Source organism: Hyperolius riggenbachi, chromosome 3, assembly GCF_040937935.1.
Source record: "Hyperolius riggenbachi isolate aHypRig1 chromosome 3, aHypRig1.pri, whole genome shotgun sequence".
NCBI lineage: Eukaryota > Metazoa > Chordata > Amphibia > Anura > Hyperoliidae > Hyperolius > Hyperolius riggenbachi.
This window is the reverse complement of record NC_090648.1, coordinates 160545492-160681082: the sequence shown is the minus strand read 5'-3', so window position 1 is coordinate 160681082 and position 135591 is coordinate 160545492. Positions and strand designations below refer to the sequence as shown.

At 44.5% G+C, this 135591-nt stretch overlaps 2 long non-coding RNA genes across 2 annotated transcripts; one reads left to right on the top strand and one right to left on the bottom strand.

Annotated features, from left to right (window-relative positions):
- Window positions 1-48288: 48288 nt before the first annotated feature.
- Window positions 48289-82832, bottom strand: LOC137561205 (uncharacterized). Its single transcript, XR_011029927.1, has 3 exons — window positions 82726-82832; window positions 64803-64958; window positions 48289-48456 (listed from the first exon to the last, which is right to left on the bottom strand). It is a non-coding gene; the product is annotated as an uncharacterized lncRNA (long non-coding RNA).
- A 251-nt stretch (window positions 82833-83083) lies between these two features.
- On the top strand, window positions 83084-101647 carry LOC137561204 (uncharacterized). The gene is made up of 3 exons (XR_011029926.1): window positions 83084-83203; window positions 98192-98277; window positions 101104-101647. It is a non-coding gene; the product is annotated as an uncharacterized lncRNA (long non-coding RNA).
- The last annotated feature ends 33944 nt before the right edge of the window (window positions 101648-135591 follow it).

Sequence of the window (135591 nt, the reverse complement as noted above, 5' to 3'; positions counted from 1 at the left end):
CACATATATGGGTGTATTTGTTTTGTAACAGATCTTACTCTGCATTGCCTTTGGTTGTTTATACATTCATAAAATATAACATTAAAATCTGCCATGTAGGTAGCCTCTTTGCATTACAAAGGGATTTTTTAAAATTAATTATTTAAAGGAAACCTGTAACTTAAGGAGGCATTATAGCAAAATGCAGAAAATTATTCAGGATCAAGATACCATATTTCACATTAATTTTGTTTAGTTTCAGCACAGGGGCGTAACTAGAAATCACTGTGCCCCCCTGCAAAAAAGTTTGGATGAGGCCCCCTTCTGCCAAACATCCCCCTCCCTCCCCCCATGCTTATAAAAACAGACAGCAGAGAAACACTGCAGGCATTTTCTCTATCAATTACATTAACTTCTGTGATAAGACATGCATGTCTTCACACATACAGACACACATGGTGTGTAGAAGACGCATACAGAAAACCAACAAACGAGTGTGCTCCGAGCCCAACTTATTACACTCAGAACTGGCGCAGAACTGGCTCTGCAGTATTCACCAGCATCACTACAGTACATGTAATTTCTAAACAAAAGAGGAGCATTCCATAGTGCATTATCACAAAAGCCTTTTATTAGCACAATTAAGTTATACTCACAAGATGAAAGATCATAAATCGCTTATCAGTGGCAAGCCAGTCCGCTACAATCCCAGGTGGCTGAATCCTTCTCGCTGTGGCCAGCAGCACAGGCTCGATGGTCTCCGCAGCGCGTCTCTGGGGTGGTAGGCGTGGCTTACTCCGGGCGTGCTTGCAGCATCATTACGCGTTTCGGCGCTCTGCGCCTTCGTCAGATGTACTACAGTACAGAACATTTGGGGAGGGGTAAAGAGGTTAATGGCTGGACACTGTACAGTAGAGCCTGCTGCACACTGAATAGGGATGGTCTACAAATATTTTTCTGCAAAACTTTGTATTATTCCTTATCAGTGGCTGAGCAGATGCAGTAATTAGAACAATTGTGCAGAGAGCAGAATTTTATTTTCTGCATGCCCTTAGTTGTCTGTCTCTGAGGATGGGGCCCCCTGTGGCTTCTGGGCCCCCCTGCAGCTGCATCCCTTGCAGGGTCTATTGTTACGCCCCTGTTTCAGCATCAGCAACACATCATATATGTATATATTGCTGTATATTGGTATGTATCCCTGCCTACTAGTGATTATTAGCTTAAGCTGTTTAGCTATGAAGAATTCTCTTCCAAGAGCATTGTGAGAGACCATATTTACTTTGTACGGGCTTTAGAACTCTCAGTCAACAAACATTCCACAGAGCTGCACCTGGCAGGACTAGAGATGTTATAATGGCATAATGGCAGTATTTGTATAGCGCCTTTCTCCTGTCGGACTCAAAGCGCTTGCGAGGCAGCCACTAGAGCGCACTCAGTAGGCAGTAGCAGTGTTAGGGAGTCTTGCCCAATGAACTCCTTACTGAATTACTGGCTTACTGAACAGGCAGAGCCGAGATTCAAACCCAGGTCTCCCATGTCAGAGGCAGAGCCCTTAACCAGTACACCATCCAGCCACTGCTGGATGGTGTACCAGGGTAAGGAAAAGGTGGGGGAAGATTTTACAATGGACAAACAATGACTAAATAATTTAAAATGAATACTGTAAAAAATAAGAAATGTTATTCCTTACATTATTTTTTTTTACTGATAACTTACATCTGCTACCGCTATCAGCGCTGCAAACTCTACCCCTTTTAAACTCTGCTATTGATCCCTCTGCAGCCCCATGCTTCATCTACATCCGGACCCTCCAGCACCCAAATAATCCACTGGATGCAGCTATATCTGCAATTAATATTGTTTTCTATGGCTATGCCCAATTTCCTAGTGGCCTCATGCATCCCAATTTCCCACTTTTCCCAGGGATGGCTGCATCTGAGAAAGCACTGAGAAGGTGTGGTTTGCCCAGCAGAAGGATCCACTCTAGTAAACATTATCTGCAAATTGTGAGTGAAACCTAATGCTAGGTACACACGTTACAATTTTCTGGCAGATTTACCTGCCAGATTGATTTTTTCCAACATGTCCAATCTGAATTTCGATTGATTTTCAGATTGATTTCAATTCTCTTTTATGGGAATCGATCGGAAAATCGATTGAAATTCAGTTTGGATATGTTGGAAAGAATTGATCTGGCAGGTAAATCTGCCAGAAAATTGTATCGTGTGTACCTAGCATAATGCTAAGGCAGGCTAAACATCTTTCACTGGTCAAGAAAAATACTCTATACCTTTCTGAAGAGTGCAGAGACCAGCACTGGCTGTGCTGTCACATTTCACATTAAAAACACAATCTCACAGCTACTAATGGATTGTTCCAATGCAGCTAAAACTTACACAAAGTAAAGCAGAGCTTTTAGATTTTTTTGTTTGTTTCTGATAAAAGCATATTTTGTAAAAATATGTATTTCTGTACTAAAACTGTGATCTTGTGACTATTAACTGTAGCCCTCTCCTCTGAATAGGATTAAATACTAATTTGAAGAAAAAAAAAGTGATGTTAGAAATGCCAGTGAGATTTGAATAATGAGTTACTCATTAATTCTTTGTATTAAATGCAACTCGGGCGTATCGTTTCTTTTACCTTAAAGTACACCTGTGAATTTAAAAAGAGAGAAATTGAGCCATTACCTCGGTAGAGAGAAGCCTCTGGGTCCTCCAGAAGATTCCCATGTCCTCCTCCATACCATCACTGGATGCCAGGACCCCCTGTAAGTTTGTGGCCTTGCCCCTGTTAATGGATGAAAGCGTCCGCAATGCGCAGACACAGAACCCCTCACACCTGCGCAGTAGCACAGAGCTGTTCGAACTCTGCAGAAAAAGCGAAGCCCGAGCAGCTCCGTGTTACTTCACAGTGCAGCCGTGTATTCACAGACAGGAGAGCCGCCATATGCACTCTTCAACAAGCCTGTAATGCTTGTGTGCATAAGCAATACTGTCTGTTTACAAATCACAGGTGTAATGCTTGGGGGTTAAACTTTGACCACCCAGAGCAACAAGACTGGTAGCTGATTAATGGAAGAGGCTACACAGGCTGCCCAGAGCAACTGCAGCTCTGGGCTTCCGATATCACTACAAATAAGACACAATGACAGGGCAGTGCGATGTTGCGCTGCCTTTGCAATAGCAAGCGCTCAGACAGGTACAAGACAGGACTATAGATTGGAACGTAACTAGTAGCAACCACAGCTCACAGTCACGTCCACAGAAGCAGAGCAAGCAGGCTAACAACAATCACCAGCAAGCATCCACACAGACAAAACTACTGGAAAGAACATAACTAATAGCAACCGCAGCCTATAGTTATGTTCCCAGAACTAGAGTAGCAGGAATACTACAGTCACCAACGTGGTGATGGCAGAATCCAAGCTATCAGGATAATAGACTTCACTGACCCACAGCGGATGCAATGAACGTTCATCACGCATGGAAACTAGGCAATAAACAATAATACAGAAAAATAATAAACGGCTCAACTAATGGATAAATATATATTAGCAAGTCTGCGTATATATTTATCAAGAACTAGCTAAAGCACAAGTAATAAGGTCGCATTGAACTACAATAACAGAACTATACAGAGTAGCGTAGACCAGCATAGTGATCGATATGATGGGCGAGGTCTAAAAGGGGAGACAAACTTTTATGCCGACATCGACCAATGGATGCAAGTATGCAAATCTCCACACAGCTGAATAGTAATCATTCAACCCTGAGCTGGCTTGATTACCATTTGCTAGCTGGATGTGAATGCAAAGGACTCCCATAGGAAATACATGCAGTATTATGTAACAACATGCCTGCAGGAAATCCAGGGCTATTTGGCTGCAGCTCAGCTGTAGCAATACATTGGTGGAATAATGATAGCATCCTGATCTGCCCAGAACTGCAAAGCAATTGCAAATGACAATGCAGGCAGACAAGCCAGAACTGTCAGTTTGCGGCTCCACCGCAACAGACAGAACACACCACAGGAGGAATCCTTACAAAGCCCTTGTCGAAGATTTTTTTTCCCAGCACTGGAACGGAGTGGGGAATGGGGAAGCCTCTGGCTTATTCAGAGGCTTCCCTCTACTGAGGTAAGTATCTAAATGGGGCACTTTTTTGCCTTAAAAGATGGGAGGGATGTTGATATCATACCATAGTCAGGTTTGTGAAAAGGTTAGCAATATTGTAGATGATAAGTGATACAGATGCAATTACAACTTTTGTAATAATTCCAAGATAACCAGCATTTATTTAGAAAATAAAATGACCTGCAAGTGTGTAACTATAATTGTGAGACAGGTATTCACTCACATTTTGGCAATGTTTTGTATGGCTTGCTGTCTACCCAAGTGAGGTTTACAAATTCTTTTTACACCTAAGCAAAACATTTTAATGAATCAATGTCAGACTTGCTTCATTACACCAATTCTCCACTTTTCTGCAGAGCTCTCCAACCTTGGACAACCTCAAGAATCAGGGCCAGCCTATATCAGGCAAAGCTTCTGTTCAGGTCAACTGCTGACTTGTGCACTTCCATAAAAGTGAATCTTAAGTAATTTGAACAATGAACATCAACAAACATAATAAATACAAAATATATCAGGAAATAGATTATTAGGGTTGTACAATTGCTGTTGTCACTAAGAATTTTTGGAGCATCATATAACCGATAATTATATTGGTAATATCTCTGTCAACTACCCTCTCCTATTCTAACACTAACCTCCCCCCTTTTAACAGCTAACACTAACTTCCCTTTACAAGCCTAGGATTAACATTCACCTCTCTACTCCTAACACTAAACCTTCTACTCTCCACCCCTAACACTAACCTCTCCCCTCTCCACTCCCAACAGTAACATTCCTCTCTACACTCCCAGCACTAACCTTCCTCTCTACACTCCTAGCACCTTTTTTGTCTCACTCCTGACAGTAAACCTTCCCTCTCCACTCCTAGCACTAATCTTCCTCTCTCCCCTCCTAACACTAATCTTCCTCTCACCACTCCTAACACTAACCTTCCCCTCTCTACTCCTAACACTAACATTCTACTCTCCACTCCTAACACTAACCTTCCTCTCTCCACTCCTAGCACTAACCTTCCCCTCTCTACTCCTAAGACTAACCTTCTACTCTCCACTACTAACACTAACCTTCCTGTCTCTACTCCTAACACTAACCTTCCTCTCTCCACTCCTAGCACTAACCTTCTCCCTCAGTTGGGTCTTGGTTATATTCTAGCCAGACCCCATTACTCACACTAACAACAATAACAACTGTATACACTGCAGCTATGTGAGTTCACCTGTGGTGTAGCTGAACTAAATACTGATCTTTTTGCCATCCCTGCCACTTACCTATTAGAGATGGGCCGAACGGTTCGCCGGCGAACGGTTCCCGGCGAACTTCGGTGGTTCGCGTTCGCCTCCCGCAGGCGAACGTTTCCGGAAGTTCGGTTCGCCCCACAATGCACTATGAGGGTCAACTTTGACCCTCTACATCACAGTCAGCAGGCCCAGTGTAGCCAATTAGGCTACACTAGCCCCTGGAGCCCCACCCCCCTTATATAAGGCAGGCAGCGGCGGCCATTACGGCCACTCGTGTGCCTGCATTAGAGAGAGTAGGGCGAGCTGCTGTCTGTCTCTCATAGGGAAAGATTAGTTAGGCTTAGCTTTTCCTGGCTGCATACCTGTTCAGTGATCCTGCCACTGCATACCTGTTCTGTGAACCCACCCACCACTGCATACCTGTTCAGTGATCCTGCCACTGCATTCCTGTTCTGTGAACCCACCCACCACTGCATACCTGTTCAGTGATCCTGTTACTGCATTCCTGTTCTGTGAACCCACCCACCACTGCATACCTGTTCAGTGATCCTGCCACTGCATACCTGTTCTGTGAACCCACCACTGCATACCTGTTCTGTGATCCTGCCACTGCATACCTGTTCTGTGAACCCACCCACCACTGCATACCTGTTCAGTGATCCTGCCACTGCATTCCTGTTCTGTGAACCCACCCACCACTGCATACCTGTTCAGTGATCCTGCCACTGCATACCTGTTCTGTGAACCCACCCACCACTGCATACCTGTTCAGTGATCCTGCCACTGCATTCCTGTTCTGTGAACCCACCCACCACTGCATACCTGTTCAGTGATCCTGCCACTGCATACCTGTTCTGTGAACCCACCACTGCATACCTGTTCTGTGATCCTGCCACTGCATACCTGTTCTGTGAACCCACCCACCACTGCATACCTGTTCAGTGATCCTGCCACTGCATTCCTGTTCTGTGAACCCACCACTGCATACCTGTTCAGTGATCCTGCCACTGCATACCTGTTCTGTGAACCCACCACTGCATACCTGTTCTGTTCAGTGAACAGTTTGGTGTGTCAGTGTGAAGCAGTACCTTAATTACACTACCTGATTGATGTATACACATGCAAGATGTTTTAAAGCACTTTAGGCCTGTCATTTAGCATTCAATATGATTTCTGTCCTTAAAAACGCTGCTTTGCGTCAAATCCAGATTTTTCCTGGGGACTTTTGGCGTATATCCCACTCCGCCATGCCCCCCTCCAGGTGTTAGACCCCTTGAAACATCTTTTCCATCACTTTTGTGGCCAGCATAATTATTTTTTTTTTTCAAAGTTCGCATCCCCATTGAAGTCTATTGCGGTTCGCGAACTTTAACGCGAACCGAACCTTCCGCGGAAGTTTGCGAACCCGGTTCGCGAACCTAAAATCGGAGGTTCGGCCCAACTCTATTACCTATATCTGTGTTCTATGTCATAACCGAGCACCCATGCTAAGTGTTACTTTGGTTATGCTTGGCAACAAAATTAAGCACCCAATGGGGTTAATTCACTAAACCGTGCTAACGCATAGCACGGCCGTGCAAGTTTTAACTCACGTAAAGTTTTACGCGCGCTGTGCCGTAATTACTGCTATTGGTGTTACGCTGTACACTCGGAAAAAAAATAACATGTGCGTACTTATTAACGCACGCATACACGCGCAATATTTCCTACCACACGTGCTATAAAATAGCACGCTTTAGTGAATCAACCCCCATATCTAAACATTTACATTGCAGTCTATAAGGACGCTGTGAAACGACAGGTGCCAGTAGGTAGAAGTAAACTGCATAATGTACCAAGGTCTGTATTTAAATGTATTTTTTTCTGCTTCTTACTCTGTACAGTGCCAATGAAGATGATGGCACTATATAAATCATCAACAATAATAATAATAATAATAATAATAATAAAACAGCCACCCCCTTCAATCCACTCAAGTCTGTATGTCAGCCAACAAATTTGAGGCCTGATGAATGTCTGTGTATGTGTGTCATTCTCAGTTGCTTGATCTCAGACAGCATTAGCTTTGCAGGCGTTAATCAGCATTCCAAGCTGCTCAGCACATAACTATGTATTCCATCTTGTATCAGAGAACACAGACAAGAGACACCTCAATAGGGCTATATAAACAATACCAGGCACAATATTTATTAATCTCATAGCTACCAGTATCAACTTGAAATGCCTATCTGAGCAACTGCTGGCCCATTACTTTCTACAACAGAGATGAAGTGTAAGTGAATATTTGGCCTCTTCATAATCGCTGTTTACATGGTAATATTACCGGGCCAATGAAACCAGCACTGTTGTCACAAGTCGTCAGAGAAACAGGACATCAACAGCCAAGCAAACACTGATTAATTAAACTAAATCATAGGGAGCATGGGATAATAAAGTATAATGAGTACCAGCACCGCAATGAATGGAATAGCCTGAAATGCAATAACATATTCTTAGTAGAATTGTTTTCATTAAATCCTGCAATTTCCCACAAACCACTGTGCAATTTGCTCTAGTCTCTGACCCCGATTCCTATATGGAAAGCTTTTGAATGGAAGTGGTCAAGGAAATGTTTCTTTCAATACCCCCTTTGAGGTGGAGCAGTTGAAAAGGGTGCAAGACACATCCTGTTTAAAAGGATCCACTAATATAGCAGATGCCCTTTTAAATAGGACGGGTCTTAACACCATGGTTTAAATTAGATGTCCACAGGGACTTAAGGATAGGTCCGCACCTAGCCTTAAAGCGGAATATAACCCTGCATTTCAACTTTGCTCTAAAACATTATTAATGCAACCAGCATTTTTTTTTTACTAGACCAGCATTGTAAGGGTTACACAGAGCTTTAAAGTTACTGGAGAGAACTGCAGACGCATCCGAAGCTTACATAGATACATTTTGCTTACTTAAATGTATCTAAGTGTGGAATGTGACTCACTCTCTATGACTGTGCAGGAGCTGGAGGACAGCCAAAGAGTGTGTAACATTTCTCACTTGTTACATTCTATTTAGTTAAATGTATCTATCTGAACTTCTGCATATCTCTCCACGGAACTTTAAACCTCTGTGTTTGACCCAGAGTGTAACCCTTCCAATGCTAGTCTAGTAAAAAAAAATGCTGGTTGCATATAATATGCTGTAAATAATGTTTTAGAGCAAAGTTGAAATGCAGGGTTATATTCCGCTTTAAGCCCCTGTGGACATCTAACTTAAACCATGGTGTTAAGACCTGTCCTATTTAAAAGGACATTTGCTATATTAGTGGTTCCTTTTAAACAGGATGTGGTTAACGTTAGTTGCCTAAGGAGGTTAAGATTAGCTGGCCACCGGGGATTAAGCTTTGTTGCCCACTGAGGGGTTAAGGTTAGGCACAACCAGGGAAGGGTTCTGTGTGAGAGCAGGGAGAGGTTAGGTCTTAGTAAAATACTGGTAAATATTACTGATATTTTATAATATTAATGCAGTAGAGTATCGGTAAATTTACTAAGTAGTAGAATATAAAAAAAATTACCAATATTCTGCTATTGCTATCCTGCGCCTTTTTCAATGGTGCCTATTTTAAATGTACACCTTTGAGGATTTTTATGTGAACAAATTTAACTATCTTGATGTAAAAAAAGACCAATCAAATAGCCAGGCCAAAGAATCCCTGGGGCACAGAAAAGGACTGCAGATGTTCTCAAAAAAGTTATGTTCAGAAAATTAGGTCCACAAAAAGCTTTTTAGATTGTGTACGTTTTTTGTAAAAATGTTCTACTTACATGATACAGGGATGAAGAGTTGGAAAAAGCTGTAGGACATTAGACATGCACATACAAATCACACAATAATTTCAATCAGGACAGGTACACATTTTTTGGTGTATTTTTAAACATTGGAAAATATTTTGCCACATAGTATATATTTACAAAGGAATTCAAGAAAAATCTAGCCATTGTTTTTTCCATGAACTAAACATCTTTGCGCTCCTAGTGATAATATAAATATTTTCTTAAATGTCTTATTCTGTATTTTCGTCCATTACCAACCACTGGACTCTCCTCTTCAGCCAGGATCACTAAGTACCTCTTTGCTCTTAGCATGAGCATGACAGTCCAAGCCTTAGGTTTTTCTATAGCGATTAAAAAGAGGGATGGGGTACACCTGTGGATTCCTATGAAGGGCTGCACCAAAACATCAGTTCTTAGAAAGTGTTTGTTGGGATGTTTTCACACGCATGCTTTGTATAATGATTGAAGTCTTGTTGTGTAGATTTAGCTCTATTGCAGTTTAAGAAGAAATCAGTCCTCACAAGTAAATCCATCACTAAAACATGGATGTTTGTGTTGTGTTGTCATCCAGTGAGAAGGCCTGAGCCATTGTGCATCTCAGTAACCCCTCTGAATACTGACTCCTATTGTAATTGTTCATTGTTGGCTACTGTAACTGATTACAAGGCCACTGGTGATCACTCTGTTGCTCTTTTTTAGAGGTTACTTGAAGCTGGTCTATTATAACATCGTACACTGCCAGTGATTATTTTGTTTCTTATTTTGGAGGTCACTAAAAGTTCTTCACAAACCAATGTTAATAATGTTGTCAGCAAATATTTTGCTGATACTAGATACTGTTTATTGAGTTGACATTTGGCTTACAAGGTTTTTTTTATAATTTATAAATGGCTAAATGGACCAATATAAAGCAGTTTACTATCAATCCTTGCTAGCAGGATACAGTATTATCTGTGCCATGCTAGGGAATTCTCATTGTCATACTCACCAGGTCAAGAACTCTCAGCTTGCTCAGGCAGGGGGCTCCACGCGTACGCGCGGAGGAACGCTGGGCCTGGTAGTCCCTCTCAAATCCAAGATGGCGCGCGGCGCGGGGCGCTGCGCGCGCATACACAGAGTTGTGCGCGCGCACGCCGCTGCGCACAGCGCTTGCGCATGAGTGCGCGCGTGCACGGAGCATTGCGCACTGCGCACGCGCAGGCGTTAATTCTGGCGCCAGAATTCAAATGGCCACCAGTATTTAAGCAGCACTGCCCTTCACTGCAGTGCTGCTTGTTCTGGCAGTTTGGCTTAAGTGTTCCTGTGCAGTACCTATTGATTACCTGATTTCCTGTTGTGACCCGGCTTGTGACCTTGACTCCGCTTGATCTCTGCCCGCCCTGACCCTTGGCTTGTGACCTCGATAACCTGGATTGCCGCCTGCCCTGACCTCTGGCCTTGCCTTGTGGACTACGCCTATTATCATCAATCCTACACCCATCAGTATTCACCTGTTCTCCGAGTCACTGTGGAGCTATTTCCAGCGCAACCTGGTGGGCACTAGGCAGCGAAGCGCGGCATCCCCATTAGGGGGGTGTTCCGGCAGTCCCTTTAGGGGAGTGTTGGTGAAGACCCGTGGTCACTTAGACTCTGCGCTGGGGTAGTTCTATCTCAGTGGTGAGGTCAACAGTTTCCTGGACTCTAACAGTAACAAGCAGCCATTATGAATACTGGTGTAGGATCAACTCAGATGGACCTCTTATGTGAGATGGTCTCTCAACTAAGACTTTCGGTCGCAGAAGTCCAGAAAGAGAACTCCGAGATCCGGGAATTCCTCCGAAGTCAGCCAGCGGCTCCTGCGGCTGTCCCTCCTGCGGCAGTGGCGCAAGCTCCAGCAGCTAACCTGGCACCTGTTCCTGTGGAAGGCGCCCTGAGCTTGATACCAGAACCTAAATTACCCCTACCTGATCGGTTTTCAGGGGACCGAGCTAAGTTCCGTCTGTTCCGGAGTGCTTGTCAGCTTCACTTCAACTTGCTGCCGAGAACCTTCTCCCGTGAAGAGACTAAGGTCGGAGCTATCATCTCGCTTCTACAGGGTGAACCACAGGCCTGGGCCCTCCGGTTGATCGAACGTGAGGATCCAGTTGTTAACAGCGTCTCCTCCTTCTTTGAGGCCATGGCCGAATTGTACGATGACCCCGGAAGAGGGGCATCTGCAGAGACCGCCCTTCAAGCTCTACGCCAAGGGAAAAGGCCAGTGGAGGAATATGTTACGGACTTTCGCCGCTGGTCAGGTGACACTTCCTGGAATGAGCCGGCACTCAAGTTCCAGTTTCGACAAGGGTTATCTGAGGTTTTAAAAGATGAACTAGCCAGAGTGGGAGTACCGGAGACTCTGAAGGACTTGGTTCAGCTGTCTGTCCAGATCGATCGACGACTGAGAGAAAGACGGTTGGAAAGATCAGGACCTACCCGTCCCTTGTGGGTTCCTTCCATGGCTGAGACTCCTTGTTCTCCAACCGTTCCGACTCCTTCTGCCGCTGCTGATGATCCCGAGCCCATGCAACTGGGATTGGCTCGTCCTGCCATTTCTCAAGAGGAGAGACAACGCCGAAGGTCTGCCAACTTGTGTCTCTATTGTGGAGCATCCGGCCACTTCCGTTTGAACTGCCCGGTCAGGCCTGCCGGTAAGCCTGATCCATTTCTCTGCAAGGACAAGACTATCCAACTTCTAGCGGTCTCTCATATCCCTCTCACTCTCTCGTTTCAGGGCCCCAGAGGAGAGATCGTTAGAGTCAAGGCTATTGTCGACTCTGGAGCCTGCTCCTGCTTCCTAGACATCAACCTTGCTGTTCAACTTCAGCTTCCAACCCGGTGTAAACGGGTACCACTCATCATTCAGTTAGCCGACGGCTCTTCCGCCAACTCTGGCCCCATTACAACAGAGACTCTTCCATTGAAAATCATCATTCAAGAGGAGCATCAGGAATACCTCTGTTTTGACTTGCTTCCTTCTCCTCTCTTCCCGATTATCCTGGGCATGCCCTGGTTGAAGATGCACAACCCCACTATTAACTGGAGAACGGGGGAAGTGTCCTTCCATTCAGACTATTGCCTTCGCAGTTGTTTTCCCCGGGCGGGTATTCTATTCTGTCTGAATTCCGAGAAGAAAGACTCTGTTCCCTCAGTTTACCTTGATTTCTTGGATGTGTTTGACAAGTCAGGAGCAGACGTTTTACCCCCTCATCGCATCTACGATTGCCCTGTTGATCTCCAGCCCGGAGCTGCTATCCCTTTTGGGAGGACCTATCAATTATCTGAACCAGAATCCCAAGTGTTAAAGGACTATATTGATGAGAACCTGAAGAAGGGGTTCATCCGTCCCTCCACTTCACCAGCCGGGGCAGGAATCTTCTTTGTGGAGAAGAAGAACGGTTCACTCCGTCCATGCATTGATTACAGAGAGTTGAATAGAATCACGATCAAGAATCGGTATCCTTTGCCACTCATGTCAGACTTATTTCAAAGACTTCGTACTGCCCGGATATTCTCCAAGTTGGACCTCCGTGGAGCCTACAATTTAGTCCGCATAAGAGAAGGAGACGAGTGGAAGACGGCTTTCCGTTCCAGGTTCGGACACTTTGAATACTTAGTTATGCCTTTCGGGTTATGCAATGCCCCAGCCACGTTCCAACACTTCGTGAATGACATCTTCCGGGATTTCATTGATGACTTCATGGTTGTGTATCTGGACGACATACTGGTATTTTCCTCATCTCTGGAGGAGCACCGCATTCACGTTAAGAAGGTACTGTCGCGACTCAGAACTCATGGACTTTATGCAAAACCCGAGAAATGTGAGTTCGAGAAGGGGTCTATCCAGTTCCTGGGTCTAAGGATTTCCCCAGAGGGGTTAGAGATGGACCCACAGAAGGTCTCATCCATTCTGGACTGGCCAGTTCCTTCAGATAGAAGAGCCGTACAAAGGTTCATCGGATTTGCAAACTTCTATAGAAGATTCATCAGGAATTTCTCCCGAGTTGTGGCTCCCATCACGAGGTTGACCAGTACCCGACAAACCTTTCACTGGACTTCCGAAGCTCAGGAAGCCTTTGAGAGACTGAAGACTTGCTTCACTTCAGCACCCATTTTGAGACATGCAGAACCCTCTAGACCCTTTATCCTGGAGGTTGATGCCTCGGAAATAGCTATTGGAGCTATCCTGTCGCAACGGTTTGATTCGAAAGACATTCTTCACCCCATTGCCTTCTTCTCCCGGAAGCTTAACAGTGCTGAGAAGAACTATGATGTGGCAGACCGGGAACTCCTTGCTATCAAGGCAGCCTTGGAAGAATGGCGCTACTTGCTAGAAGGAGCAGAGCATCCTATCCTCATCTTCACAGACCACAAGAATCTCGAGTATCTCCGTTCAGCCAAAAGACTAAAGCCTCGACAGGCCAGATGGTCCCTGTTCTTCTCAAGATTCAACTTCCACTTGACCTACCGCCCCGGCTCTAAGAATACCAAACCGGATGCCCTGTCACGCATGTTCCATTCAGAGGCCAGCCCTAACTCCGTTCCAGAGAAGATCCTTTCCTCACAACATTTTCTACTCCTCCAATCAAGCCTACTTACCTCTATCCAGCAAGAATCCGCTCTCCTCGATACCCCTCCTGACCTCCTTCTCAAAGATGGCCTTTACTATCATCAGGACAAGATTTTTGTTCCCCGCAAGTCACGACTTCTGGTCCTGCAGGCCTGCCACGATGATAGACTCGCAGGTCATTTTGGAGTTTCCAAGACTCTCGATCTACTTCTGAGAACCTTTTGGTGGCCTGAAATTTCCAAGGATTGTAAACACTTTGTGAAGACCTGTGAGACTTGTGAGCGATCCAAGAGCTCCCGCACTAAGCCATGGGGTTTGTTGAACCCATTACCAGTTCCAGAACGGCCCTGGGAGGACATCGCCATGGACTTCATTGTTGAACTACCCCCTTCTAAGGGGTTCACAACTATCCTGGTGGTGGTTGATCGCTTCTCCAAAATGGCGCACTTTCTCCCTCTCCAAGGGTTACCTACGGCTGCAGAGACTGCTGAGATCTTCCTGAAAGAAATAGTCAGATTGCATGGCTTACCCAAGAACATTGTCTCAGATCGGGGAGTCCAGTTCACCTCCAAATTCTGGCAGGAACTGTGCAGGAAACTTAAGATTCATTCTTCATTATCTTCAGGTTACCACCCGCAAACGAATGGTCAGACAGAATGGACCAACCAAACTCTTGAACAATACCTCAGGTGCTTCACCTCTGCTTCACAAGACGACTGGTCCTCACTGCTGGCTACTGCAGAATTTGCCTTCAATAACACGGTCCATACCGCCACTAACCAATCCCCATTCTTCATGAACTATGGATTTCATCCCTCATTCCTACTAGATATCAAGTCCGAGTCTAAGTTACCCGGAGTCCAGGAGAGAATATCTTTTATCACTAAAAACTTCACTAAGATACAGGAAGCTCTGAAAGCATCTCAAGAAAGGGGAAAAAGATTTGCAGATAGACGCAGAAAGGAGGGGCCAAGTCTTGTACCAGGAGATCAGGTTTGGCTCTCCACAACTAACCTGAAACTGCGTTGCCCTTCGAAGAAACTTGGGCCAAAGTTTATTGGGCCTTTCCCTGTTCTGGAACAGATCAATCCAGTGGCTTTCAGATTATCCTTACCAAGATCCTTACGGGTCCATCCAGTGTTCCACGTCTCCTGCTTGAAGAAGGTTGAGGTTAGTGATTTTCCTGGACGTTCTGCTTGTCCTCCTGCTCCCATCCTGGTTGAGGGAGTGGAGGAATTTGAGGTCGAGAAGATCCTTGATAGCAGAAGGGTTAGAAATTCCATCCAGTATTTGGTAAAGTGGAGGGGTTTTGGGATGGAGGAGAACTCTTGGGAACCAGGCCAGAATGTTCATGCTCCCAGATTAGTCAAACAGTTTCATCAAAGATTCCCACAGAAACCTAGACCTGGAGGCACCCAGAGGTTGCCCGTAGGGGGGGGGCAATGTCATACTCACCAGGTCAAGGACTCTCAGCTTGCTCAGGCAGGGGGCTCCACGCGTACGCGCGGAGGAACGCTGGGCCTGGTAGTCCCTCTCAAATCCAAGATGGCGCGCGGCGCGGGGCGCTGCGCGCGCATACACGGAATTGTGCGCGCGCACGCCGCTGCGCACAGCGCTTGCGCATGAGTGCGCGCGTGCACGGAGCATTGCGCACTGCGCAGGCGTTAATTCTGGCGCCAGAATTCAAATGGCCACCAGTATTTAAGCAGCACTGCCCTTCACTGCAGTGCTGCTTGTTCTGGCAGTTTGGCTTAAGTGTTCCTGTGCAGTACCTATTGATTACCTGATTTCCTGTTGTGACCCGGCTTGTGACCTTGACTCCGCTTGATCTCTGCCCGCCCTGACCCTTGGCTTGTGACCTCGATAACCTGGATTGCCGCCTGCCCTGACCTCTGGCCTTGCCTTGTGGACTACGCCTATTATCATCAATCCTACACCCATCAGTATTCACCTGTTCTCCGAGTCACTGTGGAGCTATTTCCAGCGCAACCTGGTGGGCACTAGGCAGCGAAGCGCGGCATCCCCATTAGGGGGGTGTTCCGGCAGTCCCTTTAGGGGAGTGTTGGTGAAGACCCGTGGTCACTTAGACTCTGCGCTGGGGTAGTTCTATCTCAGTGGTGAGGTCAACAGTTTCCTGGACTCTAACACTCATTCACTTACCTATAATGCCACTTGCACACCTGCAGTTATGTCGCACTGTGGTACTGATTGCTTTCTATTGGTTACCACACTGCACATGACCATTACATTAACCCCGCTCCGTTTAATAAGCATATTTATCTTTTCTCTAGTTTACTGATCACAATAATCAGAATAATATACCTACTGCATGCAATTTCACAAACTGCGCTTTTACAGCAAAACAAAATGTAGCTTATTTTCATTGTATATACACATGCTTGTGGTACACAAGATTATTTTATATCTTTCTACAACCACATTTACTCAATGAGTCAGAAGACCACCTGTATGGACAAAACACTATGTGTTGTAGTTAACTTGCTTAGAATGTATTTCTGTGTTATAAATTCAGATTTGCATACTTGACATTTGTGTAAAGAAGCTTTTTTTGCAAGAAGAGAAATGTGGTATTCAAACATCTGGCCTGTAGATGGCACTGTGCTACTTGCATTTCTGATAAGATGATCTGCATTGCTGTGGGTTGTTGGTTCCTGTTGATGCATGTAGGAGACACAGAGGAAAGTACTGCTTAATGTAGAGAGCTGCTGAATCCTAACACCTAGTTCCAGTTATATTTGCATCCGTGGTTACTGAACACAACAATGCTGTATTAAGTCTCCACACATAGTTTAAAGACTTTAATTCATTAACAATATTTCTATGTTTATGTACCCTGCTTTTTCTGACTACCTGCTTGACAATACTTCAGCTTTGATGTTGCTTTCTTTACCATCCCCACTTTCCATATGATAACCCAACTCGGCTTGATTATCTCTGGCCCTGTGGCTTGCACTCTGACTTCTGGCTTGTCTTCTTACAGAGATCCTGCTGTGACTGCTCTGACCTTAGACTTGTGTTATGAATACAATCCCATGCTAACTGTTCTCATGCTTCTCCATACGCTGATGTTGATTCTGTGTTGTTTGACCCAATGCCATCTTGTTTTGTCTTCTTGGCATGACTCATCTAAAGAACCATTGTCTCTGGTTACATAAATATTCTCATTCAAATCCACAATGTATGATTTGTGACCTTAACTTTCACGAGGCCTGCGAGGTAAAACACAAAATGCACAGTTTAGCAACATATCCAAATGCTGAATGGTTCAAAAAAGTTATTTAAAATGATGAAATATTAATTTATTTTTTTAAAGGGACAAACACACAAGCAAGTGCACCGTGGTGAATAGTGGACATGGTCACAACAGATCATGGGCGGAGCTAAATGACAGCTGAAACCTTAATGTATGTGAGCCTAAGCTACATGTTGTAGGCACTGTAGTAATGTGGCACACCTGTTTCACGCATATGCTGTGTCTCATAAGTGACTGGGCCAGAAGCAAGCATCACTGTTTTAAATGTAAAAGTGTCACACATGCGTCAAAGAAAAAAGACAAAGACTGGAATGTGGCACAAAACTGGAGAGGCCAGAGGAAACCTACATAAAAACAGGAAGAACATACACACTCCATCCAGATAGTGTCCTAACCCAGAAATTACTGTGGAACCTAGCACTGTAAGCTATGCACTACACCACTACTAGAAATCCTATTACTAAGAGGGGCATAGCCAGAAACCATGGGGCCACATTGCAAAATTATGGTTGCACCCACCCCCCAAAAAACAAAGTTATAGGCACCTTTGTGCTCCCCCCCACACACACACACACACACACACAAACACAAACCAGTTTTAGGTAGCCCTGGTTCCCCCAGAATTAGGCAAACCCTCAGTATCAGTAGCCAGAAGTTCTCTCCACTAAGGTAGCCAAAGGTACCCCAAGTATTAGGCAGTCCCTTCCCCCCAAATATAGGTAGCCCCTCAGTATAGGTGCCACCCAGTATCGATAACTTCTCACCATTGCACTTCTCACTATATTCTGTACCTGAAGCTCAGGGAGCTCACTGAGGACCCCATTATTGCTAACAGGCATTGCCACTGGGCCCCCTTGGCTATGCGCCCCATAGCAGCCGTTATGGCTGCTATGGTGATCCCTACACCAAGCAGCACATTTCCCAAATAACATGACTATGCAGCATGTGTTCCTAGATAACATATTTATGTAGGACATATCCACCAATAATGCAATCATGCTGCATATGTCCACCGATAACAAAACTAAGCAGTATGTGTCCACCAGATACACAAATAGGCTGCAAATTTCCCCAAAAAACATGTTTACCTTAACAACACAATTGTGTCCCCCAAATAATGTAGTTAGGCCACAGGTGTCCCTATAACATGATCAGACCTCAGGTTTCGCCTAATAACACAGTTAATAACGATTATTTATTTATTTCAGTATTTATATAACGATGAACTGTAATTACATAGTAGAACATCATAAATGATTTAGGATACCTCATTTCAACTTACTTAGCCACTATTCAGCATAAGAAATGTTTCTTATCCTATATAATAATGAGCCTGTGTCGCTGCGTTCAGCAGTTATGCAGCGTCCCTGTTATTTTGTTACTGCGCATGTGCGCATTAACGGACAGCTGGAGGGACCAGGGAGCGAGGTGGGTGGGCGGGCAGTTGAGTGCGGGCGCAGCGGATGCGCAGCTGGCGCGGGCACGCGCGGTGGGTGCGCGCGCATGCGCAGTGACTGGCGGCAGCAGTAAAAAAAGACCTAGAGCCCGTTTTTAAACGGGCTTGGGTCTACTAGTATCTATATATTGATTTATATTAGTATGTAACCCCTTCCCTGTTTAGCCTGGGCTATGCTTTTACTCAACCTTCTGCCACAGAGCATTGTGTGAGATCAGGAGATGTTCCCTGTTCACCTCACAGACGGTGAATATTCGTGCCGTATACACCCTGGCACTATGTGTGGTACTGTCTTTGAGACTTCTATGCACAACATAGATCTTGGGCTCTGCCTAGTGTGGTAGATCTCTACCTTTGTGTTGTTTTTGTGTCTGACGCTCTCCAGCCTCTAGTAGGAATTGCGGTATCAGTACCACTGGTGTGTGGCAGTGTTATATCTCATGCATGGTGTCTTACTGTGGCACATCATCCACATTTGGAAATCGTGTTATCTCTAAGGATACGTCAAAGGGGGGAATAGAGAGGAGTTGAAGGTTCAGCAGTGATGGCCAAGGTCTTCCAGTTCAAAAGGTGCAGTATTGTTCATTTCTGTGGTGGGTCCCAACTCCTGGGCAGCATTCGTAGGGCCGGTCAAGATAATCTGGTTGTCACAGAAGAGACCAGCCATGGCGGACCTTACTTCTGGATTAGCAGCTGGCATCATGTAGATGCTGAGCTAACAGTGTCCCTGCTGCAGACGATGGATGGATGGATGAAGCCAGCATCCAGCAAGGCCAAAGGTGTCCTTTTCTCAATGGAGCCCCACCTCCTGGGTAGCAGCGGTGTATACCACATAGCATGTACCTGCACAGAAAACGGACCCAGGCAGCAGCAAGGCAAAACCCCCCAGGTCCTGAACTCCCCATAACCCACACCAACGCCCCAGGCTACACTGGATCACACTGCACATCTTCAAAGGAGAAAGTAAGGTGAATTGGTAGGGAAAGGGGGAGAAAAACAAGAAAAGTCCAGAATCCTGTGGCCGTTGCTGCCAATTAAGGTGCCATCTTCCTAAATGGCTGTTTAACAGGGGGCAACAGTGGCACATTGGGGGGGTCAGTCAATCGGTGGGTGATAGCTTTTGGCATATTTTTTAGGCAAAATGTGAGTGTTTGATGACTGAGGGGGTGTCAGCCTATGCGCAAGGGAGCTTATCCATGGGTATATATGGTAACTACAGTATATAGTGTTTGTCAATGTGGAAGGGTGAGATGAACAAGCTACTGGGATTTTATCTGTGTACCAGGAAATTAGGACCTTTTAGGGAATTGTATCTCTCTATAAAACTATATGTTTACGATATGACTCTATAAAGTCAATCATACGTCAAAATAATGTATCAGATGATACTATCATTGAACCTCTCTCTTTCTGATTACTCCTATTTAGTTAAGAGCATATTCTCTGCTGCTCTCATGAAAATTATGGTTGATAACCCCACTTAAATTCCTTCCACATCACAACCCTTCACCAACCAAGGACTGCATAACCTTTTACAATCCGTGCGTGGGACAGAAAGTAACCTACACGTAATAAAACCATGTCAAATTGATCCACTTATATCTCCATTTACAAAGATCACTTTCTCCTGTCCTTTATTAAAGTCCACAGACAAACATATCTTGTCTAATGTAAATACATATATAGTATACATACACAATAAGAGAGATGCAATGAAAGTTATTAAATAGCACATGTGAAACTCTAGGACATTTTTTTAAAGGAAGTAAGCCTTTCTTTGTACTTCAGTTGAAAGCCTTTATGACTTGCTCAGTGGTCAGTAAATCTGTATATATATGAGTTGCTATACAGTCCTACCGATCATGCACTGGAATAAAAGGTGTACCAGTTTGTGAGTGACTTCTAAGAAAAAGAATGACCGTTTGTGCCTGTGGGCCCATTGGAGACCAGATGTCTGTGATTGCTAGCAGCAAGTATGGGGGCTTCGAGTTCAGTTAAAACGATGGATTTCCTGTAACTGCTGCCAGAGCTGAAGGTGTTTGCTTCCAGAATGGAGGGCAATGTTTACCACTATCAGATGGGAGGGCCATATCTGGCTGCTAGCAGAATGTACGCAGCATGAGACTGTTTAAAAGATACCCAAAGTGACATGTGACATGATGAGATAGACATGTGTATGTACAGTGCCTAGCACACAAATAATTATGCTGTGTTCCTGTAACATCCATGGAAGCAGCAGCTGCGGGCACGCAGGGTGTCTTCGCAGCCGCATCGCTTCCCTGCCCTGGGACTTCGCCCGTTCCTCTGGCGTCTAGTACGCCTAGGACTGGGTTGTCCATTGCTCATAGGGTTGCTGTATCGTGGCGGAGACGGTACCTTTATGCGGGGAGGAGGCACGTCAGCTGATCAGCCGGTCGGCTGACATCAGAGGAGACTCACGGCGCTCCGGATTGGCTGATTGGTGGTGGGCGCGGCCGTGGGGTCTCCTCTGCTTCAAAAGCCTTCAGTCTTCACTCGCAACCTGTCTGCTGTTGCGAATACTGATGTGTTAGCGCTCAGACCTTAGATAGTATCCGGTGTGTTTTGATCTGGGAGGAAACCAGGGATTTCACACAAGACTAGGATTATTGAATTATTGTATATTGATATTCTGTGTATGACTCTGGCTACCCTCTGACCCTGCTCTTGCTAATCGATTCAGTACTTCTGCCTATCTGACTCTGTTGCTGAACTCTACCTGATATCTCACTACTCTCTTGCCTGTCGATTTTGTACTGTACCTGCCCGCCTGTTACTGATTCTAGCCTGTCTGACCATTCTACTCACCAGTGAGCCCTGTCACTGGTGAGGTGCTCTTTAATAGAACCCACCAGCTCCTCTGGTGAGGTTTAGCAAAACTATTCAGTTACTGTGTACCAATAGTGCCCACAAGCTCCTCTGGTGAAGTCTAGCAAAACTATTCAGTTACTGTGTACCAATAGTGCCCACAAGCTCCTCTGGTGAGGTCTAGCAAAACTATTCAGTTACTGTTGCACCAAGCACTATACGCCTTGCTAGCTATACTTGCATTATTGGTGATTCTGCAGATCACCACATAATCAGGTATGGTGTCTGTATTATCTGTGATTCTGCAGATCACACATAATCAGACGTCTGTGTTGCTACACCAATCGTTACAGTTCCTTTTTTTCTTTCTCTGCCTGAAAGAGTTAAATATCAGGTATGTAAGTGGCTGACTCAGTCCTGACTCACTGATAAGAAATTCCCCATTTTACTGCTTTCTTGCTCTCAGAAGCCGTTTCCTGCTAGGAAAGTGTTTTATAGTTGGAACTTCTTATCAGTGAGGGTCACACTGTAGTCACTTCCTGTCTGAGTCAGGACTGAGTCAGTCACTTACATACCTGATATTTAACTCTTTCAGTCAGAGAAAGAAAAAAAGGAACACAGCATAGTTATGTGTGTGCTAGGCACTGTACATACACTACACATGTCTATCTCATCATGTCACATGTCACTTCGGGTATCCTTTAAGAATAGCAGATTAGAGAGCTGCCTGTTACCACTGGCAGAACTGGGGCTGCATGTGACTGCTGGTTGCAACTTACAAGGTCCCTGCGTGCTTTACATCTAGCCAGTCCACAATGCAAAGCCACTACCCTGATGACCGTGGCCTTCCAGGCTCTATCTCTCCCAATTTGTTTTCCTACAATGATAGGGAGAGGGCAGATCTGGGGAGGCTGCATGTTAGAGTGCTGCAATTCTGAGAGGAGTTAGTGTTGATGTTAGAGATGGCATAAGAATGCCACTGACTCAGCTACCCAAGTAGCTGCTACTTGGGTAGCTGAGTCAGTGGCATTCTTATGCCAGCACTAACATCTGGCCCTTAGTAGCCCCATTTATGGTGCGCACTATTGATGAGTACGAATTTCGCATAATAGTAACTTTGCTCCAGAATTCACAATTACAATACAACATCGTAATGGGAAATTTCAGAAAAATGTTTTTATTAATTTTGTGTTTAACTGGAACTTTTGCATGATTTCATGTTGACTTAGCAGTTAACAGCAAGTCAACATACAGTCTATCGTCACCAAACGTGTATGCTGGGGAGTAGTGAGAAAAGTAAAAAAAAGTTTTTAAATAAGACGTCGTTTTTGAGAAAATCCATTTTAAAAATTCAGAGGAAAAATGTTTTTTAAACTTGGCAAAATTCGCTGGGTTTAAAAAACATTTTCCTTTGAATTTGAAAATCAATTTTTCCCTTAATATCCATAGCAATTTTGGTGACAACAGCATGTATGGAGCTTTGCTATTAACACTAAAGTCAGCACAAAGTTAATTATGAATGGATTAGGCAAAATCAATACAATTTCCAAATCATAAGTATATATGTACATAATTGCTATATTTTATACAAAATTTTACACAATCATAATTAGCAGATTACAATCATCACTAGTGTGCACAATGGCAAATGCACAGTTGCTATTTCTCTAACCCTTAAACCACTTCCCCTCCCCCTGACGAGTAACTACATCCTTGCAGGGGTGTAGCTACTACATCCCTTGCTGCTGCGCGATCCCGCTCCCCTGCGTGTGTTCCTGCGCTTTTTACTGCCACCGATCGTTAGCTGGGAGCACAGTTCCCATTCATTGATCTAAGTCCCCGTGAGAATGACCGCCGATCACAAAAACTGATACTTACACCTCCACGCATAGCTTCCTGTATGCATAGTAATACTATGCATAGGGAAGTTATACACATGGACATGCTGTGGCCAAATAGTTAAATTACATGTACACACATTTTTTTACATGAACAGACTTTTTTTACATTTAGACTTAACCCCTTACACACACCCCCCTCAATAGTACCTCCAAAAAAATTGTAGAAAAAAAAAAATAAAATATATATATATATATATATATATATATATATAAAATACATAAATAGTTACCTTAGGGACTGATTTTTTTTTTTAATATGTATGTCAAGAGGGTAAAGTACTAGAAATGCAACATCTGCACTCCAAGATGCCAAGGAGTGCAAGTACAGGAAAACAAAACAGAAAAAAGTTAAAGAAAGAAGCAACCTGTACATATACGCTGCACAACCATTGAAAATGTATAAACAATCAGTCTTTATTATGCCACAGATAAGAACAAGGTTAAAAACACTTAAAAGCCCATTAAGGGAAAAAGAGTCAGACACCTGATAATGTCAAACAGTAAATAACACGCCTCACCTCACATATGATAAATACCTGCGCTGCACCACATAACCTGGGGTTCAAATGAGACCCAGATACATGATAAGACTCGAGTCTAGTGTACTAGTGATCAGTGCCCAAAGAAATCCATAGGTGCCAGTGCACATAAGCAATAAACGTGATACCAGCATGAAGTGCTACAGTGTGAAAATATATGCTCATAACAAAATCAGCAAGTGACAAATAGCATGGATATTGCAAGCGTCACAAAGGAAAAAGAATGAAGGGGGGCCACAGTGGCCTGTAATACTACATCGGGTCAGCGTTGTTTAGAGGAGCAGCGATGTGTCCAGGAGGAGGGAGGCATGGAGTAGCTCCATGCGTGGCGTGGTCTATGCGACCACTTCGTTAGGAGCTCAGGTTGTGCAGCGTATATGTACAGCTTGCTTCTTTCTTTAACGTATGTCAAGAGGGTATATTACTGTTCTTTTATGTTCCAAAAATGTTTGAGGATCTCAGCCACTGAGGACTGACCTTCAACATCCCCGAGCTAGAGAATCCTTAATAAATTATAACCAATGCATGTATCCTCTGGGGAATCCTCAGGACTGGAATCAATGCAAACTAGGAGATGAGTAAATGCATTAGCAATACCCCTGTGTGTCGGAGAAAGTGGGAGAAACTTGATAGATTGTAAACTTTCCAAACTAAAGCCACCAAAAAAGTTTTTCTAGCTGAAGTCTCTCTCTTTTTTTTTGTCTATATATTGGCACTTTGTGGTGCCCGCAGTAATGTGTTAGTATTTTACTCCACAGTGTTCTTAGTTATTTTTATCCTAGTCTTTGAGAATAGCTCCCTTTGCCTTTTATTCTTTACAACTAACACAAAGTCATGCTCTGAATTCAAGGAAAAGGTTATTGTATTTCCATATAATTTTAGACTGGACTGGCCACATTATGGAAACATGATTGTAGCAGTTCTAAACTAGTGTCTGTTATACAGAACACACAAAGCATATCTCTGGGGTTTGCCTTCATCTTATCGGAACACAGACTAAATGATTATTTGTTGACTTTGGTAAAAATAAAAAGGTCATAAATTGCTTTGTGACAAAAAGAAATGTATGGTAAACAAAAACTATGGATATTTTCAGAAGTTTACTTCTGCTGCAAGAAAACAAACTAGATAGTTCCTCTGAGGACAGGCAGTGATATGACTATGTACTCTATAAAGTGTGGCAGAATATGTTAATTCTATATATGAGGTTCATCCACAAAGCGATTTGCATTTATCTGCCACTACAAGGCATTCTTTCAGTGTAATTTAACTTGCATCCGTCAAGTTAACCTCTTCTCTAACTGTACCACTTGTCATGTGACTGCAGAATGCCAGTAACAGTTTACTCAGCAGCATTAAAGAGACCCGAGCAACTTCTGGATAAATAGGTTAAATTAACCTCCCCAAAAGTAACTAAGCATTTTGCCCTAGAGCACTGTGGGAGATCAGGTGATGTTCCTGCTCACTTCACATAGGGGGAGTATTAGTGTATACTATTTCTGTCTGTAGTTTACACCCCACCACTATGTGTTTGACTGTCTTTGGGGCTTTTATGTACAACATAGATCTTGGTCCCTGCCTAGTGTGGTAGATCTCTGCTTAGTGCCTGCCCTTGTGCAGCTATGACCAGTGCCTTTTGTGCTGTCTTAAGCCTCATACACAAGGTACAATTTACCATCAGATCAACTGATGATCTGATAAGAAATTGCATTGTGTGTAGACATCCAAATTGTTTCTGATAGTTTCGGGGATCGATTTTGCGTTGATAGTTACCCAAAATCGATGGAAAAATCGATCGGAATCCAATCGGACAGGTCGGAAATGATCTAATATAGCCATCGATCTGACGGAAAAAGGTTTTCCCAGTACCTCTGCTAGTGTTATATTTCATGCATGGTGTATTGTCTGCATTTTATGTCTACTTTTCCCTTAAAATTGCCTATAAAATGAAATTTTATATATATATATATATATATATATATATATATATATATATATATATATATATATATATATATATATATATATATATATATATAATATATATTATCTAAAGAAAGTCTATAGTGTACTGAAAAAAAGGTGTCATAAGTGATGAATAAGTTAAGTGACAACTGTAATTTCAAAATTGCCAGGAACCTGAATTGGTTAATTGATTAAATGAAAACTGCTGTTAGTTTCTGGATGACCCTCATAATAACATATGGTAGGGATATTAGACTATGACTGTAGTAGGACTTAAAAGAGGAACTCCAATTAACATTTTACTGTGGGCAGGTGATGTAGCTGCTGCATGGTTTTTGGCAGTTGGAAACAGCCAAAAAACATGCAGTAGATATAAGAATACCTGACTAACCACCACAAGAGCGGTAACGCCAAGAAACATGAAGATCTGCTTTGCTTGCTAGGATAAGATGAACTGTATCTATCTGTATATCTGTTTTCTGAATAAACTCCGTAAACATTGAAGAAGCCTGAGAAAAGTCTATCTCCTGCTTGCTGTGTGAAGAGTCATGTTTGCAAACTCCTGCTGATGAGTTTGCTGGTGCCGGAGCAAAAGGTGGATATTACAGCTATTTCCCACAAAAGTTTGAACTTTTCTTGTGGGAGGGGTTACTTGTGGGAGGGGTTTCACCACAATATCAGCACCCCCTGATGGTCTGTTTGTGAAAAGGAATAGATTTCTCATGTAAAAGGGGGTATCAGCTACTGATTGGGATAAAGTTCAATTTTTGGTCGGAGTTTCTCTTGAAATGGTTACTAATTTAAGAATGTAAATTGCATTTTCTCTGCAGTCTTGGGTAAGGCTAGTTTCACAATGGACTGCAAATCAGAAAATGTTTCCGCAATGGAAACCAATGGATAATATACTGTACATGTTGACATATTCTATGTTATGTTTAGGATCCAGTCAGACTTAACCGTTTCCAATGTATCCATTACACAAATTTCTGTCTTACACAACTTTACTGTAAAATAGACAAAACAAGTATTTTCTCCAAGAGGCAAAGCACACCTCAATTACATGGACGGACACAGCTGATTGTACATCCGATCCACTGTGATGATCCACATTTCCAGCATGGTATAGTGGGGACCTAGGCTTACTCTCAATGATAACTAATTAGAGGTCATAAAACTCCTCTTGACTAAGAAAGACACTCCCAAGAGCATGGAACAGGTAAATAATGTAATATATCATGATTTGTATGAATGGGTGATGAATATGTCAAATTATTATATATTAGTTAAGGTGATTTGTTGGGATCTCTTTCTCTGAGAGAGAAAACATGCTGGGAGAGACAGGTACAGTAGCTGCAATTAGAGATGAGCGTAATGACGTAATTACGATTTCGCAAAATTTCGCGTAATTAGTGTAATTACGATTATGGCCGTAAGTACATAATCGTAATGAAGATGGATTTCGCGAAATTTCGCGTAAGCGTAATTTTCGCGTAATTTTTGCATTACAATGGGTATTTGTTCATGCCGTAATTTCGCATTAAACGCTACCGTAATTTCGCGTTAAACCGTAACGCTCCGTATAATGTAAAAAAGCTGCCGACTTTAAGGGTTAATAGCAAAGCCCCCTTAAATGCCAAGAGCCTCAAATTTGAAGAATATATTAAGGAGATCAGGAGGAATAAGAGGAAAAATTTTTTTTCAAAAAGACCTTATAGTTTTTGAGAAAATCGATGTTAAAGTTTCAATGTAAAAATGTATACATTTAAAAACCCGCCGACTTTAACGGTTAATAGCAAAGCCTGCTTAAAGTTTAGGAACACCAAATTCCCAGGGTATATTAAGGGGATCATTGGGAATAAGAGGAAAAGATTTTTTTCAAAAAGACCTTATAGTTTTTGAGAAAATCCATTTTTAAGTTTCAAGGGCAAAAATGTCTTTTAAATGCGGAAAATGTCAGTTTTTTTTGCACAGGTAACAATAGTGTATTATTTTCATAGATTCCCCCAAGTGGGAAGAGTTTTACTTACTTCGTTCTGAGTGTGGGAAATATAAAAAAAAAACGACGTGGGGTCTGTAGTGTTGGGCGAACATCTAGATGTTCGGGTTCGGGCCGAACAGGCCGAACATGGCCGCGATGTTCGGGTGTTCGACCCGAACTCCGAACATAATGGAAGTCAATGGGGACCCGAACTTTTGTGGTTTGTAAAGCCTCCTTACATGCTACATACCCCAAATTTACAGGGTATGTGCACCTTGGGAGTGGGTACAAGAGGAAAAAAAAATTAGCAAAAAGAGCTTATAGTTTTTGAGAAAATCGATTTTAAAGTTTCAAAGGGAAAACTGTCTTTTAAATGCGGGAAATGTCTGTTTTCTTTGCACAGGTAACATGTTTTTTGTCGGCATGCAGTCATAAATGTAATACATATAAGAGGTTCCAGGAAAAGGGACCGGTAACGCTAACCCAGCAGCAGCACACGTGATGGAACAGGAGGAGGGTGGCGCAGGAGGAGAAGAAGGCCACGCTTTGTGAGACACAACAACCCCGGCCTTGCATGAGGGCAAGAAGCGTGCGGATAGCATGCTTTGTACCGCCATGCAGTCATAAATGTAATAAAGATAAGTGGTTCAATAAACAGGGACCACGCGGCAACGCTAACCCAGCAGCAGCAGACGTGATGGAACAGGAGCAGGCGCAGGAGGAGAAGGCCACGCTTTGTGAGACACAACAACCCAGGCCTTGCATGAGGGCAAGAAGCGTGCGGATAGCATGCTTTGTACCGCCATGCAGTCATAAATGTAATAAAGATAAGTGGTTCAATAAACAGGGACCACGCGGCAACGCTAACCCAGCAGCAGCAGACGTGATGGAACAGGAGCAGGCGCAGGAGGAGAAGGCCACGCTTTGTGAGACACAACAACCCAGGCCTTGCATGTGGACAAAAAGCGTGCGGATATAGCAGCAATGCTTTTTGCCGCCATGCAGTCATAAATGTAATACAGATGAGAGGTTCAATAAACAGGGCCCGGAAACGCAACACCATCCCAGATGTTCATTGGTCATGTTACTTGGTTGGGGTCCTGGAGTGTTGCGTAGTCATTTCCAATCCAGGATTGATTCATTTTAATTTGAGTCAGACGGTCTGCATTTTCTGTAGAGAGGCGGATACGCCGATCTGTGACGATGCCTCCGGCAGCACTGAAACAGCGTTCCGACATAACGCTGGCTGCCGGGCAAGCCAGCACCTCTATTGCGTACATTGCCAGTTCGTGCCAGGTGTCTAGCTTCGATACCCAATAGTTGAAGGGTGCAGATGGATGGTTCGACACAGCTACGCCATCTGACATGTAGTCCTTGACCATCTTCTCCAGGCGATCGGTGTTGGAGGTGGATCTGCACGCTTGCTGTTCAGTGGGCTGCGGCTGCATGGGTGTCAGAAAATTTTCCCACTCCAAGGACACTGCCGATACCATTCCCTTTTGGGTACTAGCTGCGGCTTGCGTTGTTTGCTGCCCTCCTGGTCGTCCTGGGTTTGCGGAAGTCAGTCTGTCTGCGTACAACTGGCTAGAGGAGGGGGAGGATGTCAATCTCCTCTCTAAAGTCTCCACAAGGGCCTGCTGGTATTCTTCCATTTTGACCTGTCTGACTCTTTCTTCAAGCAGTTTTGGAACATTGTGTTTGTACCGTGGATCCAGAAGGGTATAAACCCAGTAATTGGTGTTGTCCAGAATGCGCACAATGCGTGGGTCACGTTCAATGCAGTCTAGCATGAATTGAGCCATGTGTGCCAGAGTCCTACCAGAATCCTCATCATCCTCTTGTGAGCGTTGTGATAGTTGTTGTGATGCATCATAGTCGTCACCTTCCTCCTGGTCTGCTTCTGCTGACCATTCGCGTTGAATTGTGGAAGTCCAACGTGCACCGCTCTGGCCCTCGTCAGTGGTGGCATGAAATTCCTGCTCCAACTCCAGCTGTTCCTCCTCCTCTTCTTCGTCATAGCTGCTGGGGCCAGCGTTCCCTGAGGCGGATGGCCTGATGTTGGTACCATCACGCTGATCGTTTTCTCCTTCAGATTCCCCCAGTTGCATCATGACAGCTGTTTCCTTGATTTTTAACATCGACCTCTTCAGTAAACACAGCAGTGGTATGGTAATGCTGACTGAAGAGTTGTCACTGCTCACAAGCAACGTGGATTGCTCAAAATTTTGGAGGACTTGGCAGAGGTCCAACATGTTGGCCCAATCGGATCCACAGAAGCTTGGCAGCTGGCCGGATGCGCCTCGGTACTGCGCCGTCATGTACTGGACCACTGCACTCTTCTGCTCGCAAAAGCGGGCTAGCATGTGCAGCGTAGAATTCCAGCGCGTAGGGACATCACACAGCAAGCGATGGTGGGGGAGATTGAAGCGCTCCTGCATCTTGGCGAGTGCCCCCGAAGCAGTACTGGAATTTCTACAATGTTTGGACACTCGACGCACCTTCAACAGCAGATCGGGCACGCCTGGGTATGTCCTCAGGAACCGCTGAACTACTAGGTTCATCACGTGCGCCAGGCAAGGGATGTGTGTCAGCTTAGCCAACCTTAAAGCGCGAATGAGATTACTCCCATTATCACACACAACCATGCCCGGTTTCAGGTCCAGCGGTGCCAGCCACAAATCCGTCTGTTCCTTTATTCCCCTCCAAATTTCCTCCCCTGTGTGCTGCTTATCCCCAAGGCAGATTAGCTTCAGCAACGCTTGCTGACGCATGCCAACAGCTGTGCTGCACTGCTTCCACGATCCTACTGCTGCTGGGTTAGCGTTTCCGGATGAGGTACAGCTTTGAGATGCGTTGGAGGAGAAGGAGTCAGAGAGGTAGGTGCTGCTGTTATCCAGTGGGAGGGACGGCGGTGCAGCTGTTTGTGGCGTGGGCAACACCCGTGCCGTAGCAGGTGAGGAATCGCTGCCAGGCTCCACAAGGTTCACCCAGTGCGCGGTAAGGGAGATGTATCGACCCTGGCCGAACGCACTCGTCCAGGTGTCAGTGGTGAGGTGAACCTTGCAGGCAACGGCATTCTTCAAGCTTCGGGTTATTTTGCTGACCACGTGCTCATGCAACTCAGGCACTGCAGAGCGTGCAAAGTGGTAGCGGCTGGGAACCACGTAACGTGGGATGGCCACTGACATCATGCCCTTGAAGCTGTTTGTCTCCACCAATCGATATGGCAGCATTTCGCAGGCCAGAAGCTTGGCTATGCTGGCTGTTACTGCCACGGCCCGGGGGTCATTTGCTGGCAATTTCCTCTTGCGCTCAAACATCTCCGACACAGACAACTGAACCGTAGCGCTGCACACGGAAGGGCTGTTGGTTGTTGTGTTTGATGAACACTGGGAGACCTCAAGAGCACTACTCCGGAAAGTGACAGTGTCAGCGTCGTCTGATGTTTGTGAATGTTGTGAACCACGCAATGGCTGGGCTACTGCTGCTGCTGAGGCGGGTCTGGTGAACCCAAGGGAGGCAGTGTTGTTTCTGGTACCCTGTCCTGACGCGTTTGCCCAAAGAGTGGGATGTTTGGATAGCATGTGACGGCTCATGCTGGTGGTGGAGAGGTTGTTAATATTTTTCCCCCTGCTCAGGCGGGTCTTGCACACCTTGCAAATCGCCATGGTAACATCCTCAGTGCAGTCTTCAAAGAAAGCCCAGACTTTGGAGCACCTGCCTCCTTGCTGGCGATTTCTGTTTGCTCCTCTTTTGCCTCTCACTTGAACTTCCACGCTTGTGGTGCCTGAAATTGCGCGCCGCCTACCTTGTGGCACAAGGCGAACTCGTGCAGCAGTGTGTTCTTCAACAGACTCATCTGTGCTGCTGCTACGACGGCGATGTTCTCGTTCACAAACAAAATCTGGGTCTCTGTCCACATTGTCCATACCCTCCTCTTCCATCTCCTCAAACTCGTCATATGTCATTGTGGGCCACCGCCGTGGAGTAGAGCTCCCCACAACAACCTCTGCGCAGCACACTCCAACGTCGTCTTCCAGATCTTGTCGGCCGACCTCCTGCAATTGCAACCCCTCCTGCCCAAATTGCTCTGGGATTTGGGTTTCCGAGTCCTCTTCGGACTCGCCTTGTATTTCAGTGCGCGGTGCATTTCCCACAGTTAACGGTTGTGAATCCAGGCACAACATTTCTGGCTGTTCCTCCATTGACCTTTGAAAGGTGGAAGTTTGTTGGGCTGGGAATAGCTCCTGCGAATACCCCATTGTGTCCTGAGGTAATTCATCGGACTGGTTATCTGGCAGTTGTGTGCGTGGTGTCGCTGCCGGTTGTGTCAGCTTTGTGCCCACTGGCTCCTTGTAACTGGCTGAGGACTCGGACCTCGTGCGTGATGTGCTGGTGCTGCTTAACCCACTGCTGGACGCTTGAGAGGTCATCCAAGTAATTATCTGGTCCTGTTCTTTTGGATTTGTGAGGGTTGTTGTCCTGGACAACATGGGCGGTATTGAGTGGGTTTTCTTGGGTGCTCCCCTGTGGCCTGTACGTGAACCGTCAGGGGAAACACCTCTTCCCTTGCCCCTCCCTCTTTCACCGGATTTCTTCCTCATTTCACTTATCCTTACAGTACACGCTGACTGGCAGCAGTACAGTGGCAGTACAGAAATGCTATACAGTACCACTATTCCCAGCAGCGACACAGAGCACAATGCTATACAGTGACGGGTGAGCGGTGTACCACTATTCCCAGCAGCGACACAGAGCACAATGCTATACAGTGACGGGTGAGCGGTGTACCACTATTCCCAGCAGCGACACAGAGCACAATGCTATACAGTGACGGGTGAGCGGTGTACCACTATTCCCAGCAGCGACACAGAGCACAATGCTATACAGTGGCGAACGAGCGGTGTACCACTATTCCCAGCAGACACAGAACAGTACACAGAATGCTATATAGTGTGGCTGAACGAGCGGTGTACCACTATTCCCAGCAGACACAGAACAGTACACAGAATGCTATATAGTGTGGCTGAACGAGCGGTGTACTACTGTTCCCAGCAGACACAGAACAGTACACAGAATGCTATATAGTGTGGCTGAACGAGCGGTGTACTACTGTTCCCAGCAGACACAGAACAGTACACAGAATGCTATATAGTGTGGCTGAACGAGCGGTGTACCACTGTTCCCAGCAGACACAGAACAGTACACAGAATGCTATATAGTGTGGCTGAACGAGCGGTGTACCACTATTCCCAGCAGACACAGAACAGTACACAGAATGCTATATAGTGTGGCTGAACGAGCGGTGTACCACTATTCCCAGCAGACACAGAACAGTACACAGAATGCTATATAGTGTGGCTGAACGAGCGGTGTACTACTGTTCCCAGCAGACACAGAACAGTACACAGAATGCTATATAGTGTGGCTGAACGAGCGGTGTACTACTGTTCCCAGCAGACACAGAACAGTACACAGAATGCTATATAGTGTGGCTGAACGAGCGGTGTACTACTGTTCCCAGCAGACACAGAACAGTACACAGAATGCTATATAGTGTGGCTGAACGAGCGGTGTACTACTGTTCCCAGCAGACACAGAACAGTACACAGAATGCTATATAGTGTGGCTGAACGAGCGGTGTACTACTGTTCCCAGCAGACACAGAACAGTACACAGAATGCTATATAGTGTGGCTGAACGAGCGGTGTACTACTGTTCCCAGCAGACACAGAACAGTACACAGAATGCTATATAGTGTGGCTGAACGAGCGGTGTACCACTGTTCCCAGCAGACACAGAACAGTACACAGAATGCTATATAGTGTGGCTGAACGAGCGGTGTACTACTGTTCCCAGCAGACACAGAACAGTACACAGAATGCTATATAGTGTGGCTGAACGAGCGGTGTACTACTGTTCCCAGCAGACACAGAACAGTACACAGAATGCTATATAGTGTGGCTGAACGAGCGGTGTACTACTGTTCCCAGCAGACACAGAACAGTACACAGAATGCTATATAGTGTGGCTGAACGAGCGGTGTACCACTGTTCCCAGCAGACACAGAACAGTACACAGAATGCTATATAGTGTTGCTGAACGAGCGGTGTACCACTGTTCCCAGCAGACACAGAACAGTACACAGAATGCTATATAGTGTGGCTGAACGAGCGGTGTACTACTGTTCCCAGCAGTGACACACAATGACTGGGGGGGACCCTGGCTAGCGTGGCTGGAGCGCTAACTACCCTGCCTGCCTACCCAAAGCTAAACCCACAGACAAATGGCGGAGATATGACGTGGTTCGGGTATTTATTTACCCGAACCACGTGACAGTTCGGCCAATCAGAGCGCGTTCGGGTCCGAACCACGTGACCCGTTCGGCCAATCACAGCGCTAGCCGAACGTTCGGGGAACGTTCGGCCATGCGCTCTTAGCGGTGTACTACTGTTCCCAGCAGACACAGAACAGTACACAGAATGCTATATAGTGTGGCTGAACGAGCGGTGTACCACTGTTCCCAGCAGACACAGAACAGTACACAGAATGCTATATAGTGTGGCTGAACGAGCGGTGTACTACTGTTCCCAGCAGACACAGAACAGTACACAGAATGCTATATAGTGTGGCTGAACGAGCGGTGTACTACTGTTCCCAGCAGACACAGAACAGTACACAGAATGCTATATAGTGTGGCTGAACGAGCGGTGTACCACTGTTCCCAGCAGACACAGAACAGTACACAGAATGCTATATAGTGTGGCTGAACGAGCGGTGTACTACTGTTCCCAGCAGACACAGAACAGTACACAGAATGCTATATAGTGTGGCTGAACGAGCGGTGTACTACTGTTCCCAGCAGACACAGAACAGTACACAGAATGCTATATAGTGTGGCTGAACGAGCGGTGTACTACTGTTCCCAGCAGACACAGAACAGTACACAGAATGCTATATAGTGTGGCTGAACGAGCGGTGTACCACTGTTCCCAGCAGACACAGAACAGTACACAGAATGCTATATAGTGTTGCTGAACGAGCGGTGTACCACTGTTCCCAGCAGACACAGAACAGTACACAGAATGCTATATAGTGTGGCTGAACGAGCGGTGTACTACTGTTCCCAGCAGTGACACACAATGACTGGGGGGGACCCTGGCTAGCGTGGCTGGAGCGCTAACTACCCTGCCTGCCTACCCAAAGCTAAACCCACAGACAAATGGCGGAGATATGACGTGGTTCGGGTATTTATTTACCCGAACCACGTGACAGTTCGGCCAATCAGAGCGCGTTCGGGTCCGAACCACGTGACCCGTTCGGCCAATCACAGCGCTAGCCGAACGTTCGGGGAACGTTCGGCCATGCGCTCTTAGTTCGGCCATATGGCCGAACGGTTTGGCCGAGCACCGTCAGGTGTTCAGCCGAACTCGAACATCACCCGAACAGGGTGATGTTCTGCAGAACCCGAACAGTGGCGAACACTGTTCGCCCAACACTAGGTCTGTTATAAACTGTTCTAATCACCTTGCTTCGACACCATCGTCTCACAGACTGTGAGATCACTTGACTCTCCACACCGCAAACAGGATATAGACTTTCTCAGGCTTCTTCAATGTTTACGTTATTTATTCAGGCAACAGGAATACAGATAGATACATACATCATATCCTAGCCATGCCAATCTTCATGTTGCATTACAAGCTCGTGATTAGACTCCCTGCTGGAGTCTATCAGGTACCTTCTTCCTAACTACGTTACACTAAACTACCTATGTACAGCATACATTATATCAGATTACAGAAAGGAAGAACATGCTTAGAAGTCGTCCCAGTCAGCCTTGCTAGCTAGTGCAGAAGGAAGAAGCAGAAGCAGAAGTGACCTCTCGTAGCTCCCTCAGCCTTTAATACTGACTAGGAAAGAGTTAAATATGACATCATCTTCGCCACCCCCTAGACCAGATTATTGGTGGACCCACTCGTGGTGTCATCATACACACCTACTTGATTAATAATCAATGAGGCATTTGGCCTATATGCAGGACCGTGGATGTTTAGTAAACATGGCCAATGTTTTCTGTTCCTGTGGTTGAGGTCAGAGTAGTCCGATGGCCTTCTCTTAGGAACATGTTCTCAGTATCTGCGTGTATCCTCTGCTACACGCAGACCCTGAGATGCCTCTGCCTGCATCACAAAACCTCTATTTATTTTAAAGGCATACACTGCGGACAAGCCTTTTGCATAAAACTCAGGCCAAGTAACTGAGGCCTACTTAAATTATAACAATCCCCCCTAAAACGGCTTGACCCGCAGATCCCAGCGTCTGAACCTCCCGGTACCTGGTTTCTTTTCTTTTATGTTTCACTTCTCGATGTTCGTGCTCACACAACTTCTCTGCTCTCGGCGATTACCCCTGGAAGAGAGAGAGCAAGACCTCTTGGTCTTCCTGTAACCAGGCTCTCTGGGGAGGCCCTACTTCTAAGTCCCTCTATACCACATGCTCAGCATTTGCGTCACTTCCGTATCACTCACAAACTTGCATGACCACAGAAAAGTGAAACTCGTTTGGTTGTTACTCAAGGGAGCAGTGCCAGGTGCCTTCTAAAAGAACGCCTTTATACAATCAGCTCCATCACAGGTACTACTAAACCTATACCCGTAACCCTGTATATCCCTTAATTTGAAAATATCGGTTTAGGAGATTGTTTATGATTCACCAATCTCTGGACCAGGTTAATTTGTTTTACGTAATTTTAACACGCAACCTCACCTGGATAATGATGCCTAAAGTTGTCATCCCCATCCAGACGACCAGTGGGTGTAGAAAGAACTTTGGAACCGCAGAGGCCCAGTCCGAGTGTCCCTGGAACATCACCGGAACCTTTGTCCACCAGGTCAGACTGGAACTCACCTGCTCATTTTTGTATTCTACCTCGTGAAGATCACCTGTATCATGGTGAAATCTTACCTCTAACTTAGTGTACTGTTTGTTTAACCTTTGTAACAAAATGTGGTCGTCTTGGATCAAAACCTGTTCCCCTTTGTCCCATGTCATGTTCTCTTTCAGGACGGGAACTACCCGTGAAACTTTGCACTTTAGAGTTCTCTTAACAATTTGAGAAACAACGTCATCCAACCTGGATGACTGGATCCATATGGGATCTCCGCTCCCACAATATGTTCCCCTTGGAAACTCCCCCTTATCGGAACAATTATGAGAATATACCTTGAATGTATCATTAGAACTTATGTTAAAAAACCAAACCTTTCCTTCCGCCACCGGAACTATCGGTTGGGCTTCAGGGTGGATCTTTTGAATGGTAGCCTCGCATTCTGCGTTATTGAGCCTGCAGGCTTCTTCACTAAATTTGACTTGCCCCGGCCAACGCAGATACTTCTGCAAGAATTGCCCGCATGAGGAAAACTCTACTTGCTTCACCTCCCCGTCTAGCACCAAAAAAGGTTGACCTCTCAGGTCCTGGTGTAAGACCCGGGTTGAGGTGGGAACTAAGGAAGTGGCGGTGCCTAAAGGAATGTTGCACCGTTTCCATTTGTTCACCCAAACATCTCGAAGCTGCCATGCAAAAGATCCTTCTCCAGAAAAATTAATATACCTCCCCTTGTCCAATCTCTCGCTGACAAAATATGTCCCCAGCTGTCCTGATTGGACCTCTTCCCCCCTTATGTCCTGAGGCACACTATGTACCTGAGGTCGGGAAGATTGTACTCTCTGCAATCGTTCGATTAAGAGTACCTCTTCACTTACCCAACTATCATGAGGATAAGCTGTTGCATATGGACTGTGTAATATCGTCCCCTGTTGTGACCCGTGTGGTGTGAATGGGGTTCCCTGTGTGGGCTTTCCCTCCCCCGGGACCGCTCTCCCCACCCTCTTTGTCACCTGGAAATGTGGCTTGATCTCGATTTTTACTTCTTGTTTCGAGAACCACCCACCCTCGGCTTTCCAGCCTTTACGTGTGTAAAGTTGTTTCAGAGGCACTCTCTGTTGGTAGCTCCAGAGTGTGATGTTGTCCCCCGCGTCTCTCCGGCAGGAGAATTGACGCCTCCTACTCGTTCCTCTCCAATCTGGAACCATCTCACTCTGCATAACCAAGACAAGGTACCCCTGAATCACACACTCCACCTTTTGCACGTACCCATTGTACTGCAATGTACCTTTTAACAAACCTTTGGATCGGTGCGTCGATTCTGGGAGTGTGGTATTAAATAGCAGATTTACACTGCCATTCAATCCCCACTGCCCGCACACCTGACCCTTCAGACCTTTCACCCACATTGTGCCATGAAATTTGTTTTCTCCTGGCACAAGTGCTCTTTCCCTCCATCCCTGCTTGGTCCATCTGTGCCAATCAGAGGGAGGTGTGAAAGGATCAGTACCTTTGTCACCCAACATCAACATGTTTGGGCCTTGCATTCTCATTAACCCCTTATTATACATGAGAATGTCCTCTCTTCGTTCTCCTAGGACGGAATGGCAACCTAGGATCACCATCAGCATGGTACTCTTCATTATAAAAGCACCACCTTGGGAAAGAAAAACATTAGCACTTTGCATTATGCTTTGCTCAGACAGTTTTGTTAGTCTCTTTCCGATCTCCGAAATCTCGTGTTTTAGTCTCTTTCCAATTTCAGGAATCTCGTGTTTTAGTCTCTTTCCGATTTCAGGAATCTCGTGTTTTTCCAAACTTAGATTGGCATCTGGAACCTTTCGCTTATCCGACTGACATCTCCAGCTTTGCTGCCAGCACTGCAGCTGCCTCGATTCCATATTGCCCAACTCCTGAGCAGAGGACTTCGTAAGCCTGCGAATTCGACCAGCTTATGGCAACTTTTTCACGACACTGAGTGGATCTCTGGAACTCCTGAGCGTCATCTCTGTGTACCCACACTGGCTCAGCGGATCGATATCCAGCGGCAGCTGCCAGCCGGCCTCGGAGCGTTCCAGTCACCTGCGATCCGGTTTAGGCTATGACTGATGTGCACTAACAGTCAAAGTTTAACATCCACGAGTGTCGCCGCTGGTTCCCTCGAATTGCAGCCCGTGTGTGCTCGGCTCCCACACACTCACCCCAGCTTATCAGTATCAGCTTGATAAGCTTTACAGTCCGTGTCCGTCTATTCCGCTTGTTTTGCTGTGGAATATCTTGAAACCACTTTCTTTGGCCCCGGCCCCGTCTGCCTGTATTGCTAGGCAGGGAAGGATTTCAGCACCACTGTTATAAACTGTTCTAATCACCTTGCTTCGACACCATCGTCTCACAGACTGTGAGATCACTTGACTCTCCACACCGCAAACAGGATATAGACTTTCTCAGGCTTCTTCAATGTTTACGTTATTTATTCAGGAAACAGGAATACAGATAGATACATACATCATATCCTAGCCATGCCAATCTTCATGTTGCATTACAAGCTCGTGATTAGACTCCCTGCTGGAGTCTATCAGGTACCTTCTTCCTAACTACGTTACACTAAACTACCTATGTACAGCATACATTATATCAGATTACAGAAAGGAAGAACATGCTTAGAAGTCGTCCCAGTCAGCCTTGCTAGCTAGTGCAGAAGGAAGAAGCAGAAGCAGAAGTGACCTCTCGTAGCTCCCTCAGCCTTTAATACTGACTAGGAAAGAGTTAAATATGACATCATCTTCGCCACCCCCTAGACCAGATTATTGGTGGACCCACTCGTGGTGTCATCATACACACCTACTTGATTAATAATCAATGAGGCATTTGGCCTATATGCAGGACCGTGGATGTTTAGTAAACATGGCCAATGTTTTCTGTTCCTGTGGTTGAGGTCAGAGTAGTCCGATGGCCTTCTCTTAGGAACATGTTCTCAGTATCTGCGTGTATCCTCTGCTACACGCAGACCCTGAGATGCCTCTGCCTGCATCACAAAACCTCTATTTATTTTAAAGGCATACACTGCGGACAAGCCTTTTACATAAAACTCAGGCCAAGTAACTGAGGCCTACTTAAATTATAACAGGGTCCCCCCTCCCAGACCTCTTTAACCCCTTGTCCCCCATGCAGGCTGGGATAGCCAGAATGCGGAGCACCGGCCGCGTGGGGCTCCGCACCCTGACTATACCAGCCCGCATAGTCCATGGATTGGGGGGTCTCGGAAGGGGAGGGGCAGCCAAGCTTTCCCCTCCCCCTCCGAGCCCTTGTCCAATCCAAGGACAAGGGGCTCTTCTCCACCTCCGATGGGCGGTGGAGGTGGAGGCCGCGATTTCCTGGGGGGGGGTTCATGGTGGAATCTGGGAGTCCCCTTTAAAAAGGGGTCCCCCAGATGCCCACCCCCCCTCCCAGGAGAAATGAGTATAGAGGTACTTGTACCCCTTACCCATTTCCTTTAAGAGTTAAAAGTAAATAAACACACAAACACTTAGAAAAAGTATTTGAATTGAACAAAAAACATAACCACGAAAAAAGTCCTTTAATATTCTTAATTAACCATTAATACTTACCTGTCCCTTTAAATAAATGATCCCTCGAAATAGCCTCGGAAATGTTCTATCAGTTACAATGTAACAAAGTTATTACAATGTAACAACTTTGTTACATTGTAACTACGCCGCACCCCACGTCACTCGCCGCTCAGCCGCCGCATACGCGTCTGCGCTGCACGGACCCGACAGAGCTCTGAGCTATATAGCTCAGAGCTCTGAGAAGCATCTTTGAATTTGGGCTCCAAGGAGCCCCATTGGTCCTTAGCAGACCAATGGGGTTCCTTCTGATTCGCATGCGTAATTATAGTAATGCGAAATTACGAAAATTTCGGCTCAACTCTAGCTGCAGTATCTTACTATCATGATCCTCATGATTATATGGTCATATTAACCTCCCTGGCGGTAAGCCCGAGCTGAGCTCGGGCTATGCCGCGCAGGAGGATTTCTCTGCTTCTGGTGGGGCGATTCGCCCCATTCAAAGTGCTGTGCGCGCAGCCAGCACTTTGCTAGCCGCGCGGACAGCTCGATCGCCGCCGCTCTGCAGCGATCGCCCGCACGCAGCGGCGGAAGAGGACCCCCCCGCCAGAGCCCTGCGCTGCCCGGACCAATGAGTTACGGGCAGCGCTATGGGCTGGATCGAGTGCGCATGACGTCAGGACGTCGGCTGACGTCCATGACGTCATGCCGATCGTCGCCATGGCGACAGGAGAAGCCAAACAGGGGAACGCGTTATATACGCGCTCCCCTGTTTGCTATTGATGCCGGCGACGATCGCACTAGAGGGCCACATGCGCCCTCTAGTGGTGTTTCATGTAGCTACCACTCTGGTAGCTTTACATGAAACAAAAATTTTTTTAAAAAAAAAGCATTTTTGCCCATTTTTAAAAATAAATTAACCGCCAGGGAGGTTAAATGATAGCCAATAAAAAGCCACAAAGTCTACTCCAGTCCCCACAAGAATTATTTTTCTAAAATTATTTTACAATATTTGTTGCATGAAAGGATTTTGTATAGTTAATGTGTTTCTGTACGTTATAATAGTGTGTGAATAGTGACGAGCGAGCGTGGAGAGGTACATTTTGCCAAGCAAATGGCAAACACATGCGCAAGTTAATGTGCAAATGGCGAACGCAAATTGACAGTGCACAACAAGCAGCTCACAAAGAAAGAGACAGAACACAACATTTTCCCTCCCTTAATTCGTCTTTTATGAACACGATTTGAACTTCTCAGTCAGACTGAAGTATTGATCTCTCCTGTACAGCAAACTCATAACCAGACCATATTTGAAGACATAAACTTTAAGAGCAATCATAAAGAAGAGACAGGCTACATAAAGTTTGGTTTCTCCCCCTAGGAACAACAGAGTATATAAATCTGAAGATGCTGTTATATGCCCTAGTCATGTTTATTTGGGTTATTGTTTGCCTCTACCCTGCCTTCTGAAGAAAATAATGGAGCCATAGCTATGAGCTGAGGAACATGTGTTTGAGCTTAAACAGAAGTTAATAAATTGTTAAACACTTAATTGCTGATTACTCAGCAACAGCAGCATAAAGGTAAGAGCAATTTCTAGCTCGTTTTTCAAACTGTGATATAGTTTTGAGAACTACACAATATAATAAATCCGCAGAATGTTCTGGATCCCAAACTAGGTGAACCTCTGGGCCCCACATCTGCAAAGCTGCTAGTCATAACTCAATACACTAGGCATGGGTTTGTTTGGAAGTCTGAGCATTGCCTACAGAAGTAATAGAAAGGTGCCTTGGAGCACTGGGTCCCAGGTATGTCATGGGGGATTCTCAGGGTTTTCTTTATGTTCAAAAGCACTTAGTGAATGGCAGTTGCTCAGTCCAATTGCCAGAATAGTGTGCAAACAGGTGTGGGGTGGGAGGGAGCCAGCATCTTTGCATTAGTCCTTTCCACTGAGAATCCTTCATGAAGAGATGGATTAGTCAGAAACCTGTCAGTTCCATCAAATTTCTAACTACTGTAAGTGGCAGCAACATAGTAGAAAATTAATTCATAGTGCATTTTGTTCTGGAAGAAACATGCTTCTTATTTGTATGTGTTTACATGTATTACAGTTAAAAAAAAATGCAATAGTAGCCCTTTAATAAAATAAAATAAAATACATGCAGTAGTGCAGCACTGAATACTTATGCACAGTATGTATAAAAATACTGATGCACAGTATGTATAAAGAGGGGCATGGAAAGAAATGTTCAATTGTAATTAGAAAATCAAAGTAGCCCCCCCCCCCCCCATACACACACACACACCCCAAGCCTCCATTAACCTCCTTAGCAGTAATCACGAGTTCAGCTCGGGGTGGAAAAAACATGCCAGGAGTGGTAACCCCGAGCTGAACTTGTGGTAGCCGCCGGGAGGTCTATGCAGAGCAATGCGCACATCGGGTGTTTTTACTCATCTCCTGGGGGATCCCGACATCTACCGCCATTCTTCTTCCTTTCCTCTGAGGTTCTGCTTCCCCCTGGGGAGATCGCTGTCTATCGTCATGACAACAGCCGGCAATCTCATTATAGAGTTACAGCTCCACCTGGAGGACGGAGGGAAAACGGCAGCGCTGTAGTCAGGGAGGTGAGTGATTGCTGGGCTGCTTCAGAACTCCCTAGCAGCATGATTTTTTGATTTTTTCCAGGTTTTAGGATCTAAAAGCATGCAAAAAATTGCACTGCTTTTAGACCCTAAAATCCGGAAAGAATCATAACACCAAGGGGGTTAATCCAGGGGTCCCCAACCTTTTCCGGCCCGGGGACCACTTTCTGACCAAATTTCTCTCCGGGGCCCGGCGGGGGGGGGGGCACAATGTTGTGCGCATCGGGTTACTGGGGGGGGGGGGACATAGCTATCATAGTTTCCCCAGTATAGGGAGTTTAGTTGCCTCAGTATGGCTAGTACAGTTGCCCCAGTATAGCTAGTATAGTGCCCAGGAAAGCTAATATAGTGCCCAGTATAGGTAGGTAGTGCCCCAGTATAGCTAGTATAGTGCCCCAGTATAGCTAGTATAGTGCCCAGTATGGCTAGTATAGTGCCCCAGTATAGCTAGTGTGCCCCGGCATAGGTAGTATAGTGCCCCAGTATAGCTAGTATAGTGCCCAGTATGGCTAATATAGTGCCCCAGTATAGGTAGTATAGTGCCCCAGTATAGCTAGTATGCCCCAGTATAGTGCCCCAATATAGCTAGTATAGTGCCCCAGTATAGCTAGTATAGTGCCCCAATATAGCTAGTATAGTGCCCCAGTACAGTGCCCAGTATGGCTAGTATAGTGCCTAGTATAGCTAGTATAGTGCCCCAGTATAGTCAGTATAGCTAGTATAGTGCCCCAGTATAGCTAGTATAGTGCCCCAGTATAGTCAGTATAGCTAGTATAGTGCCCAGTATAGCTAGTATAGTGCCCCAGTATAGCTAGTATAGTGCCCCAGTACAGCCAGTATAGTGCCCCAGTATAGCTAGTATAGTGCCCCAGTATAGCTAGTATGCCCCAGTATAGCTAGTATAGTGCCCCAGTATAGCTAGTATAGTGCCCCAGTACAGCCAGTATAGTACCCCAGTATAGCTAGTATAGTGCCCCAGTATAGCTAGTATGCCCCAGTATAGCTAGTATAGTGCCCCAATATAGCTAGTATAGTGCCCCAGTACAGCCAGTATGGCTAGTATAGTGCCCAAGTATAGCTAGCATTGGGCCCCAGTATAGCTAGCATTGTGCCCCAGTATAGTAGCCCCTGCCAACATCCCCCCGCGGCCGCCGCTGCAGTTACCTTTGCCGGCCGGCAGTCTCTTTACATTCCCCCCTCTCTCTTGCCGGAGTGTGAGTCACAGCAGCGTGCCCCGCGGCTGCTGTGATGGAGAGGGAAGAAGCAGGAAAGAGAGGGCGGTTCCCATAGTAACGGCGCGCCGCTACAGGAAGCTGCTCTCCCCTGTTTCCTCCCTCTCTATAACAGCAGCCGCAGGGCGCGCTGCTGTGACTCACACGCTGGCAAGAGAGAGAGAAGGGGAATGTAAGAGACCAAGCGGCCGCCAAAAGTAACAGCAGCGGCGGCCGCGGAGGGGGCAGGCAAGAGGACAGTCCCGCGGCCCAACTGAAAACGTCCTGCGGACCACCAGTGGGCCGCGGACCACAGGTTGGGGATCCCCGGGTTAATCTACCAGACATGTTGGGTGGGCATCACCAACCAATACAGCTTTTATCACTGGGGAACTGCCCTGCAGGAGTGAGTGGCAAAACCTTCCTTCCTTGCAAAGTGACCCTATATCACACTTAAAGTGGATCCGAGATAAACTTTTACTCATTGCATAATTGTGTTCCTTTCATATAGTTTATAGGTCATTCCTAAAGCCAAATACTTTTTTTGTTTTGTTTTAAAACTCGAATTCCCTATAAACTAAACAAGCCTCGCCCACAGCTTTTCACAGTGCCTTGGCAGTGTAGCAGGATCTTATGGGAGCTCAATCTGGGCAGGAGAAAGAGGAGATTACAGGCTATTGATTTCAGAGGCAGAGGGAAGGAGGGAGGAGGAGAGGGGGCTGAATTTACACACAGGCAAGCTGATAGCATCTCCAGCCCTCAGCCTGTGACAATGTGACAAACAGAACATGGCTGCCCTCATTGTTTCACAGGAATAAATAATCATATACATATATAGACAAGTTACTTGTTATAGTTAGTTTTCCATCTCGGATCCGCTTTAAAGACAAGAAGTTTTTCAGCAACTTTGGTGCCCATCAGGAGGTGGGGGTAAAAGTATGAGGAGGGGGTCTTATGGTGCTGTCTAATTGCATCCAGGCCTGTTTTCCCCTTATCTACCAGAGCAGTTTTGACATTATAGCTATGCCCCTTTTTAATCAGCATTAACTTTATCACTGCTTATGACACCTTAGTATTATATCCATCATTTTTTTAGGTAAAAACTAGACTCTGGCTTTTTTCCACAGGAATTATTTTTATCTCTTATGCATTTTAAAGGGGAAAGGGGAAAAAAATGGAAAAATCCAATTTCTCAGTTTTCATTATTGTTTTAAAATCAAAAGTTCTACTGTAGATAATAAACCTTAATGACTCTTTAATTACAAAACTTAAATTTTGGTGCTGTTGCAATGTATGGCGATGATATTCAGTTTTGTAATAAAGGTATATTTTTATGTATTATGTAAATGTTTCTTCTTGTACTACAATGACAATAAAAACATATTCAAAGGTAAACAGTGGGAATAAAAGGTATATGAAAAGCATAATTGGTTGCTTTATATGGAGGGGGTGTGGCTTCAAATGTGGGTGGGACTATAAGATGTGGCTAAATGGCATTTTTAAAGTAATAGCCCCCTTTTTTGTTATAGCTTGTCCTAATAAACTAGTGGTCCCCCCTCTTATTTAGATTTTGCTTGGGGTCTTGTGGAGAAGATGTGGCTAAATGGCATTTTTAAAGTAATAGCCCCCTTTTTTTTGTTATAGCTTGTCCTAATAAACTAGTTGTCCCCCCTCTTATTCAGATTTTGCTTGGGGTCTTGTGGAGCTTTTCTGAGATCTATTGGCACTCCTCCCTTTCCTATACTGTTTCTATATAGTCTAGTAGTCTCCCCTCTTCTGCTTTAAGGTGGGTCCTGGGAGTCTAGTGCCCTCCCCCCCCCTTCCCCTTTACAACATTGTGAGTAGTCTAGTGGGCATCCTTTTTTACACAGATCTCCCTGGTAGATCTCCCTGGTAGTCTAGTGCCCCCTTCCACCCAATAGCTTTTCGTGGTAGTCTAGTGGTCCTCCCCTTTTACTTTAAAGGATTCCCTGGTAGTCTAATGGTGCCTCCCCTTTCCCTTTAAAGATTTCTTGGTGGTCTAGCTGTACCCCCTTCCTCTTTTAGTGGCCCCTGGTAGTCAAGTAGTACTTTCTCTCCCTTTTGGGGTCCCCTGATAACATATGAACCCCCTTCCCCTTTAAACATTCCCAGGTAGTCTAGTGGTTCCACCTTCCCTTTAAGGGACCCCCTTTATTCCCTGTGTGATGATAAACAATTGTTAATTTGTTATATCATTTTTTTTTTATTTTTTTTTTGTTCGTTTTAGCTTGTTTTGTGATTAGACATGGCAGAATAAATTGGCTGTGCACATGGAACAGAGTCATCATACATGCACGTGTATCAGTCTGGCAATTGTCCAATTGATAGCCTGAAAGGTTGATTTGTCTGTGTGTTAGGCAGAAAAGCATCATCCACCAGGCAACCTAGGCAGGTGCTTGGGACCTAGTGGATGTCATGGGGCCCACCTGCCTCCTTCTTTGACCTAGTACATTGCCTAGGGTCCCGTTACATCTTAAAGGGAATCTGAAGTGAACATAAACTTATGATATAATGATTTGTATGTATAGTACAGCTAAGAAATAAAACATTAGCAGAGGAGATATAAGTCTAATATTGTTTCCAGTACAGGAAGAGTTAAGAAACTCCAGTTGTTATCTATGCAAAAGAACCACTGATCTCTCCGACTTTAGTCGCAGAGAGCTCTGTCTTCTCAAGTTTATTATCTCAAGCAGGGGTAGGGAACCTATGGCTTGGGAGCCAGATGCGGCTCTTTTTATGGCTACATTTGGCTCACAGACAAATCAGAAGGGGTTGATTAACAAAGCTACACTGCTCAAGTGGCGCAGCTTAGTGTGGCAGCGCAAGTATAATTTTCAAAGTAGGCACGGTACTGCTGTAGCATGCACTACTAACTTACTCGCACTCCCCACAAAAAGCTGCTCCAATTGTCCCACTCTGGACCTTGTCAGGTCCAGTGACTTTGTAGGACAAGATTCCCGCACTTTGATTAGCCTGACAGGCAGCCTATTGGGCCAAAGTGTGGGGATCTCATCCTACAAAGTGAATCAACCCCAAGTCAGCTAGCTAATTGTACAAGCTGTTAGTCGATATTTCTCCTGTCTGGCTCTTGGGGAAATTGCTGATGTTGAAACCCAAGAGAAGCAGAAGACATGTCTGACACTTCCGCTGCACTGCGGATCAACTGGATACAGTTTCATAGAAACAAAGTTGTTTTAATGACGAAAATGGACGTAATTTTGTTTTTTTAATAGTAATTATGCATATGTAAGTAATTACTAAACTGAGGAAAGTCACTCATTGATTGCAATTACTGATTGCAATTGCTGATAATGCAAAGGCCCCTGCATGTGCTGTCGCTTTAAATGTATCAAGAGGCTCTACCTACAGCCACTTCTAAGACAGGTGCTCTTTGCCAAGGTAGACTTAGCGGCCATGCATGCTGAGACACTTAGTTGTGGGCCTTGCAATATCTGATAATGCAAAGGCCCCTGCACATGTTGTCACTTTAGATGTATCAGGAGGCTCTGCACTGGAACACATTTTCGAGAACGGACAAATTTCTGTGATAAACACAAAATTCCGATTTGTTTCCTTTACGAAAATTATCGTAATTACGAAAAACGATCGCAATTTTGCAAAATTATGAATTTGCAATCGATTTTCAATGGATTCCCTGCTTGAACATAATGGAGATTGATGTGCAGTGTATGGTAGGGATCCTTTTAAATCAATTCTTTTTAGAAAGGAATCAATCATTTTGGAACATTGGGGGGGAAATCTATAAGTATATGGCTAGTTAAACATCACATTGACTCATTGCTATTCCCCCAGCAAGGGCAGCTACAGCCGTCAGGTGTCGCATATAAACAAACACATGGTCATTTAAAACAATGCTCCCACAACAGGATCTTATGGGAATATTATGCTTAGTAAAATGTTTGAGCTCATACTTAATGCCTTCAGAAAAAGTGTACAATTTTAAAGGTAAATCGAAAAGCTTTTGACTGCAGCTTTTTTGATCATTCTTTCTTACTCTCCTGCCCGCATGGATGCAAATAGCATGTTTTCCTTTCATCTCGTAATGGACAGATGACAGCATCTGACTTGAACTAAACAATAAGTCGGTCTTTTTGTTTGCTTTTTCATATATGTTTTTTTTTTCTTTTTTAACACATATCCTTTTGATCTTATTTCTATTTTTAAATATAAAGGTCACACGATTTCCGTGCCATCAATAGCAAGTAATCCGGATTTTAACTTTGATTTTCTCTCTAGCCGTACCTTTCAGATTCCACTTTAGGTCAAGCATTACAGATACCATCTATTGAATACTTCTCCAGATGCTGTCACATCTTCAATGAGATTGATGTTTCCTCACCTCCAATCTATAGGTGTGATTGCTTTAATCCTTAGATAATCTCATCCTCCATCGCTATACTTAGTTTGTAATGTGTTGCATGTCTGAAAGTCATGTAAAATTAACTTTTAAAAAGTATATATAAAGACACAAGAATTAGTTAGATATATAACAATCATGATAAAGTTGTTTTAAAACATAAAATAAGAGCAACATGTTTTTTTACAAATCTATCACAAACTCTTTGCAAGCAGAAGACAAGCTTCTTTCTTTCACATAAAACCGGTGTCTTCTCACAATAACCTGAAGAATAATATTATTGTGTTGCTTCTAAAGCCGTATTCCATGGATGGCGTTGCAGAACGAAAAAGAACGGATCTGAACAGATCCTATGTTAATCAATGGGATCTGTTCACATTACTCCGTTCAAATGGATCTGTTCCTTCCTTTCCATCAAACAGAGTGCACGTTTGAGGAGGCTATGATGTTTTTGAATCCTAAATAATGATGCCCCAAAAACATGCATTTGTAATATTTCATATGTTCCTCATATAACAAGGAAAATACAATTTAATTCTAAACACAGCAAAAATAAACAAAACATGCTTTATTAGAAAAAAATCTCCCCATTAAAGGGAACCTTAACTGTCATTAAAAAAAAAGTTTCACTTACCTGGGGCTCCCTCAAGCCCCCTGCAGCCGTCCTGTGCCCTCGCCAGTCCTCGATTATCCTCCGGTCCCCCACGGCGGGTTAGTTTAGTTTCCCTGTCCACGCATCTCCTTGTACGTGTTCCCGTCGTCAAGTGTGTCCTGCACAGGCGCAGTACAAGGTTTCTCTTACTGCACTTGCACAGGACGTGCTTAACAATGGGAACACGTACATAGAGATGTGTGGACAGGGGCCGACTCTTAGTCGGCTGAAAAATAAACTAATGGTGGGGGGCCGGAGGATAATCAAGGACCAGTGAGGGCACAGGATGGCTGCAGGGGGCTTTGGGAAGCCCAGGTAAGTGAAACTTTTTTATGACAGATAAGGTTCCCTTTAAGACAACACATTTTTGCATCTTTATAACACAACAGTTGTATATTTTTACTGTATATGATGCTACCTAGTAAAAAAAAAATTAGAGCCATTGAGCTGGTTTGCTGCCCAGAATGCCATGGAAGATGGGGTAAAAAGACCCAAGACCTCAAAACACCCCTGAATCCAGATCTACCTGATTGCATCATCTGGCTGACTACTATGCTTCTCCCTCCTGCTGCCTGATGTCTCTGGTCTCCATGGTCCCCACAGGCACAAGTCACTGATCCTGTGACCCATCAGCAAGTGAAGTCGATTTGCACATGATGTGGTACCAACTGGAAGAAGACAGTATGCCTGGTGTAGTGCACAGAGTAGAGTTAGTTAATATCTTCTTCAGCAGGCTTTGCTGCTACTGTCTCTAGATTGGAGGGAGGTTGGACAGTCCCTGGCCATTTGATGGGGAAAGCACTAGGACATGTTATTATTTTATTTATTATTATTTATTTATTGTATTTATAAAGCGCCAACATATTACGCAGCACTGGACATTAGTTTAGGTTACAGACAATATTTAGGGGTGACATACAGCAATATGACAATACAGGAATACAAGGAAAACCAGATCACACAGCACAGTCACTGGATGGGAGCATGGAGATTAGGCAAGTCAGGTTCACTTAAATGCATAGCATGGGTGCACAGTAATGGAGGCGCATGACCAGGTAGGACACAAAAGGAGGATGACCCTGCCCAAAGGCTTACAATCTAGAGGGAGAGGTAGGGACACGAAAGGTAGGGGACCAGAGTTCAGTTGTGGGTTTAGAGCACTTGTGAGGGGTAGTAGGCCAGAGTGAGAAGGTGAGTTTTTATGGATTGGGGGAAAGCAGCCAGCACCAAGCAAGTTTATTCTTTTATGGGAGGAACATCAGAACACTTTATTCTTTAAGGGGCGCCACACCAGGCAGCTTTATTTTTTTGCTGAGGCAGCGCCACTTTATTATTTTATAGAAACAACGCCAAGTCACTTTATTCTTTTTGTGGGACAGTGGTGGCAGACCACTTTATCCCTTAATGGAGGAAGCACTAGGGCACTTTATCCTTTTATGGGGGGGGGGGGGAAACAAGGCCTGTTATTCTTCTCTGTTTGGCACACCTAGGCCACTGAATTTTATATGAGGGCCACCAGGCCACTTAATTCTGTTTGGGAATGCTAAACTAGTTAACCCTGCTATGGGGGGGGGGGGGGGGGTAGTGGGGCGGCACTCAGCTACTTAATTCTGATCTCTGGAGCTAACTGTTCCTGATGTTTGGGGCCCATGCCTTCCTAATTCTGGTACATGGGAAGTGCGACTTCTTAATTCTGGTATTTTGTCACTGTAATTTAGGTGACGGGGAAAATAGCTAGTAGAATATCAGGAAATTACCAATATTCTACAATTGAACAGTGGATATCTTCGGTAGTAGAATATCTGTAATTTATACCAATATTTTACTTTCACCTAACCTTCTTCTTGCAGAAACCTGTCCTCTACTGATGCTTAACACTAACCTACCCCCATCCCACCATAATCTCCACTAATATTTCTCACCTAACCCTATTTCCACCCTAACCAGCTCTCTACTGAAGCCTAACAGTAAACAAACCCCCCACCCATGCCGCAATCTCCGCCAATATCAGATCCACCTTCTGCCACTAAATATACTGCCTTTCATCGCTAAATGCTCCTTCCACTGATATCTGAGCCTCCTATTACTGGCTTACTGACATTTACTGGGTGTAGTCGGCACCTGAATTACACAGCGGATGCTGCAATTGCAGTCTACTGTATATAGCTCCCTTTTTATTAAAGTGCTGCTGGCACCCAAATGTTCAGCTTTTCCACAAAGCTACATACAGTATACCTGAGACTAAGGGAGGAATGGATTTTAACTTACCTGGGACCTCCTTCAGACCCCTGTAGTCCATATGCTCTCTTGCCATCCTACTGATCCCCTCCATTGTGCTACTGACAAACCTAAAAAAGTCCACAATTCGTCAGAGTCGCAAACAACCCATCCCATGTCCAGAAGCATTCTGTGCATGCACAGTTCATTAAGACTGTAACTGCGCTTGTGCAGAACACTCCCAGCTACGAGAACTGCAACTGGTTGGTGTGGTGTGCAGTCCTGCTCATGAACAGTAGTCCGCAACCCATCTGGATTGCAAACTTCACAGGAGCACGATGGGGGAAGGGGGGACCGGGAGAACGGCGAAGGAGCTGACAGACTACGGGGGGATGGAGATAGGTAAATAGGAATCATTTCCTCTCCAGAGTTGCAGGTTTACTTTAGTTCTGGTATTTGAGTTATACATAGCTACTTCATTCTGATATCTTGGAGCACACAGCTACCTAATTCTGGTATCTGGGTTGTACATGGCTACTTAATTCTGGTATCTGGGTTGTACATGGCTACCTAATTCTGGTATCTGTCAGCTCAAGGCTACTTAATTTCGATACCAGAGGGAAACATGGATAAGTAATCCTTAATTAAAATAATAATTAAAGAGTTACAAGTACTACTCTGATCTGGTTGCAAACAAATGTTAGTTAGTGGTTTCTTTGGGCTTCTTCACACCTGCCCTGTGAGCTATTTAGTCTAGAAACTGCCCTTGTGAAGAGTCACTGCTTTGACTATTGCTTCATGTCTAAAATTCTTGTTTGTATAAAGTCTGTTTTAAAACTATTATGTAACTAGTCACTCGGGCTGTTTGCTAAATTACTTAAGAAATTGAAATCTGTTTAGTTCATGTGCTGTATTCAGCCCCTAAGAACGTAGGGGAGAAAAGTACTGAACATGACCTTACAATATGGCAATGTGATTTTTGCTTTAAGGCTGATTCATCTATTCCAGGCCAGATCTTAAAAATATTCATGCAGCATAGAAACTGCAAACTCAGGTTGTATTACAGGGCAGTAATCCCTCTTCTATCTCCTTGCCGTAACTCAATGCTAATGGAAATTGTGCCTCCTCTATTTTCAAAGAAGATACAACCCTGTCCCCCGTCTATGCCTGGTCACTGGGAACTAACACCAGATGACATTGTATCTTGAGACATGACATGCCAAAGATAAGTCACATTGCTTTGGCTTCAGCCAGCAGAGGTGCACTGCATGACCTACTGCTATACTTTCACAGTCAAATAGCTGTTCTACATAACTGCTTCCTATTACATAATATTGCTATCAGGAGTTAATTGACTCGTTTTTAGCATCTGATGTATAAACTGCTTCTCTCAATATAAATCCTACGCTTAAGTATTAAGTGTCAGGCTCGGTATAAATCTATACCTACACTGGTCATATCTGGCACACGCAGAGCTGTTAATCGTCTGACCTTGTTTTTAAATTTCACGGACCCACATCAGATAGGTTTCTCCTACGAGAGCTTTTTAATAAGCACATCCTCGCCCTTCCCTCAAAGATTAACTGAAGTGAACTCCCTTTGCTATCTAACTAAGCAAGAAACCAAAGCCTGCAGAAAGTAGAGGGCTACTATCAACTCCAAATAACCTGTAGGTTGTCATCGCTACTGAAATTAGAATTTCTTTGATTTTTCTTAGCTACTTGAGAAGGACTGTCCTGTGCAGAGAGATAACCTGTGCCCACAAGAAGATGAATTAGGTGCTCAGATGAATATGAACTGAGCTTTCAAAATAACCATAGAAAAAAATAATGCATCTTCAACCATCCTCCTTTTTGTGTTTTAAAAGTTGTTTCATCACTCTTTGAGGTAAATTCATCAAGCTTAATGACAGGAGCCCAAGCTCAGTGCACGCTATGCTGCGGTAGTGCACCTAACATGTGCTGGTAACTTACGCTCGCTCCTCCGAACCAAAGGCCACTCCACTGAACCCATCCTGAACCCTAGCGGGTCCAGTGGCAGGTCATGTGACAGGCAGCCTTCTAGGCCAATCAAAGCGCTGGGACCCCTTAGTGTGAAACGTCTTTGGTTCGGATAAGGTGAAGGAAATAGCCAGACATTTATATGTACAGGTAATGTACATATAAATGTCTGGCTATTTCCTTCACCTTATCAGAAGCCAACAAATAATCTACTTCATTGGCACTCATTATAAAGATATTTTGTCTCATGACTGAAGGTGAAAATTCCAATAACCCTTTCAGTTAATATTTGAATAACTACTATTTGCAGAGGCATAGCTAGGGATTATGGGGCCCCAAAGCAGAATTTTGATGGGGCCCTCAGACTTAGGCACTCTTGGGCAATGCCACCTGTCCCTACCCAATAGGATATGAACTGACTGGGAAATATGCATTCCTGTGCAAGTTACACTGCAAATAGTCTATGGGCACTGAGGTAAAGTCAGAGGGTGGAGAAACACAGGAAAATTAATAGTTAACACATCAATTACCACTTGGGCCCCCTATGCTCCAGGGCCCCATAGCAATTGCTATGGCTGCTGTGGCTATTGCTACGCCCCTGACTATTTGGCCTCTTATAAACTGTAAAATGCAAGAATTTCTGACTTCACTCAACAATCCAATCTGAAGTGTTATCTTTTCTTTCCTTTATTCCCTCTTTAACTATAAGTATGTTGCATAGCTGGCACATATATGTAGAGCTACTCTATATCTCTGGAAATCTCTCCATGTAGCTGTTACACATCTTGCATGGTTGCATAGTTGATAGGGCTCTTGCTGTGTGGCATTAGTATCTTTATTTCACATTTCAGCCAGGTCACTGACCACATGGAGTTGGTAGACTCACAGTTAATTCTTTGGGTGTTTAACTACCTTCTGAGGAATGGTTTGAGAGATTACACTTTATAGAAAATGTATGCGTGCATCAAACCAAGTAATGCCTGACAAATCTGGCTTTGCAAATTTGGCCTAATTGGCTATTCATGAGACGTAGCTTATGTAAATATGCATTTGCTTTCGCATGCCAACGTTTGCAGGGTTAAAACCAATACCGCAAAGCGGTTGCCCTGCGGGAATTAGTTCATGCTACATTAGCACTATCCAGGAGCGCCACGGGGAGGCTTCCCAATGCCCCCAAACAACCAGGGTGCCGCGGGGTCCCAAGCTCTCTCACTGCCTGGAAACCACAGCGGCATCTCGGAAGGGGAGGCTGGGAGGTGCAGGCGACCCCCCCAAGCATGGCCAGCGCCTCCCGAAATTTAAAAACAGGCACTTACCTTAACGTCCATTGCGTCCTGCTACATGATGGTTTGAGAGATACCCTGTGGTGCAGGGGGGGGGGGGGGGTCTTTAGCTACAGGTTTAGACAGAGTGGACCAGTGGCTATTGAGCAGAGTGTAGTCATATTGGGTAATGTGCTTAACGAGCAGGACGGGCTGGAGTGACTGAGTTTTCAATCACTTTGCACAAATATAGTGTTGACCTTTACTCAAGGGTAAAGGAAGCCAAACTGTCATCAGATTGCAGCCAAAGAGAATTAATCAGGCATTTCTGTAACGGCAACTGATTCTCTGGAGTGAGCAGCAACGCCTGAAGGGGTGACCTTGTGAGTGGAGGACACCTGTTTACTAATTTGGGAGTCTTGCTGTGTGTCAAGGGTTCATTCTTGTGAGAACGGGAGAGAGCCTGGATCTATTGTATCATAATCCCTGATCCTAAGTTGGGAGATGTCTAGGATTGTACTACTGAAGGTTATGCCATTGTGAAAACAGTTATAAATAAAGCATTAAAGTAGGATCAAACTTCATATTAAAGAGAATCTGTATTGTTAAAATCGCACAAAAGTAAACATACCAATGCGTTAGGGGACATCTCCTATTACCCTCTGTCACAATTTTGCCGCTCCTCGCCGCATTAAAAGTGGTTAAAAACAGTTTTAAAAAGTTTGTTTATAAACAAACAAAATGGCCACCAAAACAGGAAGTAGGTTGATGTACAGTATGTCCACACATAGAAAATACATCCATACACAAGCAGGCTGTATACACCCTTCCTTTTGAATCTCAAGAGATCATTTGTGTGTTTCTTTCCCCCTGCATCTCTCATGCACTGAAGTTTCAGGCTGCTCTTTTCTTCCTGCAAACAGCTTTGCCCTTGTCTGTAATTCTTCAGTATGTGAAAGCCCAGCCAGCTCAGAGGACGATTTATCCAGCTTGTAAAAGATAAGAGAGAAGAGAGAAGTTGCCCTAATCTAAATAATACACAGGCAGTGTGCATAGAGGGGCCAGGAAGGGGGAGTTCATAGCAGAACCACAACACTGAAGAACTTGGCAGCCTTCCAGACACAGGCCGACAAGTCTGACAGGGGAAAGATACATTGATTTATTACAGAGACTGTCATAGCAGAAAGTGCTGCAGTAAGCCAAAACACATTAGAATAGCTTTTGGAACTTGTAGGATGATAAAAAACAGGATGCAATTTTTGTTACGGAGTCTCTTTAAGGCTACTTTTACACATGGTGTGGTGCGATCAAGTGGCAACAAACTGCAGAGTTTGTGGCAGCCTGGCATTGATTTCGCTACTTCAGTTGCACCGCGTTGCCATAATGTGTAAGCTGCCATAGACTTACATTGCCCTCGCAATGAGCTGCTGTGGAGGAGAGTACTATGACACGAGAAGTAAGTGTGAAAGGGACATGGGTGAAAAAAAATGTAAAATCATCTGATCAGAAATTGCTTTTTTAGCTTATCTATCCTGTTGTTCACTGTTAGAATTAGGAGAAATGTGATATGAAAAAAGAAGGTATTTCTGGTGGTTTGTAGGGAACATAAAACCAATTTAAGAAAAAAACTGAGGTTAACGTATATTTTTGGGGCAATATTTTTCTGCAATTTTTTTATTTTTGGATGTTACTTACTACCCCTTTTAACCATAATGAAGGTCTGCATTGTTGTCTAAGTATATCTAGTATGCCTTAGGGCCCATTTCCTTTTGTGAATGGAAGCTGAAGGGATGTGATGCGGCTATGCATCACTTCCGCTCCCATTCGCGTCATTTCCGCATCCCCGAATGGAGGAGATGGGGGCGGATGCCGACGGAATGCGGGCGTGTGAGAATCTGCAGCATGCTGCAGATACTCTGATCACTCCGCACTTCTCCAGATAACAAGCCTGCAATGGAAACTGTTCCATTGCCGTGCTTTGGTTTCAGTTCAGCCACGGTGCAATGCGGCTATGTAGCCACATTGCACTGCGTGTAGTGGAAACGGGCCCTTAGATTGTGGAAGCATACCTACTATTGATCTTGATACAGGCAATGTAGTGAAACCAGCTATTACTGTCATATGTAAGATCACGATACTTGCAATATCCTGCTCTGCTGCCGTACCATGGGTCACCTGCACACAGTGGCGTAGCTAAGGAGCTATGGGCCCCGATGCAAGTTTTACATGGGGCCCCCCCAAGCACTCTATACATAACAATTGCTATGGCGCACCAAAAGCTGCCAATGGCAACTACAGTGTCAGAGGAGCAGGAAGGGGATGGGGAACAGCTTGTTAATGATTACCACTATTCAAAGTATCTATAGAAGTGATTATTATGAGCACAGGACCAATAGAAAGCTAATACTGCAGTTGAGGGAGGGCCCCTTTGGGGCCCCTCTGGCCCAAGGGCCCCGATGCGGTCGCAACCTCTGCACCCCCTATTGCTACGCCCCTGCCTGCACACAAATCCCCCTGTTGACCAATCTCTCTATGCATATTCAATCTGACATGCACAGAACAACTACAATACATCTTAGTTTGAATACATCTGCTAAATCATATGCAGGTGGTCTTGGACTTTTCTGCAAATTGCTCAGACAAATGTCTATAGAAAGTGAAACACACATCTTTCAATCTTTGCTTGCTGACACCTGTAATTGTGCAAAACATTTGACCAACTTATACTGTTACATAGAGGTGAGAGGGAGACGATGAGTGAGGGATGCATTAGCAATGAACGTTAAGGCTTGTTCAATGTTACTTGAAGTGGACCCAAACTAAAAATACAAGATTTCAGTAATAAAATCTATTTTCTAAATTATAATAATAAATAGCAGCCTTTTTTCAGCTGCACGATGACAAATACAAAATATTTTACATTTATTGGAGGAACCCCCCCCCCCCCCCTCCTTCCTTTCATATTGCTGGGACAGAATCCGGCAAAAGGATGGAGTAGGTGGTGTCTGGCAATGAAGGAATTGCTAATGGCTGCCACCTGTATAACCCTAGTTATGAAAAGAGAAGGGTGAAAAGCATGCACTGAAATGCTCATAGGCTTGAAGGAGTGTTTATTTATCTTTGTATGTGTCTGAGTGGTGCAACTAAATATTTTGAATTTAAAAAATGTTTGGTTTCGGTCCGCTTTAAAGAGGAACTGTTGAAAATCTTAAAACGTAAAAAACATACCAAAAAAAAGTACATTTCTCCCAGAGTAAAATGAGCCATAAATTACTTCTCTTCTTTGTTGCGGTCACTTACAGTAAGTAGTAGAAATCTGACATTACCGACAAATTTTGGACTAGCCCATCTTCTCATTTATAAAAGCACTTAGTGAATGGCAGTTGCTCCAGCCAACTGCCAAAATAGTGTACGGTGAGTAGGGAGACTGGTCAACATCATTGTATAAATCATTTTTAGGGAATGTCTTTATAAAGAATAAAGGCCATGCTGAGAATCCCCCATGAAGAGATGGATTACCCAACCCCAAAACCTGTTGGTAATGTCAGATTTCTACTTTTTATTGCAAGTGACAGCAACATAGGAGGAAAGTAATTTATGGCTTATTTTACTCTGGAAGAAATGTACTTCTTATTTGTATGTGTTTTAAATTTTAAGATTTTCGCGACAGTTCCTCTTCAAGTATCGATCGGGTGAGACTAATAACTGTACTGATGTAAGGTTTTAGCCAAGATGATCAGGAGTGTTTGTATTTAAAAGGAACGTGAAGTGAGAGCGATATGGAAGCTGCCATATTTTTTTCCTTTTAAACAATACCAGTTGCCTGGCAGTCCTGCTGATCTTCTTCTTCAAATACTTTTAGCCATACACCCTGAACAAGCATGCAGATCAGGAGCGTCAGACCTCCGATCAGCCCGCAACCAGTGAGTGCGGGCGCTAGGACCTCGCGGACACTGCACTGATATATGAAAGTGACATCACTTCCGCATATGCAGCACGGTGTTTACGGAGTACCGTGTGTCTGCTCTCACTGGTCAATGGCTGATTCTGAGGTCTGAAGCTCACGCTGGGCTGCCTGCTTTGACATGGTGAGTGGGAGGTACCTGTCACTACGAACACTGGGGTGCACCTGTCACAACCTAAACTGAACTGGGGGTCCCTGTCACTACCTGAATGGGGGGTTCCTGTCACTTCCTGAACTGGGGTTCCTGTCACTTCCTGAACTGGGGTCCCTGTCACTACCTGCACTAGGGATCCCTGTCACTACCTGCACTAAGGGTCCATGTCACTACCTGAACTGGGGGTCCCTGTCACTACATAAACTTGGGGTTCCTGTCACTACCTGAACTGAGGGGTACCTGTCATGACCTAAACTAGGGGCAACTGTCACTACCTAAACTGGGGGGCACCTGTCAATACCTAAACTGGGGGGCACCTGCCACTACCTAAACTGGGGGCACTGTCACTACCTAAACTGGGGGGCTCCTGTCACTACCTAAACTGGGGGGCACCTGCCACTACCTAAACTGGGCTGCACCTGTCACTACCTAAACTGAGGAGCATCTGTGCTGGAGGCGCTCGCAATCTAATTCTTAATATAATCCTAGTCTAATGTCCCACCATTGCTAAGTTCATGTAAATTTGGCTCCACTCGTGACCACACGCACATCCTGGTCCATGGTCACGCCCATTTTTGGCACCTGACACCTCCCCTACCCCCCCACCCCCACCCCCCCGCCCCACCGCTTTTGCCTCCCCGGAAAATGTTCTGCAGACACCCATGCTTATGGGTGTGCCACAGATACAAACAGTTTTATATTTAACGCATTATAATTTCTTGAGAGGCACATACACCATAGATAAGCACTTGTAGAAATTCAGTTAGCCTTCTAACCCTAAACAGAAGATTAGATTAGCAGACATTATGTTTAATACCTCCAGTGTTTTGATAAAAAAAAATTCACAATACCTGAAAATGCTGTTCTTAGTTGGCTGATAACTATAGCTGGGCATTATTCCTAAATTGCTACTAGCCTAAGTAGCAGTGGAGAAGTAAAGAGGTACCATAATCACATCCCTATACCTAATAACTGAGCCTGACTGTCAGAGACAAATGAGAATGGAAAAAGCAGCATATGGGCTTAAGGTTGCTCTTCCTAAGCTCCAGTGTAAGCAACAGATTTCTTAGGAATACACCTGTTCCATATCAAAACAAACCACTCCGTACTGACATTGCAGAAACAGTAGCCTGCCCTGCTGTGACCCAGTGACCTCCGCAAACCCAGCGTGTGGTTTACAAGCTGTTTCCTTTGCTTTCTTTTCTACTGCAAAGCCATAAGCAGTGGCCAAGGATGTCCACAAACAGCTGATCACAATGTCAAACCAGTCCCTTTAAAAGCAAACCTGAAGCAAAAAAACTTATGATATAATGAATTGTATGTGTAGTACGGATAACGAATATTACATTAGTATAATAGAAAAGAGTCTCATAATTTTATTTTCTGCTATAAAGCTATTTTTTGCATTATTCTGTAATATTTGCAGTTTAGAAACCACACTCTGTCTTTTAAGCTAAAACAAAGCAGAAATAATGACCCTTTGAACTTTCCGGCAGTAAAACCTTATATCAAAGATTTTTCACTCTTCCTGTACTGGAAAACAACAAGACTTTTTTCTTTGCTAATAATGTTCTATTTCTTAGCTGTACTACACAAAAAAATTATTATATTATAAGTTTATTTTCACTTCAGGTTGCTATAACAATGGATGAATAGTACGGTATGTTATATTGATTTCTCTCAACTTTTTTGATATAGAAAGGAAAAACTCTTATTAGAGTAAAATTATATAGGCAGAAAGCACACCCTGCATGATACCTCCAGTCACGAAGAGCTGAAAAGCAATCGCCATTTATTCATTTCTTCACAGGTGCTGTATTGGTCACAGGACAATACTAGAAAATTGCACTTTAAATAAACAGCGTGATACTTCAGAAGTTGCATGCACATTGCACATTGTGTTGCAATACATTTAACGACATAGAATTATACACAGGGCTATTGTAAGAATCAAAAGATGAAGAACAGGGGAACAAAGAGTGATGGAGGGATTTGGTTTAAGTTGGGACCTACACTGATGTTACATTTTATCAGGTATTAAACAATGGAATAAACCAACCGTAGTCACGGCCGCCATCAGAAATTTTGGGGCCCCTCACACATAATCAGGCCTTGGCCCCCTCCCTGGGCCCACCCACTGGTTGCTGTGCCCGCCCACTAGCCACCCCACCCTGTGTCCGTGTGCGAAGTGCGCTGCGGCAACAAATGTGCATGGTTCCGACACTGAGGAAAGCGGCATGCACAGCGTGATGCGGCAAAAAGTGGGCATGACCATGGAATGTTGTGGGTGGAGCCAAATACAAGCAAAATACAGGTAGTCCCCGGTTAACAAATGAGATAGGGACTTGTAGATTCGTTCTTATCCTTTATCCGTTCTCTTTTGCCACCCTCTTTTCTTCCTGTGCCACTTTTGTGCCCCTCTGTCTCACCTCAGTTTGTGCCTCTTTTGTGCCCCTCTGTGAGACCTCATGTTCCCATCTCATCTCTTTTCTCCCTGTGCCTCTTTTGTCCACCTCTGCTCCCCCTGTGCCTCTTTTATCCTCCTGTGTTACCTCTTGTCCCCTTCTGTCTCAGCTCGTCCCCTGCCCTAGTCAGGTATAGGTGCCTCAGTATAGGTATCCAGGCATAGGTGCACCCAGTATAGGTAGCCAGGTATAGGTTCCCCCAGTATAGGTAGCCAGCTATAGGTGGTGCCCCAGTATAGGTAGCCTGGTGTAGATGGCCCCAATATAGGTAGCCTGGTATAGCTGGTGCCCCAGTCAGTGCAGTTTCTAGGCTAAAATGCACCCAGGGCGAGGGTGTAAAAATTGCGCCCCCCCCCCCCCCCCCCCGAAGCAAGGTATGGGTGCCCGCAGTGTAGGTTAGCCAGGTCTAGTTGCACTCAGTATAGATTCCCCCAGAATAGGTACCCCAGTATAGGTAGCCAGCTATAGGTCCCCCCAGTATAGGTAGCCAGGCATAGGTGAGCCAGTATAGTTGCCTCCGGTATAGGTTAGCCAGGTAGGTGCCTCCAGTATAGGTAGCCAGTATAGTTGCCCACAGTATAGGTTAGATAGGCAGGCGTCCCCGGTAGATAGTTAGGTGCCCCCAGTACAGGTTAGCTAGGTGGGTGCCTCTAATATAGGTGGCCAGAATAGTTGCCCCCAGCATAGGTTAGATAGGTAGATGCCCCCTGTATAGGTTAGTTAGGTAGGTGCCTCCAATATAGGTAGCCAGTATAGTTGTCACCTGTATAGACTAGCTAGGTAGGTAGGTGCCCCCAATACAGGTTAGATAAGTTAATGCTCCCACTATAGGTTAGATAGGTAGCTGCCCCCCAGTATAGGTTAGGAAGGTGTCCCCCAGTATAGGTTAGATAGGTTGTTGCCCCCCAGTATAGGTTAGATAGGTAGGTGCCCCCCAGTATAGGTTAGATAGGTAGGTGCCCTCGGTATAGGTTAGATTAGGTAGCTGCCCCCTCAGTATAGGTTAGATTAGGTATCTGCCCCCCAGGTCAGATAGGTAGGTGCCCCCCAGTATAGGTTAGATAGGTAGCTGCCCCAGTATAGATTAGGTAGGTGCCCCCCAGTATAAGTTAGATTAGGTAGGTGCCCCCCAGTATAGGTTAGATTAGGTAGGTGCCCCCAGTATAGGTTAGATAGGTAGCTGCCCCCAGTATAGGTTAGATAGGTAGTTGCCACCCAGTTTAGGTTAGATAGGTAGGTGCCCCCCAGTATAGGTTAGATAGGTAGGTGCCCCCCAGTATAGGTTAGATAGGTAGCTGCCCCAGTATAGATTAGGTACGTGCCCCCCAGTATAGGTTAGATTAGGTATCTGCCCCCCAGGTCAGATAGGTAGGTGCCCCCCAGTATAGGTTAGATAGGTAGCTGCCCCAGTATAGATTAGGTAGGTGCCCCCCAGTATAAGTTAGATTAGGTAGGTGCCCCCCAGTATAGGTTAGATTAGGTAGGTGCCCCCAGTATAGGTTAGATAGGTAGGTGCCCCCAGTATAGGTTAGATAGGTAGTTGCCACCCAGTTTAGGTTAGATAGGTAGGTGCCCCCCAGTATAGGTTAGATAGGTAGGTGCCCCCCAGTATAGGATAGGTAGGTGCCCCCTCAGTATAGGTTAGATTAGGTAGCTGCCCCCCAGGTTAGATAGGTAGGTGCCCCTCAGTATAGGTTAGATTAGGTAGGTGCCCCCCAGTATAGGTTAGATTAGGTAGGTGCCCCCAGTATAGGTTAGATAGGTAGGTGCCCCCAGTATAGGTTAGATAGGTAGTTGCCACCCAGTTTAGGTTAGATAGGTAGGTGCCCCCCAGTATAGGTTAGATAGGTAGGTGCCCCCCAGTATAGGATAGGTAGGTGCCCCCTCAGTATAGGTTAGATTAGGTAGCTGCCCCCCAGGTTAGATAGGTAGGTGCCCCTGAGTATAGGTTAGATTAGGTAGGTGCCCCCCAGTATAGGTTAGATTAGGTAGGTGCCCCCCAGGATAGGTTAGATAGGTAGGTGCCCCCAGTATAGGTTAGATTAGGTAGGTGCCCCCCAGGATAGGTTAGATAGGTAGGTGCCCCCCAGTATAGGTTAGATTAGGTAGGTGCCCCCCAGTATAGGTTAGATTAGGTAGGTGCCCCCCAGTATAGGTTAGATTAGGTAGGTGCCCCCCAGGATAGGTTAGATAGGTAGGTGCCCCCAGTATAGGTTAGATTAGGTAGGTGCCCCCAGTATAGGTTAGATTAGGTAGGTGCCCCCAGGATAGGTTAGATTAGGTAGGTGCCCCCCAGGATAGGTTAGATAGGTAGGTGCCCCCCAGGATAGGTTAGATAGGTAGCTGCCCCAGTATAGGTTAGGTAGGTGCCCCCCATGATGGAGGGGGGAGCCACAGCCGCGGGGAGGGCAGCCCGACCTCTCCCTCCCTCTCCCCGGGCCGCCCTCCGTGCGATCCCCCCTCGGACTGCAGAGTAATGCGCAGGGAAGCGCTGTGCATAAGTAACTACTCACCTCGCTGGCTCCAAGCGCTGCTCTCTCGCCGCCAGTCTCCTCTCTGCCTACACGCTGATACACACACGCTGCTAAACAGGAAGCAGCGTGTGTGTGTATCAGCGTGTAGGCAGAGAGGAGACTGGCGGCGAGAGAGCAGCGCTTGGAGCCAGCGAGGTGAGTAGTTACTTATGCACAGTGCTTCCCTGCGCATTACTCTGCAGTCCGAGCGGGGATCGCACGGAGGGCGGCCCGGGGAGAGGAAGGGAGGGAGAGGTCGGGCTTCCCTCCCCGCGGCTGCGGCTCCCCCCTCCATCACAGCGCCCCCCTCCCAGCAGCGCCCCGGGCGGTGGCACGCTCCGCACGGCCGTAGAAACGGCCATGGCCCCAGTATAGACTAGCAAGATACAGGTGCATCCAGTATAGGTATTCAACTATAGGTGGTGCCCCGGTATAGGTAGCCTGGTATAGTTGCCCTCAGTATAGGTAGCCTGGTATGGGTGGTGCCCCAGTATAGGTAGCCAGGTACAGGTGGTGCCCTTAGTATAGGTAGCCAGGTATTGGTAGTGCACCAGTATAGGTATCTAGGTATAGGTGGTGCCCCAGTATAGGTAGCCTGTAGCCAGATATAGGTGGTGCCCCAGTATAGAAAGACCGCTGTAGGGGGCTAACTCATCTGTTCCCCACGTTCAAGCGCTGATGTCACTCTTCTCTCAGTGCTGGAACGCGGTGTGCTGGTGAGTGAGCCACAGGCCCACAGCCAGCACATGCGGCCCTTCCAGCGCATTGGGGAGCCCAGGGCCCCAAGAAGCCCCTGGGCCCCACACTGCAGTGTCAGTTGTCCCCCCCGATGGCTGCCCTGACCGTAGTATCCTTATACACAAACACTGAAGCCTGGTACACACATCCAATTTTAATTGGCCAGTTTTACCACTTGCATGTAGTATGAAAACCAGGGGTGCTGAGGTGCCTAAGCTTTTGTGGCCCCAAGCAGCGTATATATATATATATATATATATATATATATATATATATATATATTATATATTTTTGGGGGGGGGTCAGCATGAGGTCATGAGTTCGACTCCCAGGCCAAAATGTACAAAAAGGTACTCAATACTAGCAAGACTCGCCTAATAAAATGGCTAACTAAATACAGGTAGTCCCTGCAGACAGTACGGAGAGACTTGGGGTTAAATACTTACTTGATCCGAGGTAATTCATCCAGGCAGGTGATCGCTCCAACCCCTTGCCGCCACCCAACAGTAGGTGGCTGCTGAGCAGGTGGCGGGTGGGGCAACACAGGCAGAAATTTCCAAAAAGCCTTGGCAGACTTCATATATGTGACCGCGACTGCATCCCTGAGGAGGGGGGAGGAGTGTCAGTGAGTTCTGATTACATTGCAACAGGAAAGTATTTAGCCCTTAACACCCCACCCCATCATGCAGAATTAAGACAAAGCCTGCCGTGACAGACTCTGTCTTTCTAAACTTTAGGTAATTTTTAAGTAAAATATTCTATTTTACCCATCAATCCTGATAAGATAAAGCAGGAAAGAACATTTTTTAATGTAGCACTACATCTGTAAAGAGTTATACTTTAGTGTATGAAAAAGGGCAAGGTAGGTCAGCATTAAAATAAATACATGTAATGCGCCTGTATTGGTAAACAAATCGGAATTAGGCTGCTTTTCCACTTGCAAGCGCAATCGCAATTGCAAAAGCTTCTCTTTTCACTTGCGGCGATCGTGACATGAGCCATCGGGAGCGAATCGCAATCGCACCAATAATCATGCAGCCCGACGACTGCAATTCATGAAAAATCGAAAGGCGCTAATGGAAAAGTTCACCGCTATTTACATGTAAATCATGGTGCACTAGCGATTGGCAAAACACCGGTTCAAGTGGATCGCGGGTAGTGGAAAGGGGCCTTTAGGTCAATTACCTGTAAAAGAGTGTAGTGGTCACTTTAAGCATATAATTCAGTTACTATTGTCTTTCATATTTCAAAATGAATACCATATATAAAGCACAAGATTCTGCTCTACTGTACTATCTGATGCTGGGCACTATGGAGGACTGAAAACAGTCTCTTTAGTATGCAACCAAAGCATCGTTACAATATTGCACAGTGGCCTCAGGCAGCTCTTGGCAAATATGAATGTGTGTATTAGTATCAGTATTTAATAATTAAAGAAGGATAATGACAAAATGAAGAATAGGATGAAGGTCAATGTTCCACCTGCTGCACATGTTCACCTGCACAGCCCAGACGCCTGCCAACCTTACTCAGCTGATTTCCAAATGCTTGGAGTCTAAATGAAGTCTGTACTCTATATTGAATTCCCATGTGTTTATGAGGAAAACAGAAACATGTAATATGAAGCTGCTGCTGAAACTGTACGCCATTGACCTGGCCACTCTATCAATATTAGTCTTTGCTTTGCAGCTTCATCCTCATTCTCTTCCAAGGAGGAAACTAATGTCAGAGTTCTTGTAACCTCCAACTGCTCTCCTAATAGTTAATGACACTGTGTTTTTCTGACCACCAGGACGGCAAACTGTTCACCCTGGGAACCAGTATGTCAGCAAAAAAATGCATGTGTACATAAGCATGTCAATGAAAAACTGGTAAAAATGGTTAACCACTTCAGCCTACAGTGTTGTTTCATCTTATGCATCCAAACAACTTTCACCTCCCATTCATTCGCCAATAACTTTATCATTACTTATCACACTGAAATGATCTATATCTTGTTTTTTCCGCCACCATTTAGGCTTTCTTTGGGTAGTACATTTTGCTAAGAATTATTTTATTCTAAATCCATTTTAACAGGAAGATTACGAAAGAAATAGAAAAAATTCATTATTTCTCAGTTTTTGGCCACTATAGTTTGAAATTAATACATGCTACAGTGATTAAAACCCGGGTATTTTATTTGCCCATTTGTCCCAGTTATTACACCATTTAAATTATGTCCCTATCACAATTTATGGCGCCGATATTTTATTTGGAATAATGGTGCATTTTTTCAATTTGCGTCCAACTCTATTTACAAGCTTATAATTTAAAAAAGTATAGTAATATACTCTCTTGACATGCATATTAAAAAAAGTTCAGACCCTTAGGTAACTATTTATGGTGTTTGTTTTTTTTTATTGTAATTTTTTTATTTATATTATTATTATTAAAAAAATTATTTGGGTAATTATATTAGTACTTTGAAACAGAAGGAGAATAGGATCCTCCCTGATCAAGTGCCCAATTTAAGAGAAGATGAATCTAAGATAATGTGGGCCTGATCACTATGCTTAAAGCGGATCCGAGATGAAAAACTAATAACAACAAGTAACTTGTCTATATATATCTTATGTAAAGTTTAGATAGTTTACACAGCAAATCTAGCTGCAAACAGCTTTAATAGAATATGATTATTTCTTCCTGTGATACAATGACAGCAGCCATGTTGTTTGTAAACATTACACAGAGGCAGGCTTATCTGGTTCTTGAGCAAATAAACCTAATCCGCCCTCCTGCTCCCTCCTCCCCTCTGCCTCTGAAATCTCTGGCTAGTAATACCTCCCCCTCTTCCTGCCCAGACTGAGCTTCCATGCGTCCTTGCTACTGTCTGAAAGTGCCTTGGCTCACTGAAAACCTGTAGGTGTGGCTTGTTTAGTTTATAGGGAATTAGAGTATTGAAACAAAAACAAAAAAGTTAGCATCAATAGAAACAACTAAACGTGGGCACCAGTTCATGAAGCTTCTTTTATTCCAGGAGTGACATATAAGACATTTCAGATGTTAACATCTGAAATGTCTTATATGTCACTCCTGGAATAAAAGAAGCTTCATGAACTGGTGCCCACGTTTAGTTGTTTCTATTGATGCTAAGTTTGGAGGTTCTGTCAGCGTGGAGGCACAGTGTTAGAAGCAAGTCCAGTAGAACATAGAGTAATCTCCCAGCAGCATCCAATACATTGTGTGCGAGGTACCTTTGCCTATTGTGTTGAACTTTGTTGAAAAACAAAAAAGTATTTGGCTTGAGGAATGCCCTATAAACAATAGGAAAGGAACACAATTATGCAATGAGTAAAAGTTCATCTCGGATCCACTTTAAAGGGAACCTTAACAGAGAGGGATATGGATGTTTCTTTTTAAACAATACCAGTGGTGTGAAAGTCCTGCTGATCTCTTTGGCTGCAGTAGTGCCCGAATCGCATACCTGAAACAAGCATGCAGCTGATCCAGTCTGACTTCAGTGAGAGCACCTGATCTGCTGCATATGCTTGTTCAGGGGCTGTGGCTGAAAGTATTAGAGACACAGGATCAGCAGGAGAGTCAGGCAACTGGTATTATTTTAAAAGGAAAAATTAATATCCTTTTCAGTTTAGGTTCCCTTTAAGGACAGACCTTTGGTTTAGTTATCTGTTGTGGCAACGATCGCTGGATGGGATGCAAATGGATCCTGAAAGTGTAGCAATGTGGCCATGGAATACAGAAATCTGTGAACTTCTGGGGTTCTCATCAGAACTGTGGTCAGAGCTCTGACTGAGAGTCAATGAACTACACAGTATTGTTACAAGTTATTTTCTTCTTCAAGGAGCACCATGATGAAAACTGTCGGGCAGCATGGTGGTGTACTGGTTAGTGCTCTTGCCTTGCAGCGATGGGTCCCTGGTTCAAATCCCAGCCAGGTCAACATCTGCAAGGAGTTTGTATGTTCTCCCTGTGTCTGTGTGGGTTCTCTCCGGGCACTCCGATTTCCTCCCACATCCCAAAAACATACAGATACTGTAAGTTAATTGGCTTCCCCCTAAATTGGTCCTAGACTACATGTGCTACACAATACATACCACAGACATATGACTATAGTAGGGACTAGATTGTGAGACCCTCTGAGGGACAGTTAGTGACAAGACAATATACTCTGGACAGCAGTGCACACTATGTTGGTGCTATATAAATACTTAAAAATTAAAGTGTAAAATACACATGTACACATACATGTAAAATCTACATTTTTCCAAAGTATTGGCAACCCAACCTGCATGATTGGTTATGGGGTAATCAATGCTGTGGGTGGGAGTGAAAGGGAACAGAAGATAATGGATGGACAGTTTTGAAAAGGTGAGTCTTGAAAGCTTATTTGAGTATGCTAAAGGTAGGGACAAGTAAACAGGGTAAGGGAGAAAGACCCAAAGTAGCCATTAAAAAGTTTTTAAACCATGCATGGAAGGTGGTATGAGTGACATAAGTAGGCCACTGGAGAAGCAGGTGAGGTTAAAGTGAATCTCCAGACTAAAAATCTGCTTAGCAGCACTGAGAAGGCTTGGTGTTTCTTTAACAGTTTCACAGCATCAGAACTTTGATTTTCTTACCCAAGCCTCATTTTTTGGCTGCACAGAAGCTAAGCCCCGCCCATCAAAGAAAACTGCCCGGGCATTTTTGGAAATATAAGTGGGACAGGGGTTTTGAAGTGTTAAGTGATTAAAGGCAAAGCACCGTAGCTTAATTTCATTTATAAGTTACTTGAAAAGCAGTGAAGAAAGGAGTGAAAAGTCTGTAGAAAGGAGAATATACCGCATCTGGCCTCCCCCAGCTGTGTGTAACTGATCCTTGCCTGGTGATGTCATCAGGCCAGTTCCCATCATCAGCCAACCAAACATTTTTACGTTATGGAGGTTGCCTTGAATCTAGGGCTGCAAACCTGACCCCCTCACTCACATACACACACAAAGCCCTATGCGTATTGCAGACAGACAAGCAAAAACAGCGCTGGGAATTTTGAGTGCAGGGTGAAGCTGAAAAACATCTCACCCTGCGCCTGCAAAAGTCCCGGCTGTGTTAATTACTATTCCCCCTCCAGGCCACTATAGATTCAGGGGAAAGAATTCAGCTATTGTGGATTATGCTGTTTTTATAGTAATTAGGGCTCTGTCTTTTGACGGCGCCCAAATTACAGTGTGAGCGTCACTATAGCCTTAATTCACATTACAGCCTATGGCGGCACATGGTGCGCCCAAATTTCCCTGGGCCATTGTGACCTGACTCGATATTGCAGATAGGTATGGAAACTCTTTGTGACACCCCTAGTCCTTTGATTACCACTTCACCTGCTGGTGGGCCACAGGAGCATCAATGATATAGGGAAACATGGAGACTGAGACCCCCTGGAGGAGGGAAGAACTTGCTTCTGAACAACAGGTAAGTTAATTTATTTTTCTCTGTTGCATACTCTGTATTTGGCATACCCGACGAACACACACATACAGATACCCACATGTTTCCCCATCACCAGCTTCACCTGCCCGGTTAAAATGGGCTTGCCTATAAAAACCCTGTATACCAAATAGGCAACTAAGTAGAGTGAGTATAGGAACTGGCTCATTTTAAATTGGAATACTAAACTTAACGGCAAAGTTTTCTCTGTAGAGTTCATTATACCGGATTTAAATAATAATGCATCATTTCTGAACTCAGCACAAATATGTGTTATCTTTTATGCTTTTGTCATTGAAGTTTGCCTCTTATTTTTTTATACAGGGAACTGGCAGGCATCCAGTCTAAGTGTGAGACATCTATAACAAGCGCCAGGAAAAGTGTGATCTCCAAACATGTTCTCTGCATATAGGCCACAGGTCACAGTCATCAGCCACTGTTGCTGAATGGATGTAATGGGTACAGATAGAACAGATCAGTCAACAGAGAGTCATTAGGCAGAAACACATCCGCGCACGTTCACTGCAACAACTGAAAAACAGACCAAAATTAGGCTCAAAATAAATGCTGTAAAATAAGTGGCTGCTAATTTGGTTTCTTCTGCTATAAATCAGTAAGAGCTGAAGATGAATCAATGGCAAGACGATGAAAGTCCTCTTTGCTTAATTCAACTCTTGAAAAGTTTCAGTGCACTCATAAGAGCTAAGCTTGTCCTGCATGTGTACATGTGATACTGGATGGATTAGCACTGAGTCAAGAGTTAATTTATCATCAAATGGGTTTCCAGTTGTACTGTTCTCATTCTGCTCACGTTGGTGTTGAATATCGAGTTGGATCAAGTACAGTATGTTCTTAAAAGATATTTGCAAAGTAGCAGTATCCTTTTTAATATACTTTTCAGAACGTGCTCCAAGGCGTCACACAGGCACCTGTTCTCCTGGGGTACAAAAAAAATAATTACATTGAGCACAATAAAAGCATGGTCGTTGAGTGTCAAGATTTTTAATATTTCTAGATCGTTGACTGTCATTGTCATCCCTTTAGCATGCCCACTTCATAGAAGTAGTATGCGGCTATCAAAGTCCCAATTCATAACCTCTTGGCTCGAGTTTATTGGCTCACTGGCCCATATGCAATTAACTTTTTCTCCTGAGGTTTCTCCTAGGTGATATTTGTAAACTTGTCAATAAAATGCTTTTAAAGCCACCAGAAAGCAAGAAAATACTCAAAATAACTTTGTCAGTACTACTTCACCTACTTTGAAGTACTTTTTCAGTTTAAAAGCGCTGGAAAGTTATTTTAAATAGAAGATGATAGTTTATCTCCTACAAGAAAACTCAGGAAAAAAAAGTCAACTGCATATGGGCCACTAAGTGATACAATCACAGGATAGTAATGATGACCTCCAGAAAGTTTACAGGCAAACCCTTTAGATGATCGTCACAAGCTTAACCTCCTGAGCGATAATCCCGAGCTGAGCTCGGGGTATGTCGCGCAGGAGGAGTTCTCAGGCCCTGGTGGGCCGATTTGCATAATTTTTTTTGTTACACGCAGCTAGCACTTTGCTAGCTGCGTGTAACTTCCGCTCGCCGCCGATCCACCGCTACCCGCCGTGCCGCGCAGCCCCCCCCCCAGACCCCTTGCGCAGCCTGGCCAATCAGTGCGGGGTGATCGTGACTCCCTCTGACGTCACGACGTCCATGACGTCGGTGACGCCATCCTGCCCCGTCGTCATGGCGACCGGGGAAGCCCAGCAGGAAATCCCGTTCTGAACGGGATTTCCTGCTTACTCTGATCGCCGAAGGCGATCGGAGTGGGTGGGGGGATGCCGCTGCGCAGCGGCTATCATGTAGCGAGCCCTGGGCTCGCTACATGATTTAAAAAAGAAAATTGTTTTTAAAAAGTGCTGCGCCCCCTCCTGGGCGATATAATTGTATCGCCTAGAGGGTTAAAGCATGACTTGGCACCAATCACAAGAGGAAGCTATGTTAACGTGTTATTTAGCTTTGAAGGAATCCTACTATCCTACTTTCCCCACCATGAATTGAATATGAACCTTGGTGTTCACAGTAAGGGATGAGAGAGATCAGTTACATGAAAAGAAAAACTGCAGCGGAATGTTTGGTGTGTGCCGGCTGTGGCAGGGAGGTTACCGGCTGTGTCGCATGCTGCGCCATCTTTCCAAATTCCAGCTGTGAAAGCAGAAATGTCCAGAACAGAAGAGGGAGAGCATTGTACATGGCAGCTGCAAGAGGAGGAAATATGGGTAAGTTACCCCTCTCTGCCATGCTTTGCCGCACTCTGCACCTCCTGAACACTCTGATCAACCCTAATCACAGGAGCAGGAAGTGAGAGACAGTCAGGGCCGGATTTACCATAAGGCACTGTAGGCGCGTGCCTACAGGCATCTGATGATGGAAAGGCGGCTCACTCCCCTCCCCGAGTGCCTTCCTCCTACCCTGTGCAGAGTCCTGATGAGAGTGTAAATGAGAGGTTACTCACCCAGCTCTCAGCATTCCACTGACGAGATCTCCCTTCACTCAGGGGCACATCTAGGTACTTAATACAAAGGTTTCTCCAGCTACCTAATACTTGGGGACACCGCTAGCTACTTAATATTGAGAGTACTTCTGGCTGCCTAATACTAAGGGGCACCTGTAGCTACCTATGATGGGCAAGGGAAGTAAGAGAAGTGACAGCTGAGACAGCCAGTACACTTGCTCCTGCGAGGTAAATCTGGGTCTGGAGACAGTAATACTAATTTGTAAGCATTAGAAGTCTTTTTCATTTTACAAATAATCTTTTATTTTTACTGTCTTTGTTGAAATGAAATTCTCCTAGATGAGCAGGCTGACAGCAATGGAAAAAAAACAACAACAACATCTCCAGTTGGATAGTTACCAATGATTCAAAAAACCTGGGATGGCTGGGTAGACTATAAAAAAATGCTGCTAACTGATAAAATATTTGGAACCATTACCTGTCATACTGACACAATGGAGAGTTAACAATTGTCTGCAGTCATGTGGTTAGAGTTTGCCACTCAAATCAAATCAAATCAAATCAAAGATAGCTTTATTGGCATGACCAAGATTCATTACAGGTATTGCCAAAGCAAGGGGAAATAGGGGACATGGGAGGGGGTGGGGTAGGGGGACAATGGCTAAGCAGTCAGTGGACATTTTTAGGTTTACAGTTCTGTTATGCTCCTCTCAGTCTGTGGCATGCTGTGACATAGTGTGCAGCGATTGTCACTGTGGATTCCTCTTCTCCTAGTAGGATATATGTTTTTCTCTCATCTTCTAGTGTGAGAAAGTCTGGGAATAGTTCCGACAATTTCTTAAAGTAAGTGTCCCTGGTTGCAGTATATTTGGGGCAGTGCAGCAGGAAGTGGCTTTCATCCTCAAGGGTCTTCTGCTCACAGTGTTTGCATAGTCTCTCTTCCCTGGGTTTGTACGTCTGTCTGTGTCTCCCAGACTCTATTTCGAGGTTGTGCCTCTCTTGAGAGTTTTGCAGCTTTTCCAGGTATGGGGCCATTTTATATTCTCTTTGTAGAGACTGGTATATGGCTAGCTTTTGTGACTGTTTTATTTCACTCCTCCATTTTTCCACATAGTTTTCTTTGCTCTTAGCTGTGGTGTGTTTTATCTGGACTTTTGTTATGACCTGTGGGTCGGGGGTTGGAGGGAGTATAGAGCTGACCACGACTTTCAGTGCACACAGCTTTTCTTTGTCTTCATTGTGCAGCATGGCTTTGTAGTGGGGTGAGTCGGGGCTGCTGCTCTGTAGGTGGGCCCAGAAGGACAACACTCTTTTCTGTACCTCAAGCAGTAATGGGAATCTCCCCAGCTCAGCTCGGCAGGCATTGTTTGAGGTACTCCGATGGACATGGAGAAGGTGTTTGCAGAACTCAAGGTGGAATATTTCTGTTGGGCTGGATTCCCATTTTGATTGGTCTGGGTAGGTGGTGGGGCCCCATACTTCACTTCCATACAGTAGGATTGGGGTGATGACACTGTCAAAAACCTTCAGCCAGACCTTTACTGGTGGTTTGAGGTGGTACAGTTCTTTCCTGATGGCATAGAACGTTCGGCATGCTTTGGCTTTTAGGGCCTCCATGGCTGACTTAAGGCTTCCTGATTGGTTGATTTCCAGACCAAGGTAGGTATATTTATCGGTTCTGCTGATTTCACAGTCATTGAGTATAAAGGATGGGCTCTGGGCTGACCTGTTTTTCCTCTGGAACACAATGGTTTTGGTTTTCTTTAGATTAATGGGGAGTGCCCATGTTGTGCTAAATTTCTCCAGGGTTTCTAGGCTGTCTTGTAGGCCTTCTTTAGTTGGTGATAGCAGTAAGAGGTCATCTGCATACAGTAAGAATTTCACTGTTGTGTCATGCAGGGTGAGTCCTGGTGCTGATGAAGCCTCTAGGGCTGAGGCTAATTTGTTGATGTATATGTTGAAAAGTGTTGGACTCAGGCTGCAACCCTGTCTTACCCCCCGACCCTGGAGGAAAAAAGGTGTTCTTTTCCCATTTACTTTCACACTGCACTTGTTCCCAGTGTATGAGCTCTTTATGACATCATATGTTTTCCCTCCTATTCTGCTCTCTAGGAGTCTCAGGAACAAACCAGGATGCCACACTGAGTCAAAAGCCTTTTTAAAGTCCACAAAGCAGGCAAATATTTTTCCCTTTCTTCGTCTGTGTACATGGTGCTTGATAAGGGTGTGCAGGGTGTAGATGTGGTCGGTGGTGCGATGGTTTGGCATAAAACCTGCTTGGCTCTTACTGATAACATTGTGCTGTGTGAGAAAGGTGAGGATTCTCTTATTCAGGATGCTGTTGAACAGTTTTCCCAGTGTGCTGCTCACACAGATGCCTCTGTAGTTGGCTGGGTCATAGCGATCTCCACTCTTGTAAATGGGAGTTATAAGTCCTTCATTCCAGACCTCAGGGAAGTAACCGGCGTACAGGACCAGGTTGAATAGTTTCCATATTGCAGCATGGATTTCTGTGGTGCCAGACCTGATCATTTCTGATAGGATTCCATCTGTGCCACTAGCTTTTTTGCCTTTCATGGATTGTATCTTCTCTTTTATTTCCTCCAGTGTGAAAGGTGTGTCAAGTGGGTTTTGAAAATCTTTCACCTTCTCCTCCAGGTTCTTTAATTTGCTGAATATTTGTTCTTGTTCTGGGCTGAGTTCTTTTATAGGAATGTCTCTGTATAGGTCTTTGAAGTATTGTAGCCAGACTTGGCCATTTTGGATATGCTGATTATTTTGTTTGGGTTTTTTGCCAATTTGTTTCCAGGTCTCCCAAAAGGAGTTGTCTTGCAGGGATTCTTCAAGCCGTTCGAGTCGATTTTGGATGTGATTTTGTTTTTTCTTTTTAATGGTCGCTTTATATTGACGTTGTGCGGCGTCATGTGCTGTCCTCAATTCCATGTTGTTTGGATGTCTGTGTTTTTTGTTTGATATGGCTCGTAGGTTGTTTCTTAGTGACTTGCATTCACTGTCGAACCATTTGTTTGAGTTTTTCTTTGATGGTCTCTTTTGGGCAGTCCTTCTGATGTTGGCCATTTCTGCAATGGTGTGTAATATCTGGTTAAAGTACTTTGCTGCTTGCTGCACACCTTGTTGATCAGGGTTGTAGGTATACGTTTGGTAGTCCAGAAGTAGCTGTATTGCTTCTGGTCTGTTGAGAGTCTCCTTGTACTTTATGGTTGATTCTCTGGACCATTTAAAAGTGGGTGGTAGGTTACACAGGCTTCCTGGATGTTGTTGTACAGAGGGTTTGCTTGAGGAATTGATGTATAGTAGGATTTGGTTGTGGTCTGACAGGTGTGATTGTGGGGTGACTATGAGAGCGCGGATGCTTGCAGGGTCCATGTCACTGATGGCATAGTCCACCACACTGCTACCTACATGGGAATTTAGTGTATATCTCCCTAGAGAGTCCCCCTTGGTTCGGCCGTTAAGGATGTGAAGTCCTAGACCTTTGCAGAGGTTCAGCAGTTGTTTCCCATACTTATTGACTGTGCTGTCATAGCTGTTTCTATCTTTCTGTGTGGTTTCAGGGTACTGGGTCTCAGGTCCAAATATATGGAAATTGCCTTCTGAGGTGAGGTAGTCTTTTTCTGTTCCTGTTCTGGCATTTAGGTCACCATAGATGAGTATTTTCCCCAAGGTTTGGAAGTGAGCAGCTTCCCTTTGTAGGACTTGGTAGCTCTCTGGATTAGAGTATGGTGATTCTGCTGGTGCAATATATGCTGCACAGAGGTAAATGTCAGTCTGAGAAGAGATGATGGGGCTGCTTAACTTTAACCAGATGTGGCTCTTTCCTCTCTTCACTGGTTTGATGTATTCTTGGAGCTCCTCCTTATACCAGATTATAATCCCTCCTGAGCAGCGGCCCTGCTTGATATGTTTGTGTTTCTGGGCTGCGACAGTGAATTCCCGATAACCAATGGGTACTGATGACTCGTCCTCTGTCTGGGTCCATGTCTCTAAGAGGATCTGTATGTCCACCTTTCTTAGTCTTTCTTCAAAGTCTGGGTCGTTTATTTTGGTTCCAAAAGCTGAAGCATTCAAGCCTTGAATATTCCAGCTGCTAATTATGAGGGGTTTCATATTGTGTTTGGTTTTGTTTACCTTGTAATGAGCTGTTTATAGGGCAGTCAGTTTTCCACAGTCCATCCTTCAGCATATTGTGTGTGGCAAGAAGCAGTTTCCTTAGTTCTTCTGCAATGTCAGTGCTCTGTGGTGTTATCTCAGTTGTAGGTCTTGTGGTGGCTGGGTTCCTCCTCTGTTGCCATCTCAGGGGATTCACATTTTGGTTTACAGAGTGATTTATGTTATGCCTTTTGGGGGTAGTCTGGCTTGGATCGGCTGGTGCTGCCGCTGTCTGCGGTCTGGGTGTCAGGGGCCTCTTAAGCACCAGGTCTTTAAACTCTTTTGCCAGCAGGCTCACTCCTCGCTTATTGAGGTATTTATTGTCATACAGATGCTGATCTGATATAGAGAAATGTTCTGCCAGTTGTAGGTTTGCTGATGGGCTGATTTTGGTAGTCAGCTGCTTATTTATATCCTGGATTGTCTGTGGAGAGATGTCTTTTCTTGGTAGCAATTTAGACAAAATGATTTTGGAGCTAGGGAATTGTTTTTCTGTGGCCATTATTAAGGAGCACAGTTTGTCTGCAATGAGGTCTTGTCTATTGTCCAGGTTGTTTGTCCCTGTATGTATGATTATATGCTTAGGGGCAGTGAAGTTTGGCTTGTTTATGACCTCTGCTGCTTTTTCAATTGTTGGGCAGGGTATTGTTTTAACATGTTTCCCAGGAAAAAGACGTCTTGTATTGATGTATTTTCCATTAGAATCAATTATCAGTGCTATGTCAAAGCTTGGTCTCTTTGGTTGGAGTCTCTCTGCAGAGGTGTTATTGCTGTTCTTTGAACTTTGAGATGTGTTTTCCGTTTGCTTTGTTTCATGGTCCTGTGAACTTGAAATGTAGATCTCTTGATTTGTTTCTCTGGGGTGTGTTTGTGGAGCCGTTTCCCTGGGCTGGATGTTTATTTGTTTAAGGCTTGCAATCTCTTGTTTAAGCTGGTTGTTTTCAGCTTGCAGTATTTCAGTTGCATCTTTGAGTGACTTCAAATCCGTTTTTAGTTGGTTAATTGTAATCTCATTGTCATTTTTGTTTTTTGCAATCTGCTCTCTGAAAAGGTGAAAGTCTCTTTCCAATTCAGATAAACTGTCCTTGAGGGTGTCTTGTGTGGGATGTGATGTTTTCACACCAGATGCAGCCTTGCCTCTGGAGGATGGTTTGGTAGGTATATGTCCACTGTTAATGGCATCAGGATCTGGCTGGTTTTCTATTTGACTTATTACTTGATTTTGCATGTGAGGATACAGCTTTTCAAACTCCTCCAGGTAGTGTTGTACACCTTGTATCAGGATTGTGCCAGTGTGGTACACGCTAACAGTCAGCAAAACAGTCTCTGAGTCCTCCTGATCCATAATTCTTATTTGTTTCCCTTTTGGTATACTTCCTAATTCAGTGTTCTTGAATTGGTGGCAGATAGCATTATGCCAGGCCTCGGTTTCCTCTGTGTGGAATAACAGATCTGTTTTTATTCTGGGTTTAGATGAGAAGTCTGCATAAAGAGTCTCTGGGTTTTCTTGAATTATTTTCTGTTTTTGAGCTTTCTTAGCTTTCTTGCTTTTGCTCTTGGGTGTGTAAACAATCTCCAGGGTGTCAGACAGAGACCCCCTGCTGGCTGTGCTGGGCTCATCTGTAACATGGCTAGTCTTTTGTTCTGCTGGTTTTAAGCTTTCCATTGTAAAATGGCTAAGTAAACTGTTCTTATTTCTATAGAGAATGTAATATTTAGCAGAATGCCCTTACCTCAAAGGACTCAGTTCTGCAGACTTGGCCGATTCTGGAGATGGTTTCTGCTGTTAGGATCTGTTGGTTGACAGGATTTGGTTTGCTGCTGCTGCTTGCTTTCCTTTGATCTTCTCTGCTTTTCCTCTGAGTGGTCCAGCTTGATAATCCTTTTTGGTGTCTTTTTATTGTTTTCCCTTCTTTTCATTCAGATTTCATTCAGATTGTTTGCATTATAAGCTTTAGTCTTCCATAGGTTGCTTCATTTTTCAGATTATTTCCCTTTAGTTGCTCATTGCAAGGTAAAATTAGGTGGGTTTTCAGGAGCTCATGCTTAGAGCTGCTTCCATCTCAACAGCTCTAAAGACAAAACCTGCAACCCCCACTGTGTCCATTACACACTTCAAACACTGTCCTGTTGAATTCAGGGAGAAGTTAGGGCTGTGTAGGGGAGAGGATCAGATGATTCTACCTCTCCATAGCTAGTCATGGAGATCCTCCTGACATCTAGACATGCAGACATTCCACTCTCACTGTGGATAGACTACATCATAGGCAGGATTGCTAAAACATTTATAAATCAGTGGTGGTGATTGCAGCTGCGTGCAGAATGTATAGCAAGAGTATCCTTTTTTTAAACAAATTCAGGACAACTTAACCACTTGAGGAGCACAGGTTTACACCCCCAGTGACCAGACTATTTTTCACAATTCAGCACTCTGCAGCTTTAACAGTTCGCTGCACGGCCATACAACTTAGCACACAAATGAATCTTACCTCCTTTACTTGCCACAAATTGGCCTTTCTTTTGGTGGTCTCTGATCGCTGCTGTGATCGTTAGTTTTATTTTTATATAAATTGGCCATAGTTAACCCTCCCCCCTTCCCCCCCCCACCCCCCCCCCCCCCCCTAAATTGGCCCTAGGCTGCGATCAAGACTTGTAGCCTCCTCTCAGAGGGATTTCAATGTTAGCAGCTTAGAGGGACAGCTTAGTGTCCCCTGAACAGCGCTGCACTAGATCGCAGCCCTGTACAGATGTAAAAAAAGGGTTTTTCCCCCTTTCTCTTCCTAACAGCCTGTTAGCCGCTCTGCTCCATGTATCTGCAGGGAACAATCGCGCATGCGTGCATTCCATGCTAATTCCCGCCCACTGCTCTTGACACTGATCGGCGTTAGGCGGTCTTGGGGCTGTCACCCTCCCGCGGCTGAATGGCATTAGGCGGTTGGGAGGGGGTGAACACTGAACTGGAAAAAATCTGGGGCTTCCTCCAGCCCCAGTAGTCTGTCAGGTATCTTAGTGTCCTCTGGGTCCCCTCCTGGCTACTGCATATGTGGGGTCCTGTCTGCACACCTACCTTGAGCACACTCCTTACCGCCAGTTGCAATCTGCACGGTTCACAGAGAATTGTACTGCACAGCTGCAGAACGCCCCTGGCTACAGGGGTGAGATTGAGGAGGCGCACACCCCCGACCATGGATATACAATAGCCAAGGACTAGACCTCTAGCTTTTGGAGCTGGCAGTGGCACATAGGAGGAGATCCAGAGTGTGCTGCGAGATCTGACTGGGGGTGGGGGGCTCTGGAAAAAGCTCCAGGTAAGTAAAAACTTCTCACTTCAAACACCTGTTTGAGATGGAAATCACACAATTGTTAATTGACTAACCTTTCAGCAACAACCACTGTTTCAATACAACAGGGAAGATTTGCAATAATGTACTACCTAGCAGTGTTTGTTTTTTTTGCTAGCAGCGGCAGGGAACCTTGGCTCTCCAGCTGTGATAAAACTACAAATCACAGCATGCATTTGCCTTTATGAATCATGACTGTGGCCTGCAATGCATTGTGGGGATTGTTGTTCCTTAACAGCTGGAGAGCCAAGGTTCCCTACCCTTGCCCTAAAGTGAGAAATAAGCATCTGTGTGTACATGTTATTTACATTCTTTACCAATAACCAGAGGGGGAATTATCTGTCATGTCACACACAGCTTATCATAAAACTGGATGTGAGTGAAATTGAATCTGAAGCTTGAATCTGTGGCTGGATAGTGTACTGGTTAAGGGCTCTGTCTCTGACGCAGGTGACCAGGGTTCATGTCCCTTCCTGCTCAGTAAGCTAGCACCTATTCAGTAAGAGAACTTGGGCAAGACTCCCTAACACTGCTACTGTCTATAGAGTGCATCCTAGTGGCTGTAGCTCTGGCGCTTTGAGTCTGCCAGGAGAAAAGGGCAATAGAAATGATTTGTGTGTCTGAATCACTATTGCTCGGCAACTCACAGCAAGTGAGAGGTGCTGCTTACCAACTTCATTTTAAAGTATAACTGAGCCAAAGCTTGGGTGCAAAATAAAATACTTACCTAAGAAGAGGGAAGTCTCTGGATCCTAATGAGGCTTCCCTGTGCATCCTCCGGTCCCCAGTCACCGAGCGCAGACCCTTCAAAGATTACCAACAAGGGATTGTCTGTAATCTGATTGGAGCCACGCTCCTTTTCAAGCATGCATGCGTCCATACTGTGCCTGCACGTGTACGATCTGTACTGCGCCACTCTTGCAAAGGAGCCAACCCTGATCAGCGGGAGGGTCCCAGCGAGTGTCAGAGGACCAGAGGGTGCTGAGGGAAGACTCATTAGGATCCAGAGGTGATCAGGTACAGGGTCACAAACCATTACTTGAGGTTAGCTGGGTGCATAACCAAGTTAGTATGTCAAACTATCCTTTTTCAATCACAGTAAGTCCAAAGTAGGTTAGCACACCAGTCTGCTTAAGTTGCTTTTTACTCCATGAGTTTGTCAATACTGTAAAGATTTACAGTGTTGATGAACTGATGGAATAAAATAAAATCCATTGAAGCTGTTCACTGGGTTGTCTGTCCCTGTATGAGTTATAAAGCCCCTAAAAAAACATGGAAATAACTTGTTAAAGAACAACTATCAAAGAAACTGTTCTTTGGTAAACCCCACATTCCTATAGAGCTTTTAGCCAGCAACACTAGAAAGCTTTTCAGAGGTATTTCATCACAGTCTCCTGTGGAGAAAAAATGCCTTGCTTCCCAGCTGTTTGTAACAATTTGTGTCGGCATCAGGTGAGGGGAGGCAGAGCTGAACATGTAGCTAGGTTACACTTCTCTATCACCATTAACCTGTTGAGGACCACGGTGTTAAACCCCCCCTAAAGACCAGGCCATTTTTTTTAAAATAGGTCACTGCAGCTTTAAGGCCAAGCTGCAGGTCTGCACAACACAGCACACAAGTGATCCCCCCCCCCTTTTCTCCCCACCAACAGAGCTCTCTGTTGGTGAGGTCTGATCACTCCCCCTGTGTTTATTTTTTTTTATCAATATTTTTATGTTTATTTTTTAAATAAATGTTACTATTATTTATTTTATTTTTTTTCCCCTCCCTCCCCGCAGCCAGCAAATCATCGCTCTCTAGTGTCCCAGGGGGACAGCCATGTCGCACAGCTGTCCCCAGTACAGCACTGCTGCAGATCGCAGTGCTGTACAAGGTAATTAGACAGTAACAGTGTCCGAGCGGCGACCGCCGCTGGGAGACTGAAGGCAGAGCGGAGTTCCACCCACCAAGCAGGAGATGCACGCACAGCGTGTGCGCGATCTCCTGCACTGCGAGCCCAAAGGACTTTACACCGATCGGTGTTAGGCGGTCCTGGGGCTGCCGCCGCGGCCACGCCCATCGGCGTGATGTGGTCAGCAAGCAGTTACCAGAGGAATGTTTTACTATTTGTTTCTGCCCTACCTGCTCTCTCAGTGATCATATGAAAGAAGCTGAGGGATTTTTAGATACAGAGAAAGATCTGGAAATAAAGATTTGTATTTTTTCCTTACTTGGATGCTTCAGAATGGGATCTCCTTGGCTGTAAACTGCTTACTTTAGACTGTGTGGCAGAGAGATGGGAACACACAGAGCTGCAACTGATGATTATTTACACACATTTAAAGGGAACCTAAACTGAGAGGGATATGGATGTTTCATTTTAAACAATACCAGTTGCCTGGCAGTCCTGCTGATCTCTTTGGCTGGAGTAGTGGCTGAATCACACACCTGAAACAAGCAAGCAGCTAATCCAGTCTGACTTCAGTCAGAGCACCTGATCTGCATTCTTGTTGAGGGGCTGGGGATAAAAGTATAGAGACACAGGATCAGCAGGAGAGTCAGGCAACTGGTATTATTTTAAAAGGTAAAATCCATATCTTTCTCAGTTTAGGTTCCATTTAAGGCAATATTTCTGCTTCCCATCATTCTGAACACATTTTACTCACAGTATTACAGCCAGCGAAGATTGTTTCTGTACGCTGGATGTGCTGGACACAGTCCTCCATAGTAATGCCTACAGTGAAAACTGTTCTCTGTAAATGTCATATTTTTTCACATAAACCATGAAAAGATGAAAAAAGCCTTTGTATTGCTATTTGCTAGTAATTACTGATAGTAGCAAAAAAGTTTCTGTACCGTGTTAGCCAAACAAATTATATAGGTAGAAAAAAAACAACGTTTTGTAAGAAATAATACCTTTTAATGGCTAACTAATAGAGTTAAATGATGCAAGCTTTCTGGGATCTAGTCCCCTTCTTCAGGCATATTTCCAGATGTAAGCTGAAGTAAAACACTGATGCAGATAAATGGTAAACACGAAGATGACAGTTGTGTTGGTTACTGTTTATCCGTTAGGTGTCAGGGGATCAGCAGGCTGGAGCCAGTGAGTTAGTGCAAACATACATGAAATCCAGCAGGTTTCTGAAACCATACATGAAATGATCTTCAGAAACCTGCTGGATTTCATGTATGGTTGCACTAACTCACTGGCTCCAGCCTGCTGATCCCCTGACACCTAACGGATAAACAGTAACCAACACAACTGTCATCTTCGTGTTTACCATTTATCTGCATCAGTGTTTTACTTCAGCTTACATCTGGAAATATGCCTGAAGAAGGGGACTAGATCCCAGAAAGCTTGCATCATTTAACTCTATTAGTTAGCCATTAAAAGGTATTATTTCTTACAAAACGTTGTTTTTTTTCTACCTAGTAATTACTGGAAATATATGTGGCATTTAGAATTTTAGTTAACTTTGATAGTTGTCCTTTAACTTGTTATAAACATATATGTAGAAGCTGACTTGATCATCTTCACAATTATGGTACAACCACATTGAACTCTCTGTTCGACATTTTTATTAAGTTAACATTACATGTGACTTATTCTAGTTCTCCACTGTACACGCTTTGCTGTATTTTGCGCATGGTTTACAATTCCCACAACCCAAGTACACTATGATTATCATGGAAATCATAGTGCCCCTTTTCCACTGATTTGACTCGATTTTTACCCAACACAAATGCTGCTTTTTGTCTGCATCTGCATTTGGGTTAAAGTCAATGAGAGAACAAGAAAATTACATACTAAATGAAGTGCTTTGTGATTTTCTTGTAATTACTGTTTTCATTTTTTTAACTGATTTTTGTAATTATCTGATCGTCAGAACAACTCAAATGCAATCACACCGTGAAAAGGAACAATCACACAAAAATTAAGCAGTGAAAAAAATACAAAAAAATTGGGGGGTAAATAAAAAAGGTTGCAATCTCAGTGCATTTGCAACTGCAGTTTTCAGTGGAAAGTGAACTTTAACATTCTCCAGTTGGTTTGTCACCCAGCATTAGAGTAAGAGCCAGAAAGGTGCGTTCAGGCAATACTTTGCAAAGCGTACATTATCAACCCTGAGTTCCAGAAGTTGGAAGCTGAGAATTAGTGAGACAAAACCCTTTAGAGTTCAATAACAAGCATGTTTTATCATAAATCTTATTTTGTCAATTTAATCATTTTACAAGAGCACAATAAAACAATATTCATACAAGGATTTAATTTCTTTAAAAGAGGTTTTCAATTACTTTTTCAGTATTGCAACAGAGTTTTGATTCCATTATGTTTTCTAGAAAGCACTTTACACCTACAAACTCAATTACAATTCCATGTTTTCTAAGTACTCATTTAGGTATTGTATTATCTGTAATAAAGTTATTTATACTTCAAAAATAATTTAGTAGTTAATAATAATAATAAAGGTTTGTGTTACGGGAAAAAAGTCACCCCACCAAAGGTAGCTTATCCTACATCTCATTTTTAGCCCAATTTGGTTGGGCCTAGGTTTTGCACAGGCAAACAATGCAGGGACACAGATTATGCATGGGCTATATCTAGAATTCTACATGTTAGGTCTTGTCTGCTATGTTGGAGCTGACCAACAGGGGATGCCGTTGAATGTTCCGCTTGTTTTCATATGTTCTTTAACCACTTCATATCCTGCATACAGTATAATCACGTCATTGCACGTGGCTCCTGAAAGCCACATGACGTGATTATAAGTTGCCTTCATTTAATGAGCACAGCACGCGTGCTAGCACGCGCCTGGGCTCATTAACACCCCCCCCCCTCCTAACTACACTACTCTGAGAAAACCTCCAGGGGGTCCGATTCCCCAACCCCCCGCCCGATCCCCTGTAATAACTCCCCTCCCCCTCCATGCTGCGATCGGGCAGCATGGAGCATTACAAATTAACAATCATTACCTGACCTTGTTCCTGCGGCGATTGCGATCTCCTCCCCGCAGTACCGCTGTCAGCTTCATTATGCTAAATGAGTCGGGTCCCGGCTTGATGACGTCATCAAGCCGGGACCCGATCCGTTCAGCATAGTGAGGCTGACAGCGGTACTGCGGGGAGGAGATCGCGATCGCCGTAGGAACAAGGTCAGGTGAGAGTTTGTTACCTCTAATGCTTCCCTGCGCCCTACTCTGCTGGGGGGTGACACACCTGGCATTTGGGGGTGATAGTCTTAAAGGGGACCAACACCTGAACATCCATGGGGGGCATTTGTATGACAGGGCACACAAATGGCTCAATGGGGGGATAAAGGGCACTCACTTGGCTATCCATGGGGGGGAGGGGTAATAAAAAAAAAAACACGTCTGGCTAATTATGGTGGGTGGGGTGTGCAGGGGACAAACAAGCAGGTCTGGTTAACTGGGGGGGGGGGGTTACAGAGGCACATCTGGGGCTGGTTGGGGTACAGAGGCAAATCTGGCCAACTATGGGGTAGGGGGATATAAAGGGGCACATATGGCTAAATAGGGGGCGGGTGGAGGATTAAAAAGTGCCACATGAATTGAAGGAAATACCAAAGACACAAAATGGAAAAAATGCACCTTTATTTCCAAATAATATATTGTTGCCATACATTGGACTAGGATCATACTTTGAACACTGTAATAGCCAGGACAAACGGGCAAATCAAATATGTGGGTTTAATCTACAGTAGCACTTATTATTTTCAAACTATAATGGCTGAAAGCTGGGAAATAATTACTTTTTTTTTAATTTTTCCCTCATTCCCTTTAAAATTTATACAAAATAAATAATTCTTAGCAAAAGGTACCATCCAAAGAAAGCCTGATTGATGTCGAAAAAAACAAGGTATAGATCATTTATGTGTGATAAGTTGCGATAAAGTTATTGGCTAATGAACGAGAGGAGTGCGAAATGTTTAAAATTGCTCTGGTTTTTAAGGGGGAAAACCCCAGGGACGCGAAGTGGTTAAACAGACCTCAACTCAGAACGTTCTCTCTGCTCTAAAGATACGCAACAGCATAATAACGTTTAAATAGTGTTGGGCGAACAGTGTTCGCCACTGTTCGGGTTCTGCAGAACATCACCCTGTTCGGGTGATGTTCGAGTTCGGCCGAACATCTGATGGTGTTCGGCCAAACTGTTCGGCCATATGGCCGAACTAAGAGCGCATGGCCGAACGTTCCCCGAACGTTCGGCTAGCGCTGTGATTGGCCGAACGGGTCACGTGTAGTGTTGGGCGAACATCTAGATGTTCGGGTTCGGGTCGAACATGGTCGCGATGTTCGGGTGTTCGAGCCGAACTCCGAACATAATGGAAGTCAACGGGGACCCGAACTTTTGTGCTTTGTAAAGCTTCCTTACATGCTACATACCCCAAATTTACAGGGTATGTGCACCTTGGGAGTGGGTACAAGAGGAAAAAAAATTTAGCAAAAAGAGCTTATAGTTTTTGAGAAAATCGATTTTAAAGTTTCAAAGGGAAAACTGTCTTTTAAATGCGGGAAATGTCTGTTTTCTTTGCACAGGTAACATGCTTTTTGTCGGCATGCAGTCATAAATGTAATACAGATAAAAGGTTCCAGGAAAAGGGACCGGTAACGCTAACCCAGCAGCAGCACACGTGATGGAACGGGAGGAGGGCGGCGCAGGAGGAGAAGGCCACGCTTTGAGACACAACAACCCAGGCCTTGCATGAGGACAAGAAGCGTGCGGATAGCAATTTGCATTTTGTCGGCATGCAGTCATAAATGTAATACAGATGAGAGGTTCCAGGAAAAGGGACCGGAAACACTAACCCAGCAGCAGCACACGTGATGGAACAGGAGGAGGGCGGCGCAGGAGGAGAAGGCCACGCTTTGAGACACAACAACCCAGGCCTTGCATGAGGACAAGAAGCGTGTGGATAGCAATTTGCATTTTGTCGCCATGCAGTCATAAATGTAATACAGATGAGAGGTTCAATAAACAGGGACCGGAAACGCTAACCCATCACAGATGTTCATTGTTCATGTTACTTGGTTGGGGTCCGGGAGTGTTGCGTAGTCGTTTCCAATCCAGGATTGATTCATTTTAATTTGAGTCAGATGGTCTGCATTTTCTGTGGAGAGGCGGATACGCCGATCTGTGACGATGCCTCCGGCAGCACTGAAACAGCGTTCCGACATAACGCTGGCTGCCGGGGAAGCCAGCACCTCGATTGCGTACATTGCCAGTTCGTGCCAGGTGTCTAGCTTCGATACCCAATAGTTGAAGGGTGCAGATGGATTGTTCAACACAGCTATGCCATCTGACATGTAGTCCTTGACCATCTTCTCCAGGCGATCGGTGTTGGAGGTGGATCTGCACGCTTGCTGTTCTGTGTGCTGCTGCATGGGTGTCAGAAAATGTTCCCACTCCAAGGACACTGCCGATACCATTCCCTTTTGGGCACTAGCTGCGGCTTGTGTTGTTTGCTGCCCTCCTGGTCGTCCTGGGTTTGCGGAAGTCAGTCTGTCGGCGTACAACTGGCTAGAGGAGGGGGAGAATGTCAATCTCCTCTCTAAAGTCTCCACAAGGGCCTGCTGGTATTCTTCCATTTTGACCTGTCTGACTTTTTCTTCAAGCAGTTTTGGAACATTGTGTTTGTACCGTGGATCCAGAAGGGTATAAACCCAGTAATTGGTGTTTTCCAGAATGCGCACAATGCGTGGGTCACGTTCAATGCAGTCCTAGGCCGAAGAGGTCATAGCCTAGGGTCACAAAAACCTGTTTATTTGGGCAATTTCAATGGTAGTGATGCTGACGTACATAAATCTCAGCCATGGCCGTTAGCAACGTCTGAATTGGAGGTAGAAGACATATTGTTAGACTTGGGCTTCAAAGATGGGTTCCCTACATCTCTGCAAACCAGAGTTACAGGGGTCCAAAATTGGTAAAATCCCCCATAGGCTTTCATTGCCTCCCTATTTCACTTTCCAAAATCTCACATCTTTTCAAAGGGCAATTGCTCAGCAGTGGCAAATTTTCTAGCATTGTAGGGACCCTTAGGGGGAACATGACTGGTGAGTTTCGGGCCCCTAGGCCGAAGAGGTCATAGCCTAGGGTCACAAAAACCTGTTTATTTGGGCAATTTCAATGGTAGTGATGCTGACGTACATAAATCTCAGCCATGGCCGTTAGCAACGTCTGAATTTCACGAAATGTCTCATGCAGGTAGAAGACATATTGTTAGACTTGGATTCCAAAGATGGGGTCCCTACATCTCTGCAAACCAGAGTTACAGGGGTCCAAAATTGGTAAAATCCCCCATAGGCTTTCATTGCCTCCCTATTTCATTTTCCAAAATCTCACATCTTTTCAAAGTGCAATGGCTCAGCAGTACCAAATTTTCTAGCATTGTAGGGACTCTTAGGGGGATCATGACTGGTGAGTTTTGCCACTGCTGAGCCATTGCCCTTTGAAATGGTGTGAGATTTTGGAACGGTAAATAGTAGGCCCAATGAAAGCCTATGGGGGATTTTACCAATTTTGGAGCCCTGTAACTCTGGTTTGCAGAGATGTAGAGAGATGCATGAGACATTTCGTGAGATTCAGATGTTGCTAACGGCCATTGCTGCGATTTATGTACGTCAGACTCGCCACCATTGAAATTGCCCAAATAAACAGGTTTTTGTGACCCTAGGCTATGACCTCTTCGGCCTAGGGGTCCAAAACTCACCAGTCATGTTCCCCCTTAGGGTCCCTACAATGCTAGAAAATTTGCCACTGCTGAGCAATTGCCCTTTGAAAAGATGTGAGATTTTGGAAAGTGAAATAGGGAGGCAATGAAAGCCTATGGGGGATTTTACCAATTTTGGACCCCTGTAACTCTGGTTTGCAGAGATGTAGGGACCCCATCTTTGGAATCCAAGTCTAACAATATGTCTTCTACCTGCATGAGACATTTCGTGAAATTCTAACGGCCATGGCTGAGATTTATGTACGTCAGCATCACTACCATTGAAATTGCCCAAATAAACAGGTTTTGTGACCCTAGGCTATGACTTCTTCGGCCTAGGACTGCATTGAACGCGACCCATGCATTGTGCGCATTCTGGACAACACCAATTACTGGGTTTATACCCTTCTGGATCCACGGTACAAACACAATGTTCCAAAACTGCTTGAAGAAAGAGTCAGACAGGTCAAAATGGAAGAATACCAGCAGGCCCTTGTGGAGACTTTAGAGAGGAGATTGACATCCTCCCCCTCCTCTAGCCAGTTGTACGCCGACAGACTGACTTCCGCAAACCCAGGACGACCAGGAGGGCAGCAAACAACACAAGCCGCAGCTAGTACCCAAAAGGGAATGGTATCGGCAGTGTCCTTGGAGTGGGAAAATTTTCTAACACCCATGCAGCAGCACACAGAACAGCAAGCGTGCAGATCCACCTCCAACACCGATCGCCTGGAGAAGATGGTCAAGGACTACATGTCAGATGGCGTAGCTATGTTGAACAATCCATCTGCACCCTTCAACTATTGGGTATTGAAGCTAGACACCTGGCACGAACTGGCAATGTATGCAATAGAGGTGCTGGCTTGCCCGGCAGCCAGCGTTATGTCGGAACGCTGTTTCAGTGCTGCCGGAGGCATCGTCACAGATCGGCGTATCCGCCTCTCCACAGAAAATGCAGACCGTCTGACTCAAATTAAAATGAATCAATCCTGGATTGGAAACGACTACGCAACACTCCCGGGACCCCAACCAAGTAACATGAACATCTGTGATGGGTTAGCGTTTCCGGTCCCTGTTTATTGAACCTCTCATCTGTATTACATTTATGACTGCATGGCGACAAAATGCAAATTGCTATCCGCACGCTTCTTGTCCTCATGCAAGGCCTGGGTTGTTGTGTCTCAAAGCGTGGCCTTCTCTTCCTGCGCCACCCTCCTCCTGTTCCATCACGTGTGCTGCTGCTGGGTTAGCGTTACCGGTCCATTTTCCTGGAACCTCTTATCTGTATTACATTTATGACTGCATGCCGACAAAAAGCATGTTACCTGTGCAAAGAAAACAGACATTTCCCGCATTTAAAAGACAGTTTTCCCTTTGAAACTTTAAAATCGATTTTCTCAAAAACTATAAGCTCTTTTTGCAAAAAAAAATTTTCCTCTTGTACCCACTCCCAAGGTGCACATACCCTGTAAATTTGGGGTATGTAGCATGTAAGGAGGCTTTACAAAGCACGAAAGTTCGGGTCCCCATTGACTTCCATTATGTTCGGAGTTCGGCTCGAACACCCGAACTTCGCGGCCATGTTCGGCCTGTTCGGCCCAAACCCGAACATCTAGATGTTCACCCAACACTACGTTTAAACAAAAAACATTTCTTTGTTACAGCTGATACAAATCCTAAAATAAATCTGCACTGTTTCTACTTCCTGATTCATGGTAACAGACATATTGTTAACAGCCTGTGCTTTCAAATGAGATCTGCCATCTCTGCCGTGGCAGTCATGTGACACAGGGGAGAGATCGAATTACAACTTGCGATTAAACACAGATGAGGGGGAATTAGGGCTGGTTCAGACGGACGTTTGGAGGCGTTGCGTTCGTTGGCGTTGCGTTCGTGATGCGTTCAGGCTTTCAGCAGCGTTCGCATTGCGTTCGGATGCGGTCGCGTTTTTTCTTCCCCTAGGGGGACATTACCCGTCGAGGTTAACCGCCCCTGGAAGCAACATGTAGCTTCCAGGGGCTCCTTGAACGCCAGTGAAAATCGGGACCCGAACGCCGCGTTTGTGCAAACGCGCGTAAAAGCTTGGTACAAACGCTCCCATTCACTTGAATGGGAGCGTTTAACGCCAAGCCCCGAACGCTGGCAGTAAACGCTCTGCAAACGTCCGTCTGAACCAGCCCTTAGACAGGCTATACTCTCTAAATACATACATGGTTCATTTCTCTCTGTTTTCCTTCTGTCCTGTGCAAGAGTTTATGTCACTTTAAAGGGGGTTGGAACTCTTTTACCTATTTAGAGAGTAGTTTGTTTAACATAGTTTCCCCAACATTTAAAATAAACATTAAAATTATACATTATAGGTATCCACATCTAGTGCCTGTATTACCAGAAGGTGCCGATCAGAAGTAAGCATTGTTCTTTCTATGGCTCACTCCTCCCTAACTCCTCCCTTGTAGAGATCCATTGCCATGGCAACGGATGACAGGTCATTCGGAAATGGACCCAAACTGCGGCTTTCCACTGCTGCCCTGATACTGTTGACATCACTGTGACTGGAAGCTAGACAATTCGGGTCCAGTTTTGAATGACACATCACTACGAGGGAGGGAGCGGGGAGGAGTGATATATATATATATATATATATATATATATACCGTATATTCCGGCGTATAAAAAGACCCCCCAACTTTTCCAGTTAAAATATAGAGTTTGGGATATACCCGCCGTATAAGACTACCCCTCTTCCAACGCACACCAAATTTAAAGTAAAAAGAAAAAAAAAATCATGTACTGGTGCTGTGTATGAACAGATACTGGTGCTGTACTGTATGTGTTACCCAGTATATAACAGTATATAGTCAATTGACTTGTTGTATTGGTCAACTCTCCTTAAGTAGACTGGTCAGCTCTCCTTGTCTACCTGTTTATCAGAGCGGTATGGAAGAATAGATTGCGCTTCCTCAGCAGGGAGATCTGAGAGGCGGTAACAGGATAGGGTGTATCACCCGGCATCAGTGACACCCTGCGTATAAGACGACCCCGAACTTTTCAGAAGATTTTCAAGGGTTAAAAAGTAGTCTTATACGCAGGAATATACAATATATGTGTGTATATATTATATATATATATATATATATATATATATATATATATATATATATATATATAATTTATTTATTTAAGTATTTATATAGCGCCGACATATTATGCAGCGCTGTGCAGATTATATATTATCTTGTCACTAACTGTCCTTCAGAGAGGCTTACAATCTAGTCCCTACCATAGTCATAAGTCTATATTGTGTAGTGCATGTATCATAGTTTAGGGCCAGGGGAGGACTGGGACCTTTTGGCCTGGGGGGAAAACACAACCTAGAGGCCCGTTATCATGGCAGCCCCAGCCCAAATGGCATCATACATGTTCCCTACTTGCTATATGCCGGTAGTCATTTAGGACGCCAATGCGGAAATATAGCAAGGAAACTTGCAGGACAGCGTGACAGGTAAAGTATAACTGCACAGGCATTGGGGGTCACATAATACATTTGGAGGGAAGACATCCAGTGTTTTCCGCCATGTCTGTCATCCGTGATTATCACACGCCATTACAGCTGTGTACCCGATCGGCCACATCAGCCTGAGATTTCCCGTCATATCAAATTTGACCAATTTCTGCCTGAAATCAGTCAAATCGTCAATTGAGCATGCTTATGGCAACACTGATTTTCATCCAATTTGATAGTAATTATCAAAACAGTTGGCTGATCGCCGAGTCGACAGATGTATGGCCACACACACTTATGTCCAAAGAGGAACTGTCCCTTCAAAAGCGGGACAGTTGGGAGCTATGATGGTAAGAGAGCAGACAGATTTTTTTTTTCTACGGACCCTGCAGGCAAGTCTCTGCTCTGCATCTTGCTGTGTACACTTACCAGCTTACCCCTCCTCTAATTGCTATGTAATTGCACTTTTATTTCCCTCAGCCAGCGTCAGGGCCGGATTTGTACTCTTTACCACCCTAGGCAACTGTCATCAGCCGCCCCCCCTTAAGTATAGGTAGCGAGTTGACCCCTCCCCCCTTCCCTCTAGTATAGGTAGCCTGATGACCCCCCCCCCAGTATAGGTAGCCAGATGACCCCTCCCCCCATTCCACCCAGTATAGGTAGCCAGATGACTCCTTTAATCCCTCCCCCCCATTAGTATAGGTAGCCAGCTCACCTTCACACCGCAGCAGCCATCTGTGTCACTAATTTCTCTGCTCGTCTCCAGTGCAGAAGCTTCCTCTTCCTTTCAGTCTCTGACTCCAATGCTGCCCAAGTCCATAGCCGCCAGCCACAATGCAAACATGCACAGAGAGGTGGCTGCAGCACAGGCAGCTAGCAGCAGAGTACCGCAGTCAGGCGCTCGCCTGATCTCCCTGCATTACAGCATTAGCAAGCTTGCAAACTCTGCACCAGTTTAGTCTGCTGCTTTGGTGCCCTTGGTCCTGTGGTGCCCTAGGCCATGGCCTAGGTGGCCTTGGCCTAAATCCGGCCCTGGCCAGCGTAGTGTTTCACATTGCCTACAAAAAACTGTAATGCAGCAGGCCCTGCACCAGCCCTAAATAGTTAAATGAGAGGCAGCCTGGGGGGAAATGTCCCCCCTTCCTCCCCTGCCAGTCCTCCCCTGTTTAGGGCCAATTTAGGGGGGAAGCCAATTGACTTATCTGTATGTTTTTTGGGATGTGGGAGGAAATCATCATATATCAACACTCAAGTTAAAGCGGAATATAACCCTGCATTTCAACTTTGCTCTAAAACATTATTTACAGCATATTATATGCAACCAGCATTTTTTTTTTTACTAGACCAGCATTGGAAGGGTTAAACACAGAGGTTTAAAGTTCCGTGGAGAGATATGCAGAAGTTCATTTAGATACATTTAACTAAATAGAATGTAACAAGTGATACATGTTACACACTCTTTGGCTGTCCTCCAGCTCCTTTTCAGTCAAAGAGATGAGTCACATGCCACACTTAGATACATTTATGTAAACAAAATGTATCTATGTCAGCTTCGGATGCGTCTGCAGTTCTGTCCAGGAACTTGAAAGCTCTGTGTAACCCTTCCAATGCTGGTCTAGTAAAAAAATAAATGCTGGTTGCATATAATATACTGTAAATAATGTTTTAGAGCAAAGTTGAAATGCAGGGTTATATTCCGCTTTAACAATTGTTTCGGGGCCATCAGGGGTCCTCCTTGTCTGCACTATTCTAAAGAAGGGGACCCCTGATGGCCCCAAACAATTGTTAACTTAAGTGTTGACATATCAGAATCAGAATCAGAATAGTTTTATTTCGCCAAGCATGACTGGGTCGTGCTCGGAATTGGGTTTGGCACAATACATAGCTCCAAGAGGTGCATAGGCAGAAAGCAAAGAAGAGCATTACAATACAGTAGGGACATGGCAGTAAAAAACATCGTACTCAAAAACATATTGCACTCAAGAAAAGAGGAAATGTATGTACACAAATATACATTCAGATGTATACATTCAGCGGCCGTATGCATTTTTCCAGTGTGCTGCTGGAGTCTGGCCAGGGTGCAGGGACAAAGTCCAATCAGTTAGGGGTGATGGCAGGTTGCTTCGAGAAGCGTATTTAATTCCTGTCCGCTACTGTGTCGATGGTAAGGCACAGGTAGAGGGTGGGAGAATGCTAAGGGAGTTCAGGAGGCTGACGGCTGCAGGGAAGAAGGAGTTCTTGTGTCTGGTGGTCTTAGTGGGGATGGCTCAAAGTCTCCGGCCCAATGGCAGTGGGGTGAAGAAGCAGTGGCCTGGGTGTGAGGGGTCACTTGCGATCTTTAGTGCCCTAGCGCGCAGTCTTGTCTTATGCAGGAGGTCAAGTGGAGGCAGGGGTCTCCCAATGATCCTCTCCGCCGACCTGATGATCCTCTGTAGTTTGTGTCTGTTCCTGGCAGTGGCTCCCATGTACCAGACCAGGATGGAGGAGCAGAGGATCGATTAAATGGTGGCGGAATAGAAACATGTTAGGATCTCCTGTGGCATGCCGAACTTCCGCAGTTGGCGGAGGAAGAACAGCCTCTGCTGGGCCTTCCGCTGGGTTACCATAATGTTGGCCATCCAACTGAGATCGCTGGAGATGGTGGTGCCCAGGAGGCGAGCACAGGGCACTCTGGCCACCTCAGCACCGTCAATGTGGATGGGAGGCGGAGTGGGAGCAGACTTTCTAAAGTCAATTATTAGCTCAACAGTTTTGGCTGTGTTGAGCACCAGCCTGTTCTCTGTGCACCAGTGGCATATTCGCTCGACCTGCTTCTGATACTCCTGGATATTGTCCTTGGTGACGAGGCCAACAATGGTGGTATCGTCGGCAAATTTTATGACTTTGACAGAGTCCGCCGTGGATCTACAGTTATTTGTGTAGAGGGAGAACAGCAGCGGGGACAGGACGCAGCCCTGGGATGCCCCAGTGTTGGTTGTCATTTCTCTGGAGTAGATGTCCCCCAGTCTGACAACTTGGGATCTCTTGGTAAGAAAGCCCATGATCCATAAGCGTAGGGTGGGATGAACCCCAAGTGTAGCCAGGACATTCTGAAGGATGCGTGGGCATATAGTGTTAAAAGCTGAGCTGAAGTCCAGTAGCAGAACTCTGGCATACGCATCTGGTCTGTCGAGGTGGTTAAGGATGTATTCCAGACAGATGTTAAGGGTGTCATCAGTAGACCTATTTGCCCTGTAGGCAAACTGGAGTGGGTCCAGAAGGGGCAGGGTGGATAGCTTGAGGATGGATAAGACCACTCTCTCTAGTGACTTCATGATGACAGACGTCAGGGCCACAGGGCTGAAGTTGTTGAGGTCAGAGATGCCCTGTTTCTTTGGCACGGGTATGATGGTGGACCTCTTGTAGCACGCAGGGACTCTGCCCTCTGTCAGTGACTTTCTGAAGATTGCAGAGAGAATGGGAGCAAGTTGCCACGAACAGGTCTTGAAGCAGGCTGGAGATACACCGTCCGTCAGGGCCCGAGGCTTTCCTGGCGTTTAGCTTGGACAGGAGGCGCCGGACGTCTGCCTCACCCACCTCCATAGGGAGTGGGTCCACGCTACTCGTGTCGCTACTAGGGTCGCTATTCGCGTGGAGTGCTGGGAGGGTGGGAGGTGGTAGGTGTCCCACGGGCTCAGCCTGTCTCTCGAACCTGACATATGATTGGAGAAGAAACTTTGCTCACTGAGAAGCTGGAGTTCTAACCAATTTCTTCTAGTTTTCAAAGTTCGCATCCCCATTGAAGTCTATTGCGGTTTGAAAAATTCATGCGAACCGAACTTTTTGCGGAAGTTCGCGTTCGAGGTTCTTGAACCAAAAATAGGAGATTTGAGCTATCTCTCTCTCTCTCTCTCTCTCTCTCTCTCTCTCTCTCTATATATATATATATATATATATATATATATATATATATATATAGGCCTTGGGGAAATTGCTCCCTCTGTCTTAAAGGGAACCTAAAGCGAGAAGTATATGGAGGCTGCCATATTCAATTTCTTTTAATGCATTTTTTATTTAATTCCTTTTAAATAATACCAGAATACCCAGCAGCACTGCTGATCTTTCACGCATCAGTAGTGTCTGAATCACCCACCTGTAACAAGCATGCGGAAACACATGATCTGCTGCGTGCTTGTTCAGGGTCTATGGCTTAAAGTATTAGAGGCAAAGAATCAGCGGGATAGCCAGGCAACTGGTATATTGCTTAAAAGAAAATAAAAATGGAAGCCTCCATATACCTCTCACTTCAGGTTTTCTTTACTGGTAGCACCAGCCCTGTTCTGTATGCAGGGAAAAGGGTGAATATTGTTAATTGTTAAACAGGACCTGGTTCTAACATTCTAATCTTATTGCTGCTAAGCAGTTATTGCTGTGAACATGCTCAGGGGAGGACTGGGACCCTTTGGCCTGGAGGGAAAACACAAACTGGAGGCCCATTTTCACGGCAGCCCGGGCCCAGATTACATCACACACGTGCCCCACGTGCTATATGCCAAAATTCACATGGGAAATACAGCAAGGACACATGAGGGACAGCGTGACAGGTAAAGTATAATGCTCTGGCAATGGGGGGGGGGCACATAAAATATTTTGAGTTACAACGGCCAGGGTTTCCGTCGCGTTCATTGTTTGTGATTATCGCACTGGATCGACCACATCAGCCCGAGATTTCCCAGCATCTCAGATCAGAGCTGGGACAAGGTCCTCCAGCACCCAAGGCTGAGACACCAAAGTGCGCCCCTCCATCCCTGCCACCCCAGCCGTCACACACTGATTGCTATTACACTAAGAGGCGCCACAGGGCCCACAACCTCCCCAACACCTTAATATCTAGTTATCTGGCTTGCAGTCACTGCTATGTATCCCCTTTTCTTTTTTCTTTCTGCTTCATACACAATTAGGAATGACAGCTGAATGAATTGTGCGCCCCTTCCTACACTGCGCCCTGAGGCTGGAGCCTCTCTAGCCTATGCCTTGGCCCGGCCCTGTCTCAGATCGATACTTTCAACCAATTTCCACCCGAAATCAGACAGATATTTTCCCACGGACCCTGCAGGCAAGCCTCTGCTCTGCATCATGCTGTTTATATTTACCAACTTGCCCACCCTCTAATTACTCTGTAATTAGGCATTGATTTCCCTCGGCCAGCCTAGTGGTTCACATTGCCTTATATACAAAAACATGTACCAGGCACTGTACCAGCCCTAAATCATTAAATGAGAGGCAGCCTGGGGGGAAATTTCCCCCCTTCCCCCCTGGCCAGTCCTCCCCTGAACATGCTATTCACACTACTGCACCTAGAATACAGTTGTAAGCAGGATCTGAGCATGGCATGGCTTTGCTAAGGTTATATTCCCTTAGTGCGAATGCCTGTAAGTCTGCACCTGCAATTCAGTAAGCAATGTTTGCCACATCTGCCGTCCTGCCAAGTTTGCTAGATGAGTAGTTCAGCTCTGAGGACGGCATCCACCACATCTGCATAATGGTAATGCTCACAAGTCAGGCGTGTCTGTTTTGCATAAATTATTGTGTTTGCAATGTACAATATATTGCCCTGCATTGCATTTATAGATTTCGCAATCCATGAGACTTTTGAGAACTCTGTCATTGTAGCTGGCTCTTTCCCTGCCTCCGCTTACATCATATATTTGCAGGCATGACAGCTGAATATTTAACCATTACTGCGTGTGTTTCAAGCCCTTTGTTTGGGAATTTTCAGAACATTAGGTTTGAATAATTCAAAGGCAGCTGTCAAGTTCCTAGAAACTAGTTATGCTGAAAATATAATAGCCAGGCATATGGGAAAACAGTTTTGTTTATCTGCTGGGGGTGAAAAGACAATAGCTTTGTTTTTAGAGGTGGGAAAAGGTACCTTTTTTAACTATTACCTATAGTATAGGTTTCATTATAATCTCCATTTTTATGTAAATTAAGGAAAATTAACTCACCAGCCTCTTTGTTTCATTGCATACAAAGGTACAAAATGACAGTGTTTCCTTTATTTTAGTCCATCACTGTAACTGCTGAAATCTTCCATCTGTTGTGTGAAATTAATGCAGTCTTCTTGAGTTGCAGATGTATGCCATTAAAAGTTGACATTGTTTTTTCACTAGAACGCTGTGTCACAGGTCACTTGTTTCACTTGCGATGGCAGCAAATCAGAAATGTGTCAGTAATCTCTCTGCAGCTAACGCAAAAGGTACAATTTAAAAATACACTTACTATTTTGCAAAATTCTTTATGTGACTTAAAAAATGCGTAATTACTGTAAATAGCTACTCTGCTGTCACAGAAAGATTTTATACATTAATATCACTATCATACTAGACATTTTCTTAGGCCCCGTTCACATCTAAAATCACAAAATGAAAGCAATTACCTTACATTGTGGGAGTGATCGCGATTAACGGTTTTATACATGCTAATCGCGATCACTCCAGAATCGCCGCCAAAACACTGCAGGTAACACGTTTGCGATTATCGCTAAACGCAAAACCTCCGCGATTAAGGCAGTGAGAACACTGCCATAGGAATACATGGGCTAGGCGGTTTAAAAAACCGCTAGCGGTTTGCGGTGACCGGGCTTGCTTGACTGCCACTCAGATGTGAACGGAGCCTCAACGTGTTCTTAAAATGAATGTTTAATTTTAGGTGCCGACTACTGTAACTGCTACAAAACAAAAAAGCACACACTTTGAAACCATGATAACAGGATTTCCCCCAATTTGGTGTGCATGGCTTCTCCAGATTTTCATCACTCTGAGACTGGGTGCACACATAACATATTGTGAAAAGCTGCGTTTTATGTCATGTTTTATGTTAATGTTGCGTGCGGTTTTTTTGTGCGTTTTTACTGCGTTTCTGGTGCATTTGCGATGCATTTTGAGTGCGTTTTAATGAGTTTGCGGTTCGCATGTGTGTCTTGTATGCGTTTCCGTGCATTTTTATATTTGCATTTACGAAAATCACTAGGAAGACAACAGGAAGCGGAAATACAGCAAAAAAAAATTGGGGGGAATAAACGCATATAAAAAGGCATGGAAAACGCAGTAAAAACGCATACCATTGTGTTCCCATTGTCTTTCATTATGTGCATTTTTCCTGTGTTTAAGAATAATATGCAACAAAACCTGCATTTTTAAAAACGCATAGAAACGCATATGCGTTTTTTGTATGCGTTTTTTCCTGCGGCCCAAAGACTTCCATTAGTGGCAAAAATGCAGTGTTTTCCTGCAACGCTAGCGTTTCTGCTATGTGTTTACCTAGCCTGAGGCACTGACGTATTGCTTCCCAAGATATCTACCCAAAGTACAATGCAAGTTTTTAGACTTCTCCTACCAGAAAGATTACTGCAGTGGCACTTGCACAGGAAAGGAAACTGCACATCTGTGTGAATGCCAGGTTTACATTGGCCTGAAGATACAGTCCGTTTAGTGGACCAACACGGAACGGACCCTAATGGAGGTGAATGGATTATATGTTAATTCACATTGCTCCGTTCAAATGTATTCGTTCAGTCCGTTCCGTCAAACGGACCACAAGATTGGGTCTGCAGCAATTTCTCCGGACCAATAGATGTGTCATATTGACCACAACAAAACAGAGTTTGAGTCATGGCAGGGCCAGCTCAGGTAGTACTGGGGTGCTACGGGTAGTACTCCAGTATTGGCCCATAGTGGGACTCCTTAAATTCTATCTTGCATGGTTGGTCCAAGATAGGTCATGAAATAAACTTTGTATGGAATCCATACAATTTGAATTTTGATGGTGGCCTTGGGGAGTTGGATTTGAACCCAGTGTTATAGAGCTGCAAGATCAGGCTACTTCCACTTAGCCATTATAGGGCAAGTCCAATAAAGGCAGAGAATGAGCAAGATAGGGAAAAAAATTTGGAAGACAGTTGAGAATATCAGCTTTCGTATTTATCTCTGCAATCCTCTAAAGCCAGGTCTAACCAAAAAGTAATAATTCACTTTTGTATTGTTTTTTTGGCAAAACTTTTCTACAAAGTACATGGTCATGATGTTTATGCAGGTCCCAGTACCACATGGAAGAAGAGAGGTCCAGACAGGGAGAAGGTCAACAGCCGTTTCGCGCCACCAGTGTGTGGTGCTTCCTCAGGCTGACGAAGCGCTAAACACTGATGGCGCAAGATGGCTGTTGACCTTCCCACGGTCTGTACCTCTCTCCATTACATGTGGTACTGTGACCTGTAACCTTTTTTTAATAAAGTGTATTTGTAAGCTGGATGTGTGCTACCGCCCTGCCTCTTGCTTTGGATACTGACTATGGGACAACCTTAGTGTGATCGCTGGTGTCCTATGACGTTCATTGCATATCAAGGACTTAAGAGTCTGTAGATTCTGAGCACACAATTGATATTTGATTTGGATTGCTGTCTCAATAGTAGACACCCCAATGCTTCTAGTGGCAGGTTTACTAGATGGATTTAAACTTTGTTGATATGCCCTGCTTCCCTGGAATAGTATCAATGGTTATAGTGCGCAGCAAGCATAACAGCTTCAGCAAGGATGCTTTTTCCATAGCAAGTGAAGTGAGTGCCTCAATAAGAATTTGCTCTGTCTTTCTTTGGATCAACACATCGAGGATTTATGAAGGGTAATCCTGAAGTTTTATGTCTTTCTTTCAAGTTCACTGTGAAACTAAATATTTGTAACATACTATAAGCCTCATCTCCTGGTTGACAGACAGTTGGCCTTTACAACACAAGGATGTCATGCAGCAGATCTCTAGAATAGAGAAAGTGAGGAGGGACAAAGAGTAGTATGAGAGTCAATACAGAGTGCACAAGTCAACAGGAAGCTTGCAGTTTATGTGCCAGTTTTCATGATCTGTACTGGCTGGTAGACTAAGAAACAGAAGTGATAATTAGAAATGCTAAAATATGTACAATAGAATAGTCCATAACAAAAGTTTTATTCAGTGCCTTGTCAAATGCATTTTCTGTTGCCATATCATATTGATGCAAATGACCCTCTCTGTCTTCTTTTAATAACCATTACAGATCCTGTAATACTCACACAGCCCAGTCCTCCTCCTCAGCCATCTAATACAGGCTGCAGATGTGTGAAGTGAGCTGGAGTCCACTTCAGGTGAAATCTGGAGATTTCATTCTACTCGGAAATGAACCTTGTCGTGAAAAAATCGCAATTGCTCAGGAACACTGTGAGTTACGCAGATTTCTGCAATTAGGAGAATTGGAAAAACAAGAACTTAGGTGACCCCGAAAATAAGATTTGGATCTTCTACAAACATTAACATTAGGATTTCAGTCATAAGAAAGCATGCAAAGAAGATAATGATTGTGCATGCGTACACCCACCATCAGAAGTCTGGATTCACTATAAAGTGATCTTACTGAAGGCAGAGCAGTTTATGACCTATTCATGATACAAATCCGGATAAGGTCATTAGGACGTGGGATCGGCAGGAATCTAATATACATCTATGTTAATTATCCGTAATCAGGAGCCCAAACGGTGAGTTGGTGTGTCGATGCGGATAGATTGTAAGCTTTGGCAGGGCCCTCTCTCCTTGTGTATCATACTTGGCTGTACACGCTATCTAGAGTATGTGAACTTGTATTATTGGCACTACCACTCCTGTCCAGTGTATGATCTGACATTGTATTACTACCTGTATTGTGTTGTGTATCTTATTGCTTACTACCTGCATTGTGCTGTTGGTCACCCCTGTTATCATTGACTGAAATCCTATGTATTGTACAGCGCTGTGCAATATGTTGTCACTATATAATTCCAATAAATAATAATAATAGCAGCTGCTTGGCTACTACATAGGAAATCATTGGTTATAGCCAATCGTAGACGGTTGGGAGGAGGGGTTAGTTATAGGCACTTGAAGGGGGGCTTAGTGTGAGGAATTCTGTGGCAGGGGCGGGGAGGTGTTTTAGGCACTTGGATGGAAGGGTTCAAATGGGAATGGGTGGGGGGTACTAAAATATCCGTAATGTAAATTACCCAACTACATGTCACATATGCATTCAAACCACGTCTTCTCTCACACACAAGAGACAGTGATAATTCTGGCTTGCATGCAGATTATACAGACAGCAGAGCACAAGAAGTCTGGCACTATGAGGTTTATTTGAATATCAGAGCGCATATGCATACGCGAATATAGTTTAATGCAAAAGACAACTGTGCAAGTGCAAAGATAGTAATTATCCATCCTAATATGCTGGTGTGGAAGATGCGGCGGTGAGCACCTGTGGTGCACAGCTTTACGACCGTTTTGCGGAGGTGATCCTAGCTTCTTCTGAGGCTATGTGCACTCCTAGCTTCTTCTGAAACTATGCGCACTCCTAGCTTCTTCTGAGGCTATGTGCACTCCTAGCTTCTTCTGAGACTATGCGCACTCCTAGCTTCTTCTGAGGCAAGTGCACTCCTAGCTTTTTCTGAGACTATGCACACTCCTAGCTTCTTCTGAGGCTAAGTGCACTCCTAGCGTTTTCTGAGGCTAAGTGCACTCCTAGCTTCTTCTGAGACTATGTGCACTCCTAGCTTCTTCTGAGGCTATGTCATGTGCACTCCTAGCTTCTTCTGAGGCTATGTGCACTCCTAGCTTCTTCTGAGACTATGCGCACTCCTAGCTTCTTCTGAGGCTATGTGCACTCCTAGCTTCTTCTGAGGCTTTGTGCTCTCCTAGCTTCTTCTGAGGCTATGTGCACTCCTAGCTTCTTCTGAAACTATGTGCACTCCTAGCTTCTTCTGAGGCTATGTACACTCCTAGCTTCTTCTGAGGCTATGTGCACTCCTAGCTTCTTCTGAGGCTTTGTGCTCTCCTAGCTTCTTCTGAGGCTATGTGCACTCCTAGCTTCTTCTGAGGCTATGTGCACTCATAGCTTTTTCTGAGGCTATGTGCACTCCTAGCTTCTTCTGAGGCTATGTGCACTCCTAGCTTCTTCTGAGGCTATGTGCACTCCTAGCTTCTTCTGAGACTATGCGCACTCCTAGCTTCTTTTGAGACTATGTCCTGTGCACTCCTAGCTTCTTCTGAGGCTATGTCATGTGCACTCCTAGCTTCTTCTGAGGCTATGTCATGTGCACTCCTAGCTTCTTCTGAAGCTATGTGCACTCCTAGCTTATTCTGAGGCTATGTGCACTCCTAGCTTCTTCTGAGGCAGATAGCCTCAGAAGAAGAAAGGATCACCTCCGCGAAATGGTTACCAGCTGAATGCAATTTGTACTAGCAGAGGGCAATCACTTATATTTCAATAAAAATTCTGTTGAGACAGTATCTTTACTAGCTGGAAAACTAAGGCCAGTAGTGGACCAATGCAGTAGTAAATCCTATATAATAAAACCCCTGTGTCTCTGTGTCCTGTCTCTGTGTGTGTGTGTGTGTGTGTGTGTGTGTGTGTCCCTGCTTCCAGACCTGACAGTTTGCTTTCTGTGAACCTCATTGCATTGTGGGAAATAACAGCTTTTTTCAACTGGCAAGCAAGCAACGTCTCCCTGTGTGCATACACTTTGGACAGCGGTGGTGGCGTCCATGGCCTTGAAAAAATAAATGGTGTAGATACTGCATGTGACTGCCATCACATAAACACTGTTACATACTGTATATCTGAGCAGCACAATGAAATAGTGTCTGCGGCCTTCAGTAAGAAGATTGTAGCAACTTATAAGTCTGGTAAGGGATTTGAAATGATAGAATTTGAAATCAGCCATTCCTCTGTCCAGAAAATAGAAGACTTTCAAAACATCTGCCAACATGCCTAGAAAGATACTGCACAAGGTTAAATTGCATGTGAGGTGTGCAAAGGGGAAACCTTTTCCCTAAGAGAAATATCAAGGCTAGACTGAAGTTTGTCATAGAGTACATAGATTGATGAATGGATGAATTATTTGAACACCAGGACGGAGGACATGTTTGGTGTAATACAAGTATAGTAAGGACCTCATACAATCATACCAAGTGTGAAGCATGGAGATGGAAGTATCGTGATTTAGGGATGCTTTGCTGCTTTATTACACAGCCAGCTCACCATCATACAATCCTCCATAAATTCTACCATGTATCAGAGGGTGCTTGTGAAACATGTGAGACCATCTGTATGGAAATGAAAGCTGAGGTGGGGCTGGACCCTGCAACATGACAACGATCCAAACCATACTAGTATATCCACCAAGGACTGGCTGAAAATTAAGACATGGGGAGTCCTTAAGTGGCCATGTCAAAGCCCAGATCGTTATGCCATTGATATGCAGTGAGGTAACTTTGAATGGAGCTGTACATGTAAGAAATCCTTCAAACATCTCACAGTTGAAAGTACTCTGCATTGAGGAGTGAAGCAAACTTTCCTCAGACCGATCAATGTCTACCAAAGGCTACAAGAGACATCTCACTGCTGTTATTTCAGCCAAAGTGGGTAACACTAGCTTTTAGGTGGTAGAGGCCTATATGCAATTCACTTTTTCTCTTACGTTTTCTCACAGGAGATTTTTTTTATCTTCCATTTAAAATAACTTTTCAGTGGTTTGCCAATGAAAAAGTACCAAAAGTAAGTGAAAAAGTACTGTCAAAATTATTATTATTATTGTCTTGTTTGCAGGGGGTTTAAAAGACATTGGCCCACATGCAGTTCAGTTTTTCTCAGGAGTTTTCTCCTAGGTGATATTTTCAAAATGTGTCAAAATTGCCTATTAAACCACCAGCAAACAAGAAAATACTGGTACTCAAAATAATTTTAATAGTATTTTTTCACCTTCTTTGTGGATACTTTTTCAAATGTAAAAAGCATAAAAGTTATTTAAAAGAGAATATGAACTTTATCTCCTAAGAGATAACTCAGGAGAAAAAGTGAATTGCATATGGGCCAGGGTGTCCTAACTTTTTCCTCAGTTAGAATACACATTTTTCAGTTGTTCAATCAATCCAGTACAAAGTGGTATCGAGATGGTATTTTATTCCGCGAAAAGCTGAGGATTAGGGGGATGGACCAACAGAGGTTGTTGGAGAATAGATGTGGTACTCCAAATTCCTCTTACATTCACTGGTTTTGGGGCTTAAAACAGTCTCCTTTTTGGGAAGAACTTGAATCCTTTAGCCTTTATCCAATTTCTACTGGACGAGGTATTGGCCCTTTTTGGCCAAACTTAAAGAACTGTTGGTTTGGCCCTGAACACAACCTTCTATATTTTCTCTCTAGTTGCAAGGAAACTAATTGTGGGCAAATGGAAGGACAGTTCCCCACCCTGCTTCTCAGAGTGGAGATGCAAGATTACATCTTACCTTAACATAGAAACTAGAGATGGCCCAAACGTTTCGCACGCAAACTTATTTGCGCAAACTTCGGGGGTTTGTGTTCGCGGTGAACCTCAAACTATATGCGAGTTTGACCCGCCCCCTATACTACATCATTAGGGTCAACTTTGACCCTCTACATCACAGTCAGCAGACACAGGGTAGCCTATCAGGCTACACTCCCTTCTGGAGCCCCCCCCCCCCCCCATAAAAGGCAGGCAGCGTCAGCCTTTTCACTCACTCATGTGGCTGCAGTAATTAGAGAAGGGAGAGTCCTGTATAGACATAGGGAAAGCTTAGTTAGGCTCTTGTGTTAAGCTTATTAGCTTGCTCCTTGCTGATACTTATTGCTAAAAAGCACTCCTCATCCTCAACAGCTCTTTTGAGAGCTAATGTTGTTCTTGTGATCTATTTTTTTGTGTGTGTCCCACAGACACTTGTGTTGCATATACAGCCCTGTCAGTCAGTCGCAGCTGCTGGACCTTGGCCCCTTGGTAATTCCTACTGTGCCACCGCCAGGCCCAGCACATTCAGTGACTACCTGTGTGTGTGACAGCTGCAAATTTGTAATTCCAATCCCTGCATACCTGTTCAGTAGTGCACCTACCTACGTGACCGCAAGCAGTGTCATATTATATACCAGTCATTCGCCGCACCTGTTCACAGTACCTGTGTGTGTGACAGCTGCACATTTGTAATACCAATCACTGCATACCTACCTGTACAGTGCACCTACCTATGTGAGCGCACGCAGTGTTATATACCACCAGTCGCTGCACCTGTTCATGGTACCTGTGTGTGTGACAGTTGCACATTTGTAATACCAATCACTGCATACCTACCTGTTCGGTGCACCTACCTACGTGAGCGCACGCAGTGTTATATACCACCAGTCACTGCACCTGTTTACGGTACTTGTGTGTGTGTGACAGCTGCACATTTGTAATACCAATCACTGCATACCTACCTGTTCAGTGCACCTACCCATGTGAGCACACGCAGTGTTATATTATATACCAGTCACTGCACCTGTTCATGGTACCTGTGTGTGTGATGGCTGCATATTTGTAATACTAGTCATTGCATAATTGTTCACAGTACCTGTGTGACCGCACCTACGTGAGCACACGCAGTGTTATATTATATACCAGTCACTGCACCTGTTCACGGTACCTGTGTGTGTGATGGATGCACATTTGTAATACTAGCCATTGCATAATTGTTCACAGTACCTGTGTGACTGCACGCTGTGTAATATACCAGTCCGTGCATACCTGTTAACTGCACCTGTGTGACAGCTGCACATTGTATTGTAATACCAGTCCCTGCATACCTTTCACTGCACCTGTGTGACTGCACATTGTATAAGTCAAGTCAGTGCATACCTTTCACTTCAACCCCCCGATACGGACAAAACAACAGACAGAGGCAAAGCCAGAGGCAGACCCAGAGGCAGGCCACCCGGCAGGTCTGTTCGAGGTCGTGCTGACGTGATTTCGTGTGGCCCTGGCCCAAAGTATAGTGCTCTGAAGAAGGCACGTCCCATCAACTCCCAAGATTGTCAGGACATGGTTGACTATTTAACACAGAACGCCTCATCTTCCGCAGCCACCAGCACTACTACAAGCACCACATCTGCTGCATTTGACACTTTGCAGGAGTTATTTGGTGGGGAATTCACTGATTCACAGCCATTATTGTTACAACAAGATGAAGGCGCTAAGCAAGTTACACCACCTCATATGTCTGAGCAAAACTATGGACGTAAGGTCTGAGGAGGAGGATGAAATACATGCTGTTGGTGCAGTTTTGGAGGTGTCTAAGGCAAGCCAAGCTGGGGAGGATGATTATGATGATGATGATGATGATGATACTGCCATGGATGCCATTTGGGATCCTAATAGACAAGATGACCAAGGGGACAGTTCAGAGGGGGAGTCAGAGAGAAGTAGGAGGAGACAAGCTGTTGAAAGAAGCAGGGAGAGCTCGTCATCAGAAACAGCTGGTGGCAGTGTCCAGCGCCATGTATCGCCACCTATGGACAGCCAGCCAACATGCCCTTCAACGTCAGCTGCTGATGCCACCATAGTGCCCACACCCCTTAAACTCAGCAAGGTCACACTGAACAGACAAAATAGAGAAAGTTTTATTTTATTTGATACTATTGATACTACATCTTGATGAATAGCAACCAGTTCCAAGGCCAGATTTATACTTTTTTACCCCTAGGAAAAGTATGTTGGGGCTTCCCTTCCATGGGCGGCAGTGCCCCTCCCATTCCGCTTGTAGCCCCCTCTTCCATCTGTAACATCCTTGTACTGCAGCTTCTTTCTTTCATGTACAGCTCCCTTGGGCATCAGCTTCCCTTTTTAATGTGTCACTCCCTGTTTGCAGCCTTCTCTTTCATGTGTAGAAACTCCTATTTCACAAATAGGTGCCCCCTTGGGCTGCAGCCACCCAAGGCCCGGGCCTTTGTGGCCTTTCCAGAAATCCGACACTGACCAGTTCACTGTCACAGAGATCACACATGAAAAGATTTTTGCTAAGAATTATTTTTTTCTAAATGCATGTTAACTGGAATATTAGGAAAACAATTGAAAAAAAAAATCATTATTTCTCAGTTTTCGGCCATTGTAGCTTTAAAAAAAATACATGCTACCATAATTAAAACCCACTTATTTTATTTGCCCATGTGTCCCGGTTACTACACCATTTAAATAATGTCCCTATAACAATGTGTGGTGCCAATATTTTATTTGGAAATAAAGGTGCATTTTTCAGTTTTGTGTCCATCACTATTTACAAGCTTATAATTAAAAAAAATAATAGTAATATGCTCTCTTCTCATGCATATTAAAAAAAGTTCAGACCCTTTGGCAACTATTTACGGGTTTTTTTTTTTATCATTGTAACTTTTTTTTTTTTAATAAAAAAAATTGATTTGGATATTTTTTGGGGGAGTGTGGGGGTAAACAGTTAATTTTAAATGTAATAAACTGTATTTATTTAAAAAAAAAATGTATGTAGATGTAGTTTTACTATTTGGCCAAAAGATGGCCACAGTCAAAACATTTTTTATTTTAGTCCTGTAAGGAAGTGCTCTTGCTTACAGGAAGTGAAGGGAGGAAACGTTTTCTTCTTTAGAAAGATCGCAGCTTCTGAAATAAGCCATCGGTCTTTCTAACAGGGACTTAAATCAATGAATGGAAAGGGCGGGAGCGTGCAGCAGCACAGTAGCAGCCTTTTGGACGTAGCAGCTACATCCAAGAGGCAAAATTAGTTAAAAGGAATTAAATATGGTAGCCTCCATATTCCTCTCATTACAGTTGCCCTTTAAGAAGGAAAATCGCACTGTGCATTGCTTTTTAGTAGGCGGGCGTTTTGATCTATTTTAGTCTCCTATACTCTCCTTGTGGTTTTGGGTCACCCAGAGCTGCTTGGTTACTCTGATGTACATACTGTATCTAGCAAAAGAAAGTCTGAAAACTCTCTAAAAAATAAGGAGGAATTACAGCATAAACCCGTGTGCTAAACTGTTTAGTTTCTGAGGGTTTTTGTTTCTTACTGGGATCTGATCTGTTGGTTGGGTCTGTCATAGGGGTCAAATCTGTCACTGGGATCTAATCTGTTAATGAGAGAATTTAATCTATTATGACAGCTATGCCTGACTAGTTATATAGGGGTTATGCTTGTTCATATATCCCTGCATGACTGATCTATTGGCACTCCTCACTTCAATTTGTACATAACCTCCCTTCCTCTCGGGACAGTTTTGGTGCATGACCCTTATTACACCGCTGCCTATACTTATTAGCAAGCAACCCCTAAAATGATCTCAAATAGTTGTTGTGGGCATCCTAAAATTTTCTTTTTTTCTGTATCTCTTAATAAATAATTTAACAGCTCATAAATGGATTTTAGGCTTCACAAAATAAATCTTTCTAGAGCAGGCCTCTTATGCTAGGTACACACCATACAATTTTCTGTTAGATTCTTCTGTTAGATTTACCTACAACATGGAAAAAAGCTATCTGGCAGGTAAATCTAAGAGGAAATCTAACAGAAAATTGTATGGTGTGTACCGAGCATTAGACATCTCTCTTCTGAGGGACCAGTCACCATGTGTGTCTGCAGGTTGGGAAAGGGGAGAGGGTCATTAGCACCCCTGGACAATCTCTCAGTGATGTTTCCAGATAGACTGCCAGATGGGGCATGGGAGTTACCTGCACTGGGAAGTAGGGAAAACAATCCTCAAGTACAGGTGCAGCAGAAGAATTGTAATTGACTTAGCACAACGAGAATACTGTTGAATTTCAAACACTTAAATCTGCTTTTCAGATAGTATTTTTTTACTTTGTATCATATATTGGATGCTCTAAGCCTTCTTGATACGTACTTCTTTTGTCATGTCTTCTTTTAGAAAACATGCATTACAACTGCTAAAATTATCTCTGCCTACTTATTGCTTATGCCATTCTACATGCTGAAGGACACACAGGCAGGAGGGCTGCAGGTAATATTTCAGTGATCTAGAATTGTAAATCCAGCATAATTTCCCTTGGGGCAGGGGTACGCATGCTACACATGCTTTCACCAGTTCAGTAAGAGGCCCAGCAACTGCACATTCCTGTTCTAATCACATGGTACACAAGTTAAAGGCTAACCTTATTCTGAGCACTATTTTACTGAAAGAAGCGTATAGGCTTAAGAAAGACAAAGACAAAAGGTGAACGATACCAAATTTGGATAGAATAGATAATGATCTTGTGGCTATGGCATCAACAAACAGCCTAAGTAACCTCATTTCAATCTGAAGACCCGTAGAGAGGCTAAAAGCAATGTCTTTGGACTTTCAATGTTAGGCTGGGCATCTGAAACATTTTAATTCATTTTAAAAGGGTTTTAGTGGAATGGTCGCCTTCATACTTCTTGCTGTATCTAATGAACACCAAAACACTTGCTTGGTTCAGTTATTTTGGTACCATGCCTAGAGGTGCAACTTCCATCTAGGCAGGTCCCTTGTTCCTCCTCACACGTCATTCCTAAGTCCAGTCAGATGCCAGTATCACTGCAAAGATTGCTGCTGCCTCTTCAGCATCTGTGTCACCTTAAGCTGTCCTTTCCCCGCTATACTAGTCCTCCCACTCAGTTCCCCCTTGCATTGTGTCATCCACCTACTTACTTTTTCTCCAACTGCATGAAGGGGGCATGATTTGAGGCAGGGCATGTATCGAGGTTTTATGGTGATACAATTATGTGCCTAAGGCTATCAACACACCAGGCTCTTTTAGGTTAGCTGCTTTTAAAGATAAGCAGCCAAGACCAATGCTGTTTCCAGAGGTATTGCCACAAATCAAGACCCCCCCCATCAAAACTTTTAATGTTACGCCCCTGACTGTTTCATTCTTACAATGATTTTTGCCTGCTGTACTGCAAGGTATGCTGCCCACAGGCACCTATACACACAAGACAAGAAACATTTATATAGCCCTTTTCTCTTGGCGAGTCAAAGCGCTTGAGCTGCAGCCACTAGGGCCCACTCAGTAGGCAGTAGCAGGGTTAGGAAGTCTAGCTCAAGGACTCCTTACTGAACAGGTGCTGACTTAGTGAACAGGAAGATCTAAGATTCAAATTCAGGCCTGCATCAGAGGCAGAGCCCTTAACCAGTGCACATTCCAGCCAACCCCCATCATCAAGGAAGTCAGCTGAGCAGTCACAGGCCGAGGTCAACTACAATCCTCATTACAGTCATACTTACCTAGTGGCAGTGTGGCTACAATGGGGAACACAGTTGACCATGTCATGGATTGAGTCCTTACCATGTGACTGGGTGGAGGGAGAGTTTCTCAAAATAGGAAATGGGAGAAGAGATGAAGATGAGGCTGCAGCTATTTACACAGGTTTAAAGATGACCTCTGACAGCATGCAGCCTGAAAAAATTAAATTTTTAAGTGAACCTGAAGTGAGAGTAATATGGAGGCTGCCATATGTATTTCTTTTTAAACAACACCAGTTGCAGTCCTGTTGATCGTCTAGCATCAGCAGTGTCTCAGCCACAACACTGAAACAAGCATGTGGCTAAACTAGTCAGACTTGAGTCAGAGCACCTGATCTGTATGCTTGTTCAGGATCTATGGCTATGTTATGGCAGGGGACAGCAACATAAGATTTTGCAAAATATTTTTGAATGTATCTGTTTAGAATACATGTCATAGAAATGCAGTTATACAATGCATACTTGAACTTAAAGAGGAACTCCAGTGAAAATAATGTAATAAAAAAGTGCTTCATTTTTACAATAATTATGTATAAATAATTTAGTCAGTGTTTGCCCATTGTAAAATCTTTCTCTCCCTGATTTATATTCTGACATTTATCACATAGTGACATTTTTACTGCTGGCAGGTGATGTCCCTGGAAGTAGCTGCTGCTTGCTTTTTTGGCAGTTGGAAACAGCTGTAAACAGTTATTTCCCACAATGCAACGAGGTTCACGGACAGGAAACTGCCAGGACCATGGTCCTCACAGTTTCCTGTGGGAGGGGTTTCACCAAAATGTCAGCCATACAGAGCCCCCTGATGATCCGTTTGTGAAAACGAATAGATTTCTCGTGTAAAAGGGGGTATCAGCTACTGATTGGGATGAAATTCAATTCTTGGTCACGGTTTCTCTTTAAGCTTAAAAAAGTCACTGAAAAACCAACAATATGGCCTTCATTGTTTAGTACTATGAGAGGTCCAAGCCCAGGGAGGGGGATCATGGACTTTTACCTTGTAAGGAACTTAGAAATTCTAAAGTCTGCCTCTGCCCAGCAAACTAGTTGATTGATTGGTCCCATAAACATACAGATAAGTTTATTGGCTGCGCCCTAAATTGGCCCTAGACTACGTTACATACACTACATGATATAGACATTTGACTATGGTAGGGATTTGATTGTGAGCCCCTCTGAGGGACAGTTAAGTGACAAGACAATATACTCTGTACAGTGCTGCGGAAGATGTTGGTGCTATATAAATACTACGTAATAATTGATTAGACTACAAGGAAAAACTGGAGCATATGTACTGTTTAAGATTTTACTTCAGAACAGCTGACAAACAAGGCAGACAAAGCAAGCTTGCTATACTAAAGTGAGTCATAAGAAGTCACGGTGACAAGTAGCAGACAAATTTACTGTGGATTTTAGTAACGACATAAATGCAGATCCTGTGGAAAATAGGGTATGATGGGCAAATAACAAGAATATTCATATTTCCTTCAAAAATGACATTAAAAATGATCCTTGAGCAATAAAAAGTAAAAAAAGGCGTCCGGGGGCGGTCCTTGAAATGTACATCAGCCATTAATGTCACAATTCGAAGGGTACATTCTTCCTAAATGGACTGTCTTGTCATATTTTCTCCTATATTCTGAGTGATAAACCTATAAAAGTATAGACATAGACATGACACAGAAGTCATAAACTCTTTTAACAACACAGTTTTGCATCCGTTTTAGCTGCCACTGTGAATTTATATTGCTTTTGTCCCTCCTACAAATGTATTACCCAGCACACAAGAAAGGTTTGCAGCCGTATTTTGTTATAATGTAAAAATTATTACCAATACAATACCATTAGCACTAGCAGGATAATATATTACAGAGGTAGACGCCATAAATCTATGCTGCAGTCAGATTGCTCACTCTGTTTACTACTTAATTAGTGGAAGGATTTAACTCGTCCAGGCCCAGGAGCTGCATCAATTACTATTGTTGTATCGTGTTGTTTTTAATCATACCTACTTGGGACAACACTTCTGATTTATTTATATTTTTTAACAGAAGATGAAGAATTATCTCCTAGGAGAAAACTCAGGAGAAAAAGTTAATTGCATATAGGCCAATGAGGCTCACCTCAATAACAAGACAATCATTAGAGAAAAATAGGAAAATGTATTTATTCTAAAATTGCATTATAAAGGCTTTGCTAAATCAGAAAGTGTCAGAACATATCATTTCTTCTTCTTTTTTCTAAACGATTTGTACAAGTCTTGGGGGGGGGGGGACCTGCAGAACGGTCCTGTACGTAAGCGACAGCGGAGCATGATACGTTACCTGCTCCCAGCGGCGATACAGGTTCTCTTCACTTCCTCTTCAGTTTGCAAGTGCCATGCAGCCAGCCAAGCACCATGCGAATTCTGTCCTTGTCACATGACATGGGACTGAAGCAACAGGGTGATTGGCTGGCTGCATGGCACTTGCAAACTGAACAGGAAGTGAAGAGGGCCCTGAATCCCCACTGGGAGCAAGTAATGCATAATGTTCCACTGCTGCTCTGCATTATGTACAAGACCAGGGCCCCTAACTCATGGAGGGGGGAGGAGCCAACAGAACCCTGAAGGGGGCCTGAGCCAATGTAGTTACGCTCCTGATACTGAGTTCCTTTAAAGTGGACCTGAACGCCTGTACAGGACAGAAGGAAAACAGAGAAATGCACCCTGTATGTATTTTGAGAGTTTAGCCTGTCTAATTCCCCCTCATTTGTGTCTAATCACAAGTTGTAATTAGATCTCTCCCCTCTGTCACTTGACTGCCTAGGCAGATAAGGCAGCTCATTTGAAAGCACAGGATGTTAACAATATGTCTGCTTCCATGAATCAGGAAGTAGAAACAGTGCAGATTTATTGCAGGATTTGTATAAGCTGTAACAAAGAAATGTTTTTCTTTAACCACCTTGGCGGTATGGATGAGCTCAGCTCGTCCAGTACTGCCAGGCTGAATATCTCAGCCCCTGGTGGGTCTTTTTTGACAATTTATTTTACAACACGCAGCAAGCACTTTGCTAGCTGTGTGTTTTACTCGATCGCCACCGCTTCGCACCGTGAAAGACCACCCCCCCCCCCGACCCATTGTGCAGCCTGGCCAATCACCACCAGGCTATGCTAAGAGGTGGATCAGGACTCCCCCTGACGACATAACGTCAATGACATCATTCCAATCGTCGCCATGGCGACGAGGGAAGCCCTAACAGGAAATCCCATTCAGAGCGGGATTTCCTGTTGGGTATGGTCGCCGGTGGCGATCGGAGGGGTGGGAGGGGGGAATCATGTAGCTAGCAATAGGCTAGCTACATCATAAAAAAAAGTGAAAAAAACCCACCTGCGGCCCGCGCTGCAAAACAATTAAACGCCAGGGTGGTTAAAGGTTATTATGCTGTTGCGTATCTTTTAGAGCAGAGAAGAAGTTCTCAGTTCAGGACCGCTTCAACCTCTTGCTGATGCATACTGATTCATAGCCACGGACCGTAGTTCATACAATTTTGCTCACGTTACATAAGAAATATTTTATTTATTTCTGTCTCCCTTGTCAAACAGGTTTACCTACTTCCTGTTCCTGGACAGAAAATTAGGAAAATTATACCTGATAAAGAAACAAAAGAAGGAATAAAGACGAAAATAGATTTCAATCTCTTGCTACACTAAGCTATATCTTTTCCTGGAGGAGGGCTTTAAGTTACAAGTTATTCCATCTGAAAGCCGGTATACAATGCCTGTTTATTAATCCCTTACCATTAGCAAAATATGGAGGGAAGGAAATAGAAAGGTTTTAAGATAGTATTTCAAAAGCTCGGCTTTGCTTCTGTTCTTCTATGACAGAGCAGGGATTAGTCCTTCCAGTGGGCAATATACAGCAGATCCCAGGTCAAGCAATAAATGTATCTGATGCGATTGCGGTCTTGTATACCAGATCACGTTTCCAAAACAGGAGCACAGATGTCTGTGCATTGGAATAGCCCTCATTCGTGCTATTTAAAGTACAGTCAATGCTCTAATTGTTTGCCTCTGCAACTGTTCAGCATTACATTACATAGTTTCAGACTGATTCATATACACTTCTATATTCTGACATACAGCTATCTGCCTGCAATAATTCTTCCCACACGAGAAAGGAATTTTCTTTCCCATGATAAAACATTACATAACTCATAAACTACATAGGGTTTATTTTAACACATACAAAGAGCCAGCGTGTAAAGCCCATAGCAGCTTGTTTTAATCCAAATGTACTGCACAGCTGAAAGCTTAAACCTGATTGGTTGCTGATGTGTACTAAAGTTCATTACTTGCTGCATCATGTTATAGGAAAATGCCACTTTCCTAATAAAATTGGCATAAGCATAGACTAGTGCTGCATACATTTTTTCTTTTTATGTAATGTTTTTAAAATGATCTTTCCTTATCTGCAGTCAGATAAAAAAAATGATTAAAGACTACTGGAAAGCATATTTACATGTCACTAAAGCAAATTGATTTCATTGCCAGTTTTCTGGATACATTATCAGATTGTCTTGCAATTAAATAATTGCAGAGCAAAATACGCTGAGAAAGTAATTGCCTACTCCCTGGATACAGCAGAAGCTTTTCTGCATTATTGTTCTTGGAATAATAACACAAACTGCTAACTTTGTCTAACAACAACAACAGTCAATTATCAATTAGAGTCCAAGTGAAAAGGGGGGGGGGGGGGTTGAATTATTATTGATTTCAGTAACTGGGAAACCAATTATATATTTTTATGTATTAGTTTTATACTGTATGCACATTGGGGAGGGAAGGAGGGGGGCTGGCTCTTTCCTGGACATGGACAGGCGGCCCCTCTGGTTGCCCCACTCCTTTGTCTTCTATGGGCTCTTGGGGGGGTGCATTTCCTCACTCTTTTTTCTTTTGCTTGCTTTTTATGTAAATATTGTGTACCTTTTGTTCATTACCTATATATTTCCTTGTTAATTGTATTTTTATTGCAGATCTCGGTGAGGGGGTCCCCCTGACCATGTTACTCCCTCTAGGATGGTCTTGGGCTAGGCCGCTCCTCCTACTGAATATATACAGTATATATCCAGTATATATACAGATATATATATATATATATATATACAGATATATATATATATATATATATATATATATATATATACATATATATATATATATATATATATATATATATATATATATATATATATATATATATATATATATATGGTGTATGTGTGCTAGGTGTCGCTGTTATTTGGTTATGGTTTAAGTTAGGACCCAGGAGGTCCAAAACATGTTAGCCATAGGTAACTAAGGTTGCTTTTCTGGATTTTTATTGAATAAAGATTGACTTGGACAGATGTGGATCTCCTGTTCTCCCTTCCTGGAATTTGACCTAGCTGGTCAGAGATTGAGCACTGTTCTCATAGTATTATGCTGTGTTCAATGCTTTAGACGATAGTCGAAATATGAGTTTCGTCCTACTATAAGCTTAAACTGCAGCTCTTTGCAACCAACCAATCCAACAGCTCTCTGTCTTTGAGCACTACGTACATTTAAAAATGATATCCAGTAATTTGGGTGCCGGAACATGCTGATAATAGAATATCGGTTATGCTGCTGAGCACCCACAGCTGAACCACTGAAGCCAAACAGCGCCCAGCTATACTACAGCCAAGTACCTAATATCGAGACAAGGCCACTATACAGTAGGCAAACTCCAACCATACTCAACAAATGTGATCATGTGGGGAGTAGAGATGATCAGCGAAATGCAAATTCTTCCGAATGTATGCAATTTGTTATGCAAATGTATGCAGTTTGAAAATGGACCAATAAATTTAAATCCAGGTTTAAATTGATTGGTCCATTTTCAAGTTGCATATATTTGCATAATAATTTGCATACATTTGCATAAACATGGACGAATTTACATATATGAGATCATCCCTAGCACTGGGGAGTCAGTATACATGTTAAAGCTGGCGATACTTGTATAGATTTCCACACAATGTACCAAAATAATAAAATTATTTCATAGAGGATTCAATTACTACCACACTCAGCACATCAGTTGTTGGTAGATTCCAGCAGGGAATATATTGAAAATCAATCAAACTGCAGCATTGCACTGTTTGCCGCAGTGCAACACTTTGAGCCATCGATCTACCACCACTTCAGTCTATGTGTGTATGGGCACCTTAATTCCAAATGCCTCTGCGTTGTAATTAGCATACTCAGGACCCTCACCAGAAGCAGAGATGTTTGATTACGTAAGTGACAGGTGCAGCCAGCCTGATACGAATGTAAATTACAAATGGCTACCTTATTTTCTCTTTTAATTAAATTCAGGTTTGACCCTTTAACCGTCTTGACGTTTGGGATTCATCATTACGAAATTGTTGCATTACAAAATAGCTTGTGTTGCTCTGATACATGCTATGATATATGTAAGTTCTTTTTAATAAAAACGGAAAAATTACACTTTACGGAATAAAATATCTGGGCTACTGCTTGCAGCCTTCCTGGAAATAAGCTTCCATTTCAGTACATACCTAAAGCTTAAATAGCAAAACAAATATACTGCAACCAGCCACCAGATACTTAACAACCATCTTCTGCAGCACTTCATGACGTAAATTGATATATGAAGCGTAAGGTAGCAGCTGAAAAAACAGCAGCCTTATAGTAGGCTTGATCACTGGTTATTCCACAGGCTTTTTGCACAACTAAGGATGCATTTAAACTGGAATTAAAGTTCTTCCAGCCCCATCACAGAGGGATTAGGCAGAATAAAGGATATATGAAAGGCAGGAAAATGTATTAATTAAAAGTTTGGACTGAATTCATGCAGTCCTAAGCTAAATGCTTACGCCAGTAAGTTATTTGGGCAATACATATATTTATTTTATTTATCTATTGTATTTATAAAGCACCAACACATTACGCAGCGCTGAACATTAGTTTAGGTTACAGACAATATTTAGGGGTGACATACAGCAAAATGACAATACATGAATACAAGAAAGACCAGATCAGGCGGCACAGTAGGAGTACAAAGTAATGCTTAGTCAGTTACTGGAGGGGAGCATGGAGATTAGGCAAGTTAGGTTCACTCAGATGCATAGCATGGGTGCACAGTAATGGAGGTGCATGATCAGGTAGGACACAAAATATACATACAGTATATATATATATATATATATATATATATATATATATATATATATATATATATATATATATATATATACAGTGGGTTGCAAAAGTATTTGGCCCCCTTGAAATTTTCCACATTTCGTCATATTACTGCCACAAACATGAATCAAGTTTATTGGAATTCCACATGAAAGACCAACACAAAGTGGTGTACACATGAGAAGTGGAACGAAAATCATACATGATTCCAAACATTTTTTACAAATAAGTAACTGCAAAGTGGTGTGTGCATAATTATTCGGCCCTCTTTTATCTGAGTGCAGTCGGTTGCCTATAGACATTGCCTGATAAGTGCTAATGACTAAATAGAGTGCACCTGTGTGTAATCTAATTTCAGTAAAAATACAGCTGCTCTGTGAGGGCCTCAGAGGTTGTCTAAGAGAATATTGGGAGCAACAACACCGTGAAGTGCAAAGAACACACAAGACAGATCAGGGATCAAGTTATTGAGAAATTTAAAGCAGGCTTAGGCTACAAAAAGATTTCCAAAGTTGAACATCCCAGGGAGCAATCATTCAAAAATGAAAGGAGTATGGTACAACTGTAAACCTACCAAGACAAGGCCATCCACCTATACTCACAGGCCAAACAAGGAGAGCGCTGATCAGAAATGCAGTCAAGATGCCCATGATGACTCTGGACAAGCTGCAGAGATCTACAGCTCAGGTGGGAGATTCTGTCCATAGGACAACTATTAGTCATGCACTGTACAAAGTTGGCTTTTATGGAAGAGTGGCAAGAAGAAAGGCATTGTTAACAGAAAGCATAAGAAGTCCAGTTTGCAGTTTGCCACAAGCCATGTGGGGGACACAGCAACCATGTGGAAAAAGGTGCTCTGGTCAGATGAGACCAAAATTTAACTTTTTGGCCAAAATGCAAAACGCTATGTGTGGCGGAAAACTAACACTGCACATCACTCTGAACACACCATCCCCACTGTCAAATATGGTGGTGGCAGTATCATGCTCTTTAGCAGGGACAGGGAAGCTGGTCAGAGTTGATGGGAAGATGGATGGAGCCAAATACAGGGCAAACTTGGAAGAAAACCTCTTGGAGACTGCAAAAGACTTGAGACTGGGGCGGATGTTCACCTTCCAGCAGGACAATGACCCTAAACATAAAGCCAGGGCAACAATGGAATGGTTTAAAACAAAACATATCTATGTGTTAGAATGGCCCAGTCAAAGTCCAGATCTAAATCCAATCGAGAATCTGTGGCAAGATCTGAAAACTGCTGTTCACAAACACTGTCCATCTAATCTGACTGAGCTGGAGGTGTTTTGCAAAGAAGAATGAGCAAGGGTTTTAGTCTCTAGATGTGCAAAGCTGGTAGAGACATACCCTAAAAGACTGGCAGCTGTAATTGCAGCAAAAGGTGGTTCTACAAAGTATTGACTCAGGGGCCGAATAATTACACACATCCCACTTTGCAGTTATTTATTTGTAAAAAATGTTTGGAATGATGTATGATTTTCGATCCACTTCCCACATGTACACTTTGTATTGGTCTTTCATGTGGAATTCCAATAAAATTGATGCATGTTTGTGGCAGTAATGTGACAAAATGTGGAAAACTTCAAGGGGGCCGAATACTTTTGCAACCCACTGTATGTATATATATATATATATATATATATATATATATATATATATATATATATATATATATATATATATATATATATATATATATAGAGCTGTGAAACACATTAAACTGCATAAGCAATTTCCAAATTGCTCTCTCACCTGCTCCCTTCTCTCTACCTAACATTTGTGGTCATATGACCTTTGTTTAACCTAACCATTATCCAATCTAAATAGCTGCTAGGTAATGTTTATCATTATAATAGCGGACTAGCAGACACTACAGGATGTAAATCCTTGTCTCCTCCAGATATCCACTTTGGGAAGCCTCATATACAGTGAAGGATTGCTGCTGCCCAGCAGGGATCGGGACTTAATCCCTTAGGTGACAGTGCATTGCCGAGTCTGTACTGATGTGTCCCCAGCCTCTATCACCCCCCCCCCCTTTCCCATGTTCATGTAGCCAGATGTGCCCCCGGTATAAGGTAGGTCCCCCAGTATAGGAAGCCATATTTGCTCCCACTATTAGGTAGCCTAACCCACTCCAATAATAGATAGCCATATGTGCCCCCATTATTAAGAAACCCCACAATATTGATAGCCAGATTTTTACGATAATATTAAGTAGCCACCCGCCCAGTATGCATAGCAAGATGTGCCCCCCAGGATTAGGTAGCCCCCCATTATAGACAGCCAGATTTTTTTGTGCATACACACATCCAATCATTGACCAATTTTCCCACCCCCATGTAGTATGAGAGCTTACATACACAATCTGCGTATAGTATTCAAAATCTGCTAGCCTGTTTGCTACATAGAGGTGGTAAAATTGGCCAATCACAATTGGATGTGTGTATGCACCCTTAATAATTAAAGTGAGAAAAATGTAAGAAGTAATACATTTTGAGGATGGTATAGACTTTTAGGGCCTTTGTTCAGCCTCTTAGATGGTTTTGAATCGTCACTTGCCATACAGGAAACAGATGTCCAATGAGAAAATAGCTATAGGCTGATTGAAAAATTGGGTGTGGCTTCATCAAAGTGGATACAGCTAAATAGCCATAAGCCATTAGCAGGTTAGCCTTCCACGATTATCAGTATGGCATCCTTCCACAATGAGCCCTGTACAATTTCTATGTCTGGACAGACACAGATGAGACGGCAGCTTCTTAAACTGAATCCCTCAATGTTCCTTGTATTTGATCGGAATCAGATATTCAAATTGACAGAGCTACACGTCCATTTTTCATACTATTGTATTTTACTCTTTTGCCATTGCCATTTCATTTAGCCATTTCTTCCACAGTGGTAAGCTGCTTTGTCATATACAGTATAAGTTAGATTGTTTTACAAACATGTTTATTTGTATGTTTGATTTTGTATTGTTTACCTAGCAATGTTCTTGCCGAGGTACTGCTGCACCTGCATTAGATATTTATATGCAGTATCACACTCCAGTGTGTTACACATCCATAATTCCACTCTCTCACAATTTCTCTTGTGTCTCCAAGAGATGTACAGCAAGAAGGGGATCAACATAATTCTGCCTTAATCACTGGCGGTTCCACATGTGCTACAGCTTTTGATATAAAGCAGCAGAAATAAAATCAACAGAACAACACAGAAACATTACTTGTTATATGGTTTAGCTATAAAAGATCAAAAAAGAATAGCCTTTCATCTCAATATACTTATCAGCATAGTTATTTTTTTTCCTCTGTTGTTTTTTCTTTACATCATAAGCTGGATAGAGTGACCAGCAAGGCCAGATTTATACTTTTTTTGCCCCTAGGCCAAATATGTTGTGTGTAAGATCCTCAGTGTTCAGGCGACGACAGAACGCCGAGACCCGGCCTGCAGCTCGGACTTCCGGGTCTCGGCGAGCCGCTGACATCACTCAAGCGCAGGGTGGCTCTATTGGATGAGCGGAGGGTGCGTTCCCAGTACGCACTCCGCATATGTAAACATTAGTTCACGTGTGCCGGCGCTAAATAGTGATTGGTTTAGTTTCAATTCTGCTTTATGTTGATTGGTTAGCCCTAGTATTTAAACTTGGAGAGCGCCTCCAGTCATCGCCCGTGATAGCATTAGCTGTGGCTTGTTGCTGGGTATGCGCTCTCTTCCTGATTGATTCCTGTTGCCGACTAATGCCTTGTATCCTGACCACGCTAACCTCTGATTGATTCTTCTTGCCGATTACTGCTTGTATCCTGACCACGCTAACCTCTGATTGATTCCTGTTGCCGACTACTGCCTGATACCTGGACTAAGCTTGCTGGCTGCCTGGACTGACCTCTGCTTGGACACGGACTTGCATGAACGCTGCCTGGACTGACCTCGGCTTCCCTTGACTATGCTATCTCTGGAAATTAATATCTGGACTGCCTTGCCATTCTGGAGCATCTGTCTCTGCAGTCTTTTGACTCATTCGTCCGGATTGCCTCATCCTGTAGGCCTCAGGTGACGATATATACTGTATATATGTACTTGTGAATACTGTGCCCATTGCATTGCTTATCGGGTTGTGTTGGTGGATTACTATCTGTCAGACTGAATGCTACATCTACCTGCAGGGTGTATTGTAGTATTGTGTTAGGAAGGAGTTTTCACAGGTGTTACGGGCTGGGCTATAGGTCAGCCATATGGGCATACAGCCTGACCTATAGTCATTGACCAGACAAGCCTGCCACAGTGGCTTCCATTTCTTGTGCAACAGCACCCCTCTAGCAGGACCTTTCTTTCATAAATAGCTCCCTTGAGCATCAGTTTCCTTTTTTCATGCGTTGGTCCCTATTTTCAGCCTCCTCTTTCCTATGTAGCAACCCCTATTCCATGTGCACGTGCCCACTTATGCTGCAGCCGCCCAAGGCCCGGGCCTCTTTGGCCTTTCCAGAAATCTGGCCCTGGTGATCAGCTAAATTAGCTTCACCAGGAAGGATGAAGATGGGCCTAGTAAATTACTGAATAACTGGATGGACCAGCTGCTGCAAGCTTTGACTTATTAACTGCATACTTTCTCCTGGGTGGGCATCATTAGATTATAAAGATACATTTTAGTTCATCATTAGCTATGTAAGTAGCATGCAACAACAGTTTCAAAAGTTCCTTCTTAAATCACATTGAGGAAGCAGATACAAACTACAGATTACAACAAAAAAAACAGTTTGTTGGCCCCATATATCCACAGAAATGAGGGCAAGCCATAGAGCTGTTACACAATATAATTCTGTGGTCCCTCTGCTAGATGTGGATGCCAACACTTCCTTAACAAACCATGAGTGCGTCCAAATTAGGGCACATATTTAGACATAAAAATTAGGGAATTAAAGAGTAACTGTCAGGCTGCAAAAGCTAATTTAAACCTCTATTCTCCTGTGTTAAACAGTTTAGAAGGAAGCCAAAAAGGAAATACTGAAGTTAAAAATCTCTCTTACTTTTGATGTGTGCTTATCAGCAAAGCTGTTAGACCCAAGCTCTTAAGAGGCCGAGAGGCCGCATACCATACTGCAAAGCATACTGCAAAGCATTCTGGGGCCCTCCCCTCGGCTGCTAGTGAGAAGTTACAGTATCAAGTTACAGCAGCTTGTAATGCAGCCCAGCTGACAGCACTGATAAATCTCCGGGCAGAGTATACTGCATGAGTCCGCTATTGTTCCTAGCCACATGGCTAATTAATATTCACTGCACAGTACTGTTATTCATTACAAGCTTTTCTGTGAGTGGAATCATCAGAAAGCAGGCAGGACATGATGACACATTTGGCTTCATAGGAGACAGACAACCATGGAACCTGCCATGAGCTGTCAGGAGCATCAATCTCTGCAAATACTATATACAAATTCTGTGAAGTACAAACGTGGACAGTGAAATGCATATGTAATGTAAGTACAGCCAATCTTTAGCTACTCATATATGTGTTTATTTTCTCTGAGACCTTATACCTAACAGCTCCTCTTTAACTTACCTGAATTTCCACACTGGGCCAGAGCCCCCTTGCCCTGTGGGATGCAGTTCACAACAGGGGGCACTATTACTGTAGTTACATGTACCTGCAATAAAGCTTATTAAATAAAGGCCTCCATTCACTATGTCACTATGCTTTATCAAACACTTCATCGAACATTTGATAATTTACCTCATGTGTAAAATTTAATTTTGAATTCACTAAGGTGTTAAAGATATATTGAACGTTTTATTGATAAAACATTCGATAAATATATAACACCTTAGTGAATTCAAAATTAAATGAGGTAAATTATCAAACGTTCGATAAAGTGTTTGATAAAGCTTAGTGAATTGAGGCCATAGTATATTAAATATACTACTTTGTGAACTACCAACTAACAGACTGGCACTGCTCCAATCTGTACTGAACTAGGCTGCTCGACTCATTTATCTTTCTTCCTGCTCTTCCTCTGCTGCTGACAATTAACCAGAGAATCAGTTTCAAACTCTAACCCCTAACCTACAAACCTCTCCACAATCTCTCTCCCCTGTACATCTCCTCGCTAGTTTCCAGATACCAACTCAACTGTAATGTCAGATCTGCACACAACCTTTTTTTGTCCTCCTCTAGACTCACCAACTCGTATTCACTTATACAAGATTTCTCATGTGCTTTACTCTTCCTTTGGAATTCCATTCCAAAATGCTCCAATCTTTGAAATCTCTCCCTCAAAACTCACTTTTCCCGATAAGCATATGCTCTAACTTAGGCCATTCCTCCTTCAACCTCCAGCCAAATTGTACTCCTTACTAGATAACCTAAAAACACACTGCATCTAGATATGCATATTGTATACTACCCCATCTCTTGTTCCCCCTATTCCTTTAGGTTGTAAGCTTACAATGGCAGGGCGGTCTCACCCTTTTGTGTCTTGAAATTTGTTATTCATTTTGTTTCTTGGAATTTGTTATACATTTTATTATCTTGTTAAATTTGTCACTGTAATTATCAATTCTGTATTTTGTACAGAGTCTATATTTGGTGTATACTATTGTCTGTTTTATTATGTACCCCATGTTTGTTTCTTCCTTTATTTATACAGTACTATGGAATATGTTAAGCTTTATAAATCAATAGTAACAATGAATCACTCTTTGACTTGAAGGAACCACTGTTTAAACTGTGTGGCAACTTCATGGGGACAATATGTTGGCTAAATGATTAGCAACAGCATGAGGGACTGTAGTGTGAGAACCTTCGTTTTTTTTAAACACTGTGTATGTATGCCTGCATTGTGCACACATATGCAATGAGTGGGACTTATATATAAAAAGAAAACTTTATAAACCACTTAGCTAAAATGCAGGTTGAGAGGCTAGTAAGGCTGGGACCACATTTGTCTATGGAAAAAAAGTTACTTTTTGCACGCACACTGCGCTTTTCTGTGCATTTAAATCCGAAGCTGATGGTTTTCAATGGAAAACTCACACAATGTGTAATATTTTGTTACAAAAAGTTATTTTTTTTCAAGCATTCGAAAATCACATTTAGCTATGAACCATCCTGAAAACGAACAGTTTTCAGTTGTAATGCGATTAGCATGTGGAAAAAAGTATACAATTTTCATAAGTGTGGTCCCAGCCTTAGGCCCAGCTTGCAAAACATGAAGTACCACCACCTGACCAATCCAAACAAACATGGCTTTTTTCATAAGGAAGGTAAACACTTAATAGAAACCCAAGGTATGAGATCTATGGCAGCTGCCATATTTGTTTCCTTTTAAACAATACCAGTTGCCTGGCAGTCCTGCTCATCTTTCTGAGCAGTAGGGTCGAATTCACACACCTGAAACAGACATGCAGCCAGTGGTGTAGCTAAGAAGCTGTGGGCCCAGATGCAAGTTTTACAATGGGGCCCCCCAAGCACCCTATACATAACAATTGATATGGCGCACCAAAACCTGCCAATGGCAACTACAGTGTCAGAGGTGCAAGAAGGGGATGGGGAAAAGCTTGTTAATGATTACCACTATTCAAAGTATCTATACAAGTGATTATTGTGAACACAGGACCAATAGAGAGCTAATACTGTAGTTGAGGGAGGGCCCTACGGGGCCCCTCAGGCCCAAGGGCCCCGATGCGGTCGCTACCTCTGCACCCCCTATTGCTACGCCTCTGCATGCAGCTAATCTTCTCAGATTTGTCATAGACATCTGATCTGCATGCTTGTTCAGGGTCTATGGCTTAAAGTATTAGAAGTAGAGGATCAGCAAGACAGCCAGGCAATGTGCATTATTTAAAGTTGTCATTTAAAGGACAACTGACCTGAGAGGGATATGGAGAATGCCATATTTATTTCCTTGTAAACAATAGCAGTTGCCTAGCATCCTGCTGATAATTCACGCATCACGCATCAGTAGTGTTTGAAAGTAGTGTGTGAAAACACACCTGAGACGAGCATGTGGCAAATGCAGTCAAACTTAAAGTGGACCTAAACTCTTGCACAGGAGACAAGGAAACACAGAGAAATGCATCCTGTGTGTGTTTCACAGAGAACAGCCCTCTAATTCTCCCTTGTCAGCAAGTAATCAGCAACTGTAATTTGAGCTGTCACATGTCTGCCGACTCTGCAAAGTTCTGTGCTAATACGTAAACACAGGAGGTCAACCCTTTCTGCGCTCCCAGGAATCCAGGGAGTAACTCCTCTGCAGGATCTCTGTAGGAGCTCTATAAGCTGTAACAAAGAAATGTTTTTATTTAAAATTCATTATGCTGTTGCTTATATTTTAGAGCAGAAAGGAAGGTCTAAGTTTAGGTCTGCTTTAAGTCAAACATCAGATCTGCATGCTTGTTCAGGGTCTATGATAAAAGTATCAGAGGCAGAGGATAAGCAGGACAGCCAGGCAATTAGCATTGTTTAAAAAAAAATAACTATGGCAGCATCCATATCCCTTTCAGGGCTGTCTCAATGCAAAGTACAAGGGTCTGGAAGAAGGCGGTGAAGATAATGACGTGGTATTTATAGCAGAATCTGGATGGAACATTTAATCATAATGCACCCCCTTAGCCATTCCCGCATAGAAAAAAATAAAGGTAAAAAAAAAGCACAGAAACAAGAAATAATAATAATTTGCTGATTTGTGTTAATACATTGACAAACTATATTGCATGAAAGCTTCATTTTAAAATATATGCCCATATCAGCATAGAAAATATATAGATAGCATATTTTCTTTCATGCATTATTTCAAAATTATAATATTTATTATTAGATATTTAGGCACAAACTTTATGTATTAGTCGGTTAGTCCACCAAACAAATGCTGCAAATGGCCTTAAATCAAGCTTCCCACAGTATGCTGGCTGTTTTATCTCCTCCACCCAACACACGCACCTCTGCAAGAGACAGACCTAAAATCCAAAGAGACACTTGAAAGAGCTTCTTATCAATGTAAAAAAAAAATCGGAGTAAGTTGAAAGTAGAGGCTAGCAGCAAGAGGAGGAGATCGCTTCTTTCCACATTAAATGAATCCATTTTTGCAGATCCTTTTCCAGAGATGAGTCAAGTTAGCAAAAGGTGAAGCCAGGCAAATTTTTTCTTCTGGTTAACTTTCATGTAGTCGTATCTTCTTTGGAGGATAATACATCTACCTCTGCCCCTTTCTCGCGGGGAAATGCATAGCACAGCCAACTTTAGGCTGTCAATTAGATTAGAAGTTTATTACGCTTTAAATGATTTAGACTTCTATTTATGAACTGTCTGTAACTGACGCTCTGTGTATTTGCTTGCTTTGCAGTTGTAAAATATAACTAAAGAACCCTTGCACAGATATATCAACAAGTTGTGTGAATGGGGCTCCAATGAAGTATTTTATAATGGTGAAGGCGGCGGCAGGGAAAACAACCTCTGTGGCTGGCTGCGTACATTCCAAAGAGGTGCCGTGAAAAAAAGGCGCAGGGTGATGCCGATAATGGCATCTTGCTACTAGGGTTATTTATTGTTTTATAAATGTCTGTCAGGATCTCTCCTGTAGCATGTTCTGTCGGTTGCAGTGGAACTGCAACCAGGAAACAGGCAGTTCTGACCAGTGGTGCTCAGCAGAGCTCGAATATTCGAGTAGCTCGAATATTCGAGCTCTTTTCCAGCTATTCGAGCTCGGTATTCGAGCTCCGAATAGCTGTAGCTATTCGAATGGGCTATTCGCGTACACTCGAATAGCCCATTCACTATTCGAGCTATTCGAGCAAACGGCGCTGTTCGAGCTCGGTACCGAGCTCGAATAGCGTCATAGCCCAGATTGATGTCCTTAGAGCCAATCAGAGGGCTCCCAGGCCCTCTGACGGCAGCCAATCACAGAGGGGGACCCTGGCCAGCCCCTACCCTATAAATAGCGGCCGCCATGTTACGTTTCTCCGTCCTTGCCTGAGACTTGCATAGAGAGAGAGTTGCTCCTTTGTGCTTTGGCTTAGCAAGAGCTTTATTGTGGTCATTTACCTAGCGTTTTTGCTCACATACACCTCCTATACACACCTATATTGTTGTTAGTTAGTTAGACATTGTATTTTAGTTAGTAGGCTTTTGTGTTACATAGAGACAGGCCAGCTGCTGCAGGCTTACAGCTTTAGGCCTCAGGGCCTGCCTGTGTGGGCAGCTGTCCTCCTGTCCTCTGTTTATTTCTCTCTATTCTATACCAGTATTTCTGCTGTCCTTTACTACTGATTGTATTAGTATTGTAGTTATATACTGTAACTGTACTAGGACACTCACTGTCACTGTTCATAGGCTACTAGCTGCTCCTGCGTGTGTGTGTGCACTCACTGTCTGTGTACACACTACACACACTCTATTTCCAAGTTCTGATAACTGATTGATTATTGTAATTGAATATTGTAATTAGTTAGTTGTACTCACTGTTACTACTTACTGTACTAGGAGTCTAGGACACTCAGTCACTGTTCATAGGCTACTAGCTCCTGCGTGTGTGCACTCACTGTCTGTGTACACACTACACACACTCTATTTCCTTCTGATAACTGATTGATTATTGTAATTAGTTAGTTGTACTTACTGTTACTACTTACTGTACTAGGAGTCTAGGACACTCAGTCACTGTTCATAGGCTACTAGCTCCTGCGTGTGTGCACTCACTGTCTGTGTACACACTACACACACTCTATTTCCTTCTGATAACTGATTGATTATTGTAATTAGTTAGTTGTACTTACTGTTACTACTTACTGTACTAGGAGTCTAGGACACTCAGTCACTGTTCATAGGCTACTAGCTCCTGCGTGTGTGCACTCACTGTCTGTGTACACACTACACACACTCTATTTCCTTCTGATAACTGATTGATTATTGTAATTAGTTAGTTGTACTTACTGACTGTTTCTACTTACTTACTTACTGTACTAGGGACACTCACTCAGTCACTGTTCATAGGCTAGCTCCTGCGCGTGTTTGCGCGTGCGTGCACTCACTGTCTGTAGTGTACACACACTAAATTTACTTGTGATTACTGATTATTGTAACTGCTAGTTGTACTTCCTGACTGTTACTACTTACTTACTGTACTAGGGACACTCACTCAGTCACCTCACCCACCAACCCACTCCATTAAAGTACCCCACTTTTCACCCGCCCTTTTAAAAAACTTTTGTCTATACGCCCAAAACATCGAAGATGTCTGGAAGTGGCAGCCAGCGCGGTTTGGGCAAGGGGAAGGGCAGCAAGGGAATCAGGAGGAGAGGGAGCAGCATTGTGGCAAGCCGCGGGCGCGGGCGCGCCACCATGCACAGTTCCGCAGCAGCAGCAGCAGCGTCAGTGGCTAACATTCCTCCCAAAGCCACTGGCCGTGGACGCCTTGGGCGCCGCCCAGCAGGAGCATCTGCAACTCACGCTGCAGAGACACAGCAGCAGCAGCGTGTAGCACCTGCTCCGATTTTCCTCCAGCCGGGTCGGAAACGTCCCATTGAGGAAAAGCATGCAGACACTGTGGTGCAACTCATGACGGAGGATGAGCAGCCCGCCATCAGCTCTGCATCTGAGGCCTCCACCCTCACCACCACCACCACCACCACCCCTGTTCGCAGCAGCCGCCCAGCAGGGTCTGGGGAGGAGGCCAGTTCACCGTCACTCGCCGACCTGTCATTCAGCAGTCTTTTGACCCCAGGCATCATGAGTAAATTGTCTGCTGTTGTTGGCGATCTTGAGGAGGAGATGCTGATGGGCACTTTGGGGGATGAGGGATTGGACAGCAAGACTGTGGCGACAGTCAAGCAGCCCATCCATGCATCAGGAGAGGAGTTTGGGGGGTCCTCATCCCAGCAGGACATGTTTCAGGAGGGGGAGGATGTTGATGACCCGGTGACAGACAGAGACTGGGTGCCACCACCTCCAAGGGATGTCGTCCTTAGCAGCTCTGAGGAGGAGGAGGAGGATGCTCTTGTGGGCCTTGCAAGGAGGCGCATCATTGCAAGCATTGGCAGCAGCAGTAGGCAGGTCCCACAGCCTGCTGGTGTCTCAGGCTCAGCAGCAGCAGCAGCAGCATCTGCCAGTACCACCACCAGCCGCACCCAAGCCCCCCAAGCCCCACCCCCAACCACCACAGGGAGACAGGCAGCAGCGCTTCCATGCCGTAGGGGGATGTTTCTGTCACCAATCTGGCGCTTTTTCACCATGCCCACAGTGTACAGCAAGTACGCCACTTGCAACCACTGTCAGCGGAAGTTGAGCAGAGGTGCAGACCCCTTAAAGTTCTGCACCAGCTCGCTCATCAACCACCTTGCTGCGAAACATTTCCACCAGCATCAGGAGTTCCAGAGGCTGAAGGCATCTGGTGCTGGCAGTGGCACCACACCCATCACTGCACAGCCTTCAGCAGCAACAGCAGCCACCCGCCCTCCTGCTCCTCCAGCAGCACCAGCAGGAGTGCGGAAACGCACTGCTCCTCCCCCCTCTGCAACTCCTGCCGCCGACACTGAGGCCTGTTCTGGCAGCCAGTCCTCAGTGGCCTCCTCCGCTGTGTCTGCTGATTCCCGTGCCAGCAAAAGGCCACGCCAGAGCCTTTTGAGCGAGTCCTTCCAGGGGGTGGTTAGGGCTCTGCCTCCCAGCAGCCGTCGCGTGCGGCAGCTGAACGGCTTGCTGGCACGGGCCATGTGCTCCCAACTCCTGCCGTACACGCTCGTGCAGGAGGGGAGCGACATTCGTGCGCTGCTTGCTTGCGCAGCCCCAGACTGGCAGCTCCCCAGCAGACACTTTTTCTCCCGCAAGGCCATTCCTGCACTGCACCGCTTTGTGATGGCCAATGTGGAGCGAGGGCTGGAGCACGTGGTTGGTGAAAGGGTCCACGTCACCATGGACTCCTGGAGCAGCCGCTTCGGGACAGGCCGCTACCTGTCCTTCACTGTCCACTGGGTCAGCTTGGTGGAAGGGGGTGAGGATGGGAGAGCAGCAGCGGGCACAGCAGCAGCAGCAACACAGTGGGTGGTGCCACCCCGCAGGGTCAGGGGAACTGCAGCAGGTTCCTCCGATCCTCTGCCATCCTCCGGCACACCTGGCCAAACCCCCCGCCTCAGCAGCAGCGTGAAGGCCCGCCACTGCCAAGCGCTGCTGCACTTGGTCAGCCTTGGGAAGACCAAGCTGACGGCAACCCATGTGTTGGCCAAACTCCAGGAGCAGGAGAGGATTTGGCTGACCCCCAGAGGCCTCAGAGTCGGAGAGGTGGTGGCCGACAAGGGGGCCAATCTGGTTGCCGCAATAGACAGGGGAAACCTGACCCACATCCCTTGTCTTGCCCACGTGCTGAACCTGGTAGTGCAGAAGTTCTTGCGCACCTACCAGGGGATGGGCGAACTGCTGGAAACGGCAAGGAACGTTGTGCGTCACTTCCGGCGCTCGGCTGCAGCCTGTGCGAGCCTGGAAGACGTGCAAAAGGAGCTGGATCTGCCACGCCATCGGCTGATCCTTGACGTTCCGACTCGCTGGAACTCCACCCTGGCGATGTTGGAGCGTCTGGTTGAACAGAAGCGCGCTGTCAAACAGTACCTTGCCCTGGCCACTGTTTCCGCCGCTCAGAGAAGGGACAAGACCAGCAACATCCCGTCCATCGTCCCCGATGATGACTGGAGGCACATGCAGCAGGTGTGCTTAGTGCTGGCTCCCTTTCTGCAGGCCACTAACATGGTGAGCAGGGACCATGCTATGGTCTGCGAGTGGGTGCCCCTGGTTTGTCTGCTGAACAGGGCCCTCAATGCTTTGCTGGAACAGGGAGCGGCAGCCTTGGACCAGCAGGAGCGGCAAGCAGCTGCACAGTCCACCTCTGAGGGGGAGGAGGAGGAGGACTTGGTGGAGGTCCCTGACCTTGCTGCTGATGAGGGGGAGCAGCACAGTGCAGCTGAGTTGGTGCGGGGGTGGAGAGAGGATGAGGCTGACGAGGCAGAGGAGGAGGATGAGGACAGCAGCACTGCCGTCGATGTGCCAGCAGACGTGGCCCGCCTCTTCCCAATGGCAGCGCACATGCTGACGTGCCTGCGCAGGGACCCCAGGGTGATCCAGATGAAGCAGAGGGAGGACATCTGGATCAGCATGATGTTGGACCCACGCCTCAAGGGGAAGTTGAGCCAGTTCCTGCCGCCTGCAGGAGGAGACCCAGCGCAACAAATAAGGAGCTTGCAGCAGGCCCTTGTTGAGCGCTTGGAGGAAGCCTTCCCCCAGCCTTCCACCCCCACTGTCCAGCAGCCAGCACAGAGGCAGCAGCAGGTGCCTGCATCCAGCAGCAGCAAGCGCCCCACAGACCTGCTGTCTCTCAGCCACGAGCTCTACAGGACTGTAGAGGCTCCGGCAGCAGTGACTAGAGAGGAGGTGCATGCAGCAGCATCCTCCTCCGGTCACAGCCAGCGCCTGACCCGCATGGTGGCTGACTACATGGGGTCCTACAGCGGGCTTGACAGCGATGCCCCTGTTGATCCCATGGAGTATTGGGTCAAGCGCCTGGAGATCTGGAGCGAGCTGGCGCAGTACGCCCTGGAAGTGCTGTCCTGCCCCCCTTCCAGCGTGCTGTCCGAGCGCTGCTTCAGTGCAGCTGGTGGCGTGGTCATCGAGAAACGCTCACGTCTGTCTCACAAGTCTGTGGACAGACTGACGTTTCTCAAGATGAACCAGGCGTGGGTGGAAGGCGAGTTCCTGGCCCCTGTTGTCGGCGAGAGGGGGACATGAACTGGCTAAGAACCATCGTTAATGTGCCTTACCACCCTTTACCACCTCCTGGCTCCTGCTCACTAAGCCAGCCTGGTTCACTTTGACTATTACGTCGCCTGCAGCCACACATTTTACACCTACAGTGGGCTGCTGTGTGCTGCTGCTGCTGTCTGTCTGTGTTTCCCACCGCCAGGGTACACAGATTTACCTTCTGCTGCCACTCTGCCACCAGCTATTACGTCAAACAATAGCTATATATCTGTGTAATTTCTTTTACAAACAAAACCAAAAAACCATTAAAAAAAAAAAGGTTTAATTTTTCTGAGGTGCCCGGGTTGAAAACTGTGTTGTCCCAGTTGTGTATTGGACACAATGTGGGCTGCACGACCGCTGTCTGGGACCTCCTGTTGTGTTTATTTACGGCCTGGTATCACCGCTAGGTACCAGGGCTATTATGTCACGCTGTCTACCTGCTGCCACACTCACACTACTCCTCCATTACTCCTGCTGCTGCTGTCTGTCTGTGTTTCCCACTGCCAGGGTACACAGAATTACCTTCTGCTGCCACACTGCCACCAGCTATTACGTCAAACAATAGCTGCTCACATAATTACTCCTCCATTCCTCCTCCTGCTGCTGCTGCTGTCTGTCTGTGTTTCCCACCGCCAGGGTACACAGATTTACCTTCTGCTGCCACTCTGCCACCAGCTATTACGTCACACAATAGCTAGATATCTGTGTAATTTCTTTTACAAACAAAACCAAAAAACCATTAAAAAAAAAAAGGTTTAATTTTTCTGAGGTGCCCGGGTTGAAAACTGTGTTGTCCCAGTTGTGTATTGGACACAATGTGGGCTGCACGACCGCTGTCTGGGACCTCCTGTTGTGTTTATTTACGGCCTGGTATCACCGCTAGGTACCAGGGCTATTATGTCACGCTGTCTACCTGCTGCCACACTCACACTACTCCTCCATTACTCCTGCTGCTGCTGTCTGTCTGTGTTTCCCACTGCCAGGGTACACAGAATTACCTTCTGCTGCCACACTGCCACCAGCTATTACGTCAAACAATAGCTGCTCACATAATTACTCCTCCATTCCTCCTCCTGCTGCTGCTGCTGTCTGTCTGTGTTTCCCACCGCCAGGGTACACAGATTTACCTTCTGCTGCCACTCTGCCACCAGCTATTACGTCAAACAATAGCTATATATCTGTGTAATTTCTTTTACAAACAAAACCAAAAAACCATTAAAAAAAAAAGGTTTAATTTTTCTGAGGTGCCCGGGTTGAAAACTGTGTTGTCCCAGTTGTGTATTGGACACAATGTGGGCTGCACGACCGCTGTCTGGGACCTCCTGTTGTGTTTATTTACGGCCTGGTATCACCGCTAGGTACCAGGGCTATTATGTCACGCTGTCTACCTGCTGCCACACTCACACTACTCCTCCATTACTCCTGCTGCTGCTGTCTGTCTGTGTTTCCCACTGCCAGGGTACACAGAATTACCTTCTGCTGCCACACTGCCACCAGCTATTACGTCAAACAATAGCTGCTCACATAATTACTCCTCCATTCCTCCTCCTGCTGCTGCTGCTGTCTGTCTGTGTTTCCCACCGCCAGGGTACACAGATTTACCTTCTGCTGCCACTCTGCCACCAGCTATTACGTCAAACAATAGCTATATATCTGTGTAATTTCTTTTACAAACAAAACCAAAAAACCATTAAAAAAAAAAGGTTTCATTTTTCTGAGGTGCCCGGGTTGAAAACTGTGTTGTCCCAGTTGTGTATTGGACACAATGTGGGCTGCACGACCGCTGTCTGGGACCTCCTGTTGTGTTTATTTACAGCCCTGGTATCACCGCTAGGTACCAGGGCTATTATGTCACGCTGCCTGCCTCATTGACTGCATGCTGCCACACACTCATCCTCCTCCTCCTGCTGCTGAATTTACCTCCTGCTGTCTGTGTGTTTCCACTGCCAGGGAGCACATACAATGGCGCTTCCAACATGCGTGCGCCACCAGCTATTTGTTGTTACGCTCAAAAATAGCTGCATTTCTTTAAAAAAAAAAAATGAAAAGAGAAATAAGTGAAGAAGAAGAAGACGATATAGGAGAAGATGAAGAAGAAGAAGATGAAGAAGAAGAAGATGAAGAAGAAGAAGAAGAAGATGAAGAAGAAGAAGAAGAAGAAGAAGAAGAAGAAGAAGAAGAAGAAGAAGAAGAAGAAGAAGAAGAAGAAGAAGAAGAAGATGAAGAAGATGAAGATGAAGAAGATGAAGAAGATGAAGAAGATGAAGAAGAAGAAGATGAAGAAGATGAAGAAGAAGAAGATGAAGAAGATGAAGATGAAGAAGATGAAGAAGAAGAAGATGAAGAAGAAGAAGAAGAAGATGAAGAAGAAGAAGATGAAGAAGAAGAAGAAGAAGATGAAGAAGATGAAGAAGATGAAGAAGAAGAAGATGAAGAAGATGAAGAT